This window comes from Nipponia nippon, unplaced genomic scaffold, assembly GCF_047370975.1.
Source record: "Nipponia nippon isolate SJK-2023a ecotype South Korea unplaced genomic scaffold, ASM4737097v1 scaffold_2, whole genome shotgun sequence".
In the NCBI taxonomy this organism is placed as follows: Eukaryota; Metazoa; Chordata; class Aves; order Pelecaniformes; family Threskiornithidae; genus Nipponia; species Nipponia nippon.
In genome coordinates this window covers 24,118,932-24,263,110 of record NW_028262336.1, presented here as the reverse complement: position 1 = coordinate 24,263,110, position 144,179 = coordinate 24,118,932, and the positions used below count along the sequence as shown (strand labels likewise).

General features: G+C 37.3%; 2 protein-coding genes across 5 annotated transcripts; one reads left to right on the top strand and one right to left on the bottom strand.

Moving 5' to 3' along the window:
* Window positions 1–27,108: 27,108 nt before the first annotated feature.
* On the top strand, window positions 27,109–84,391 carry TMPRSS15 (transmembrane serine protease 15). The gene is made up of 25 exons (XM_087756966.1): window positions 27,109–27,253; window positions 29,752–29,882; window positions 30,185–30,252; window positions 31,089–31,133; window positions 32,292–32,434; window positions 39,862–40,032; window positions 45,692–45,800; window positions 48,553–48,662; window positions 50,666–50,803; window positions 52,055–52,204; window positions 54,556–54,658; window positions 55,143–55,293; window positions 56,497–56,638; window positions 61,057–61,146; window positions 62,485–62,610; window positions 63,084–63,215; window positions 65,567–65,677; window positions 68,358–68,490; window positions 74,360–74,455; window positions 77,887–77,936; window positions 78,381–78,555; window positions 80,492–80,673; window positions 80,918–81,013; window positions 81,924–82,063; window positions 83,742–84,391. Exons 1-25 carry the CDS (start codon window positions 27,109–27,111, stop codon window positions 83,895–83,897), a joined length of 3,093 nt encoding a protein of 1,030 aa, XP_087613092.1. The 3' UTR covers window positions 83,898–84,391.
* Window positions 84,392–88,993: 4,602 nt separating this feature from the next.
* CHODL (chondrolectin) lies at window positions 88,994–116,729 on the bottom strand. 4 transcript variants are annotated; one of them, XM_087758036.1, is made up of 8 exons: window positions 116,535–116,729; window positions 99,550–99,862; window positions 98,633–98,790; window positions 95,289–95,336; window positions 94,822–94,905; window positions 93,375–93,477; window positions 90,920–90,998; window positions 89,066–89,200 (listed from the first exon to the last, which is right to left on the bottom strand). In XM_087758036.1, the coding sequence occupies exons 1-8, from the start codon at window positions 116,623–116,625 to the stop codon at window positions 89,198–89,200; spliced, it is 879 nt and encodes a 292-aa protein (XP_087614162.1). In that variant the 5' UTR covers window positions 116,626–116,729; the 3' UTR covers window positions 89,066–89,197. The 4 variants fall into 4 exon arrangements, with proteins under 4 accessions (XP_087614161.1, XP_087614163.1, XP_087614164.1 ...); XM_087758035.1 differs by lacking the exon at window positions 90,920–90,998 and having other exon boundaries at window positions 88,994–89,200; XM_087758037.1 differs by lacking the exon at window positions 90,920–90,998 and having other exon boundaries at window positions 88,994–89,195.
* Window positions 116,730–144,179: the final 27,450 nt, after the last annotated feature.

Genomic DNA, 144,179 nt, shown 5'->3' with positions numbered 1-144,179 from the left:
TAAACAAACAAACTAACTAGAACTATCAGTTCACAAACAGGTCATCCTTTTTCTTGTAATTAATAGCGTTTTTTGAAACCTATGCGACTAGATCAGAGTTTCAGGACCATAACTCTTTCCCCAGGACAGCTCTCATTCTGTTCTGCCCAGAAGTAACGATCTACATAGAAATCTCCTCCGTCATATTCAACTTTGTTTGCCATCTACTGCTGTTGATAAGCTTGGTTAGACTTTGTTTAAAATCCTGTAGAGAAGACTCTGTTAAATTGTGCATAAAATCACCACCGCGCTGGAGATGTTACCATCTTAGAAAGACTTCTGGGATATTTCTGGGTGTCATAAATAAGGTTTCCATGAAGAAAAAATTTTGAAGCTTTATTTTTCAGTGCTGGAAAGCCCAAGTGATTATAGTCCATTGTACCCCCCATCACACATTTGAAGTTGATAAAATAGCAATATTTACGCAGGTAGTAGTAAAGCAGAACCTAAGAAATACTTGTCTCATCTTCATGTGCAGTACTGAAGGTGAGAATTAATGCTGCAAAAAAAAAATCTCTATTTCTCTGAATAAAAAAGCACAGTAGCTTTTACTCCTTTTTTATCTTTCTTTAACTGAAAGCTTTCAACAAAAATAATCTGAATTAATTTTTGTTGGTATGTTACTTTGTTTTCAAGGATTTGAATAGATAGTGAATCTTACAGATACATAGGCGCATGCGTTACTGAAAGATTCATACCTAAGGGGTTCATGCAGCCATCTGGAATGTGTTGTTTTTCCTAATCTTTTTTATGAAGAGACAATCATTCTATCAAGAAGCAGAATTGTTCTTGCATAGCATATGTGATCATCAGTTTCCAAGTGAATGAAAGAACCAAATAAATTTGGTAATTACTCAGAGACCAAAATGTAATGCTTAAAGCATAACTGGAACAAGTTCTGGTAACTGCAACTTTTCTCAGAAACAAAGTTTGTTTGCAGCAGTTTTCTAAAATTTCGTTATTGTAACAATAACAACAAAACAGCAACAACAGTGCTCTGGAGCAGGAAAATCAAGGCTGTCACTTTCAGAACTATACTTTATTTTTGTGTAGCTCAAACTGAGATCTATTATTTCTGTGAAAGTTGCATAGACTTAATATAGTCAAAACCAGGGTGAAACTGTAATTTGTTGAAGCATCCCCAAAAAGCATACATATGTAATGTATAGCTGCCTATCCACTGGTTAATTAACTACATCCAGAACATAGCTTACTGTGGGAACGTTTCTGTGCATTTTCCCTATTCTAAGCTGTTGATGCAATACTAGGAACAGCAGTAAAGGTGCTCTTTTCAGAGTTGCACCCTGAAACCCAGGTTTGTTATGCTTGTTCTTTTTTCTTTCGAAATAGCAGAGGAAAAAAATGAGATTGGTGAAGAGCAGCACCGCCCTCCGGTGGCCAGATTAATCCTTCACAGAGGTAAGAATTATTTTTTCCTTCAACACTTGGAAGAGGTTTATTTGAAAAGCAGTGCCTAGAACTGTACTGCCAGCAAAACGTATGTGCATGGGATTGAAACTTTAAAGTTAGGGTTTGAATATGAATAATGAAAATCCCTTTTTTTGTTGTTGTTGTTTGGGTTTTGGGTTTTTTTTTTGGGGGGGGTGTTTGGTTTTGTTTGTTTGTTTGTTTTTTTAACAAATCTGTGAAGTATTTCTATGCAAGAATAGAAACCACTGCAAAATAAAAGTGAAGTAAATTTGTCTTTGGTAACCTATAAACACTAAAGTATCAGTAAAGATGAGTTCACTTGCTTCATGTCTCATTCACTGTCTCACGAGTTTTCAACTCCGAGATGAAGCATTTAATGCGGACTTGCCATTAAGTTGTTTAGAATAAAATATTCAGCTTTTTGAGATCTTAATCTTTTAGTTACTGGGCAAAGCACAGTAGACACTACCTCAAATAAATAGCAAAAATATTCCTGTTTTAAGCTAATCAGAAAAAAGCAGGAGAATAAAATGTTTAGATTTTAACTTCGTGTATATACAACTATGTTTACATAGAAATAATGTTGTTAAGCAGTTAGTTCTGCTTAAATGTAATCCTTATGAAACCCGTTCACAGGCATTTTTCCAGTTACCAGACCACTGATGGCAGTCTTCTGAGAATGAATTTTCAAAAGCTTTGCATCTACCTTGCAAAATTTTATTGTGAAAAATTTTCACGTAAACCAGAATCAGAAGTCTGCTTAAGTCAAAACATCTGACTGACCCAATCTACAACCTCTGCTATCCTAGGAAAAAAAATTTCAATGAGATTGTTCTGAGTTAATTGTTCTTGAAATGTCCAAGTTCTAACTTCTCTGTTTTCCTAAAATCTCTGTTTCATTTAGGATGCTTACAACTAATTGGAGTATTTTTTCCATTGTTTTTTGGATGTTTGTCCTGGGAATTGAACCTACACTGATAGATTTGTGGTTTTCAGCCAGTTCTTTCTTCCTTTTTGTAAATATATTACATGGGGGTCCTTCTGGAGTCATTTAGCATTTGTATTTTAAGATTTCTTTAGAGAGGTGTTTTGGGTTTTTCAAGTACCTTAAGAAAATATTCCCCAGATCCAGTTATCTGAAAACACCTAATTAATCCAAACTACCCTCTAACCTGTTTTCTTCCCCCATACTTAAGGCTGAGGCCTTGACCCACTCTTGTTAATATTCACTTCTTTAGACATATGAACATGGCTGAAATTTTTAATAAAGGAGTAATATTTACTCCTTTGCTCTTTTTATTGGCACATGTTCCAGTATTTTTCAAGTTCTAATGTCATTTTTACCCTTGTATAGTCTCCCTGGCTCAACAGAAGTTCCTCAAAGGAAAGATTTTTTTACTCCCCTTGTTCTTCACTTAGAGACTAACTTGACTTTATCAGGTCTATGCCGGTAGTAAGATGGATGGCATTCCTGACTCTGACATAAACTTGTGTTTCTTGTCCATCCAGATGCCATCTGTTTTACATTAAGAAAAAATAAACAAAACATCTCATATGATCTTCATTTTCAGATGGATCTTGAAATCTGCCATTATCATATTACTGTCTCCTAGTACCTTAGTTTTCTTGACAAATTTCCAGTTCCCCATGCCCATCTTCTCAAAAGATGTAAACTCATACTTGAAATCTTATGCTGCAGCATCCCTTTTCTTAGCATTTTCTCTATTTTTATTTACTCATTCAAGTTGGCTGCATGTTATAGACAGGATTAAGCAAAGTATGATAGAACATGCTTAGCTTTAAGCATATGCTTCCATGTTTTACTGAATCAAAGCTAAAATTATGAATCAAGTTTAATTTTCTCGTGATGATTTTCCAAATGCTGTGGCAATATGTTTCCCTCAACAACTAATTTGTTTAGTATTCATGAACATGCAAGGTATTTTAAAACCATTCTCAAGTTGATCACAAGCTCATCCCACCTAAACACTTTTTAAAACATGGGACTAAACTTCACTGGTTTTTAAGTAGACTGATCAGTTGAAATAATGTAGAGACTTCTAATGTGTCTTAGCTTCTTTTTAAATGTTGGCAAGAGTTCAAAAATAAGCTGACACTTTTATAAATACAGTAACTGAACAATATGCATTACAGTTTGTTAGAAAATTACTTTTAAACGTGTTTTCTTAATTAAATATGTATTTAAGAAGCTGTAGTTGGGTATAGATTTAAATACCACTGAAATCTGGAATATTCACAGTGAATTTAGATTTTAATTAACCTTTATAAATATGTAATGCAGCAATATTCAAATGCAAGTATGATTTTTTATATTTTTTTTTTTTAAAATATAATCACCATTCTGTGATCTCCTAGGGCTTGCTTCACAACCAGCTGACATCAGTGATAACAGCAATGGTGATGTCAGTGAGAGTCTCCCTGTTCAAGTGGGCTTTGGATCAGGCCTATTAACAACAATTTCCAACTATGACCAACTGGATTTATAAAAGTTAGTTGACATGATTCCTAAAAAATCAGTGGGCTATTCGTAAAGAAACAAATGCACTATACCCCTAAGCTTAGCTGATCCTTCCAGATATTAGAACAGGTAACCTAATTATCTGTATCTGTCCATTTTGGGTGATTGAAGGGCCATATCTCCTTGCTATCTAAATGCCAGTATACAAAAAAGACCTAATGAAGCTGAACCCACAGCTCCAGGAAAAAACATTTACTTATATTATTCTGCAAAATTGTAAGAGGACTAAGACAGCCTGGGGAAGATTGTAAAATGAATTATCCTTAGCTGCACTTTCCCTTATGGCCTGAGTCCAAAGCAAAGCACTTTCCTTTCATTCCTTATAAATATCTTTTCCTGTCATCCCCTGGTTTATTTTACTTTAGGGACATGATCAGATTTTATCTGCTTTTAAAGATCCATTTCTGACAGCAGGTAATGGCATTTGGAACCTTTTGCCTTCACTGTCTCTTTAGACTTTTTGTGCTATGAAATCGGTCTTTTTTTCTCTCCTTAGTCTGCAAATAGTGAAAGCTGATTCATCAGCCTCTTTGATGTTTCCCATTGGGCACCAAGAAATGACCAGGCAAAAAGTCAAGTCTGAATGAGATCAATGCAGAGCCAAAAAAATTCAACAATGTTTTCTCCTCAACCTTTCATTTAGCTAGAATTTCATATTGACTCTCCAAAGTAGGAAAGACTGACTCTCTCCAAAAACACTTTATTTAACAACCGAAAGCTAAAGTCCTCCTCTCCTGTGGATGGAGGATACACTCTATAGTTTAGTCACTTTGCATACTGTGATGTCTAAGTTCAGGGGAACAATAAATGATTCAGGGTGCTTGCAGGGCTGCCAGATTCTGATTCTCTATATAGTCCACTGAATTGATTCTGAATATAGATCCTGAATTTGTCTCCTTTATCCATGCTAGTTAACCTATGTATCTGTTCATCAGCACCAGAATCCCCTGGATCATCTGCCTGGATACACTTTGATGTCTGTAGGCAGTATCAGCAGTCCGTGTGCTGTGTTCTGTGAGCAATTCAGTGGTATGGAGTGAAGGATTAATGCTCTCTGATCCCCCTTCAGTCATGTCTGGCATAGCTGAGCCGGTGCAAGGAGCACAATTTTAATCTGATACAGCCTGGTGAAAAAAAAAAATCTCCTTTAGAGAACCCAGAAAGCACTTAGAAACCATAAAAGGTTGTGTGACTCAGAGAAATATGTCTGGAGTGTAGTTCGTATGGGCTTTACCTAAATTTGCACTTAACCTTTATGAGTAATAGAAGAATGTCATACATGGTCTTAGTACAATTAAAAATAAGCTGTTTCCCACTTACATTGAAAGACAGCCTGATACTCTATTACATATTGTCTTTGGGTGCTGCTTATGTTACAGAATGAAAAATTACGCCAAGAAAGGTGTAAGAGACAAGAAAAGTTAGATTAAACCAGTTAATAATTTCTTGGAGAATATTAGATTTACAAAATGAAATAAGGGATAACTTTCCATTAACATTTAATTTTATGTTCATAATTTTCTATTTATTTAAGATTTTTTAAAAGTTCAGGCCTACTTATAATCATCACAGTATATATAAAGTACTATGAAAAATAAATGCATTGATTGGAAATAGATAACATTTGATTAAATTTCTAATTTTGAATTGGTATTAAAGACAAGCATAATATCACTCAAGTATGTTCAATTATCAACTGAATTGAAGTAATTGGGGTATGAATAAGAAATAATACAAAATTAGAAAGTAAAATTTGCATACAGAAAATCTGAGGAAAACATGTGAAGCTTTCTGGTGTGTATTTTTTTGGGAAAACTCTCTTAGTTTTTAATATGCATGATAATGAAGAGAATGTTCAGAAACTTTCAGAAGTTCTTGGAAAAGTTCCTGTGACATACCAGGAGCCTAAAATCGGTGGAGATTAACCACTCCTTATAAAAGAGGGCTTTTTGAAAGATGCATCTGAAGGTATCTGAAAATAGACTGCTATCAGGCAGGTTCCAAAATCATCACTGCTGAAATGGTGTTCAGTGAGCACAGCGTACACGCTACAGTCAAGTGTCTGTTTAAAATTTGTAATATCAACTTCACTGCGCAGTGAAGCATCGCTATGAATGTTAAACAGAAGAGATGATCAGTGCAACTACGGTAGCATAATGCAGAAATCCTGGTGGCTCATAGAGTAGTATAAAACCTCGTCACTGAGAATCAAAAATCTTGTTTTCTAATCATGGAAAAAAACTCCTATGTTTCATTTGTCTGAATTAAAATAGGAATAACATGAAAAGAATAAGCTTCAACAATTAAAAAAAATGGTTGCCTCGTGATACCTACTATGTTTTTCCCAAGGGGTGGCAAATCAAGCAAGGAGCATGATTTTTAACCTAGGAAGGACTCTGAAATTGAAAAATAAAAATGTTTTGGTTTGCCAGAAATGTTAAATCCTATTTGGAGTTGCATTAATGTGCAGAAGAAAATTCCCAAGAGCTAAAGAGTGACTAGAAAGTAGTCCTCTTTTCCAGAACAGGGGCCAGAACTAAAGGTTTTGGTGCAACTTCCTGAGAAATTAAATTTGACTCTGTTGCTTAACAAATTATGAGTAACATCTGACATATATTAGCCTTAACACTTTGGATTTTAATGCCTTAGAGCACATAACATTTTTTTTTTTATGAAGTCATGGTAAGGGCTATACGTAAAGCTGGAAAGTGTATCACAGTGAGTACCTGTAAGTATATCTAACAGCCTATGGGGCAGAGAAAGGAAGCATGGGGTGAACATAGATGAAAAATTGTGTAGTTTTGGTTGCAATCCTACCTATTCCACTCTTCCACGTACTGCCATATTCAATACATGATGTTATTTCATATATATCCATCAGTAGTCTCCTATGTGAAATGTGGATAATACAGGTTAGCAAACTATCTGGCAGTAGAAGAGCAGTGATAAACTAGCTAGCATATATAAATTGTATTATTAAATGTTAAGAAAAGGCAATCTGTAAGACAGAAGGTACTAATTCAAAGTATGAGTAAAGGCCCAACATATAAGGCATGAAATTAAAAGTGCATTTTATTAACCAAAGTGCTGAATAAGACTAAATAATGTTCCTGTGCTGTAGTGTCATAAAAGAATTAACTTGTCACGTCATATATTATCTGTTTTAGTTGTGTTAAATGGTAAGGAGATGACGTAAAAAAGAAGAATTAACCACGTGCCATCCACTTGGAACTCTGTTTCATTTTATCATGGGATTTTTATTGTAAAGTCACACATTACTCACACTGAAACTGTTCGCTTTTTAGGTTCAGATAAACTCTTCTGTTTTGAAATGCATTTACCCTTACAGCCCAATCAGAAATTATTTTTCATATTTTGCAGTCTGGGAATTTTCTGCTTTAACTTGATAGCATTAGTCATGTTTTCAATACCTTTTGTAATGAATTTTTGTAATGAACTATGTAAACTGTAACTGATAGAAAGTGACAGTGGAGAAGAAAAGGCCTTAAACACAGGCAAATTAGTGAAAAATAAGTATACAAGCTATGATGAGTCCAGTATTCTCTGCTAACTCTTGCATCCTTTGCCAGCTGTTGCGAAGATGTAGATAGACCTTTTCATAATTAGTTACTAAAAAATTATTTTTTTTTATCAGTCATATTTATCTTAATGAATGTTCATGTAATTTAGAGTTGTACATTTGAAATTAATAAGCACTGGTACTTCACTGGTTCTGCTGACTAAGTAAAATGTAATCTTCATTGATACATTACTTTCCATCATAGGCATTTTAAGGAACTTAATAATTAATGAAACATCCCTGGTCATGTGTCAATACAATTGAATCCTGTGTCTAATCATAGGATCATAGAATGGTTTGGGTTGGAAGGGACCTTCGAAGATCGTCTAGTCCAACATCTCTGCCATGGGCAGGGACATCTTCTGCTAGATCAGGTTGCTCAAAGCCCCATCCAACCCGGGGCATCCACAATTTCACTGGGCAACCTGTTCTAGTATCTCACCACCCTCATCATAAAAAATCTCCGCCTTATATCCAATCTAAATCTACTGTCTATTAGCTTAAAACTGTTACCTCTTGTTCTGTCACTACAGGCCCTGGCAAAAAGTCTGTCCCCATTTTTCTTATAAGCCCCCTTCATATATTGAAAGGCCACAATAAGGTCTCCCCGGAGCCTTCTCTCCTCCAAGCTGAACAGCCTCAACTCTCTCAGCCTTTCTTTCACAGAAGAGGTGTTCCAGCTCTCTCATCATTTTTGTGGCCCTCCTCTGGACCTGCTCTGGTCTGTGTCTTTCTTGTACTGGGGACCCCAGAATGGGATGCACTACTCCAGGTGGGGTTTCATGAGAGCAGAGCAGAGTAGAGGGGAAGAATCACCTCCCTCCACCTGCTGGCCACACTTCTTTTTATGCAGCCCAGGATATGACTGGCTTTTAGAAGAGATAAGGGCTATAATTTTATATTAGAGGAAATAAAATCTGCACAAAGTCCAAAAATGATCATCTTAGAAGGCAAAAGTTCATGCACCAGTCAACACTCAATCAATTCCAGTTTCCTTAATGAAAGTTTGCAGTGTGCAGACTGTCTGGAAGAATATGTGTGCACTTACGCACTGACTGAATAGTCAATCTCCTTAAGATCTGCCGATTGTTAGAATTAATGCATATGGTTACGGAATCACCCAAGTCAAAAGTAGCTTGTCTGAATCATGGACATAGATAGCCATCAAGTATGGATCTGTGAGGAATTGAACTTGTGGGAATGATCATGCTGTACCTTTTTGACTCCGAATTCCCTAAATAAGAATATGTCTTGAATAACAAGAAGCTTCCTGTAAAATTGCACTTTATAGTATCCTCAGCTTTTTTTTCTATTCTGCATAAAGTTTCTGGTCCTAAATTCTCATCTGGTGTATTTAGAGGAGTACAGTTCAAACATAGGACTCAATTTTCACAAGAGCTCAATCTTTTAAGTGTGAATATGACATATATTAGGCCCTGTGTGAAGTTTGAAAGCAGGTTATGCAATGTTAGATTAACATAGCCATAGTCTGCTGTTTGAGATCCAAGGAGATTCTAGCTTGTCAAAGGAGGAGTGGAGTACAACTGACTGTTAGTCAAGTCTTCCTCCTTCGTTTGCATCCTGAACAGCTTAATGCATTTCTGTTCTCTTCAGCTGTCTGTCAGCATTCGAATCTACACTTTCCATGAAGTTTTAGAGCTAAGAATTGTGCCACCATTATGGCTTTAGGTCAGTAAAGTGAGTTGTAAAAGTCATAAAGAGAAGGAGTTTTGCCTATGGGTTGATTTTTATTCTTTTTTTTGTCCTATAAAGCCACTAACACATGGTAGCTGTAGTTGTCTGTGCTTTAGACAGGCTCTTATTTTAATCCAAATTCTAAATTTCCATAAGCACGTGTTATCTACCTACGGGAAAAGTACCTTCTCCTCTTGGTTTTCAAAGGCTGAAGAAGTATCTTCATTTAAAAAAAAGGGGGGGGGGGGGGGGGGGGAGGAACACCTGCTTGTGTTATCCTGCTCACTGTAGGACCTCCTACTCATCCACTCTTTACTGAGAAAAATGTGTAAGAGCACCACCTATAATGTTTAAGTTTTTCAGGGGGCCGCTACCTGCCTCTCCAAGCAGACGTTCAGAGCTGAAATGATAATCTCTAGTATATCACTGCTAGCTCCCTGAACCCTTTCAAATGAGCCCCATCTGGACTAAGGAATTTAGGAAGAACAATAGAAAGACTGTAAATTTAGTGTTTTGTAGTAAAAGTCTGAGCTATAGGATATATCCTTTTTGCTTCTTATGTTACAAATCCATAATAATGTCACGCATTATCATTTACAAGCTTTCAAAAGGCTAAACAAAAATGTCTATTTCCTCACATAAGCTTAAAAAAATATATCAGTACAATTTTAATAGAGTGCAAAACTCACTCATCTCTGTGTGCTGGTGATGACTCATAGAATCAGCTTTCCAACATATCATATAGAACTACAAAAGCTCATTTTCCAAAAGACATGGCATATATCTTGCATTTTTTGCTGCATATTGTACAGTAAAATTAAATTTAATTAATTAATTAATTAAAAATCTCATCTGATATTGGAAGCTAAGCAGGGTCAGGCCTGGTTAGTACTTGGATGGGAGACCTCCCAGAAATACTGGGTGCTGTAGGCTTCAACCAGGGGATCAGTCTCAGCCAGCATGGATTTATGAAAGGCAGGTCCTGCTTCACTAACCTGATTTCCTTCTGTGACAAGGTGACCCGGGACTTAGTAAGTCCTTTGACACTGTGTCTCCCACAGCATTCTCCTGGAGAAGCTGGTTGCTCACGGCTTGGATAGGTGCACTCTGCGCTGGGTTAAAAACTGGCTGGACGGCCGATCCCAGAGAGTGGTGGTGTATGGAGTCAAATCCAGTTGACGGCCGGTCACGAGTGGTGTTCCCCAGGGCTCAGTGTTGGGGCTGATCATGTTCAGTATCTTCACTGATGATCTGGATGAGGGGATTGAGTGCACCCTCAGTAAGTTTGCAGATGACACCAAGTTGGGTGGAAGTGTCAATCTGCTGGAGGGTAGGAAGGCCCTACAGAGGGACCTGGACAGGCTGGATTGATGGGCCAGGGCCAACTGTATGAGATTCAACAAGGCTCAATGCCGGGTCCTGCACTTGGGTCACAACAACCCTATGCAACGCTACAGGCTTGGGGAAGAGTGGCTGGAGGGCTGCCTGGCAGAAAAGGACCTGGGTGTGTTGATTGACAGCCGCCTGAACATGAGCCAGCCGTGTGCTCAGGTGGCCAAGAGGGCCAATGGCATCCTGGGTTGTATCAGGAATAGTGTGGCCAGCAGGACCAGGGAGGTGAGAGTGCCCCTGTACTCGGCACTGGTGAGGCCGCACCTCAAGTACTGTGTTCAGTTTTGGGCCCCTCACTACAAGAAGGACACCGAGGTGCTGGAGCGTGTCCTGAGGAGGGCAATGAAGGTGGTGAAGGGTCTGGAGCACAAGTCTTATGAGGAGCAGCTGAGGGAACTGGGGTTTAGTTTGGAGAAGAGGAGGCTGAGGGGAGACCTTATTGCTCTCTCCAGCTACCCGAAAGGAGGTTGTAGTAAGGTGGGGGTCAGCCTCTTCTCCCTAGTAACAAGCGACAGGACAAGAGGAAATGGCCTCAAGCTGCACCAGGGGAAGTTTAGGTTGGATATTAGGAAAAACTTCTTCACCAAAAGCGTAGTCAGGCACTGGACCAGGCTGCCCAGGGAAGTGGTTGAGTCTCCATCCCTGGAGGTATTTAAAAGACTGATAGACATGGTATTTGAGGACATGGTTTAGTGGTGGACTTGGCAGTGCTAGGTTAACGGTTGGACTCGATGATCTTAAGGGTCTTTTCCAACCTTAACGATTCTATGATTATGATTCTATGAGTATTCTGCTTGTTAAATAAATTTAGGATCAGAACAAGTGTGATTAATAATTGTTTTCTTCGGAATATTGTGAATTGTATTGTGTTAATTTAAGCCCTAATGTCTAAGTCAAAATTAATTTGTCTAAATAACTATTTGAAGGGACTACATTCTCTTGTTTCATTCAGGAGATACAGAGCTGAGACTACAGAAATGAGAGATCTTCCGGAGAAGAAATTAGATCCAGGCAGTTGTATGCTTCCTTGCTTGCTTGTTTTCTTTCTTTCTTTCAACCAAATATTTAACTTCTGTAGTCTTGGGCATTTTTAAATTTTAAAATCATGCAACCCTCTACTGTCTTTATTAAGAGTATTTACTCTTACCTGTTTCTTCAGAAAAAAAAAAATTATTTAAAATGAATTAACAAAAGGACTGCTTCAAATACTAAGCAAAGCAATTAAAGAGAGTTAGACTGTGAATACAAGAATACGCTGTTATTCTTTGTAAAATGTGAAAACAAATTTATAAATTTAGATTTAGGAATGGATTATTTTAGTTACTTGATTTTTTCTTTCCCACATCCTGCCCACTGTCCACTGTGGCAGAGTACAAAAAGGAAAAAAAGACAGAAGAAGAGAAATTGGAGGCAAATAGAAAGGAAAAGTGGCGTAGAAAACATACTTCAGAAACAAGTATTTTTCAGTAGAGAGTCTTAAAAAATACACTTTAAAAATTTCAGAGCTTTTTGAAGGTGAAATAATTTTAAGTAGCACAGGCATATATTTTCACAAAACATCTCTATCAAGTCTGATAGGGTCTACAAATTAAGAAGCAGATATACTCATTAAAATTAATACATCTTGCAAATAAAGAATATCTGAAGCACTTCAACCATATGCTTTTCAGAAGTTACTGATATTTGGTAATGTTTGGTTGTTTTCTCTATATTACCTTTTGTTGTACATCATAGAACTGATTTAGAACTTATTCAGAACAAGACATATGGGAAAGTTAACTTCATAAGAAGTCTTATTTCGTTTTTCAGACCAAATCAAATCTAATATTCTGAAAATAACAAAATGTTCAGACTTATATCAACCATGATATGGGTCTAGGCCACCGCTTTTACCTGCAGGCCTAGTAGACTTCAGTGTAGGAAAATGTAGAATTTTCTGTGATGCGATCACTTTTGTACAGTGGATAACTATATTCTTCAAACATATTATTGTTGTTATTCCACGCTCTTTGTTATCTTCTACAAAATACTGTAAAATAGAATAAGGAAGTAGATTAATATTAGCTTAGCACATATAAACACCACAATATTAAGTACACAACAGGTATCTTGTGCCCACACAGCATTAGGTTAGGCTAACTGGAAGCAGGATGACCAGGAAATGCTAGCGATATCAAAAAGAGGTGAATTGGAGCTCTCCGCAGGTAAAAAGTTCAGAACAAATAGCCCAACTGGAAAGTAACTCATAATTTACAGCCTATAAACTTACGTGATTCCCTATATAGATTTAGGTAGTTTTACATTAGTGATTGAGATGATAAAAGAAAGATCTGGCATGACAGTATTGGTCTGACCGTGAGATTTGTTAATGCAGGGGTTCATATCTTCTTGAAACTTTTCAGAATCGAGCTGTTAGTTAAGTTTCCTCCCTAGGAGGTTAAAATTCCCTGCTACCTAAGTAGTGTTAACCGTTAAAATAATCACTTTTATCTTTTAATAGTTGTCCTCTTTTCTTGTCATTTAGTACCTGCAGTGTCACCAACTGTCACCAATGTGTATGCTTCATATCATTGTATTAGGTGTAATGGTTATCATATCTACTTCACTGTTATTTATTTACTCAGTACATTGCATCATTAGGTTAAGTAATACCCTTTTTACCTATTGTACTGGGTCCGTCTGGGGTGGAGTTAACTTTCTTCATAGCAGTCTGTATGGTTCTGTGTTTTGTATTTATGGCTAAAACAATGTTTCTACCTCACTAATATTTTGGCTATTGCTGAACGGTGCTTGCACAGTGCCAAGGTTTTCTCTTTTTCCCATTCTGATCCCACAGTGAGTAGGATGGGGGTGGGTAAGAAATTAGGCAGGGAGAGAGCCAAGTTAGCTGATATAAATTGGCCAGAGGGATATTCCATACCATATAACATCATGCTTAGCAATAAGAAATACTAAAAATACTTGTAACTAATCTTACTGAGGAGAACCCTGAACCTTTGTTATTCTTTGCTGCTGTTTGGCAGTGGGGGTGTCAACAAAGGAGTGATGGCACTTCTGTATGTCAAGATGAGTCACTGGGTGTGAATGTGTTTGTCCATATCCAACTGTGCTGCATAGAGGGCATTCATTTCAAGAAAGTCACATTGAGAAAAGGAAATTTTGAGCACCTTTTCATAAGCAGAGCGCTCCTGAGCTAAGAAGGGACCAGATCACTGGAACGAGGCTCAAGCATCCCAGGCAAATGTAGTGGTCTGAAACATTTAGTAGTTGTATCAAACTTTCCATACAAAAGTTTAAAGGTGAACATGTTTCTCATTCTTCATCAAGTCAGGGTAATCCAAATTCCGTTGAAGGCTCAGTAAACATGTAAACTTGGGATTATTACTGGACTTGTACTTAAAAAATAAAGCAACACAATATATGTATATAAAGTAGGCTTTTAAAAAACACAAGGCATGAACAACTTTGTCAGACTAATGGTCTGTCTGTCCATCCAGGTAATCTCAATAGGATGCTCTGTCTCTCAATGGGAGACGCCACTTAGGAAGCATACAGAAACCTGGTTACTCCCAAACCTAATAACCTTAGTTGCCCTTCTCTGTACCCTCCCTAAGTCTATTCTGTTGTTCTTCAGATACAGAGAATGGAAACTGTCCATTCAGCAGAAGCTACACTCGAGAATGCCTGAAGTCTTTTAAGTAGCGTTTTAAGTAAATTTTAATGGTATCCTTTTATTGTTGCCATTAACCCTCCTAATGGTGCCCTCAATATTTTCTTTGCTCTCCTGGCTGCCACCATGCACCAAATGGAAGATTTCAGACGACAGCTAACAATTCTCCCAGGATCTTTTTCATGAGTTATAACTGCTACTCCCAGCTTTAGCATCATGTAGTTGTATTTTAGATCCCCCCCCCCCCCCCCCATCTACACTGAAGGTCATGTTCCACCTTTTTTACCTATTAGCTCAGCTATGAGGGATCCTTCTAGAGTTCCTTGTCATTAGTGCATCTGACAATTACCCAAAGCTTAACATCAGCAGCAAACTTAGAGATTTCACTGATTCCTCCTTTCTTTAGGTCATAGCTGAAGAAGCTGGCTAAAAACCAATCCCAGCACCAGTCCTTGAAAGACTCCATTACAGACTCTTCTCTACCCTGAAAAGTGAGAATTAAGCGCTCTCCTTTGCTTTCTGTACGTAAACCAGCTTTATGGGTTCCTATTAACGGACCTATCCACCAGTTCTGTGACAACTTAGTCTCTTTAATATTTCTTCATGTGGAATCTTGTTAAAGTATTTTGAAAATTAAGATGTTTCCACAATATCCCTTTATCTAAAAGCCTATTGACATCCTCACAGCACATATTTCCAAAATACTGACTTAAGTATTATGCACAACTGTTTCAAAATGACACATATCTTTTGTTCATCCAAAAATACAGACATTCAAAAACATTGAAGGCAATTGTTTACATACTCTCGCTCTTATATTTTAAGATCTGAATCAAAAATCATGTATTTGTATCCTTGAGTTTATCTACAACAAGATGACTTTACACTCGCTGTTTCTTTCAACAGTTTCTTTTAAAAATTGTGTTTACTAAATAATTTCTTCATTGTTACATGCAGAATTTCACATTACTGTAGAGAAGTGTAATCGATGAGTTCCTTAAGAAAGAAAAATTGTAATAATTAATGCCTGAATTACTCATAGTTGACAGAAAATATTTTTAGCACATTATGTCTCACCTTAGTCTATGCATTTTGGTGTTTTACAAAATTCATAAGGCTTTTTTTTTTTTTTTTTTAAACTTTTCTAGTATTTCTGGTATTTTTTACCTTAGTATGCAGGTTTTTTACCTGGATTTTGTTTTTCTTCTAAGTTTCCATCATGTCTTTCCAACATGTTCCTTCTTTAATTTTCATCTCAGTAAATCTGAATCTCACTTTGTCAGAGTACCTCCTAATTCTCTGTATTTTTATTTTTCACTGAGGATTGATCTTTTCAAAGAATGTTATTTATTAGAAATAAGGTGAAAATTCAGCTTTTGTACTTTATTTAACAAGCGGATTTCTTCATCTCTGTGACTTTTGAATAAGCAGGTGTATTCTGTTGACTTTCCCAGGGGCAGTGTAAATGCTATTAACTATCCCATCTTCACTGTTTCAAAAGTGTTATGTTTTTCATGCTTTTTACAAAAGAGTTTAGAAATAATTTTCAAACAAAAATATCTCTATTTTATTTTTTTTCACATAATTCCTAGCCAAAAGAAAACAACTGAAATTATACAATAGCAATAAATGTTTTTTATAACTCCATTATCCTTTTATTTATACATTTTTATGGTATGTATAAATATTAATGTTTGTATAGTTGTATTATTGCACCATTTAATAAGCATTTTACTAGACTGCTTCACCTTGAAAAATTGCCCTTTTTCATTTTATTTGAGTATTCATGTGATCACGTGTGGCAGCAGAGAAAATCATTGTTCTGGCAGATTACGCTCTTTTCAGAGTCCTCGTATTCTTTTTTTTTTTTTTAAAACACTGCAAAAATGCATGTTATGACACAATGACATGCTCCTTTTTCTCTTGGATAAACTTGATCTCAAAGATAAAGTCTCAAAGATAACCAGCAAGAACAAATATTACTGGGGGGAAAAAAGGAAAATGCATAGTGCTACAATCAGGACATCAGTGCCCCAAATGAAACTGAAAGCTTATTAAAGAAAGTCAGATGTTTGCTACAGTGTAGGAAAATATTTTATTTAAGAAATAAGAAAACAATCAAACAAATTTAAATAAACCAGATTTATTTTTCATGCCTGTTCTTTTAGGAGCAGTCATCTATCATGATTATTCTTTGTTACTTCTGGAAAAAAAAATAGAAACTCGGGCTTAATATTTGTTATAAAAGGTGTGGGACTCTGCTAATGCAGCATTTACAGATTCTGAATGTTACATCTGAGTTGCCCTGCCACCCTAAATCTCTGAAAACCTGTTAGATCTATGGGTCCTTATTCCTCCAGAGCAGAGTCTTAGAGGCCAGTTTCTAGCAGACTGTGCTAAAATCTTTTTGTCTCCAAGACAATAACTAATAACTCTAAATATATATGGATTTTTTTTTCAGTTGTTAGTAACGGGAAAACCTTGCAATATAGTTGTACCCTAACAATGATGCCTTAGAATATATGTACAACTCAATCTAATCTCCGAATTTTAAGTTAAGGATGATTATTTTGTGACTGAAAATAGTTTAATTTTTCATTTATAGTTTAAAGAATTGACAGAGATATGGGAGAGTGAATTACATTCTTTTTTATCAAGAGAATTGCCAGCTTGGTTCCACTTCTGTAATCTTATCACTTCTATATGTAAATGAAAAAGAACAGAGATCTCAAATCCATTTGCAGAGCTAGTACTTAATAAGACAAATTTTTAAACGTAAATTGATTCAAAATGGGTTGCTTATGCAAAGTTGAGAAAAATCAGGGGGTTTATAGGCAGTGTAGTGATTTCAGGGTTTTGACATTTCTACTGAAATAATTGACATATCTGTTAGCTGGAAATGCTGAAACTCTTGTGTACTTGTATAGCAAAAGTAAGATAGATAAATACAAGCTAAAATGTTGATATATATGCAAACTTTAAAACTCTTTCTTGTAGAATAACAGTGGGCACGAGGCAAAGAATATTGTATGAAATCTGAAATATTGGTCTCATCTATAGGGAATTTTTTAAGGCCTGATTTTTGGCAGCATTGCAATTGGGTCAGTTTCCAATATTTTTTTTAATTTTTGCCACCGTTTCAGACTGACTTAAATGAGCAACTGTTTTTCTCTCTTTGTTTTTTATTTTCCTCCAAAGCATATCAAATCTGTCAGAGTTGATTTACATTTGTATGTAAATCCTTCCATGCAGAGTAGTCCTGTGTCTCAGTTGTGCAGTTTTCATTGTTTTTTGAGTGGCAATTCTGATTTTTAAATGAAGACAAATTGAGGCTGAAAGCTTGTCATAGAAAAAGCTATACAATTTCAAATATCATTGTTAGTATTTCATGTGTTCTGTTATATTTGATACCAGGTATTTTTTTCCAATTTTGGATAGATATTGAAATGAAGAAGTCATCAATAGTTTTAACAACAGAAAGTTATAAAACTTTTTACCATTCAGCGTCTTGGGAGCATTTAAATCGTTTCAAAAGAGAGATTCTTATTTTTGTAGCACTTACAATGGGTAATGAGGAACAATATGAACACAATGACCAATATTCGAACTCCTGTTCAAATAGACAAGTCCAATTATATGAACCTTTGAGAAAGTAATGACATGCTTAGTTGACCTCATTTTCAAAATCCAAGAGCATTTTCCTCATCGTTCCGTGTTATCTGTCAGCTACTGTTGAAATAATTATCATGAAAAAAATAAAGAAACCCATTGTACATTCTTTATTTTATTTCTCCATCATCTTTTCAAATGTCCCATGTGAAAACTTAATTTGGTGAAAGAAGCTAAATGGATTATCATAGAGGTCTAACCTGGATGTCTTTCTACATGTGTTTAAAAGAATATAAATTATGTTTTGATCAGTAGTTATTTTGTGGGTCAAGTACAGAGGACAAGAAAATAAGAGTGATGAAATCATTTAGCGATCTAACTTTTGATCTGTGTTATCTTGTTTGGGGGATCTTGAAAGATGGAGTACAATAGTTTACTTATCATCCCTTTCCTGCAAAACAAACACATAATTGTTGCCCTACTGTTACGTTAGGTGTAAAGTGGGATTTTTCAAAGGATTCTGCACTGTTGTAATTCTTCTTCTACAAGTCAGGCTCAGCTTCTACGGAAAGTTTTACCACAAATTTCAAAAGGAAAGGAGCAAGACTGAGGCCAAATGCTTTTGGAAGGGTGTGCAGAGTATTTTTAACATCAAAAAATGTCATACTATCAAAATGCTTTGTAATATGTGTATTTAGAGAGAGCAAGCTTATGCTTACATTTGGCACGTTGAGCACTAGATAAATGCTTATCGGTGCTCTTTTACAGCTTCTTTGGCCTCAGCTTTCTCCTCATTTTGTGCACTATTTATGTGAGTGAACTCCAAGGTTTCAGATTTACTTCTTCCTATCTTCTCCTTTAAATTGAGTGTACTCTGTCTGACCTGTGTATCTGATTTTCCTTTGCTCTGACTGATGTGGTCAACCAGAAATAACCCCTATGAGGTGGTAACAAATGGCATAATGATGGAGATATTTGAGGGTTTGTTTCTTCTGGTCTGTCTTTCAGAATCTCAGTCAGTTAAGAGTGCTGTGACATCCATAATATAGCTACACAGGAGTACAAATGTTTCATAAAATCAAATTGGATTTCATATACAGATTTCCCAAATCATTCCAAATGCTTATGGAAAAACTATCTTGGTCTTTGTAGTATTGATTATATAGGTTAGAAATAGAGGTAATTATTGCTTCTTAAGCATTTCTTACTGTCCTGCTAGGGAGGTATTTATGGCTAGGGTTTTCCAGGGCTGTAAGAAAAGAGATCCGTCTTAAATATGAGTTTGCCTAAAAGAGTCAGAGATTTAATAAGATGACCTGGAGTCTGGGACTTTTAAAGCACTTAAATTTCAGAGAAACAGGTGCTATTTCCATTTTTTATAGTTAAAACCTAATGAACTTGTAAGTGCCTTCAGCTAGCTGATCTGCAGAACAGGGGATAGTAATGCTTATCAAATTCCAATATCTGCTGTCAACAAAGTGTTCAATAATTGAAATAACACTCATGAAATACAGGTCTTGATGCTTTAATTCATATTTGAACACGAAATTTCCCATTTTTTTTATTTTTTTGAGACACAAATTTTTGAATAGGTATCAAGAATAAGTTTGCTAACTAGCATGGACAACCTTGGGAAAGGTTCCTGGAGACCACACAAAAAGGTGAAGATGCATTTTCATAACAATTGTTGAATATTTAAAACCAGTATTTTTCCCCATACTTTGGAAAGGTTATAGATACCATGAAATGGTTTACATAGGATGGAAACAGGTTAGACTAGCCCGTATCTAAGTCTTTGTTTCAGACCTTTTTCTTTTTTGTGTTTTGTGGCCCCTTAACTTGCGAACAGATACAAAGTTTTTTTTCCAAAGTTTCTTTAGAAACAAATATATACTGGCAAAAACCTGTGTGTCTAATATAGAAAAAGTAGTTTGCATTTATTCTACCGTTCCGAATAAAAGCTAAGGAAGACAGAGGAGAACCATTCCCCTGCCATTTCAATTTTCTTTTCAACACTTCCATATTGGCCTATAAGGCACAAATCTATATGCACAGTAATGTTGCTGTAATTGCTTTTATTCATAGAAACTATTATATTGTGTTAAATTTACTGCTGTTTTCAGCTACTGCTCCACACTGGCTTTTACATTAATTCAATCAGAGCAGCAATAATGTTGCTGCTTCCTCTTGACCTTTGTCTTTTACCTGCTTATTTTGCCATTCAGTGTTATCAGTTGAGTTAAGACTCTGATTCTTTCCCACATGTGCCATATCTGTTCCTGCCTCGTCCTGTTTACTTGTCACAGAGAACTTTGCATTGGCATGCTCTTTTCATTACTCCCATGGTTCATGCTGTTTTCTGGTTTCTTCTGCTGTCAGCCTCTACTAACTAGTGTTTTATTTATTGATTGCTATTATCTTCACTTTGTTCCCATGATCTACACCATTTTTTCTCCTAATAATAAGGGCGAATATAAGGAAGCACTAGGGGTGCAAAACCAGCTAACAAATTCAATATGACTAAGTAACTTATTTTCTGAATGGAAGGCATCATGTTGTACTCAGCTCACCTAATTTTAACTACTTAAAAATTAGACATTTATGTTAAAATATTTATTTATGATGTTTCTTTAGTCAATGAAGAAGGATTGACTGCCTCTAGAAGAAAATTCATCCCCTCACTGTTAGATCTCTAGAGTTGGGTGAAAGTCTTCCTTTACTCTCCGTGCTAGTTGCTAGCTCTGTGATCACTTCTGCTGAAGTAAACTGGATCCATCACAGATTTCCTTTCTGGATACTGTTAATATGCCCCACTTTTTGTTATAATCTATTAAGAAACACATCTCTCTGATTCTGACTTCAAACAGGATTCTCTGATTCTGTGTTAGGAACTGCTGGAAAAGTAAGTGAATGTTGAGCTGCAGCTACCCAAAGTCAGACAAGGTATTGATTGATCTGGAAAGGAACCTCAGTGCTGTCTTGTGGAATCTTTCTGGATGTGCTTAAACACAGGAAGTTATGATTTTGTTGGTGCTGGTTTTTTTTTTTTTGTGGGGTTTTGTTGTTGTTTTTTGTTGTTGTTGCTTTTTTAAAAAAAAGGTCTTCCCCCAAATCACAGGAAAGGTAATATATTCCACTTTTGGTTTCTCTGCAATTTTTTTTTTTTCATCAAGCCAGTCTGAAGAATTACAACTGCTAATGACAGCAGTGCGTTTTTAATTACTTTCCTGATATGTATCGATTAACATGGAGACAGAGTAGTTCCCAGCAATCCATTTGGATCATTTCATTGAACAGTTAATTTTAATCCATATTTCTGAACCCTCTTCAAGGGTTGTATAAAATCCGTGGGGGTTTTATGCTTTTTTTTTTCCTTTTTGTTATAGGCTTATTGGAAATCAGAATTTAATTAAATTATGAATGCACAAAACAGCATAGCCATTAGCTCATGTGATAGGAATCTAAAACTCCTCAGAACCCTTTGTCATAGTTTCAGTATGGTCTTCCGTATAAAGTAAATGTATCAGTTACTTAATTGCATTCAGTTACCCATTACTGTATTATTTTGCACATTACACATCCCATCACATAGTGATCATCCTTAGGAAACTTATTTCTTGTCAGGTGTGTATGTTGAAGTTCTTGGGTAGTGTCTTAGAGAAAACACCCTTCTCCCGACGACTCCATGAACAGATCTTCCCACTAGCAGTAAGTCTTCCAATATGATGAGACCTACCAGACATCAACTCAGAGTTTTCAACAATTGTTATTTCAATATATACTTAGAGCCCAAATTTGGGGAATGCTTAGAGACTGAAGGCAGATATCAGTGTCCAGTTCCCTTCTCTATCTTCCCACCTTTGACATACTTTAGCCTAATGGAGGCCTACATTACCTAGGCCTCCGAGCAGTTATACTTGTTACATGACTCTGAAACAGGGTTGGTTTTTTGGTTTGGTTTTGGAGGGGTTTGGTTGGTTCATTGGTTGTTTTTTTAATTAGCTCAAACTGTATGACTTTGTGGGGTAAATGGAGACATTGTTCCTTCATACCTTTCACAACTAAAATACAGGTCTTTCCAAATTTGTTCATCATTTTTGTGTTCTACAGCATAGATTTTTCATCATCTCTAGTCCAATTTAAAGAAAAAAAAATACTCATTAATTACTTACATCTTTAATACTGCATGCACTTTTAAAATTTTGTGATCTTGTCTAAGAACCTCAGGATAAGAAATACTGTCCTAGAAAACTGAAGATTCAGCAAGTCCTCCAAGTTGGATTATCCTGGAAATGGGTGAAAATAGGGTGTATACAAAGACTGTGTAGTCCTCTGCTAACTTATGACTCCTCTGCCAAGCTATGTCTTGCTGGGTCAAATGTGCTTGAGATGTTTGAAGAGAGAATTGCACATTAGTGATGTATATTTTGCCACTCTTAGTCAAGCAATATTAAATAATGGATTACACAAAGAATCATATATTTTTAACTACTAAAAATTCTGATAACTTATTTAGTAAACGAGGTCCATGTTTTTAATTTCATATAAAGTTTGACAGCTGGCTGACTACTACCACATACCTTCCTCATCCTCAATATATGCAGTTGGAAGAGTTAAAGGTAATCAATATGCAGGTTTTGTATTTTTTAAATATGGCATTGCTGAGAAGTTGTGCTTCCTTATGAGCTCCCTTTTGAACTTCTCTTTATGATGTAATAGTAAAATAAGCTCATAGTCTGTTTCTGCCCTTTCTCTGCAGAGCCATTGATTTGGTTTTCTGCCTCCCTCTATGGAAGTCTGCATAGCAAAAGGGACAAATCACTTAGACATCTGAAAACAGCTGCTATAAGAAAGCTGATTTTCATTTCGATAGGGGAGGGCAAGTCTGTGTGGGTAACCAAAACATTTTCCCACAGATAGCCAGCTATAAATGTAATGTCAGGCTTTAGGTATGTTTGTGATCGACTGGGTATTAGAGGAATTATCTGAACACAACGTCCCCTCCTTTCTATGTCAGCGCTTTTTTCACCCTGTGCTGGAGACTGATTGAACAAGAAAATAAAAGCAGCCCAATAAGGCTATAAAACCTGTGGAGCTGCAGATGTGGATGCAATATAAACGAACTGAATTGTGAATCTGTTGGGCTTCTATCATGGCCAAGACCTATTTCTTTAGAAATAACCTAATCTCATATTTCACTAGTATGACTATAGTAATAATTCCAAAAAATTATAAATTATCAGTACTTAAATAACTTGCCATATTTCTGTGGTTTTGAACACATTAATAGAGTATTTGGCTTTGTACCATTTAAACTATTTTTAAATCATGGTATAATTGTTTTATCATACAGTTCACAAGTGGTATCATAAAACTAGAGCTTGGAAAATAACATGCAACTGATTTAATTAGTTTCCTATTTGCAAATTGTTTGCCAATAAATTGAATAATCTGGTTTATTATTTTTAATATTGTATTATTTTCTCCAATGAAAAATTTCTGTGCTGCAGGCTGTTCATGACCTGTGAATACTCACAACTTGCAGTAGATGGAAATTCTCTCTAATTTGGTAGTAATATTGGTTAATGGTCATTCTTTTTCTGAATGGATCACACTGTTTCATCAGTTTAGTCATGTAGCAAACCAACCAAATCCAACTTTCAAGAGTCCTATCAGTCTATAGAGGAAATGGAAGTGAAAAATAAACTTTAGAACTATAATCAAAAGAAAAAATATACAGCTAAGACTGCAGAAGGACAATGAACCGGAAGACAAATAACTAAATAAAGAATAAAAGAGTAGAAGCAAGTGAAGTCAATGTCTAGAGGGAAGTTTGTTGTTACAGGATGTACTTGTCATTAAGAGACATAGAAATGGCCTCACAGAAACCTCATAAAGTTCAACCGAGTTCAACAAATGCAAAGTCCTGAATCTGGGATGGAATAACCTTACGCACCAGTACCGGCTGGGGGCTGACAAGCTGGTAGGGGTGTCTTGCTGCCTTCAGCTACCTAAGGGATGATTGCAGAGAATTTGGAGCCAGACTCTTCTCAGAATTGCATAGTGAAAGCCCAAGAGGCAATAAACACAAATTGCAGCAACTGAAATTGCAATAAGATATAAGGGGAAAAAAAAAATCACTGTGCAGGTAGTCAATGGTGGCACAGGTGTTTTTTCCAGAGTGGGTTGTGAATACATCCCCCTTGGATGTATTCAGATCTTGCCTGGACATGGCCTTGAACAGCCTGATCTAATTTCAGTTAGCCCTGGCTTGAGCAGGAGGTTGGACCAGATGACCTTCATAGATCCTTTCCAGCATAAACTGCTCTGCTTCTATAATTCATGATTAGTGGTAAGCTAGCATTGGCAAGGTGTTGAAGACTGCACCCCTCATTTTGAAGATTTACAAATGAATATGTGAAATCATGGATTCTTGTATTCTTTTTTAACCAGCTCATAGTAGTACATACTATAAAACGTTAACAAACAAATTAATGTAAGAGCTCACTCCTAATTACTATCAGCTCAGTGTCCAGGGCTTGCCTATTAATTATTGCTACCATGACCCTGTTGCCAGCTAGAATTGTTTAGCAAATGAGTTCATTTGTAGGAGTCACAACTCCAATTGGAGACTGCCCATGCTAAGTTATATCCTCGGCCAGACTGTAATCAATGTATATGAGCACATATACAACTTGACTATCACATGCAAGGTGCTAGTAAAAGAACTGAACTGTAAGTGCCCACAACTTTTACTTCTCCTCCAGTTAATCACTTCACCATTAGGGCATAAATTCAGAATTTAAAATGCAGTGATGTCTTTGGGTAATAGTGTTTATCTTTTATTAGTGATATACAATGTCAATGATACAAATAGTTAAATTATGCAAAATACAACAGAGGAATCCAAAGTCCATCTGCACAAAACTCCTCAGATTTGTGATAGAAAATGTCTGATTAAGAATAAGACAGGAATAAACTAGTATTGTTTCATGCAGCATGGACGATTGCAGTGAGTTAACCTTGGATGGCTGCCAGATGCCCACCCAGCCACTTCCTCACTCCCCCTCCTCAATAGGACAGGGGGAGAAAACAGGAAAGGAGAGCTCATGGGTCAAGATAAAGATGGGGAGATCACTCACCGATTACCATCACAGGCAAAACAGACTCACTTTTCCCCTCACTGTTGGGCAGCGTTTTGCCATTCCTTACCCAGGCTTTCCCCAAGGCACCGCCATGGTGGCTGCGGGGCTCAGCCGTGCCCTGCGGTGGGGATGTTGGAGCTGGCTGGAACCGGCTGCATCCGGCGCGGGGCAGCCCCGGCCTCTCCTCACAGAGGCCGCCCTGCAGCCCCCTGCCAGCGCCTGGGCACCCGCACCCAGTCCAATTATCGTGTAATTATGTAATTCTGCTAGATGTGGAATAACCTAATCTGTGTAACTGAGCAAAGTGAGGTATTTAGAGGTATTCAGAACTTTTGTGGTAGAGTGAATGTTCAGAAAGATACAGAAACTTAAATCCCTTGTCATGAGGAGTATTAAAATTATTGCTGAATAATCACATAGTTACAGAGATACTGCTGTGCCACAGTTCAGCAAAGTGTTCAGCAGTACAAATTTAATCTGCTCTTATACGCATATAAGTGTATATATATATATAAAATACACACATTTATATTCATATATTTGTGTGTGTGTCATACACAATATATACGAAAGCAGTTCTTATTCTAATTCATCTAGCATGATAACTCAAAGATCTCATCCATTTGTGGGATATAGACTGACTTTAGTCTTGCTCTGTAAGGGCAACATGATTAAACTGCCCCGAATTTTGTTTTAAAAACTTTGATTTTATGTAAATAATTATTTATTGTTAGCAATGGGAAATATTACTGAGTTTCTTTCATTGTGTTATGATAATACACTAAATCAAGGATACTACTGTCAGGCCAAGATTTTGATTGTGTTTTAGAGTGTTTTAAATCTGATCATTTGTGTTGCAGGTTCTTTCAAATATCCCGGTTCTCAAAGACTGGGCAGAGAACTGTTATGTCATCCAAGGGTCTTATTTTGAGACTTTCTAATTTCTTTCCAATTTTTATTATCTCAGTTTCTTTCAATTTACAGGTAGCTAGAGGCTCTCTCTTCCAAAGATTGACTCAGACAAGTTTCCCTTTCCTTTTACAGGTAGGAATATGGCTGGCTTGCTCAGATTCTCCAGTTCCATAAGGAGAGCTGAGGAATGTCATACCATAAATCTGGATTTAGGGCCTCTGATCCAGAGCCAAAACCGGTAGCTCACAGGACACGAAACATAAAATCAGTATGGCTTTACTCTTCTGGAGCTGATTTACTCAAAAGTTTTGACAGATTAAATTTGTAACAAAAAGTTTTGGACTGGATGGTACATTGTTTGTTTAATTTACTCTTGCTTTATTAAGGATGCAGCACTGGCCATCCACAATGCTTTACTTTATCAAAGGCTTGCATCCCATGGCACATTTATGCCTGACAAGAAAGTATAAAACAGGCATACAATTCATAATGTCTTCTCTGGTTAGTTCTCCAGATATGTAGTCAAAGAACCACGCCTTACACAAATTTGTACTGTTGAATTATGGTTCAGTGCTGAACACGTTGCTGAACTGTGGCACAGTACTAAACAACTCATTTGCCAGCATTTCCTATATATATAAAATTATTTTTAAAGAAACTTTTTAAGCAGAATGATGAAAGATATGGCTTTCGCTGTTGTTCTCATAACTGCACTTGTGAAGAACTACAAAAAAATCTGTATAAACAGAAAATCCAACAGCAGTATTTTCTATTAATTTGCACTTAAAAGCATCAAATGACAAGAAATAGTGTAAATCCAGTGACCAATCTTAAATTTTTGTGGGTTTGCTTATTCTTATCTGAGACAAAATCTTAAGTGCTTCTTTTCTGAAGAGATTGCTTTTCTTCATATTTGCATATCTTGTTCATGAATATGACTGTTCAGGAAAGCTGTAAAAACCTATGTCAATGAAGTTTTATGGTGTAATTAATTTACAAGCATCTCCTATAAATATCTGTTCTTGTGGATTATTACCCTCCTTTTCAGGTTGTGTCTTTTGTCAGTCCTTAATTCATACAAGCTTTCAAGACAGAAATGAAGCTGAAAAAAACATCTGATAAGAACTATGTTCCTCTTAGTTACTATGAAATTTTGTTTGCTTCTCTGCTTGCAATTTTCGTGTGTGTTTGTGTTGGACTGATTGTACTTTCATGGTTATCAATCCAGGAGTTAGAACGAGGTAAGTAGCCAGCCTTTAACCTTTTCAGGAGTTCTTCAGTAGATGTTCAGACTTTGAAGCCAGTGGTGTTGTCACTGTAATCATATTTCATGCTAGGCTTTTAATGCTAGCGGGTTTTTTTGTGTTTGTTGGGGATTTTTTTTATGTTTTGCTCCTCTTCTCCCCTGGAAATTGATGTGAACAAAATAGGCAAAAGTGTAAGCACTTGAAGCGTGTCCTGAAGCCATAGAAAAGAATTTTTATGGTTTAGACTTTGGGAGAGGTCGCTGGAATGCAATCCAAGCTATAAAGCTTTCATTATTCAATTGTATTCATCAACTAGAGAAGGTAATACAGCAAATTGTGAATTTTTGCTTTTTTCTTCATATATGAAGTTTGACTCAGGAAGACATTGATAATCCACTGAAGTCTGTGAGGAGCTTTAGGTGTTCTACATCTCTTGGAATGTTTTCATTTTTATAAAAAACAAATTATTTTCAAGTCATTTATTGGTGTGAGAGAGATCCTGCATTAGACAGTCAGCTCCCAGCCCTATGTAAAGTTAAGGTAAAGTCATTCTTAATATTTAGCCAATGCTCAGAATGTGATAGAGTCAAGCTACTGATACTCAAAGTAAACTAAATTAAAAAATCAACTTGGGATGATTTTCAAATGGAACTGAAATTTTCGTTTAGAAATCTTGTGGATATATGTTAACTGTGCCTTGGTAAGGCCACACCTGGAGTACTGTGTCAAGTTCTGGGCTCCTCAGTACGTGAGACTTATGGAGCTACTGGAGAGAGTCCAGTAAAGGACTGATGAGACTGTGGAGTCTCCATCCTTGGAGATATTCAAAGGCCATCTGGACATTGTCCTGGCCAACTGGCTTTAGGTGGCCCTGCTTGAGCAGAGGGGTTAGACCAAATGACCTCCAGAGGTCTCTTCCAACCTCAACCCTTCTGTGATCTAGATTTTTGATTGGAAGGAAATGTATTTAGGTCTATGGAGCCCTCACAGCTAATAGCAAAAAGGCATTTTGAAATGGGGTGAAGGAAACAGGTTAGGCAAAAGTTTCAAGAAACATTTTTTTTCATCACAGTGATTTTTGTAGCTGAAAAAATAATTCTGATACATTGATGGTTTTGGTGCCTTCATTAACCAAAAGTCCATACTATTTCATACTGAAGTACATGAATACTAAACTAGCTATAAGCCATTTTAAAAAAAAATGTTTTGGCAGAATATTAATGTTTATTTCTTTAGTCGCTATTGTTTTTCATTCCAGATTTTAAAACTTGTTCTCCCTACTGACTTTTTTCCCCTCTTACCAGACTACTATCACATTCCAGTAAAATAAAAGGAGCTTAAAGGTAATGATGGTGTATTATTGCATCTAGTTAGAGACAGCTTTAATCAAATTAATTAGGTCTTAGAAGACGAATTGGCAAGAATTTAATCATGTACAAATAATAATTATAAAACATTTTAAAAAATTGTAGTTGACATATATTATAAAAAAACGCCTTTGCGATTTAGAAACATTTGTTTAAATAGTTTTGCAATTGCTGTAAGGATAAATGGCCCTCAAAGAAGCTCAAAGTGGTCTGCTGTTACTAGTTGATAGTAGCAAATTGGTGTCACTAGGCTGTGCCTTCCATCACAAGCTGTTTATTATAGTATTTATCAGTTATTTGCTTTTGTGTTAAAACTAATTTTGGATGCTAATGCCTTCAAACATAACCTAAAAATACCACTGGTACTGCAACTGGTAAGCAAAAGGTATTTTCTATCAATATCAATCACATTAATTCAGGTTTTATCTGAAAATTTCCAGTGCTATACAGTGAGGAAATATTTTTATGTATAATGAATTACTTTATGCATACCTCATATGCTGTAACATATTAAAAATCAAGATTAAATTTGCAGTGAGGACCAGTTATCTAGTTTCCTCAGAAATCCTCCCAGCATTTCATGCATGTATTGGTAAGTAAGGTCAGGTCAAAAATAGTTTGACTAGTCTGACACTAGTGTTTCCAGTGCTGTCATCAAAAACAGCGTACATTTATATAAAAAGTGCACAGCATTTAATACAGAAATTGTGAAGTACTAATTCTTAGTATTTTTAATCCAGAACACACAAAACCATCATAATTCACTATCATTCTTCCCATGTATCTTTGTCCCTTCTGTTAGACATAACTGGACATGCCATTGTCCCCTTTATCCATTCACTTTTCCATGCTGGAAAACAGCATTTAAAACAAAATTGGAAGTTATGAGAACCAAGGACAAATAGTATTCATAAAAATATGTTTACAGTAGTAACTATTGTAAACATTGAAAAAAGTCTGTCACTTTTTTAAAATCAGCACTAGGCAAAACATCTCTGATTACAAAGCAAACCAGGAAGCTAGAAGTTATTGTATTGATGATCTGTGTGGAATAAAATCTAATATAATGTTTTTCATTTCTTTCTATATAATTCAAAACATTTAATTTTATTTTTAATTATCTAGCTGAAGCAGATGGGAATACTCATGGCTACATAGGAACATTTAAAATACTCTCTGGTACATCATTCACTCCTGCATTGCAAAACAGATCATCAGCTGATTTCAAAGTCCTTGCCTTTGATGTTGAACAATTGGTAAGAACCTATTGGTGTCTGGTTAATTCAAGAATATGTGGTAGGTACGTTAATTCCCTAACATGACCTGCTGTTGATGGCTTTTTCCTCTCTCCAAACTGACACATTTCAGGTCCTAAGCCTGGTCAGAACTCAATATATTCCTTATTTGTGAAACTCAGTGAAACATCAAAGAAAAAGTTTGCTTCTGTAGTCTAGATTTGGGAAGGAAAAACTATTTAGTATTAAAACCATGAATGCAGTGTGCAACTGGGTGTATTTTTAAATACTGTATTAGTTCAAGATTTCTCTTTTCCATATAGATACAAAAAGTCTTTCAAGAAAGTGATCTGAAAAACGAATTTGAGAGATGTGAAATTTCCCAGTTCAAGTAGGTACAGTTTAACTAAACTTTGCAAATAAATGTCAAAAGTTGTCACAGCTATTTCTCACAGGAGTGCTTACCAATACCTTGCTTTTCAAGAGGTCCTTGGGAACATCCTATATTATTCCTTTCACATCTTACATCTTCCAAGTGCTGCTGTGGGAAGTTTGACACCAATGTGTTTCTTTGGGCAAACTTCCTTCTTGGACTCCTGTATGTCCATGCTTTGACCAAACCAATAAAGCTGAGCCCTAAGACCAACTCACAAAACTTCTATATTTTAAAGAATGGCTAAAATCTTTTTTTACCCAAGGCTTATTAGTTGTACTGTGTTTGCAGGGTTGATGGCCCTTGCCATCTGGAAGAAAGTTCAGGTTAGATATCTGCTGGCATAAGCTGAGATGAATGGAAATACGCTCATATATCCCTATGGGCATGGATCCACTTAACTCATATTCCTTAGGGTGTTAGCAAGTGAGGCTGTCATTTGACACCAGGTAAAGCTGCACTCTGTGTGTCCTAAAGAGTCCGTAAAATAGGTACAGTAAGACCTGCTTTTTTTATTAAAGCTTGTTTGACCTCATTTTCAATATCCTATTATGTTAGTTGTCCTACTGAAGGCCAGCTGGCAAAAAAGTCCAGTATATACAGTGAGGTCTGTAGTGTTAGTTCCATCTGCATTGTTCGTAATAAGGGCCCGATTCAGCAAAACACATGTAATACTGTCTCCCATTATTAAACAGTTTCAGAACACGCTTCCATCCTATCCACAACATTATAAACTGAAGGGGAATCATATGCTTTTGTGTTGTGTTTCGGTTTATTGCTTTTTTTTTCTACAGGAAATCTGAAGACAGCCATGAAAGATTCAAGAAGTCAGAAATTAGGTAACTGCATATGACAAAGTTTACTTAAAATATGGGCAGGAGACAATGATGCTATTAATTTGGAAAGTTCTTCTGCGGACAGTGAATAGAGATGTCTTCACTTCTGCTTTGAAATAATACTTGAAATATTACTTTGTCCCAGAAATTATTTTCTAGTTGACTCTTTTCATTTTAAAAGTGTTTAGCCCTTTGGGCAATCTCCGTGTTATTTCACCTTGAAACTCTGCTGAGTCACAAGGATAGCAATAAAAGCTTTTGTTTTCTCAGCATGGCCTAGAGGTTATCAGAAACATGTAATAAATTAAAGAGGAGAGCTTTTCCATATATTGCAAACTGCAAACTATGCTCAGCAAAATGGCAGGATTAATCACCCCTTATCAAAAAGCACTGCTGAGTCAGTTGCACTTGGGTAGTATAAGTGTTCAAGAATAAAAAAGTTTGCACCTAAATGTAAGTAAACGGAGAAAAACTTTAACAAGCATCATACTTTGGCACTATCTTAAGCTAGTTACAAATATAAAACTTAATAATAGTATCTAGAAGGGGTGGGAGAGAGAAACAGACAACACTCTGGATAAAATTCAAGCCCCATTGAATTTAAATGTAGATTAACCACTGGTATCAAAATATCTGTGCTTTCGCTTTCAGCCATTACTGTTTTCTTATGAGAATTCAGGCAGTCACACAGCTGATCCTCACAGATGCAGAATCCATAGATGATGTTTGCATTATAGAAGTGATTCCTTTGTATTATATTTTTGTAACATGAATATATTATATAATTTTCATAACACCTCAAGGTTGACCATCAATATTTTAGGGCTTACACTAGAAGACCTGTTCAACAACAATAAACCTACTTGTCCTTTAGTTTATTCAAATTCAGCTCCATTGCACCAATTGATATGAATGTTGTTTTGTTTTTTTCCACAGTGAAAATAAGAGTACATAAAGAAAAAACCCTGTTTCTCCAAGGTTTAAACCGAAATTAAGAGGTGTTTCTTTATGTGTCATCTTTGCCAGTCAGTACTTAAAGATACTCTGACTTTGCAAATGGAACCTGTATTGGAATGAAGTATTATCTAGATGATAAGTCATACATCAGATTTACTTCATTAGTTTGCATAACTAATCACGTTCTCTGTTTTGTATTGCTAGTGTTGTCGTGATCTTCAACCTTTATTTTACCCAGATGGTAACAGTTGAGAAAGTAAAAGATGAGTTGGTTTCAGGTATCAACTCAAATAAAACTAATCTTACCCAGACTTTGAAAATTGATGTGAAGAGCATACAAGTCACAGGTAATGCTAGTAAACATTTTTTTTCTATATATTGAGAACTGCAGGTCTTTGGCTCCCAAACAGCAAAGGGATTGTTACTTACGCTCATGGGTGCCCTCCTGCCCCGTTACAACTTTCAGGAGCAGCTGAAAGAACCATTTACAACCTCATCAACTAGAAAGTATGAGTCAGCATTGTGTATGTTCATTAAGGAGGGAGTAAAGGACAAAGGAGTGATTTCCCAGAGAAAAACCACTCAATTTCATCTCTTCTATGTAGCATAACATTTGTAATTTTGTTATCCCTCAAATTAAAGCAATTAAGCCCCAACTGTGTTGTTTCATAAGTAAATGCAAGTTTCATTTTGTGTTGCTAAAGAATAGGGAAAAGGGCTCAGCCTCACAGTGAGTGAAGACTCATTTATTGAAAAGATATCAGTGAGAACAACAAACTGAATACAGTGTGTGGCTTCTGGAGAAGTATGCCCAAGGAACTGACTTCATATTCCTCTAAAGCTTAGGTAAAGAGTAAACGGAAAAAAAGGAATGTGACTTTAAAGACTGGGTAGTCTTAAATTCTGCAAATATACAAATATAGTGATTTTATGTAAGTTCTAGAAAATTTATAAAATCTTAAGTGTAAGCCCAACAAGATCAATGGTAATCCTGGTTTTTACCTCAGTAAGCTTCAAAACAGACCTTCACTGAGGATGAGGATAAAAAGTAATTTGAATCCTTTGAAGTGGAAGTTGATTAGTTGACATTTGAAGACCTGCTGGAGATACTATTAAGTAGCACCTGATTGCTTTAAGAGGAGTGGGACATGTGGTGTGCAATGTCTCTTACTCTATTCTAAAAGGTGCATTTTTTGCTAAGTACTTCAGATATTCAAAGGCTAAAATCAGAGTCTTGACATCTTTATTTCTCTTCACTACTTGCACCACATATAAGAAGTTGTTCTAAATAACTGCACATCACTGTAGAAAGTGATTGCTTATTATATTTCAAAAATGCCACCAAAGAAAATTATGAAGAGCTTTTTAAAGGTTGTATATCTATTGATGAACTTTGAAGTAGTCAAACTTTTCTTTCCGTGGATCATTAAAATGCCTCTTTTCACATGAGATATCATCTGTCCATTCCATCAGGAGTGCTTCAATAAAATAACAACTGTAACTAATTAACAACCATAATCATATATGGCACTTTTGCATCCTATATCTCAGTATGTTCTGCCAGAGAAGTTTTATGCCTATTTCAGAGAGGGAGGGAACTACAACACAGGTGTGACTTCCTTGAAATCAGTTTTCACAGTGATTAAAAGTAACTTTCTTTCCTGCAAATTATCTCAGGTTAATTTTAACTCAATTTATCTGATCTAAATACTGTTCTATGAGACACAGGTGCTCTGAATATCTCCATAGTATAAAAAGTGTCAAGACAGAGGTTTGCTGGATGAAGACCTTTTATATGCAAGACAATGAATAGGGATTGAGGATTGAAAGGGATTAATATAGATCTTTCCCCCTTAGGAAGATCAGAGTTTGAGAAAAGGCTGGGAAGAGGGTGAGATGGTCAAAAGGAGGGAAGCGGAACACTGCTAGTGATTCAAAGAGATATAGTCACAGCTGATTTTTTTTTTCTAACCTTTCTTTCTCTGAGTTGTATAAAACTAGATGCTGTGCTATAAAAGGAGTTTATAATGAACTTGCTTTCTTCCTGTAGCTGCTGAAAATCTTACTACAATGATGCCTTTAACTTCGTCAGGTCAGTATCTTTCATAAAACAGAAGCTATTTTTTGTTACCAATACAACATGAAGAAACATAAGAGTTGCTGTTCAGCTGGTATAACTTAGTAAAGCTGCCTTGGCTGTAGTTAGGGCTTGACTGCTAGGGTCCATTCAGTGACACTTAGCTGCCCTTCATCATTTCTGACCATTTGAAAAAGCAGTGGTCGGAAGACTGTACAAAAGCTCTAAGAGCTTAAATATTGGATCAAAACAAAAGTTGAGTCTCTATCAACCAGCTGAGTCACAAGCTGATGTTTTCACAGGTTTAGGCGGGTATATGAGGCTGGGGAGTCCTACTCTCGTGCTGTGGAGGAATGTTGATATACTGAGCAATGTTGGTTGATAGCCTTTCCTTCCACTATCACTGGAAGCCTTAGGACAATAGGGTATGAAGCGGACACAATTCCTTGATCTCACAAATTCACTGAGTACAAACCTGCTAAAAGTCAGTCAGACAGCTGAATAATACAATAGGTGCTTTGTAGCACTTGATGCAGGTGGAGTTGTTGCATATAAACTGCATACAAATTATCACATACAAGTTCTCCAGGGCAGAGTACCAGATCAGGAGCTTCGTGCAATTTATGTGAGCTAAAGAAATGCACCTATGAATATAGGAGCCAAGTGTTTATTGATAGTCTAATTACAGCCATAACAATGAAAAATTTATTATTAGTCTAGTTAACAGGCCTAGTAACGTATATAGTCCAAAGTGTACAATTACTACAGCTTATTCCCAATGATACAGTTGAAACTCCCAACATACAAATTTTGTCCTGTCTGTCCCTTCCTCTGGTATGCTATCTCAATGCTCCCCTGAGTTCTAGGTTCAATGTTGCTAATCATCCCCAAGAAGAAATTGGGAGGTGGGGGGAGGTGCCACAGGAAGGGGGAAGGGAGCTGGGAGTTGTCAGCACCCCAGGCTGGAATGGGAATAATGTTATTGGTGTGGATTCCTTCCCCCTTGGTCTTGGGTCTGCTTGGGGTCATTTTTGTATGTTTGCTAACACTGTCTGCTTCTTTGTTCTTTCTGTTTCAGTCCAAACCCCACAATATACCCAAGTTTTACCATATATGGTATGTTTACATCTGCTGGATGCTTGGGTTTTGGCTCTGTTGACCCTAAAAACATCCTTATCCACCTCACTGTTACTTTAGTGAGATCATGCAGTAACTGACTGTGATTTGTGTTTATACCACTGATGCCTCTGTCACTGTCCTGTGCTTTTCCTTTCATGGTTTGTGCTGTCAACCTGTGCGTGTACTTTTGGGAGTGCCTGTAACAATCCCAATTTTTTTCAACAGTTTTCAAGATGTAGCGTCCTGATAACTGTTGTATTAGAACTGCTTGCTCATGCATGCATCCATGTTTTAGGTCTTCGAATGTTTAATTCCTTCCAAAATAGTGATCCTTTAGAAAATATATAGACAGGTATGTAGGTAGATACATATGTATATAACACTTTGAAAACTACTGTGAAGCTATGAATGAAGCTTCCTTCTCTGAATGTAGCTGTGTGAGGACAGTCCATCCAACTGCACCCTCCCTGTGCCTTCTGCTGGCCTCCTCTCTCTCTCTGCCAGAGGAACTGTGTCCTTAAATTTGCTGACATAGAATGCTCCATAATCCATTTAATACAAAATGCCCTAGCTTAGTTTAATAGTGTGTGCTAAATCAGCATGTTTTGATAGAAAATTGTTAGGAGGTCCTCATGCAAGTTTGTGCACTAATACATCTGGGAGAGCAGGAACATCCAACAAAAGTAAGTCTGTAATGGCCAATGATCAGCAACTTCTGCCAGCAAAACTGACAGATGGCAAACTATAGAGAAGGCATTACTATGTCTCTTACTTTATTCCTTCTGGCCCTTCATCTTAGAAACTAAGGGACAGGTTCTATTAACTGTAGTGACATAGGGACTTTTTCAGCTGAGGGTATCATCATCTTACCAGCATATTTGAGTCTTAATGTAGAAAGTAAAAATAGTAAACAGGATGCTAATGCAAATTCAAAGAGGGGAAAAAAAAAAAAGACTATTTAGGAGCTGGAAATGCCAGGGGCATCCTCAGTGATTGTTATTAAAAGCACCACTAAGTGGAAGTTGTGTTGGAGCAATCACAAATAAGCATTCCATTTTTCAAAAATGTTTTGCAGTTACTATTACTAATACAAATCTACTTATGTACCTAGGCATTTGTTCATGTGTAAATATGTATACATACAGGTATGTATGTATGCCTGTATGTGAATATACAAAGACTAGATAGGTTTGAGGGTCTTCTCCTCACACTGCAATAACTGATTTGTTGAGCAATATTATTTATAAGAAAATGTACATATACATTTTAGTACTAATATTAAAGTTGTCATAACTTGTCTTGTTTCAACAGCTCCCATAAGTCTAACTACAAGCTCCCTGACACCGGCTTCAGGTTAGAACTTTTACATACCAGGGGAAGACAAGAAATCATTGCTGTTACTTTAATGAGAAAAAAATAACATAAGGGTTTTAGAAGTTATTGAAAAGCATGTGACTAGAGCTAAAAGAATGAGATTTAAAATACACTTGTGTTCCACATTATTTTTCTTATGTTTATTGTGACATTTGACCTTCAGGATCAAGCCACGCAAGCTGGCTTTACCATTTTATTACCTAGGCTGGGGTTTGGGGATACAGCAAATAATGCAGATATAAGAGCAGACTCGCTGATGCTTAGTTCTGCGCAAGCAACTGCAGAGGTGCTCCCAGGGAGAAAGAACTAGATTTCTAGCCTTGGGTTGTGTTTGCCCAGGTAGGTTCAGGACAGCTTACTACAAGCAAGTCCTCAACGACTGCAGGTAGGTAACTACGTATGGGAAGAAGCAGGGAGGTTATATGAAACAGTCTGAGATCTTAGATGAGTTAATTTTAACTCATTGATCTAAATACTGTTCTATAAGACACAGGTGCTCTGAATATCTCCATAGTATAAAAAGTGTCAAGACAGAGGTTTGCTGGATGAAGACCTTTTATATGCAAGACAATGAATAGGGATTGAGGATTGAAAGGGATTAATATAGATCTTTCCCCCTTAGGAAGATCAGAGTTTGAGAAAAGGCTGGGAAGAGGGTGAGATGGTCAAAAGGAGGGAAGCGGAACACTGCTAGTGATTCAAAGAGATATAGTCACAGCTGATTTTTTTTTTCTAACCTTTCTTTCTCTGAGTTGTATAAAACTAGATGCTGTGCTATAAAAGGAGTTTATAATGAACTTGCTTTCTTCCTGTAGCTGCTGAAAATCTTACTACAATGATGCCTTTAACTTCGTCAGGTCAGTATCTTTCATAAAACAGAAGCTATTTTTTGTTACCAATACAACATGAAGAAACATAAGAGTTGCTGTTCAGCTGGTATAACTTAGTAAAGCTGCCTTGGCTGTAGTTAGGGCTTGACTGCTAGGGTCCATTCAGTGACACTTAGCTGCCCTTCATCATTTCTGACCATTTGAGAAAACAGTGGTCTGAACACCACAGAAGCTGGCTTTACCATATCATTGCCTAAGCTGGGGTTTGGGAATACAGCAAATAATGCAGATACTAGAGCAGACTAGCTGCTGCTCAGTTCTGCACAAGCAACTGCAGAGGTGCTTCCAGGGAGCAAGAAGTAAATTTCTGTCCTTGGGTTGTGTTTGCCCAGGTTCAGGACAACTCACTACAAGCAAGTCCTCAACAACTGCAGGTAGGTAACTATCTGTGGGGAGAAGCAGAGAGGTTATATGAAACAGTCTGAGATCTTAGAATTACACTGTTTGCGTACAGCCTCTTCTCACGTCATTCAATTCTCGCATCCCATTACTACAAATACAGAATATGCAGGTTTACCGTTGATTTGATTAAGGAGACCTCTTCAAAGAGAAGGGACTTCTAAGACTACTTTCTGCAAAAATTGTGTATGTGTTGTGTATATTGATGTATATATATTGACACGCATGCTGACTGCTCATTTCTGTTTCCTATTATTTCTTGGGACTTTTTGAAAAAGAAAAAAAAAAAAAATCCTCTTAGCAAACTCTCACATGATTTCCAATGGACAGAAAGCCAAAGCTGTCTGAATCTTTGAAATCCTCCCCTAGCCTTATTAAATGGTGTCATATATATGACATTTATAAGCATATTCAAATGGGTCTAATGTGTTCACTGCCATTTTTTAGTTGAGTATAGCAATTACATTGCAATTTAGGGGAATTTGCTGTTTAAAAAACCGTCAAAATGTTTTACTAGAAAATGTTAATTTCTTTCTATCCAGTAGGTGGCAATGCTGTTTAGTTTTATGAGTTGAAGAATAAAACTGGAATTGATCACGTCGTATGTAAACAATGTTTTCTTGCATAGTGGGCTTGTGCAAAACATATTCCTAGATTATTGGTTGAGTTTTTGTTCTGGGTCTAGAATGCACGGTTTTGTCTCCACTTATCTGTGGCAATTCATTCATTGGCACTGTATCACCTCCAACACTTGACTGAAGTATGTTTGGTTTGCTGCAGTTACCAATTGGATGAAAAATGGCAGCTCTTTTTCTTTACACTGTCTGCATTGCTAACACTGAAAGTGTTTTGTAAAGCACTTTGAAATTCTGCAATACATCCAAACCAATTTCAGTCTTTGTCACTTATACTGATATCATACAATACAATATCATACAAGCATGTACTTAATCTGATTACAGAGCTAAAGTTTTATGAAAAAATAAATCAAGCAATAACGGTTAGAGGCTATAAGATCAGTTTTACAAATTAATATTTTTTTCTTCTTGCATAAGAAACTTTGACCTTTTCCAGTAAGCATTTACTGAAGTAAAGAAAAGGAACTATGTGAATACTGCTAGGTGAATAATTTCCATAGAATTTAATGCAATTTTGAAGAATTTTGAAATTAGTAGTTATCCAAAGCTTATTTTAGCTGCATGTTTTTATTCAACTTAATAGGACCTACTTGAATTCCACAGATGTCTAAGACCAAAACCATCTAAAGACTAAGAGAGCATGTTTGCAGTGGATGAACATTTATGCTCTAGGAAAATACTGTTAGTGAGATTCCACAATTTTAAGGATCTGCCCATGTATTCTTTTTGCAGTAATTAGCTCTTAACTTATAAATTTAATTTGCAAATCTGAAAAGAATAGGGTTTCTAATGTTCCTGGTATTTGAAAATCCAGTCTTAAAGGCTTTCATTTTCAAGATATGCTAGTTAAAAAATGAGATTCTTTGGCATGATGAAGTGCAACTTTGTGATGTATTGAAGTTGAAGAAATTAAATTAAATTGTATTAAACTAAAACCAGAGATTTTTCACTGTTGTTTAAGCCAAAGTAAAGTTTTCTCATGTTATTCAACATAAGAAATTGGAAAATGTCATTTATTATATTGCCTAAAGTAGTTTATTGGGGTAGAGGAAGGAAATGGGAATTCATGGAAATTTTCTTCCAGCCCTACTTCAAGCTTAGTTTCAGAAAAAGAAAATGTCACTTCTGAGAACTTCCTCCATTCTATGCCAAATTTATCTTTTTAGTATGTGATATTTCATTCCAGGCTTCTAAAAATGTAGTTTTGTAAAACACAATAGAGTGGTTGATTTGATTTGTGCTAGAGTAAGCAGAGGTAAGTCAATTTTCCTTTGTAGTGAAAGTGCATTACTGCTGTGCTGTTATTGCTGTTGTCCTTATTATTTCAGCTGAGTGTTTGCCACCTGCTGAACTTTGTGATGATGGTGTAACCTGCATTAGAAAAGATTTATTTTGTGATGGGGTCTTGGACTGCCTGGATGGTTCAGATGAATCTGAAAAAAGATGTGGTAAGAATGTAAACCCCTGTAAATCAGTCTTTTTAAACATACTTAAACCTGTTAGTAGTTTGTAAATAGCTTATAGGCAATAAACTGCACAGTGAAGTCCAAATCAATTCTACTAAAAATAATAAGAAGAAAGATTGTTGTAATCTTTATCTTGTAAAGGGAAACAATTTTCTTTAAAATTCTCATTAAAGAAGAATATGCTTAATAAATAATGAAGAAATATTACAATCTGGTTATAATAATATTATATATAATAAAATACTATAATAAAATTATAGAATGTTAATAAAATGTTAGATATTATTGTTTACTATATAAATATTAATAATATTAATAAATATAATATAAAATATAAAATAATATAAAAATTTCTTATGAAGTTGTGTACCAATAATATCAAATCATGTTCTTTCCAAATAAATTAAAATTATGACCCTATACAGATATAAAGTCACATTACCTAGTATCAGAAAACACCTTATGGTATATTTGGAGTCAGAAGAGAGGTTTCTCTTTTGATTCCAGCATTAAGAATATCATCATACAAAAAACTACAAACAGCTTTTCCCAGGTTACTATGTTCACTCAGATACATTGATATTGTACATCCAGAAACTTAGATGGGGGGAGGGGGAAACAGTGGCAGCATTTTGCAGCCAGGGCAGGCGAGTGTGACTGCTGCCACAGCAGAATGGAGCCCTGGCAGGAGCTCTAACTCTGTTTGTTGGCCGCTCACCGGCATCTCACTACACCAAGTGTCTGGATGACTCTGACACAAATGTTTGGGTTGCTGGCACCACAGTGAGAGACGCAAGATGATGATGTGAAAATCTGGGCAACCGGCTCTAGGTGGCCCTGCTTGAGCAGCGGGTTGGGCCAGATGACCTCCAGAGGTTCCTTCCAACCTCAACCCTTCTGTGATTCTGTGAAAATCTTACAAGCCTGAAACCTGATTGGTTTTTAATGGAAAAAGTTTATGTCCTTCAGTGCCAGTGAGTTTGTTTCCCTTTATCTGACTGCCTCGTTTCCCTGAGCACCTTTTTGTGCAGAGCAGCCATTACTCCATGTAGCAGTGAACGCTGTGAAATTGTACTAAGGAGTCTGACTGTGTTGCTGCTTACCAAAGTGCATGTGCAGCTTTTTGGTGGAAAAGCATGTATGTTCATGTTGTCTGCGTTGCTCTTCACAGTCTCAGCTCTCAGTTAAAAGTCTGTAAATTTTTCTTGCAAAGAGAACTTTGCAAATGTTTTAGAAGTTGGAGCAATTAACTCCCTGAGTGTTTTGTTTGTTTGTTAAATATAGAATTTGGTGCTAGAAATCTGAAAAGTTTATTTCCCTTCTGCTCTGAGAACAGCCTTCTGAACTTTCCTGAGAATAACGGTGGGGACAGTCTGCTCTGAGCTTTCAGCAACACATAAAATGCTGGGATCTGGTTTAAAAACAAATAAGCAAGTGAAAGACCAATTTTTTTTAAAGAGTCTGCAAGCCTGATTCTGAAGGCTGGTGACATGCTGACTCCTTCTGCCAGAAGTGGAATTTTGTTCAGAAAAAAAAGGTGAATTGCAGACCTGCCCATTACCTGCATTTTTCTGAGTGCAGACAACTCAGAAGAGAGACTTAGCTGAACTTTTTTGGGAAAATATCCATCAAAATACTTCAGTAGAATATCTACTGAAACACAGTCAAATGTCTGTTTAGCATAACAGCTGCATCCAGCTAGATCATAAGAATGATGGGCTCTGAGCAGGTCCCCCTACAGTTGAGGAAATCAGAAGGTCCTAAAGCAGCCTCAGGTAGACCTTTGCTCCACTGCAAGCGTTAAGGTAGCACAACCCCAAAGAGTTATTCAGTTATTCATTTCTACCATCATACTGTTGTATTGAGACATGGATTTTGTTTGGGGTATTTGTTTATTTTATTTTATTTTAGATATAGCTAAATTTAAAAAGTGCAGAACCTTATAGTTAAAAAGTAGTATTATACATCTCATCAAAGTGAATGCTTTTTAGTTACTATGAATGATTAGGTCTGAGTTTAGGAGTTTTGCTCACATTTTATTAGCGACATTACAGTCAGACCTGTCATGTAGAACAGAATTTAATTGATATTCATACATTAGTAGATACAGACAAAAATAAGCTCACCTACTTGCAGTCAAAGCTACGTAGACATGACTCAGCTGTGCCCTGGTGGCTACACAGTGGTTTAAGTTATGAATTGTGCTTGAGTAGAGTTTTTCAGCTGAGGCGTAGCCTCTTATGCATATGGCTTTTGGATCTGATTTGCATCTCTCCCTGAACCTCTACCAAATATAAATTGTGAATACCCTGCTCCTTTGTAACTGAGGGTATTATTTCTTAATGAACATTTTAACAGTGACTAAAGAATATGCACAACTGAGGTGAAAATTTCAGGAATGCTCATACAAGTAAAAATAGACAGAATGTCTACTTCAGGGAGCTGGATGGTTTGCGCCTGTTCATTTTCACTGATGCCTGGTATTTCCAAGCAATTCATTTAGTTACTATTAGTTTAGCAGTTTCAGCTCACAATCTTACAGACATACAATCCTGGCTGGAGGACGAATTGCTGCTCCATGACTCTTGAGTTACATTTTCACTCTTAAAATTTTCCATCCAAAAGCTCAGAGCTTTACTAAATTTATATATTTCGGTTTCTTAGCAGACTTTGCAAAACCAGTGGAATGAGTGGCAATAAGCCCTATGCACGTTTGGGACACCTGCCAATTTTTCCACCTCTTTGATTTTTCACTTATGTCCCATCCCTAGAGTAATTTAATACAGTCATATAAAAGCTAAAATTGTCTAGATTTTCAGAAGTGCTTCAGAGTTTCACAATGAGATTTACAGCCAATTCATAATTTGTGCTACAAGTGCTCTTGCACAAAATGGAATTGCTGCCCTTTAAACAACTTGGTTAGTTTTTTCATCTTGAGTATTATTCCTATTAGTAGTAGTAGTACTTCTGATTTTAGAATATGTTAGTGGTTTTAAAATATAGAATACAAGTGTGACTTTTAATAGTTTCTTCCTGCATTAGACAGAATTCAGTAAAATCTCAGATTCTCAGCAGAGATTCAGGCAACTGAACACCTTCATTTTTTTAGTTTTATTCATTAAAATTATCTTGAAAGGTTTCTTCCTGGCTCTGCAATGCAGTGCAGTAACAAAAGGCATTGCAAAAGTGCAGTTAGCAATTTCAAAGAAAGGGTCTCTAGAGAAATGCGAAAGTCTGAACAGCATCTATTAATAATGTCTGGTATTGCTGAAAAGCAGCCATGTAGCACGTAAATGTAAGGAAAGGGAGACTGGAGGCTGATCCCAGGAGGTGTTTCTCTCTGCACATTCTCTCTGCAGTTATTATATGTCTAGGCTAACATTTTGTGATTACCTACCTCACAGCATCACTACAGTACTGAGAGAAATTAATCATATGTAAGCCAGGAAGTAATGTACTGCCCTTGGCAGAGAAAGGTCCTGTTAAGTGAAATATGTAGGCTTGGTCTGGCCAGTTTGGGGAGCTTCTCCCTGCAATTCAAGGATAACAGGATTAAGCCCTCCTAATGTGCCTTGCATGAAACATAAGTAAATAGAAATGGACAGCAAGATGCATGTTGGGGAAGCAGTGAAAGTGGTGCCTACAAAAGATATCTCCTGTCTCATTAGGAGAACAACTGAAGCTTTTCTGAGGGCTCCAGGAGGAGGCAGAAGTGTAAAGACTTCTGTGATCCTGCCTGCCTTTGACCACAGCTGCCTCCTCCCTGCAATGAGGAAGCACTGGGAGGTTCTTCAGGGAAATAGGACCAGCCCCTGCTATCTTCCTGCTTATTCCTGAGATACTAACCACTGAGTATTGCTAGGCTGTGGATGAGCAGCCTAAGGACTTTTGCCTGAATCTTTCTGTCCTGTTTCAAGTTACTCACTGTCTCTTAAGAGATAAGAAGGAACAAATAAAAGGCAAAAAGAACAGAAGAAATGATTGTTGACAAGAGCAAACTTTTGTCATTAATTTTATTAGAGCAGTATGCTATAACTCTTTTTATTACTGCCAGTGTTATAAACTCCTTTTTAGATCAGGATGTGTCTTGCTAACTACTTGTCAACACTACCACTTTTTTGCACAGTTCGCTAATAACAAACTGGGCACTTTCCTTCTCGCACTGATTTTATTCTTTTTAACGGGAAATGGTTGTAAATATTAGCCCATTGGTAAGGACAAGAAACACATAAATTGGAATGGACAGAAAAAATACTTCTGTACCAATATCCAGCTCTAAAACTGTAGCCTATTCTGATAAAAAGGTTATATAGAATAGTAACTCTTTCTTTCACGGACCTTTTTTCTCTATGTATTTAAAATCTTATGTGTTCTGTTTTCCTCTCAAAGGCTATGAATACTGCAAAAGGGAATATGTTTCTGTCCCAGCTCATATATTAGACGTATCATTGTTAGTGAAGTTCTTTCTGCACAGTCTTTATTAACGGTGCATGCATGAGTCTGACTGAAACAAAGCTTAATTTTTATGTTGTGTTTGCTACATTGGTAGTCAGAAAGAATTTTACACTTATAGAATGAACAGACAAGGAGCCCTGATTTATCATTTTATATATCATTTCCCAGAGGAGGACTACGCTCAATGAAATTTCCATTTAATTTTCTATATGATTGATTATTCATAATTTGGATAGTCATTATAGGTATGATTTCATTTCTGATGTTAATGAAAAGCTCTATGATTTCCAATTATCTGCCCTAAATTGATGAACTTGTCCTTACCTCTCCAGATAACCATGTATGGTACTGATTTTATCCTTATTTGAAGATCTATGATGCTTTCTGAAAAACTGAAAAACCCATCATCAGACAGTTTCCTAACATAATGTTCAAGAGATGCAGCAAAAGCTTCAACAGTGTTTCAGTGTCTGCTGAAATAAAATAACTCTACATGAATTAGCATTTCCAATCTTGCTAAGGCTTAAAACTACATTTTTTTTAATAACTAATTTTTAAACTAAAGAACATGTGTAGAATGGAATAGCAGCACCAAGGCAACAAAACTAATAAAAGCTTTTTGAAAAAATATATGATGATGGATGACATTTACCTCAGATGAATGAATTTGATAGCTGGCAGGAAACTTGGGGAGAGGAACTAGGAAGCTCATAAAAGCAGAGATAGCAATAGTTAACCATATCCCTTCTTGCTTTTATTCACATGATATCAAATTGTTTCTGCTAGTGCAAACAGTTTCCTGATTTAAAGTAGCTGTAGATAAGAACTGTTAAGGCAAGATCCTGTTTCCTTACAAATGTATAAAATAAAATGAAAGAAAGAGTTGGATTAGTTGAATCCAACTGTTGGATTTTAATTATTTGGATTGGTTTGGACTAGTTTTAAAATTTAAAAGTGAATTATCTGTACTGCTTTTCTTCTCATATACTACCTTGAGATCAAATAGTCATAGGAATTAGAAGTGGGAGTATGTTGGTAGTGTGTTTTACTTTGTCTTCCCATTGTTGCTTACAAAGCATTTCCAGGGTAATCCATGTAAACCAATATCTAAGGTCATCCTCATTTTGGCTCTGATTCTGTTTTTCAAATGGCATTTTGACAAATGTTCTTCATTATATCTTTACAGCTGCAGTTTGTGATGGAAAATTTATGTTGACTGATTCCTCTGGGTTTTTTCACTCTATGAATTATCCAAAACCATATAATGCAAATATCGTTTGCCAATGGATTATACTGTAAGCCATTTTCCAATAATTTTCTACCTAACATTTTTTTGATTATGAGGTGATATTGTTTCCTGCACATCAACCTTATGCCATTTGTTTGTATTCCCAAATACCCTAGCATGGGAAATATGTAATAGCATTTTCTCCTTTGTATTTATGTAGCTTTTCTTTAAAAACTTGCATACCTAAAACCCATAACTATATCAATAATTTTCCCACTTATGAAAATTCTTAGGTATGATTTTGAGAAATCTTATGTATTATATGCATGCACAGGAACATATTTATAAGCTCAAAATAAATCACATAACTCAAAATAATTTCAAGATATTTGTTTCAAAGTATTACAAAAAATACTAGTCTTTAGGTAATTGTTTTATATGATATAACTGTTACTAACAGATGGAATTTTCAGGAATTCCCTTGTCATTTATGGGTACATATTTCATTTGGGAGTTAGCAGCACCTGTGCTCCTAAGTCATTTAGGAATATGTTTTAAAAGCACATGAGCATTGTTTGACATAATAGCACCAAATGCCTTTTAAGCCCTAGGCACAAGAAGTAGAATTTGTTTAATCAACGATACATATGTACAGAGAGGGACAGCTATTTGACTTTGACACTCTAGGTCCACTTCATTGGCCAGGGAGAAAAAAAGATAGCCATACTATGTGATAAATCTCATCCTGAAGTACACATCTAAAATAAGTTAGATGATTGCAAGTTGGAAGCTCCTAAAAACCCCTACAATGACTGCCAATTCAGAAGTTACTGCTTTGAAAGGCGGTAATTCTTATTATGGCTTTATAATAATGGAACTTCTTTGATTCTGAGAAGTATTAATCTGGTATAAGAGTTTCAAAGGAGATTAAGGAAATACCTTTAAATTTGAATAAGATTCGGACTTCTTGTTCCCAAGGCTCCTTTGAAAGTGCAACCCTTTGAGTTTGTTCAGGACTTTTGTCTTCACCTTGACACTTCAGGAAAAAGTCATGGTTTTCCTTCCATTTAGTACATTTGTTCCTTCTCATCTTCAGCAATACTGTTCACCAATAATTACTGGCTACACCTGGTTTTAAAATATAGGTGTGTCATAGGAAAAGCACAAGATTGTATTGTTCAGAATATAGGTTGGCTTGTTCCTCAGTTCAAGGTGTCGCAGAATATGAGCACAATAAATAATCATGTCTCAAGTGCACCATTTCCTTCTAAGCTGTTAATTTTGCTTCAAATGCTGCTATAGCTGCAAGAAGGTATTAGGTAGATATCTATACCAGGTATGTAGCTAACAAAAGCTTAATTTTTGAAAGATTAATGAGTAGCTGCAGATCTATGTAATTACAGATTGATCAATGACAAAAAAAACCATCTGGTTTTATTTTCCAATAATCTGCTTTAAAAAAAAATCTGGCAACGCTGACAGTAAAGGCCTGAAAAATTCAATGTGGTACTCAAATTTTGCCTCCCTTTTGAACAGAATTTTTCCTATGAGAGAACCTTTTGGGTTTTCCAGTAACCAATGAGAGACATTTTGTCCTATTATTTTTATTATCCCTATTAAAATGTGTTAAAAGTCACCCTATAATACATCCAAGATTTGATTTCTCTTCTGCCTTTCTTTATCTAGAAAGATTTCCCCATTACCTTTAGGAAAAGCTTTTACATTTTCACCCCATTTAACTCCTCCCCAAATGAAGATGTAATGTCCTCTCCTTTTAAAAGTAAGAGCAGTATGTTCAATATTTCCCTGAAAGATTAGCTTCCTGAAAGATTACCTTTCGACTATATGTTCTATTCTTTTCAAAGAATATATTTCAAAGAATATATTTTTTCCTATGGAGAAGTATATAACAAAAAAAAAAAAAGGCAAATCAAATATTCAAATATTTACTTCACATTTCTCTACTAATCGGTACTGATAAGCACCAGCAGACTGCCATTGAAAAGCTATATTCGTTGGGTCTCTCAATTCCAGAAAACAACAAATAGTGGTATAGGAAGCTAAGCTGATTGTGATAGTAGAGTTTTACAGTTTGGACTACAATATATGCTTAGGGGAAAGGCAATGGGAGAACTACTTAAATAGAGGTTACTGAAAGAACATAACTGCAGCAAAATAAAACCCAGCATTTTTTAAACTTTAGTTAAAGTGACTTTTGTTATTAAACTTACTGGGTGATGGTTAGGTTTGATAACGTGTTCCCAAACAGTGGCTTTGAGATCCTCAAATCTTCATGCAAATCCTGTTTTGTCATAAGAGACATTATTTTGGACTTTCAGGAGACAGATTTTGATAACTTGCTATTCATATTGATACCGTGATACCATTCCTCTGGCATTAGGAAGTCGACCTGAGCAGTGAGATGTTTTCTGTTAGTTACATGTATTAAAAAGTAATTGTAAATTAATGAGATGCAGAAAAAAAAAAAAAAAAAAACAAACAAAAAAAACCACAAAAACTGTTCAGCTGAATATCACATTCTAGAGTTTGGAAGATTCAGTTCCTAAAATATACTTCACTCCGGTGAGTAAAGGAATACTTGTACTGTTACAAAAGGTTTATGCCCTATTCCTTTGGTAATTTTACAAACTAGAAGTTAGCTAAATAGGTCATCTTGATTAATAATCTCGATTAATGTAATTTTACATTGTTTCTGAACTTAACATCATTCAAGCACGCAATTAATGTACTACATTAAAAAAAAGATTACTAGAACATGACTTTCAGTTTTGACGTTTATTTTTCTCTTGTTATCTTAGAGTGCCTCAAGGGTTATCCATTAAACTGAACTTCACTTCTTTTCATACACAGCAATATGCAGACAATTTAAATATTTTTGAAGGTATAGGACAAAACAAGATTTTAAGAGGTAAGGTTATTTTTCAGCTAATATTACTTTTCCATTAATAAAATTTAAGTGATAAAATAAGCATTTTGAAGTGACAAAAATTGCATGTGTGTCTTTAAGTGGAAGAATGCATCTGTGTAAAGTTACCCTGTTAGACAATTGATCTCGGTATACATATCCACTCTTACAAAGTGACCAGATAAATGCTTCCCTACTATATTAAGAAATCTCTACTTTTTTAAAAGATATTATTTGAACAATCTTGATAGCTTGACCAGAGCCATGGTCTTGTGGGGTCCATGTTTCATTGGAAATATGTTGTCAGAAGATTCTGTAATATCACACACAGTAACATGAAATGAAAGCATCTAATCTGAAACCAGTGGGAGAAGTACTATGATACTCCCTGAAATTCATTACCAGCATGGCATTGTTTTCCTCAGACCCTGAAATACTGATGATACCTTATCTCTCTCTCTGTATTCTATTCTGGAAAACTGGGGTTTTGCCCATTTTTCACAAGACTTAGTCTATCCAGCCGAAATCCATCAGATGTGGAATACATATACTTGAAGATAAGTATACAGAGAGAAGTCAGAAAGATATATTATTATTTATCCTTATTTTTGGAAGCAGGGAGAGAATGGGAATGATAAATAGTAAAAGACTCCTAAAATAAAGAATGGAGTTCTTCCCTTTCAGTCCTGCTTTGAATTTGGCCCCCTTTTGGAATTTCAACTTAAATGTGAGAGATTGTTTCAATAATATTCTCTGCAGCAATCATTAACTTGCATGTTTTTAAGGACTGCTGTGGGGATGACCAGTGATACCACAAAGACAATATTAAAGACTGTCCTTCAGTGGATTGCCTGAAACTTTGCAGTTTGAGGGGTAGATTTCCAGGTATTGGAAATACCAAATGTAGAGGAAAGAAGGACTACAAGACATTTCCAGATAAAGACTCTCCACTTAAGTAAAAGAACCTGAGAAGGAGGAAGGAAAATAATGCACGTATAATTAAAAGTGTGAAAGATTATGCCCATTGTCTTTCCTTAATAATTTGGCACTGTTTCAAATATATACTATTATAAGTAGGTAAATAGCTCCTCCTCAGAAAAGCAAAGTCTCTCTTTTGGCAAGGACTTCAGAAGAGAAAGAGCGGAGGCAAGAACTTTCACAGAACAGTGAGGAATGCAGGATTTTCTTTATCCTGAATACGGTCGCTAGTCTAATTGTTGTCTGGCATCATATCAGCTTTAGATGGAGGAGCAACTATTTTACTGTATGATGACTTGTATCGATCCTTTCATTTTACACATATGAAATTTATATGAGTGAATTTAAATTAATTTAGAATTTAAAGTAAAAATTTAGATACATTGTACCATAGGAACATAGAACTACCCAGGTTGGAAGAGACCTTGAAAGATCCTCCAGTCCAGTACTTCATGGAAAAGTGAGCCTAGGTGAGATTATCTAGCACCCTGTCCAGTTGCTTCTCGGAACGTTGCAATTGTTCCTGTGCTATATGCCTTCATGCATACACCACAAAAAGAAATTCCTGTGTAATTTCACAGTTTCCTTACTCTTTGAATACCTGGAAGTGTATGTGCTAATTATTAAACTGTGAGAGGAAGTATATATAGCAAAAATATGTAATTAATACTGTGATTCTAGAGTTTCAGAGTGCATATCTGTAAATTTTGAGAACATTTACAGCATAATAAGAATGGATATGAAGATTATAGTGTTGAATATGTGTACTATAAGAGATGTTTCTCCACTAGCTGATATCCATATTGACGGATTTGAGAGATGGGATATGCAGAATACTTACACAGCAACCAAACAGCTAAATGCCTTCAGGGTTTTGAAGCTATTGTAGGCAGGATCACAGCACAAGAGGGAAAGCATTCTTTAAGACTCAAAAAGCTAATGCACTGTATTTTTGTGCCAGCACTGGGGATTTTAATGCACATGGGATTGTTTTCTCTCTGACTATATTATTCTTTATTTATTCTCAGCTTCTCTGTCAGGGACTAATCCTGAGACAATTTACATTTTTTCTCATGAGGCTACAGCACAGTTTATATCCGATTATTCTGAAAATTACAATGGCTTTAATGCAACGTACACTACATTTAATGCAAATGAACTAAACAGTAAGTGTTCTTTTTGTGTGTGTGTGTGTGTTTGTTTGTTATCCTGAAAGTTTGGTGAAACTATATTTTAAGTTTGACAGAATGGACATGAAAAGGGAAGCAGTATTTTCTGGCCTAAGTCCACTAACTAGGTCCACTTTGAGAGATTTCATACTATTTTAAAGATCAAGTCATTAATTTCAGTAACACCATCCACAAGTTTACAGGCCTGTATCTAGCAGTAGGGTGATGCCTTGCAAAGCTAATCTGTTTAAATAAGAGTAAAACTCTGGTCATATCTCCATCAGATTCCTCTCAGCCAGTTTGTTCACTAATGAACACTGTTGAGTCACTGACACTAATCATTATTCTGTGGTCACCTGACAGTACCTGCTCTCCAGAGTTTCTCATGTCCTAACTCATTGCCACAAGTAGTAGTCCCAAATGGCAAAACTGCCATTCAGGAAAATACCTGCTTCAGTAAATAGGCATTGGAAAAATTCCAGCTGCAGTAAATCTACAGTGAAAACAAAATGCAGCAATGTGACTTATGCATTGGTGTTCTTTGGTAGTCAGAAAAAAAATTAGATGCAGATTGGACAGGTGAAGGCTTCTTCAGCTGCTAAATTTTGAGCAGGATGTGAATAGAGATATGTTGCAGGAAGCATCCAGGGTGCCAGCAAACTCTTGTATGGAAGCCCTTGCTGGGGGCTGACCTGCGTGCGCTTCAAGGCACCATGAAAAGACACTGAGCAAAATATCATGGGAAGAAAAGTGATAAGGATGTTGCAGCAAATATATGTGAACAAAGAAAGAGCGAAGGAGAAGGACAAGGAAAGGGGCATCCCTGGTGCATGGAGCACAGCACTTACATTCTGAGCCTTCAGCTCTGGTGGTGAGCCCTTTCAGCTGGAGCAATCCAGGCGTTGGCAAAGAAAAGAGGAAAAGAGCAGGGTTAGCCCTTGGTGTTAGCTATGCAAGGGGTCCTCTCTCATTCCCCCACCACATTACTGGTGAAGGATCAAAAAAGAAGGCTGATGAATGAGTGTAAGAGCATGTAGGGGCGCCTTCAGCAATAGTGTTTTGTTAACAAATGACACATTTATGCGAGTAATTATGTTTCATTGCATGGAAGGGGAAATTGAGTCACCGTGGGCTCTGGTTTTCAAACATATTTAAAAATTTATGTTGTTCATCACTCATTCTTGTGTAATTATGAGAAAATACTTAATGTCTCTGTCATTTTTATTTACTAGAAGTTCTTATTCACAGATTATGAGAAAGTCAATTGCACTTTTGAAGATGGTTTTTGTTACTGGTTACAAGATTTAGATGATGATTCAAACTGGGAGAGAGTTCAGGGCCCTACCTTTCCCTTTATGAGTGGTCCTGATTTTGATCATACATTTGGCAACATGTCAGGTAAGATCAAAAACAAGTTGCTTTCAGATTAAACGAAAAGCTTGGTTTAGGTTATGTTATACCACTGTACAATGGATTCTTCATAATGGTATTATTGGGGTGTAATTTTATTCTGCCATAAAAATGAGTCAGAGCACCAGACAAAATGTTTTCTGCTACTGATTGCCATCTTGTGGAAATATACCAAAACTAAAAGAAGAAATAAAGGAATATATAAAGTGATTAGTGTGAGGTATTGAAGAGTTTCAATGCTACTAATATGTCAAAGTGCGTTATCTGAGAAAGGATTTTCTATTACGCAACAACGTTGTAGGTCAAATAACTTCATGTTTACCTTAGGGAAAAAACCAAGTACAGTTATATTTTAAGGAAATAACTTCTATTTCATCCCTATCTACTGGTGACATCGTCATGATTGTCACAGAATAATTTTGATTTAACATAAAGTTGACCTGCAGGGTACATAGGGAACCTGCGTCCCCAGTTAGAATCACACACAAAACACACTAATTTTCAACACATGTGAAAAACACACAAATACTCCAGCAACTGCTATAGCAAAACAACTAAATTGGAAGATTGATCATATCAAATGTGGGTTTTAATTAAAAAGACAATATGATAGGAATCAGATTTTGAATGTGTATCATGAATGCTTATCCCAGAATTAGACTCCAAAAGTTTTTTTCTGCTTCAACAGGAAAACCAAACAATCCCTTTCTCAGCTGATTTGTCAGTCCAGCTAAAACTAATTAACATAATTTGGATTTTGCAATGGTTATATGTATTCTATGCAAGACTTATACAGAACTTATTCAGTGACAAATAACTGGAAAAATTGCAAATTATTCTAGAAGTTACTCCCAGGAAAAAAAAATATTATTCAGCAGATTATTGGATAGAAATTAGTCACCTCTAAGTAAATGCACATTTTCTAAACAATCTTCAGAACACTATTTTATCTTCCCACTTGACTCCTAGAATACAAATCAGATGAAAGAACGTAAAATTTGTTTAATAAAACACTTGACAATGATTTCTAGCTCTCTTGAAAATGCTTATTTATTTTAGGTGCTCTCTGTTTTACTGTGCTAGGTCTAAGCTGACATATGTAATGTTGCTATATGTAATGTTGCTATTGTATTGAATAATCAAATTTCTACGACCTGCGTTTGAAGTAAAAATGTGAGCTGCATCATTAATATCTAGCTATTGCATACTTTCAGCGAGACAGTGTATTTTTGTTTTGCTGCTCTTGAAAAGCAAAGGACTTAATACATACTCAACAATTGATTCTGAATGCTCAGAGAATTGATGAAACAAAGACAGGGAACTCTCACTTTGACTATATGGAGACCTTTTCTGAAGAAGAATGCTATGTTCATTTTCTTAAAGCTAGGCACCATGTATATTTTAATGCGTGCTTTCTAAGTCAACAAACGAAATGAAAGGCCTGATTCAGATTTCAGACTGATTTTCAGGTACTTTAACCTCCCACATGAAAAAGCTAGCTAATCCAGAGGAATAAATAACAGAATATAGTATATATAATTTAAATTATACAATTATATTGATTTTTATTTGTAGATTCTATGAATATAATATTTACATATTGATGTATTAGATAGATAGATAGAATAAAATCTAAGATTACAGCCATGATTTCAATAAAGCACAAATTTTATTTTAGGACTTTTAACTCTGCCTAATTTTGCTTTTCTTGTGACAAATCACAATGCTTCTGTAGCCTAGCCTCATGTTATATTTCCATATGGCAGTAAGAAGTCTGAATTCCCAGCTGCAAGGAATTAACTCAGAAAAAGCTAAAAACCCAATTTCCCCAAATAATGTATTTTTCCTGTTTATAATGCTTCACCTTGTTATAAAATATTCACTCATATTCATTCTCTCACCCGTCTCAACACACAACCCATATTTCCCATTATTATGTGGATTAAAATTATTAAAATGTCAGGAAATTCTTCTGCAAAATCACAAGCAATGTCAAACAGGAAGACATTTTTATAAACTAAGTAGAAATCACTCAGGTGAATCACTGCCTTTCACTAAATAAACGGCAGATGTCCCACTGACTTCAAAAGGACTAGTTTCCCATTTCAGGTCTAGTTCTGAGGAGTGTCAGACAAGCTTAAAAGCTCATTTTAATATGTCATTGACTGATGAATATAACTTGGGATAATCATTCACGTTTATTGTGTCAGGAATCTTCCAGGTCATGCAACACTATCTGTGCTTGATATTATTGATATTATTTTCAGTGTTAAAAACTCCCATTTAAATAAAAAAATCATTAATTCTGTACTGACTAAAATATTCTCATTATCTTGCAGGATTTTATATTTCAACACCCATAGGACTTGGATTTGGAGAAGAGAGAGTCCGGATTCTGAGCTTGCCTTTGGTCTCTTCAGATTCATTTTGTCTAAGCTTTTGGTATTCTTACATAATTCCTAAACATATACTTTGTTTAAGAATGAAACCAAATAGCTTTCTTTCATATTTAATATTAATCCAAGTCAGTGTGCCAGCAATACAAGCCTGCTTTTGTTTGGATTTCAATGATCAGTCTCAACTCCAGGCCTGAAGCTTTGGCTCCTTTATAGGTTTGATTCTTGCAGTTAGCTTTAATGTATTTTCTTTTTCACTCTGCATCCAATATTCATTTCTATATAGAAATGATGTTAAGAATCCCTGAAATGTTTTTTGTCGTGAAGCTTCACTAGGCCTCTGCAGAAAATACAGCAAAGTACCAAGTAAAACTTCCAGGTGTAATCTAAACATACGATTCATTTTCTTTCATGCTCACTGCAAATTAGTCCTAATTCCATAAAACCATTTATAATATAAAAAGCTTGATATTTTTTCATGAAATTTCACTTTGTTCTAATAATACTAAAAATTGCTCTTCTCCCTCTAGGTATTTCATGTACAGTACTAATGTTTACCGTTTAAGAGTTAGCGTAAGTAATGAGCATGGTTTGGAAAAGATCGTTTTCCAGAAAGAAGGAAACTATGGAAACAACTGGAATTATGGACAAGTAACTTTAAACGAAACATCTGATTTTAAGGTTTGTTATACTGCTAGTTCTTTTTAAAATTTATTTTAGCTAAACTGATATCAGAGTTTTCTGCCAAATGAACCCAATGACCCACAGCTCCAAAGATAATATCTACTACTATTTACTAACATATGCCATCAAATAAATGTTAGCATGCAGAAGACTGGAGTTCCTATTTGAATTGTCATCCCCCCTCCTTCCATACTCTGGAATTTAAAGTATTATTATTGTAGAAAACAGAAAACCTTAACATTGTCATGAGACAATCAATGTTATCATGAAAGAGAGCTTTCTACAAACCACACAAAATGTGTTCAAAGCCTATCAAAATCTGATATGGAGTTTAAAATCTCGACAGGGAGTATGATATGAAGCACTTAGCCATGAGAAGATTTAAATTAAGTAAATTCAGATTCTGAAACAATATTTTCACTAATTAATTACAGAACAATTCACTGAAAGTGTGTTCCAGACAGAAACGTATTTGGCACCACATAGTTAACAACCAACCTTATCTGTAAACAAAAGGAGGAGACTTATGCTAGACAATTCCTTCAGCAACTCTCTATTGAAAATAATTTCTTTTTATAGGTATTTGGGATGGCTTGTCCTGCTATAGTAGTTTTGATTGATGCAAAAGCACTGCCAGAAAGATGCATTTACCATCTGAGGAAGTAAATGCATCTGTGACCTGGCTGCATCAGATTTCCAGCAAATGTGTTGTTTATGATCTCAGGAAGAGTGCTATATCTAGCTGTATTTCACCAGCACAAATTCCTTGGTAGCAGGATTACTTTAAATATGTGGATATTAAAGCAATAACAAACAAATGAGACTAATTTCAATTTTTTGTGGAGATAAGCCATTAGATCAGGAGAATTTTAGACTGACAAGATGAGTGATACAGAATTTGTGTTTCAAAAATTACACATATTTTTATATAAAAAGTAAAGTTATTGAATAGTTTTAAGTCATATTAATCATTTATACAAAGTTTCTGCGTTCCTTAGAATGATCCATTTGTTTTGCATAGGGCTGGTTTTTTTTGTAAGGAATACTGTCTCACCCCCGATGCCCTCCTCTGAGTGTAACACCAGTGTAGATTACAGTAGAAATAAGAGCATTCAAGAAAGAAGACAGAATGGTTCAGCATAGGAAGCTGAAGAACTTTTCACTAAATTCTAAAATTCTAATATTTTTCATGAACTTCAGGTTATTTTTGACGCCTTTAAAAAGCGTGGTCCCAGTGATATTGCCTTGGATGACATTGGCCTGACAAAGGGAAAGTGTAATGAAAGTATTTATGTAGAGCCAACTGTGATTCCAGCTGTTACTACTGTCCCTTCAGTTCCTAGTAAGTAAACACTAAATTACAGTTGATTACCATTTCCTGTTATGGTATTTGTGTATGAGTCATTCAGAATTTTCAGCCTTCAGTATTACAGAAATCTCTCTTCAGCATTATAAAATTATTTTCAGGATAACATACTAGGGATCAGGTTCCTTGCCCATGGCTCCATTGATAGCAAAAGAACTGGTAGATTCACAGCTTAAGCTATCAGTACAGTATCTTCCAAAACCTGAAGAGTGGAGGATAATTAAAGAATTCAGAATTTGTCTCTCAAAGCTTTAATTAATAAAGCTTCCAGGAAGCCATTGAAGGAGAAGAAAGAAAGAGAAGGAAGGTTATAACCTTAGTATTTGAAATGGTAAGCACTGTAGCAGGGGAATAAGGGAATGAGCAAAGTCACATAATAATATTACCAGAAGTCTCAATAGTAAAAATTCACTAAGCGCTGAGAACACATGCACACTGAAAACTCCCATATTTAGGGGAATGAATCTATAATACTGCCAGAAGGGTTTAAGAATGGAGCACAATCTCTGTGCGTGTCTAATACCCAAAATGGAGGTATCATCTGGAACAAGGCTCACAATGAATGAGTTCTTTCCAATATGTATTTGGCTGTATTGTTATTCTTACTATATCTGATTACATTAAAAAGGAAAAAGAAAACAATATTTGCTTTGAAAAAAAATTTAAATAGGGAAACAGAAAGGATAGAAGGACAGTTAGCAGTTCTTCTGGTTTCAGACAAAATGAGTGGACAAAAAAAAAAAAAACAATTGAAGGATTCTTTCCACTCCCTGATCAAATGAGAGATTTCAATATCTGCATAAATTATGGAATGTGTCAAAACCTAAGCCTGATTTCTTCAATTTTGCCTTTGCTAACTTTACTCCTTGTGGTAAGGCAGGGGTGACGAACGAATAGGTGCTTGCTCTAGTAATAATGGATGGGGCTTTTTTCCTGCTTGATGAGGCCTCATCTCATTTCATCTCACTATCATCTTCTTGACACCTCTTCTGAATCCCAGGTTCAGTGGGAAACTGGTGGAGAGTTGGTTTTGTTTGCACATTTTTGCCATCCAAGTCAAGTAGAAGTTAATGAAACATGAAACATCTCTACCTATAGTGCATATGCACTTCTCCAGATAGGTTGTACAGCTTGATCCAGACCCATCATATTGCAGAGTGTTTTACAGGAAAGCACAGAGATGTAAGCTTCCTCAAAACATTCCAGTTTCACAGAGCTAGTTAGAAGAATATCACTGAGAAAAATGTGAAAAAAATACCTGTAGTCATCATTATAAATCTGGAAAATGTATATAAAACAATGAAGAAAGATTGCATATGATGTTAATGCACATTCAGAGCAAAAACTGGTACACATATGAATAGAGCTTGTGGAAAAAATCATTAAAATATCTGATAGGGGTTTGTAATTTATTGTGAAAGAGGCATGAACTTCTTGGGGGAAAAAAAAAAGAGATTTCTACAAAAGACCTATTCACAGATGGCTTCAAATCATTAAAACAAACAGTGAATATGTTCCAGGACTGCCTCCTATTAGATTTACTGTCACTTACAAAGCACAGCTAGTTGGTCTCTTGGCAGCATATAGTAAATAAAAATGGTCTAAGATTAAAATAAGAAAAAGACACTCTGCCTTGTATTCATGTTGAAGCACTGTATACTAATATTGTCATTCTATCAAATCTATCACCTCTAAATCTACTGCATCAGGACACGTAAGAAAACAAAACCTTCTAAATGTAAGAGCAAAATTCAGTTTTAGAGCTCCATCCTGAGACACAGGGAGGTAAAGTTCAATAAGATGTCTCTGTCAGCAAAATTAAATTTTAATAATGCTAGTAATTTCAGTCAAAATTTACCAAAGTGCGTTTTGGAATTTGATTGCAGTTTTCATTAAAGTAATACTGTGGAGAGGTGCTGATGTCTGCCATCTCCAGTCAGCTTTCAGGTGCTGTGGGTAAGCAGACCTCACAAGCTAGCATCAGTCTAATGATTAGTGGTAGGACTCTGTGGTAAATAGTAGCTGAGTGCTGCTGTCAAAACACCAAAGAAACGTCATTCAAACTATAGATCACTACCCAAAATATGCTGATAAAGTTTTAATATTAAAAAAAAGGAAGTGGTCATGTGGCATATAACTCCTCATGAAACAGATTAGAGAGGATCCATACTGTCCTGCAATATCATAGAAAAGCACAGTCTAAGCTGTCACTGGGGAAAAACGAACTTGCTCACATAACTTTGTTGAGGCATGCTACATATATGCTATCTGTAACCTGCTGAAAAAAAATGAATGTTATCAATCATCTTCAAAGAAGTATGCAATTACTTTGATGGATGTGGTGCAAGCTTACTAACACTAATGGTTTCACTACAAATGTCATGTCTATAAACAAGAGATGAAAGAATTTGAGCTGAGCCAATTTCTTTTGCTAGACTTAGAGCTTCATAAGAGGCAGTGGCATCATTCACAGTACCACAAAAGCTCATTGAAAAGTCAAAAAAAATTTTTGGTGATGGGATAGAGAAGCTGGATTTGCTTTTGTCTTTTGCACAAGGCTGTCAACTTACACTTTCATCTAAAACAGAGATTGCTTTCATCTCCATATTCATTTATAACCTGTCTTTTAACACAAACAACAGTGTGGAAATTACAGTGTATATTCCACACTTAAGATGTGTATGTCAATATAAATTAAAGTCTTGGCCAAAGCACAGAGGAATTTTTTTATTAATAGGTCAGATATAATTTTCTACAGTGTTGAGAAAATTGTCTATTATACTCAATGAAAGGACCAAGAGTATTGGGGCTGATTGCTATTTGGTTCTCTAACGAGCGACAGCTATACAAATAACTCCATATAAATTTGTGTTTAAAGATCACTGGAAATTTTTAAAACATTTTTTCCAGACATGAGTAAAATCAATTACTTCTATTGTTTTTCCATGCAAGAAAAAGATCATTACTAATGTGCCTTACATGTAGTCAACACCAGATCAGATTTCATCATAAGTTGCCCCTGTTCTGCTATTAAAAAAGTTGTTTTTGTTCTGCTCATATCATCAGATGATACTGGTTAAGAATCATATATTCTTCATGCAGCTTTACAATAGTTGTGTATCTGTATGTATGTGCAGTAATGTTCCATAAAAAAAGCCAGTGTAATCTTTATTTGTTGTTAATGGTATTTACCAAAAGTAGTCCTCTTTGTGAGCCATACAGCTGAAACATACTATACTTGTTAGCCACTGTCTGATTGTTGACAGTTCCTTTTCCTTTCAGAGAGTTTGGCTTTTCTTGCCAAATTTCTTTGAATAAAGTAATTGCGAACAACAGAAGTGGGAAAACACCAAAGTTCATTCTGATGGTACAGCTGAAATGAAAATAAATAATATTTCTCAATATGAATTAAAGTTTTGGAATATGGCATATTTTGGATGTAACCCACCATCTAAACTATATATTGAAAGAGAATATTGAATATATAAAGTACAGTTAGCTACGTCTATGTGTGTGAGTGCATATATGTGTGTATAAACATATCTACAATATTTGTTTTTAAATAAATTTTATTCATTTTTATATATAAGTGCATATACATGTTGATGATAAAGACCTTTCTTATTGGAGCAGTTGTTTCAAGGAAAAAGCAAATGGCTACTTTTACCATTTACAAGGTTTAACTGTAAAAGTTTTTAGGGTCCTTATGAAATCAAAATAACAGTATAAGGGTTTTTTTGCTATAAAGTTTATTTGCTAGATGACTAAATGGGCTTTATACTTGAGTATCTCTGCTAATGCTGCAAGAAGATCAATCAGATAATAAGCAAGGCATACAAGCTAAGTGCATAAATAGGTTATATTTGAGGGAGAGGGGGCTTTCCTCTCTTTCTTTGACATTTTCTAGCCTTTATATTAATGTATATATTCTTTTCTTCATATTTTCTGTCATATGCACAGCTTGCAGATCAATAATCACCAAATGAAGAACAGTCTGTGTTCCCCTAACTCCATGGGGAAGACTTCTCATAGCACCATTGTGAATACAGTTGTACACCTGGGCACTAATACTTCACAAACAACAATATATGAACTACAGCTGTAGATAACACTATGGCATCAATTGTATGTGTCAGCAGGTCTGATTTAGACACTGCAACTAATAAGGACAGTGAATTTCTTACACACTTTGTTTCCTCAATGCTCTGTGTCCTTACCAGAGCATTGGCTTCTCACAACTCATACCAATGGCACTGTAACTGAACCTTTACAGTGACGAAGTTACCTTGAATATCCTCTTCATAAAATTACTTTTTCCAAATAAGCTTTGTTACAACAGATTGCAGAAGTAAGACAATAGATTAATTTTGGTTTTGAAATGTTTTCTTTTTCAGCTGACTGTGGAGGGCCAGTTGAACTCTGGGAGCCAAACAGTACATTCAGCTCTGAAAACTTTCCAAACAATTACCCTAATCAAGCTTTTTGTAAGTCATACTTCTCGAAGTCTTCAGAAAAATTTTAGCCATATGGAAGTAGAGATACTAAATCTGCTTTCCCAAGTCAGATGCTGTCAAGCAGAAAAGATCTAAGCTATATACAGTGGGATCTTTTAACTGAAGTCTACATGGCACTTAGCAGAAGCTAAGGAATCATGTGCCAGTTGATTAAAAAGTGATGAAGATAAACATAATCCCTTGGAATGGGTTCAGACAGGCCAATTCCATCATGCCTATTATGTCAAATATCTTTATGTCAATGCAACAAAGGACAAGGTGCTGACAGTCCCCATTTTACCACTATACCTCAATGTATTTGCCAGGTTAATACCATCGTCTCTTCTGTTAAATAGTTAACCTTTTCTAGGAGCAAAGAATGTGCGTATTTTGCAAGGCGTTTTGCAACGTGCATTTTGCAAGGCATCCTCTCTTTATTGAATGTTTCTTAACATACTAGTGAAAAGACATCGTTATTCTGCTGATGTTACTTGATTTAGATTAAGCTACAGCTAGCAAAAGTGAAAATGTTTCAAGGTGGTCCACTATGTGCTGTTGATGGATGAAGCAAGGAAGAGAACTTTGCCATTGCTTCTTAATGAAATTTTAATTATTTATTACTTCACCTTTAACTGGAGAATTGTGTTGGGATGCTAATCAGAACAGTTGTAATATTGTGTTTCTGCCCCATTTGAGATATGGCTCTCATTTCCAGGTATTAATTTCACAAGATCCCAAATGAGATTCCTACTAGTGAGAAAATACTTTTCATTCTATGAACAGATTAAAAACTGTTTAGTTGTTTCTTTTTTTTTTTTTTACTTTCTTTGCAAGATTTCCATAGTATCCACACTTACATAGATCAAATATGATAAAGTATAGGCTAAACAGAAGCAAACACTTCTTCCCTAAAAAGACATCTAACCTGAAAGATAGGCTTCTGTGGCTGATTATAGAAATTATCTTACTAACAAATAAGACTTAAGTGACAAGACTATTTGTCACATTTTCACAGTTACAAAAGAATTAGCTTGGCTACTTTAGGGAAACTCGCAGTTGTGATGAATGGTAAAAAATGCATGTGTGTACGTCTTTGGAGCCAAATTCCAGTTTTCAAAAGTGTTTTAGAGAATGAGAGTCAATTGAATTTTGGGCCCTGACAGCATAAGTTGCTTTTAAAGATAAGATTTAGACTTCTAAGTCCCTTGGGTGATTCTTAATAGTTCAGCAGAGATTTTTTTTTTTCCCCAAAATCTTTCAACATGAAAATGACACAGTAAATGTAACAACTGAAAAGGTGATTTCTCTATGTGTGTTATTATTTTCTAGGTGTGTGGTACTTAAATGCTGAAAAGGGAAAAAACATTCAACTTCATTTTCAGGTTTTTGATCTCGAAAATATTCATGATGTAGTTGAAGTCAGAGATGGCAGAGGACCAAATTCCTTACTTTTGGGCAAGTAACAGCATTGGGTACTAAAATGAATGTAATCAGACAGCTGGAGCAAATTGATGGATATAATATAAAGGAAATTAATCCTTTCTAATTTCATTCTACATTTCTTCCCATTTTTGGGTCTCAGAAATTAGGAAGAAAACTTCAGAAAGCATACTGTATGTGACATCACATTTCCCAAATATTTGCACACACTCAGCCTTCTATGCAATCCAAATGAAATTAACTTCTCAATAAATAAGACTGCTCATGTATGTGGACAAACAGAAGCATAATCTCTTAGTCGAACATTATTTTTCTATACTGATGTGTCAAATTTGGGGTTGAGCTTTGATCATTGCAGTCTGATAGCAGTTAGGTTTGGGGGAATAACTGTATTCATGAGGTAGCAGTATTTGTTTTTGAACCCAAAACATTTTGAAATACATAAGAACAGAATAGCTTAAATATATTAATGTTCTCCTGGAGAATAGCTGTCTATACAGGACAAGACTCATTGCCAGATGTCTTCTCTACAACAAACCAGATGACAGTAATCCTCCTTACGGACAAGTCTGCAACAAAGAAGGGATTTCTTGCAAACTTTACTACTGGCTACCATCTAGGTAAGCCTATGAACCCTTACATTTAAGAGGTTATACCACTGGTCAAATACATTTGAGAAAAAGTGGAGAGCGGAAGGTGATTCAGCCTTTGATCAACAGAAATCTGAAAAAGTTACAAAGAAAAAGCCTAGCGGTTACTCATCTGTACTTTATGTTTTCTAGCATGAAAAGTGATGCTTTTGTTGCTTTAGTGTAATTGGACCAATGTCAGTATCATCTGCAACCCTGTGTGATATTATGTAAAAAATTGACTCAGTATTTTGACCAAAAACTATTCGTATGTTAAGAGGGCAAATACGAACTATTCCCTATACAAGCCCCAGAAAAGAATATCACTTTGTGACTCATTTGAGGGTGTCATTAATGTGTGTTTAAATGCATTTGTAAAATATTTATTATTGATCACATCCACCAGAAAAGAAAATTTATATGGTAACTCTGATTAATGTTTGCAATATGGTCCTTCTTGCATCTTTAAAAATTTTGTCCTTAGCGTGTGAAGGATCTGGGAAGAGTTAGTCTTTCAAATATTTGGACAGCAGTGTTTCTGGTCCCAGCCAGTCCCCTTCTGAAAGACTCCTGGTTTTGCTGGGGACTGCAATTAGACTTGTCACTCGTAGAAGTAATTCAGCAATCAGCTCTCCAAAAACATGCAAAATGGAGCCAAACGCTAAAGTACATGGAACAGCAACCTGCTTACCAGGACAAATACTAACACTAACTCCAGGCCAAATCTTGATGGAATTAATTAGAGGCTTTGTATTACTTCTGCGGAAGTCTGACAGCAGAGAAAAAAAGAGAAAGAAAAAGCAGTATGTATTCAGAGATGTGTGAAGTACCATTCATTTGCATGGACAGAAAGTAAACAAGAATCTACGTTCTTTTTCTTACTTTAAATATCGTAAAAGGCAAGTGTCTCCCAGCATGTTTAGCTAGCTACAGCTTTTTCATAGGTTAAGAGTAATAATATTAATCTTCTTAATCTTTAAAAAAATCTTAACCATTGATTTACCTTTGTAAAATCAACTCCATTTAGTCCTGTTGTGCAAGACTGAGAGGTAGGTTTGTATGGACATATGACCATCTTGCTGCTTCTTGTTCTGCCTTCTCTATCACATTTGTTCAGTCCAACAACACTATGCCTTTTTTTTAACTGGTTCAGCATCTTTGCTGAGCCAGCTTTGCCCATGTTTTGCTGTGAAATAAAAATTAAGCTGAGCAAGGCAGAGTTCTCAAAGTGGCCATTGCCAGTTCTGGTTAAATGTATTAAAAAGGTTCCATTTGCAAAAGTATTATGCTTATTCATGATCCTTGCAGCCAAAGGACAGAGACTAATATCATTAGCATGCAGGCCCAAGGATAAAAGGATTGTCAGTAAAGAAATTAACTTTACAACAAAAGCAGATTTTTCTTTGTATTTTATTTTACCGTGAAATATTGAGTTTTTTAAAAGGAAGCATAATTTGGAAATAAATACTTTTTGGCAGTATGCAATATAATAAAAAACCTGTCTAAGTGAGATCTAAGTTTCATGGAAAATCTGGCATCAGTTATGGTCACTGAATGTGTGAAAATCTGGTTCAGGCCTTTTATAAACCATATTCTTTTGCTTCCATATTGTACAACAGGCCATACTGACTGATGAATGAATCATTTTACATGAATATTAAAAATTCAGAAGCAAAGCATTTATATTGCCTTGATAATTCAATGTTTCGGTCTGTAAGTCCAGGAAGGTAAAATAAAGAAAATAAACAATTTTTCAATAGAAAATAGCTTATGACTATACATTTCCTGTGAATATATAGAATGGTGCCATTAAAAATACACTTTGGCCATAGAAAGAATTATAACTTTATATTTACTCTGTATACGATCTGCTTTTGTTACATAATACAGATAGGTTTTGAAAGGAGACTCTTGGCTTTCAATGCCTCTTTACTTGTATGTTTGACTTGACATACTTTAAGGTCTCTAAACTTCTGTGAAAGTACTGAACATCTGGAACTTGAAATCATTAGTCACTTTTGACAGGATTTGATCAGGATTTGACTTTTCTCATTCCTCCAAAGTTTATTACATGTAACAGAGGAACAGTAGTAACTGAGCAATGCTAACTATAGCAGAAACAACAAGGGATAATACAATAGATTTTACTCTTAATTAGCTTCTATTTATCTGAAAATAATCTTTATTTTGAAAGGCAGATGGATAGGAAAGGAAAGAAAATAAAATCAAAGGTTCTGCATACGATCCACTCAATTTTTCTTTCAGGTGAACTGTATGATCTCCAGTGAACATCAACCTTCCTTGTAATTATGGATTAATTTTCCTTTCCTGTTTTCCTTCAGGAGCTTGTGCAATTGACGAGCATCAGTGTGGTAGCGGGGGTTGTATACCATCGCATAACCTTTGTGACAACCTACCTCAGTGTGAAGACGGCTCTGATGAAGCAAAGTGCAGTAAGGTTTCCTTCACATAAAGAGAAGGAATCATGCATATTTGGTAGGAATTACCTAGGAAAACAGCCACAAAACCTCAGCTAGTGTAAACTACTGCAGCTGCAGGCAGGCCATGCCAATTTACACAGCAGTATCTCATTGAGTTTGTCAGGGCCAAAAAAACAAAGTCACTTTTCTGAGATAGTGTAGGTAAGCTGGTGAAGATCTCTGGAAAAGGTAGGAAGTTCCTCTGTGCTTAAAACTGTGGCTGCTTATAATGGCCTCAAAATTAAATGAAAACTCATTATATGCTTTCTTTCTGTATCCATTTCATATTCCCAAATGCTATCACTTTTTGCTGTAATTAATTTGAGTTTCACAGCAGTATAAATTCTGCAGTGTAGGGTAGAGAATAAGAGTCTTGACGGATTCCCAGATAGTCTTGTGGGTGTGAAGCCAAACTGCAGCACGTGGCACCCTCCAGCTTGCCTGGGCTCCATCTTGTGGAGGCATTGCCATGGGGTGAAGGGATGGCACAGCTGCAAAAGCAGCACCCATTGCTCATAGTGGATGTGAACGTTCCTACAACAAGGAGACCAACAGCTGCTATTGCTTAGTCCTCTGGTAAAATGTTTCTTTCCAAAATGTAGGTGTACAGTATATGGCTTCATTTCACATAACATGGAAATAGCATTCTCTAAACAATAGTTTAAATGTAAAACTGATGTTAAAAACATGTTGGGCTTAGTACAGAAATTAAATTGCTGTTTCTGACAAAGTGCTGTTCTGACAGTCTATTATGGAGCACTAATGGAAGAGTTAAAAGTGGGCTTTTAAGCTCAGTACGTCATCTTCTGTTTTTTTAAAGAGGACTGCTAGGGATCAGATATGTCCTTGGATGTGTGCTGACAGTTCTCATTAATTTCAACGTCTTTTACATGCACACACACACACATATATGTATGTATATATGGAATATATAAATATATGTATACATTATATATGTCCAAAGGCACAGATTCACTCTTTGCATTAGTGCAATTAGCTATGTTGTTGCAAACATATTCTTCCTTTAAAATGCATAGAATAAAATTCACTTCAGCTTCTTCTTAAGCAAAGAGGACTTGAATGGGGTTTTCAGCCATTGCTAAAGAAAATCTGAACAAGGTAACATTAACATGATGTACATTTTCCCAAAGATTTATTTTGCCATAAATTGTCTATTACTTCATAAAAAATTACCTCACATTAAAGCACTGGGAGAACTGTTTCCAAAAGCCCATTTAATCCAAACATTGGCTGAATCAATCTAAGCCTTAAAATAAAATGAAAATTCAATTAGACATCCTCACATTGAGTCCCACACATAGTGTCCAAAAGTCTTGCTCATTTTCCTGAAACCAATTTCAATTTTTTATCAGAAGTGGCAATTTGGACTAGACAAACTGTCATTTTCAAAAAGTCCAACTTCTGAAACTTCCCAGGGACTGCAAAGAAAAGGCAGAGGATACCTCTTCCTTTGCAGAATTCTAAAATAAATGACATTTGAATTAAGCAGTTGTTGAGTGCTCAATGACTCTTTTATTCCTTACCAACAAAGTATTTGGAGAACATGGATCTGATGAGGAGAAAGGAAACAGAATTCTAGTTCAAGTAGAAGAGAGGAGAGGTGTCAAAAGTAATTTGGAGAAATCTTGCAGTGCAAACAATTCTGAGATTTTTCAAGACTGCTAGAAAATTTCTCATGACTGAGGTTTACCTTTAATTAATCACTGTATATCACTTTTTTCATTCATGCACTCTGGGTGTCAAAGAGGCATTCCTAAAAATCTAGTTGTTTTTTTTTTTTTTTTACTATAGTGGGTACACTTTACTTTTTTGTGGAAATATTTTGGTGGAAAAAGCTTTTCTGGACAACTAAGATTTAAAAAAAAATATTTGGCAACCAGTAAATTTGAAATGCATTGTATGTTTTTCCCTACTTCATGCTGGCAATAACTGTCATCTGCCTGAAATGCAGCTGTAGCTCCTGGTACACATATGGGATCCTGTCGACCTTCTTAAACCTTATGGTCCAACTTCCTTAGTCACTATGCTAATAGCACAAGGTTTTTCACCAAACACTTAATGAGTTTCTGAATTTTTGTTCTGAATATTTTGTTTTGGGAAAAGTTTTGATAGAAAGATTGGTTTTCAGGGAGCTTTTATTATTTGTATATGTGTGTTTTAACTAAAGCTGTGATGAAAACAGTGAAAATTCACGTAGCAATTGGAACTGGAAAATCCAATTTTTCTGTCAGCTCTGGTTTTAACTTTATTTCCAATCAGTATTACTGGGCATCATGTAGCTAAAGCTTCACACAGTAACTGGAAATAACATAATGCTGGCTAAGAAAAAACACTGGATAGAGTTGATGGAAAATGTACTGTTTATTGTCTATTCGTGAGACATTTGCAAAATACAGGGTATGAAACCCTCCTGTGGCAGAAATATAGAAGGAGGTAGCAATAACATTTCCTTCCTGTGGGAACACAATGTTCTGGAGATGCTGGGTTTATTACCGCTGTAATGTATTTTAACTTTTTTTTGTTCTTTGCTGGCAATAATAAATCTGTTTATATTGCATTTCTGTTTGCTTGGCGTCGGGGGGAGGGTGGTTTACCACCTATCTAAAATGCTTCTGTCCATTTTGGTCTACAGTGAGATTGCTTAATGGTTCTCTAAGCACTGAAGGGCTGGTACAGGCCAGGATTGGGGAGACGTGGCACCTGGCATGTGCAGATGATTGGAATGAACAGATTTCAGACACTGTTTGCCAGCTGCTGGGGTTAGGGTGAGTGAAAAATATTCATTGTCCTTGTAACTTGTTTGCAGGTTTGTTGAGGCTGTATATTGGTGTTTTCCTCATCATTTTACTGGTGTCTTTACCATCCAAAAAAAGGGCAAATGTATTTTTCTGTGGCACGTGAAGTGCTTGGTGTGCCAACAAATTTGTAAGTAAGTGTTGCAAACCCTGTTTTGATGGCATTCATTACAGGATTGATGACTCTGAATATGGCAGATTAGGCATGAGGATATATATTGGAGAACACTGGCAGACTGATGTGGAGGTATTACTCTTTTATCACTTTATGTCATCATATACGTCTTCACTTCTATGAGGATCACTCAAGAGTAAAGCTGGAGCAAAGAGGAGCCTTGGCTGCTCTACTATCATAACTAATAATCATTTCAAGTAAATTCAGGATAATCACTTGGGTATTCTGCTATTGGGTCCCAATACATTTCATACCTATCATTAGACCTGAGCTGTTGGGAGAGGAAACTGTATTTCTCGTGAGGTATACTTAGAGCGGGGAGGGAGGAGGGAAGTATATGACTGAAAAAAACCAGATTTGGCTTCAGTCACTGTTCAGCAGAATTTCCAGGGAAATGGTGGGGAGGGCTGAGTGCAGAAGTGTTGTATTTTTCCATCTATGGTAAAATTTATGGCCTAAATTCTGGCCTTACTTACACTGTATGCAACTTCACTGCATTCACTGAATGATAAATAGCTTTTCTACAGCGCTGAGGTTTTTGGGGAATGTCACTCATCCAACTAATAATCAAATTAAATTCTAAGCTTGCAATTCATTATGTTAGTCTCTGACCAAAGTACGATGCCTGCAAATGCCCTTCTGATAAATTAATTGTAGAAATCACAGAGTTAGGAGGACCTAGAATAATATCCAAGTGCTATTCAAAAATACTTTTAATCATTGGATGAATGTGTGCTGGTTTGGTTTTTTACTTTTTTTCCTTTGGGTAGGTACTGCCTTTATGTAAATATCAGATACCTGCATGCACAAATCCTGACTGTAATTTATGTATGGAGTTATCTCATTTACGCATGCATATAAGAACATACGAACTATGACTAAATGTTCTTCTAGTCAAATATCTTGTCCTTTACATTGGCCAGTAGCCTTCTTCCTCTGATTCTTTCTCCCCCTCCCCCGCCTCCTTTCCTTCTATAACTTCTGGACACTAGTAATTTTGTGGTCTATTGGTTTAATTTACATTTTTATATTTGATAAGCTTCAGTGAACTTTGTCTTCCATGGTACTTTCTATTACCTTTTAAAAATTACTTATGCTTTTTTCTCCATAACATTCTGTGGCAATACGTTTCAGTTTGTCTCTATAAATTAGTCAGATATACTTGCTAAAAAAATTCCTATTAAGTTTCCTAGTTACTTCTTTTTAATTCAATTTTTCAGTTAATTACATATGCCCATTGTCAAGGTATTTTTAAACCTAAATTGCATCACATTCTCGTATCCTGGGTGCTACTGCTGTTACTGATACTATAGATTAGGATAAAATTCTCATATATATACATACATATAACTCCTGTAAGCATCACGCTATTTCTGCCTTCCACAAAACCCCCTGTAGCAGCATATTTGTTAATAACTGGCAACATATTTGTTACTAAATGGATGTTTGTAATAACATGTCTTGAGTAGGCTACAGCTCAGGCTTCTGTACTGAGTAATTACCTAGAATCATGCTTTATTAGACAAAGAGGCTAAGCTTCATCTAGGACAATTTACTTCTGCTGTTAATTGCTTATACATTTGCTAGTCTCATTTGTTGTTTAATTTATGAAAAGGACTGAAATGATTGGAGTCCTGTAGCATATCCTGATTATATATGTAGCTGGGCTAGAAAGTGCAATGTTTAACACAGATTCTAATAAATCACACATGTGAATCCTTTTGCCTCTATTTTTCAAATATGTGACTGTCGCATTTGTGATATGTGCCAAACAGTAAGCTAATCTGGAGGCATGCCTATGTGTTCATCTACAAAATATAGCTTAGGCAAATAATTTACAAATAGTCTTAATAAGTCTGGAGCGCAAGGTGCACAAACTGATGTTTTTGAGAAACCTGAACGAGATCCTTTGCTCAGCTTGCACTTGTAACTGTGTGCATCTGACGACACTCTTAAAATCTGAGTATTGTTATCATTGCTTTTCCTTGAACTAACAAAATCAGTCATTGAGCTTTTCACCATTCTGCTGGTCTGGTGTGAAACATGCTTGTTTCTCTGGGACCAGAGCCAGCTGGGTCTTTACTGAATTGTACCAAAGAATGGGGGTAGGCCTTGCAATTTTGCCATACCCAAAAGTCCAAACAGGGCTGAGAGTTTAGGACTTGGTCTCAACCCTGCAGTCTGTTTTCTTCATGAACTCGCAAAATTCTTGAGAAGGAAATGAATTCATTGGAATACTATGTCTTGTTTGAGATTTCCAGGTCAATTAGGTCTTCACCCTCCCCACTTATGAATGGTCAGTAGTAGGTACCTGCCTAGCTCCTTGAGACACCTCAGAAAATCCTCTCTTTGACTGTCAGACCCAGGCTCTCCAGTGTGCTGAGAATAAAACATAGGGCCTGAAAGGGGTAGAAATGATCCCCCAAAATTTATGCACAAAATAACTTTATTAAATAATAAATAAATTACGATAATAAACAGCATGATCATACTCTGCTGTAAAGCCAATGAGAGTCATGTGCTGGATGTAATAAAGAACCTGCTTCTCAGTGTGTTCAGGCTGTTTTTGCAGCATTGAGGACCAGAATTAGGACAGTCCTAATAATTTGGCAATAGACTTAATTTCATGTCAGTTGTCACCAAGTAATAATGTGCACTTTGACCTGAAAACCACAGGAGAAGTCTCAATGATTTTTTTGGATTTGTAGGTCCACATCTTCTCTTAGGATCAGACACTGCTGGTAAGCTTGGCTTAAACCCATTGCTTAAGAAGCTTCATTTCAAATCCAGCAAGTATAGAGAGGTTACTTTTATTTATCATTTGCAAATTTTCATATAAAAAATTGTGTGTGTGCAAGCATTTAGAAAACTGCAGTTCTTAATATGAATCCACATGTGAACAAAGCTTTCTTATGCCAAAGAAAGTGCTCGCTATTTGTAATTTGCTACTATTCTTCATTGTTTGTTTTTCTGTCAGAAAATCAACAGATGAAACAGAAACACTGCCCTTTGTCTCAAACACAAATTAAACAAACTGCAAACATCCCACAGACTGAGAGCTAAACAATGAATGACAAAATGTGTGAACATATTTTCTTCAAATAAGAAATGTGTTGTTTTTTTTTTTTAAAACAGGGAAAAGAATTATAGCTATCAGACAACTGCACTTCTATCCTTATTCTGAATATTTTTTTTCAGCATGGTGCCACATCATCTGAATCTTTCCCAACATTTGCTATTGCTTATTGTTACTGAGCACATCTGAGATAGAGTTAGAGACTGAAACAATAGTGATCCATAGAGTATTTAGGTACATGAGGACCAATAATATCTGAAGAATTTACTGCACAGCTATCTCTGTACACCTATGTGTAAGAAACTTCTAAGACTATTCTCTAAGTTTTCTGTAAGTTTTGCCTAGTGAGCATGCTGAATGGAATGAGGGTTACTTAACACCGAGGTTAGCCTCTTAAAGGCCATTTTTGTCACAATCTGCAAGATTTCTAAAAGATCATTTTCATTAACAGAAATTAAAGAGCTGTGACACTGCATTTCTGGACCTGCAGAACAAACTATATTCTTTTTATTAAACTTAATATCTCCAGGAAAAGTGTATGATTTCTTATACTTACAGAAATGCTTAACCCTCATCATTTACCAATAAGTTAATTAAAAGAGTAGCAGATTGATTTTTGCAGTCACTCATAAAGCTTAGAGATTTCCAGTTGTGTGCTTCAGCACACAATTTATCAAAGGTGTTCTTAAAAAAGGGCTTAGATTTTATTTCAAAAAGCAGGGGAAGCTTAATAAAGCCCCTGTGGTTACACAAAAGCTCGGAGAAGTTCCAAACCATAATCCAGAAATTTCAGCATTTATTAAAAAAAAAAAAATAAAAAAAAAAAAGAAGCGGAAGAGTGGGAAATAGTTTGCTCAGTCTTTGCTGAAAAAGACCAAGAAAGATGCTGAGGTGAGATGAGAGAACTTCACAAGTATCGTGAGGTTGGTGGCAGCTTTGACTTGGAAGGTTTATAGTGTTTGCCCCATTACAGGGTCTGTTACAGTAATCTAGTAAAACACACATGCATTCAGTTGAAGTTTCCTGGTATAATGTGCCATGGAAAATATAAACCAGTAATATTCATAAATGTACATACTCCAAGCTTTTCCTGGTAGCACATTCATTTTTTATATTGGTAAAAGCTCCTGCTCACTAACTTTCTCAAGAAACAGCTTAGTGACTTTTACACACATTTGCATTTATCATAGCTCCGTGATTAGACTGGTCTCAGCAAAGTTCGTTATTATAGAATTTGACTCTACCTACTTGGGTTGGCACTTTACTACTCTTCCAGACCGTCTAAAAGGTCAAGTCAGGGTTCTGGGGGACTCTCTGAAGTACATGTTAGTATACTAGTGTTTTATATTGAAAAAAGTTTGTATGCTGGGCTGTACATATATCTAGAGACAGAATTAGGTGGGCTTTGTCATTTCCAGGTTGAGAAATGCTGCAGTAATGACTTTTTCAGTAGGGTGGGTCATGCAGCTCTCCCAGTGGCAGAGCAGGGCTATTGAACACCTCTTTTCTCCTATGCCTAGTCTTACTCTCCATGCACAGCAGATTTGCAGGTAGATTCTAGACTTCATGCTTCCCAGGAGAATGAGATTTACTGCACTTGAAAAGAAGAGATGGTACTTCCTTGATACACAGGTGCCCCCTGTGTATTAAACCTGCACAAATGGTTCTCTTCTTGCTCCTGGGATATGTATGGCTAAAGGGTCAGATGGGAGTAGGCTGTCATCCCCCCCCCCAAAATTATGTAGTCTGACCACAGCTATCTTTTTTCCCCACGCTTCTTCAAGAGAAAGCAAATACGTTTCTTGGGTGTATGTTCCAAACTGGTCATATGCAGTATCATATAAGTATATGATGCAGAATGGGTTATAAAGTAAATCTGGATATGGGTTGTAAATATCAAAACAATTTATCTCACCAATACTACACAGAATTCTTGGCGTTCAAAAAGCCATCTTTACAAAAAAAGTGAGTTGAGGAGTACACCCCACTTCGGAGGAACTATCCTGTTCAATGGCAAACATGACACCCTTGACTTATTCCACAAACAGTTATTTTGATTGCAGCAGATCTACAAGGTGAAACTTAACTTCTAAGGAAGGTAGCATTTATTCCATTAGATTCTTCATGATATAAAATATAGTTTCGTTTCTTCTCTAGGCACAGAAGTATAGTATCAATGTAATTATCCCCCGTCAAAAAAGCAAAACTGTGATATTCCAAGGTTCAGCTATTACTGTTCCATTTTGCATACTAAGTTTTAGCTTATTTAAGAATTGGTACTGCAGACCCTTCATTGTGGCACAGAAAAGTAGAAACAGATAATTTACTGTTATTAAAATAATTAATTTCTCTCTTTCAATATTATTGTAGCATTACACATCTTAGAATAAGATGTAAGAGTGAAAGTATGTGAGTCGCATTTTAATCCATGTGAGTTTCAAGCCTCAAAAATTTCCTGATAAATAGTCATTATTTCAGGAAAAAAATTATGTAGTTTATTCCACCAGCATAATCATTTCACAAACATTCCTCCACTGGTGGAACAGGATAAATATCTAAAAATATGCATGTGTGTCTTTTCCTTCCAGGGATGCAAATATGTCATCAACTGTATTATTCACTGGAGATGGCCCATTTGTCAACATCACCAAAGCAGCTAACCACAGTCTAGTATTTACAAAAAGGTGGGTAGAGTGAGGTTTCTTCCTCATACAAAGGATAACTTAAAGTGTGGTGGTGATCATTTATACACTAATTTCTAGCTCAAGTTTGTCTGAGAGGTAACATGATTCTGTATGAGGTCTGGACTATAAACGTATCTAGGTCTTATTCTCTGTCTATTGCTGAATTCTGTGTAACATTAGGTAACTCACTCTTCTCCCTTCCATTCTTGTCCATTTATTGTAAATTTAAAAGGAGAGAGATGCTTGCTACATTTTTAGCTAATATTCAGTACAATCTTAAGTGAAGTCTTTATACATATACTGTGGAAACGATAAATACTGCTATTTTTACAAAACATTTCTTATCTAGAAGTCTCTAAATTATGTAGCTATGTAGTTATCACACTAGGTTTTTTCTCTAATCAATAGAGAAAAATAAACACTCCAAATCATGATCCATCAAGGCGTCTCTTGAAATAAGAGGCGTCACACTCTATAATCCATTGACTTTATTGATACATACTTAGCACTAAGTGTGGATTGCTAAGGTAAGCAATCCACAGGCAGGTATCATCTATATTTAGACAAATTAGTCCCACTCAGAAATGACTTCTGGATTTGTCTCCACGTTTAGAAGTGAATCATTAGATGAGATGAAACTCAGAATACATTCAATTATAGTCTAATCTTTCTCAGTCCAAATAACAACTGAAATTATTCTGAAGGGTCCTACAAACTGGTAGAGTTTCTTGTAGATTAAATGAAAATGTAACGTTAGCACAGGATTGTATTCTCAGGAAATTCTGGGATTGACAGTACACCTCCAAAAGGAGAAAGGCTTGCCATCATCAAATAAAAAAAAAAAAAAATTACTTCAACTACTGTCTTTCTGCTTATAAGAGGGCTTATTATACACATTTTTCTGGCATCCTACCACTGCTTGCACTGAGGCAGAAAATTACTGATTGCTAAAATGCTGAAACCATGTTGAGGATGTTCAGAGTCCATGTTCTTTCAGGTTTCCTTTATAAACATATCACATAGTAACAAAGCAGGAGAGAATTCTTAATTTGCTATGCTGTATTTTATCTACAGTAAAAAAAAAAATTTAAAAAAGATACATTTTATGTTCTAATTACACTCTGTTAATCCCAAACATTTATCATTCTCACTGGTGGTGAAAGTATCTTAAACTAATGGAATATCATTGCAAGCTATTTTTCTTTTTTTCCTGAGTGGATGTCTAAACCAGCATTGCCACCAGAGATCTTAAAGACCAGTAATGATTTAAAGATATCTTCTGTTAATATCTATTAAACACTAAAAAGTGGTTAATGCAGAAGGAAATGTAATAAGTTCATTCATCTTAGTTGTATTTCTGTTGCTGAAATAGGTATCTTCTACCATCTTTCATCTGGACAACTGATAGGAATCATTTTACAGGGTGACACCACTACAGATTCACACACTTGTTTTGTATATATAATGAACGTTAGCAAGATCACACAGATCTGATAATTAAAAAAAAACAAATTCACTAACTGGTAATCAAATTATAAAATGTATTTCTCACATTGTTTTTGGTCTTTATTCAAGCATAACTACCACTGAAGCAAAGGAGGGCACATATAATAGGACTTGAAAGCTGTGGTGGCAGAGACAGCAAAACTGTTCTCTGATGCCCTTAGGTAATCTATTTCTTGGCAGGACAGCTTTGTAACAGGGCAAAATCCTGCCTCAAAGATATATGTGAGGAGATTCCACAGGCACGATTGCTTTTGCCAGTCCTAAGTGAAGATCATACTCACAGATATCCTAACTACTCCAGATTTCTGCCCAGCATGCTGCTTCATAGACAACACTCAGAGGGGCACATAGGATTGGTATTCAGCACATGCAATGCCTGTGTTGCCCTTTGGACTCTCCTGTGCTGACCAAGAGGCAGCTCTGGTGAACTGAAGTGCAGACAAGGAACTGGTTTTCATACTGGGAGAGGATAGCTTCAGAAAGAAAAAGCAGAGGCCCGTGAAGTAATTTCTACTAAAGCAGTAAGTAGGTACTGGTCGTGGGACAAAGACCCTCGTTACATGCAACTCCCTGCTTTGATGTAAAAAAGTAGGGACAAATCTGACACGTTGGATGTTAGTTTGGCTGGTTTATGCATAGGACCACATAAAGGACCAAATATACAGTACCACTGACCACCCTTTTAAAGCCTATGGAGGGAGCTTGGTCAAGAGTATTTAGTTGCTATGAAGTTTATGCAGAAGACAGTATTTGTTTCCTGTGGGTTTATGCATTTCTGGTTGTCCTCCTTGATGTTTGTCTCACTACCAAAGGACACCTTTCTGAAGTCAATACAGATTTGAACACAAATTACAGAATTTGGTATCCACTTTTCAAATTACAGCTTTAAAATTATGCGTCTATCTTGACGTGGAAAATGGCTATGTGAGACTATTCAGGGCTGGAGGCATATCTCATTCTTACCCCTTCTGTAGTGAAGATTTAACTGGGGAGGTGGGGGGTGGTTACAGTTCCCACTTGCCCTTCCTGCACCACTATGCCATTGCAAAAATGCTGGGTCACGTAATGCATAATTTCCCTCACAACAGATAGCCAATTTTAGAGCAAACATAGTGAGGGATACATAATACCATATCACGTTCAAAGTATCCTTCCCTTTTTCTATTTAAAAATGATGTGGAAATGCATACTGTAAACTAGCTGTTGGCAGACATTTTTTTTTTTCTCTGGTATATTTCTGTGTGTATCAGATTTAAATTGCTAGCACACACACTGTCCCAACTGTTCAGATTCATTACAAGCTACGAAGATAATCTTAAAACCTCTACGTATCAGAAATGCTTGAGTAGTTTTGATCTGTGGTCTTGTGCTCTTCAGACTCTGACTTTATATCTCTGCTAAATAATTTCCAACCCTGTATATGCAGCTATATATTTTACAATGCATTATAATCTTAGTAAAAAGATACAGTGATATCAAACTAACCTCTTAAATTCTTTGGTCACACTGATCTCTAGTGGTAAGGTATTGAAAACATTTCAAAAGGTAGAAAAAAATACCATATACAGTTACAATTTTATTGAGATTCTGTCACAGACAGATGAGTCGTTTCCCTAAAACACAAGGGAAGTCTGCTTTTATTTCCAGTACACCAATTAAGTGTCCATTGAAGAGGAATATGTACATTTAATATTATATATAATATAATGTTTTCTGTTTATAATTAAAATATAGTTAAAACTTAGGACAAAATATTATATTTAACAGTTTGATACTGATAAACTAATGTACTTATATATATAAGTATATATATGCTTATATACATATTTTTATATATATGTGTGTATGTATGTGTATTTGACAGTCATTTAGTGTTTGTTACCTGGTGTGCAGCTACTTGTGATTTAATTGCACTTTCATTCTAGAGAACACTGTTTGCACAACCTGGTGGTTCATCTGCAATGTAACATTAAACGTAAGTACACATACCCTGGAAATATTTCACACAGAAATCAAATTGTTCAGTCCATAAAGCGTAATGTTTATAGTTTGAATTGAAAGGTTAGAGAATGGACTATAAAAGCTATACTCGTAATGATATAAACACAGGAAAATTTACAGTCTTCACTTGTTTTCAGAGTTAAGTATACACTAGAGATGGGTCTATACTAAAAACACATATATAAAAAATCCAGAAGGTGTGAGGAAAGAACACATCTAAATCCAAGTTCTGAAGTGGCATCTTGATTTCAGCTATAAAACATCAAACTTTTTTCCACAGTAATAGTGTTTTTAAATAGCAGTTCAGATACTACAAAGCCTATTTTTCCAAGAATATCAGCTAGTCCAATAAAACATGCTATATCCCCCCAAAAATCTACAATCTTTATTTTTTTAATTTATTTTTTTTTTATTTTAGCTTGTGGAAAACACCTGGTAACTCAGAACAATGGAGCAAGGATTGTAGGTGGAAGTGATGCCCGAAGAGAGGCTTGGCCATGGATAGTTTCACTGCATTTTAATTCCAGACCTGTTTGTGGAGCTTCCCTTGTCAGTGATGAATGGCTGGTGACAGCAGCACACTGTGTATATGGGTAATGTTCACTGCACTCAGCAGCTAACACATTCTGATACTCCCACAACATGCAAGTATCCAAATGGTGGATAGTCGTCAGTAAAGCTGGGTTGAAGTACGACCTGAGCCATCGATCAATCCTGTATAGAGCAAAACGCACTTTCAAAGGATCATAATGAAATCACTGGGGAGTGGCACTTTTTAGAGGGTTTCTAGATGTTTACTTTAGAATGAAATTAATACAAATTCACAAGTGCCTCTTTCTCTGCACTGACTCCAGGGCATCTTTCCAACTAGCTGAGATGGCCATATGACATCCATGCCATGTCTCTTCTTTTTGATTTTAATGATGATGAAACACTTGTTTTATGTGCAGGTTCACTAAGGAGGCATCAGATTATGAATAATTTGTGACACTGATATAAAAAATTAACAACTAGCTCACTGTTTAATTACTGTGCTTTGAATCACTTGTGGGCTCAGCTAAAGGTTCCTTTACTTTCCAGTAAACCCTCAGTCCCTACTTTAAAGCAGAGAATCATGGAAACTAAGCAGCATTTTCTGAACAATGAAGAATTGCACTTTAAATATATGGTATTAATACTGAGCATTTGCACTTAACCCATAATTAATGTGGGCCTCCATTGATTAGTTGAATCTCTGCCAGTGGTATAAAGGATGACATCACACCTCATAAAGGTAAACTCAGTGTTGCCTGTTCCTCCTGTATGTTATCATAGATTGATCAAGATTTACTGTGCATCATTGGAATGAATCTTGATTTATGTGCATTGATTAGGCAATATTGGATATCCTCTAGATGGTGTTACTTGTACCATTCAAAGAAGTGATGCATATTTAAATACTTTCTAGGGTTCGCTTCCATAACATCTATAATAAAAACAAGTGCTGTAGAAGACACCTAGAAACTGGAATGGCAAAAAAAGAAACATTAATATTCAAAATTACAGTAGAGCTTTCATTATGAATAGCTAACTAGTAAGGCAGTGGAGACGATGCCAATACATTAATGCTGCCTCATTGCATGACAGGAGCTATATTCCACACAAAGACACTGAAATGAGAAGGATCAAGCCCTCTTAGTTCTCTCACAATATATCCACAGCTGTCTTGGTACTTCCTTTTCACTTAAATCACCTTTCTATTTTCACTTAAATCTCATTTTATCACCTTGACTTTGCTGGAATTTTCCTAAGTGGGAGCTTGCAGTTTCACACCTCAGTTCTGAACATTTAACTTAAACACACCTAGTTTAGAAGAAGATAACCTCTTGATGTCAAACCAAAAGATCACCAGAAACCAATTCAGTACAACAATCAGGCTGAAAACACATTTTTGAAACTATGAACTGGTTGATTAAAAAATAGCAAATAATTAAGTCATTAACTTAAATATAGCCTCAAACCAGCACGTGTAGCTCAGCAAAAAAAATGCATATTATGTCATATTTTGTCTTACCATATCTTTTTTGATTTAGGTTAAAACAATTAAGAGACCAGTTTTCTGAGTCTATGAGCTGCAGCATTTCCAACAACATTTTAGACCTATTATTCTTTAGATAGTCCATAATAATTTTCTAACTGGGACCAATATTAATTGCCTGGTGGGCAGTCAGCAGTATTCTTCACAGTGTTTAAAAAGCCATAGTAATTTAGTTAATGTATTTTCCTCCTCTGCACTGTCTGATTAATTCTTTATAAATAATGCATTATAAGCTTAACATAAAAAATCAACCACATATTTCTACAGTGTGGATGTTTAAGGAAGTACTGCTATCACAAAATTGTAAGTGCATCTGCTGCATTCTATTTATTTTGACAAAATGTGCAAATGCTATGAATTACCCCGAGGTTAAAGATTAGCATTTTACCTAACGTATTTTTCAAAACTTTCATTAATCATTCATAATTGTGAATATTCCTTGCAACTTCTAGGAGGCAATTAAAACCATCTCAATGGAAAGCAGTTCTTGGCTTGTATGACCAATCAGATATGACACAGCCTTCAACAGTAGTTCGAAACATTGATCAAATAGTTATAAATCCTCATTACACGAAGCGTACAAAAGATAGTGATATTGCTCTCATGCATCTTCAATACAAAGTGCAATATACAGGTGAGTTGTTATTTTCCCATAAAACAGATTTACTCCATTATGCAAAACTCTAACTGTGCTAAGCATATGAGGCTGATGGGGTGGCTGTACATTTACAACCTAATCATTCTGGAGTCAGTCCAGTACTTCCTGGATACCTTGCCCAAAAAGTGGGTTTCAATTAATGAACATTTTCTTATGTGACTTCATAAAAACCGGAATACAGGGAAGAGGTTGAAACTGATTGCTTGTTTCTCATTCACAGATTACATACAACCTATCTGCTTACCAGAAAAAAATCAGCAGTTTTTACCAGGAGTTAACTGCTCCATTGCTGGCTGGGGTAGTATTATGAATGAAGGTGGGTCATCTGCTTGGAAAATTATGACAGGCATGAAGCCATGAGGGAAAGCTTGCTCCTGATGCCACAGGGGTTGCTAAGGTTGAATAGTTTAGAGAGGTACTCCTCCATACGAAAATTTGGGAACTATCCTCCTCCACTGTTCCTTCTCTAAAGCAAAGTAATAGAGCTATAACATATTAGAAAAATATGCATATCTAATATCATTAAATTATGAAAAAAACTTATTGCTTCCCCTTAGAAGTTATGATGACTGCTTTTCTCAACTTGAAATATGTACATCTTATTTCCAGATATTGGGTGGGGGAGCAGGAAAATTAGTCTTTCTGACAATGTGCAAATGATTTTCCCCAGAAGTCAAGAATACTGACTGTAGTGTGAAATGTGTGTTCTGTTTGTATATCACATGCTCCGGATTGGAGTCTCTGTGAAATAATAAACATGCCACTTCACTTCCACAGTTGCTTGTATGCATTTGCTTCTACATTTTCAGAATAAAATTGCATTTAAAATTTTGGGTAGGAATTAGTAACAGAAATTGCATTTAAAACTTTAAATACTCAAAGTTACACAATGAATAGTGAGGAAACAGTGGACAATCCAAGCTCCTAAGCCCTTAATTATCCCTTAGATCTCCCCACAGTGAGTTCATAGTCATTGATTTCAGTAATCTTGATCTAATTATAACCAAATTCAGTCCCGTTACAGAAATGAAAGACAGGATTCAGTTAATGAGCACCGTTTAATTAGTGACTGTCTTACAGGGGTATAAGCCTGAATAATACAGCAGTGAGGCAGGGCTTCCTGCTGCTGGGTAGTGTGCCCAGCACGCTGGAAAAGGAACAGAACCACTGGTGTTCCGAGTGGGATGTACATATTTATTACAACAGGTACTTTGTATTTTCATCAGGTCCCACTTCAGATATATTGCAAGAAGCAGAGGTCCCTCTCATTTCAAATGAAAAATGCCAACAACGGATGCCAGAATATAGTATTACTGAGAATATGATCTGTGCGGGATATGACATAGGAGGAGTAGATTCCTGTCAGGTAAATACAAGCGACTGACTTCCACTGCTAGCATACACCACAGCTAATTACTGAATAAAATGCTCCCTGATCCTCCAGTCGTTAAAACCAGGACAATCACTGTCCATGAACGTAATTTCTACTCACAGTATTTTGCCCATTTAATACTTTATCAAGATACAAGTTAAAAAGATAAAAATCTACTTTGTATCATCTTGACATAAACAACCACAGAGGGAGATAAATATGAGGACTGGAAATTTTCTGCACTAAGCTTTGAATAATTACTGCCAAGTAATTCCATGAAGGAAAGAGGCACATGCTTAAGGGAAAGTAGAGTACAGAGAACTAAATACCAAATACACTGAACTCTCAGAAATGCTTCATGCAGGGAAGGAGAGAGAGCAATGATGCTTTTCCCCAGAATCTGGAGACCTTTTCTAAGTGGATGTCACAGTATTTTGGAGGGACTGCCTTTCTGCATTGATCTCATATGCTGCTTCCTGGGAATCTAGTTTTTATCCATTCCAGCTCTGCTTATAACACACTGCTTCTCTTTGAGGACATAGTCAGAGTTGGCTGTCACATAATTTTTCTTCCAGCAATATGGAGTCTATGGCATGGAGACTGGCTGATTCTTCTCAAGTCTGATGAGGAGCACTCTCACATAATTGCTCTTGCCTTGCCCTCACAATCTAAGCCTTCATCAGGTGCAGTGACTTTGGCTAGTTTAGTCTAGAAGTGTATGCAAGCCTAATTTCACTTGCTGTTCCTTCAGCCTCTGTGGCTTTCTGCTTTCCTTTTTGCCTTCAGAATCTCATTCTGAAAAAAAGCAGTGTAAGCTGACATAGAGTACAAGTGACCAGCATTGTGATCAATGACCATCCAACCATGAGCAAAGATGCACAAGTGAGTCCTGATAGTGCTTCAGCCTTTAGGCAGCTGTCACAGCCTTTGAACTTTTGCGGATGCCCTAGAGTTATGGGCAGAAGTATTTTAATGGCCGAGTCCTTGCAGAACTCTCCTGTAAAGATCCATTCACAGGGCCGTGAGAAGACAAAAATAATACTGGTTCAACTTTCTTGACAGACAACGAAAAAATAGTCATAGTTTTCTTTCTCATCAAAATAAGACACTGATGGCTGACTCATCCCCTACTCAGGCCGTGGGATGAATCAAATTTGGTCTCCCACACTCTATTGCAATTCTACATCTGCTAAACTATTGAGAAGGAGGTGTGATAAAAGGACACCTCCTCTTCTGGCAATCTTGCCATCTTTTTCTCTAAATTTGAAATTGCAGAAACTTTGGGGTGACAGAAATAGAACTGCATTTTGGCTGAATAGATTCAACTAAAAAACAACCCTATACATTTACCCAGGCTTTGTGAAAGATGAAGGGCTAAATGTAAAAGTAATAAGTAAAAAAAAAATCATTTGAAACCCAGTCCTATACTGAAAGACCAATAAGAGCTTAAGATCACACCCTTAAAAAAAAAAAAAAAAAGGAAAAAAAAGGAAATGGATTATCTCAAGAATTTTTCTACATGGAAGAATTTATATTGATCTCGCTTCTGGTGCCCAAGACATATAGCGATACAATGTCTATGATTAAGGATCAGCACGAACAAAACATCATAAACAGGCTTTGCTTTGGAGTTGACACTGTTCACTTTTAACTTTTGAATTTCATATTGCAGGGAGATTCAGGTGGCCCTCTGACATCTGAGGATGGCAACAAGTGGTTTTTGGTTGGTGTAACATCATTTGGCTACAAGTGTGCACTTCCCAAACGACCAGGAGTGTATGTTCGCGTCACCATGTTTGTGGACTGGATCAAAAAAATCATCTATTAGCTTGATATTTTTTAATGACAGAAATAGAATTTAAAGGTTGAAGGCAAGCCATTGTATAATGATGTAAACCAGACTAGCACTCCAATCTCACAGTTAGAGAAACTGAATAAATATTTAAATTTTGGGGAGGAAAATATTAATAATTGAGAGTTCCAATTGAGAGCAGTATTTCAAAACAGATGCTGTGGTTTTGTTAATAGTTTTATCATTTTACGTTTTCTTTTATATGAGACTGTGGGGAAACAGTTTCTTTGAACACCAGTGCATTATATGCATAGTGGAGGGCTTTACAAAGCATGGGCAGTAAAAAAAAAAAACTTTGCAAACTGCAAATGCTTTATTGAAAAATGGTCTAACTTATTAATTTCAGGCCAAACATTACCTGGTTTTATGTTTTTACAGTGTATTTTTCAACATGCGTTTTCATTTCAATGCATAGTCAACTCTTCTCAGTAATCTTACCACATATCAAAATGAAGGTATACGTTATCCATTTAAACTGGGCTCATGGGAGTTCTTCTGTCTTGTCTATTACAAAAAGCTCTGGAATGAGGTTTATGGATTGTGCATAAAGGCTGATCATGTATCATGCTGCTTTCTAATGAATAAACTGAATGTAAGCCAAAAGTTCTCCCTTGTGTAATTTGTTTGGAATTAATAGAGTTAAATAAGGATTGAATATAGCTTTTTAGTTTTCTTTTTAGGCAAGTGTTTTGGCAATTATTCAAGCAATTACGGATATGTGCTTGTGTACGCCCAAGCACAGACTCACAATACTGCAACTTCCTCTCATAAAAGGTAATGTTTTGTAAAAACATCTGACAATAATCACTATGAGCTATTCCTGGTGAATAAAAAGTACTAGAGTTCCTTCAATATATTGCTTTTTCTGTACTGGTGACTTTTAATACTGATTTTGTGCTTTGTATAAAAACTATCATGATAGCCCATTACAGCATTCTAAAGGGGAAAAAATATGAAGAAAAACAAGGGGGTTTATCTTCTTGAGCTCTTTTCTAACTAGGTTTATATTAAAATATAATTATCTACTTGTTGAAATGCCTTAAATGCAATGGTGTCTTAATGTTAGCGTAATATGATGCATTTGCTTTATTTTTTTTTTTCAGCCTAGTGTAGGAATTTAATATATTTTTAATTCTAAAGTACTGCATGAAAATACAAAATACATTCTAACTTACCATGTAGGTGTATCTACACATATACACATAGATGCATGATTTTTGTAAGGAGCTCCCACATGTGGTTCTTACGACGCTAAATGCAGATATGAAGTGCTTCAAATACAAGGCTCGCTCACAAACACAGGCTGGCAGTCACTGATAAAAAATACCAAGTCCCAAACTGTTTTCAGGTCTTCATAAGCATTAGAGGACTAGGTCCAGACCAAAATATTTAGCTTTATCAATACATGTGACCACAAGGAACACAGATAGATGTAATTAAGCCAGAGAGAAGATAAAATGTGTTTTAGACACCTTCTTTCATATAAACCACACAGTTTTTAACATTAAAATGTTAAAGTTGCAAATCCTATCTTTCATAGTGGACTACTGTTTCTCCTGTTCCTCTCCTTCACTTGAAAACAGCCACTGAAAATAAAGTGCATTCTGCTATCAGAATAAATTGATTCAGATGAAGCAATTACGTTAAAATACTTAATTAAACCGTGACATGATTTCTGCATTATTTACCATACATCACTATTGTAAATGGTGTTTCAGTCTACTAATGAAATACAAGAGCCAACTCAAAGCCGATCCAGTTACTATAAAATGTGCTTCCCAGAAATACAGTAATATACTTCTATTTATGTGTACTTTTTGCTTCCCAAAATGCAAAGCATAGATGTATTTTGAGGTATACATTAATAAACCATCCCCTCAGACTAAAAAATTTCCTATTATAAACTCTTATATAGAAACATAATATAGACTAGTATAATTAAACATAAACATTTTATTTCAGCTATTTTATGTCTAGATAAAACTAACATAACCTTAGTCGACCACATTCTAGTCTTCATTCAGCATCCATTACTTCACTTGCCTGCATATTAACCTGTGGAGAAACCAGTCGTTACTATGTTAAGACATGGGCAGAACGGATTATTTTCAATTGAGTCACAGGTCCAAGATACTTTGAAATAGGTGGTGGAAGCTTGATGCTGAGTTGACTTAAACTTGCTTGCACCCAAAAAAGTTTAAAGAAGGAAATACGAGCTTTCTCTCTCGGATGCATCTTGCTTGCAAAAGGCCAAGATCACTAAGGAAAAAAAAGAAAAATTATATTCCCTGGAGAAAATAGGAGCATAATATTTTTAAAATGCTAAACTGAAGCCACGCCATCCATCTAAGGACTAGCTAAGGTTTACTGTTCATCCTTCAGTTCCTTGCCTCACCTACTGCTGCCATTTAGAAGAGATTTAGAGGGGCAGTGAGAAGAAAGGGAATGTGGTCACCGCCAGGGGACCCCATAGCTGTACATAAAAGTCAATCAGCTTATTCAAAGTGGCTCTAGTTGATGAAATCTGTCACCTGAAATTGGCAATCATTTTCCTTTCTCCATGCTGTAGCGTTTCTTGTGAATATGAAGGACAGCGAGGGTTGGGTTTTTTTGTTGGATTTTTATTTTTCTTTTCTTTTTAAATAGCAATTCTATTGCCACTAATGGACCATGTCACGTTAAATACCCGTGGTTGTTTTTCTGGAAGCCCCAACAAAATCCAAAGGATTTTTCCAGCCTAAAGTCTAATTTCTAGGTATTCTCTCTGCAAGTGTGAAACACACCTATCTTTCTTACCCCTTTTCCCCTTTTACCCTTACTCCTATCTCCCTTTTGTGCGTGGAAATAAGGGAAATAAAGATGAAAGAATTTGTGTGTGTACAGGATTTGTGTGTTTTGCATGGAATAGAATCACCCACTTAAAGGTGGAAATCATAAGACTGTACCTTTGATTTGTGCACTGTTCGCAGTCTTCCACATAGGATTCTTAAGATTGTTTAGATTTTACCTGGTATCTAGGAACAACATCCTAAGCAAAGGAAATACATGGAAGAAAACTATTTCCTTCTTCTAAGCAGGAGACTCAATGATCCTTGTGGGTCCCTTCCAACTCAGGACATTCTAGGTGAGATGATATGGAAATATTTTGTTGCAATAATCAGTATTTCTTATTTACATATAGAATCTGAGTTCATTATAATAAAAGCATTGCATGCCGCTTTCCGTTCTTCCTTCACACAGAGTTTAAGACTGGTCCATGCTGATAACTGCCCAGTAATCGCCTTCAGCCTCTAAGACAGACATCTGAAGGTATCTGCATCCTCCTAATTGCTGCATGGAAATGACTTCTGTCACTTCTGCTGCACTAATCAGGATATCAATTGCTGTACCTTTACACATCCTTTGGAAGCACAAAGTATCAAGAAATAGTTTTATGTAAATCTTCACTCTGCCTCCTTCCCTATTTTCTTTGGGGAGTTGATCCTTCAAGACCATTTAAAAAAAAAAAAAAAAAAGATTTTTTTTACAAGTAAGGGATTGAGCAAAGAAAGAAGTTGTGACTGACTGGGAAAACTACAGAATATTGTAAGTAGGAATAGCAATACTTAACCTGAACTACAGAAGGCGGCTTCTTCAAAGAGGAAGTAAAAACATGGCATAACAGCAACTTTAAGATGCTTCCCAAAGCGCTTCAGCAATATTGCACAATTAGTATTACTGGTATTGAACTTTCTATTGAACTTTAATTTTTTTTTTCCTTTACTCAGAAAAATTGATACACATTTCTCTCTGAAGTTCAAAGCTGTGGCCAACATCAGCTAGCACAGTGTAGGAAACCCAAAGAGTAATATGCTTTTGCTTCTGTCCAGCTCTCCCCAACTTTCACCCAGTGGTAGTTTTGCATCTGTGTTAACGGAAAGCCAGCTAGCTTGAGTTTGTGCTCTTGAACTCTCGCTGCAACTGCGGCAAAATCCCGTAACTATCTGCCACAGCACCAGACTGTCACCAACAAATCAGGCAGAGTGCTATTGCTACCACCCCAAGATCTCCTCCTAATGACTGGTAAAACCATTCTAATGGCGCAGAAAGCTCTTAAGTAACCAAAGAGAATGGACATTAATGATGTTAATAACTCTAAAAGAAGACTTTAAATGCATCAAGCTTACCTCTAAATCTGTCTATCAATTAACATAATTAACGTTTTTCTAGCTAATAGTCTGAGTAACACTGGAATCAATCTATTAGTTCCACTTCCAATAAAAGCCATTTGTCTTCTCTTTGATCCAACTTTACATTATTCTTCACAAACTATTAGCTATATTTAAATGATCTTTAATGTCTTTTTTACATAGATCTACTGAAACAAGTAATTTTAAGATTAAACTCTTGCCCATTGTGATATTATTTTTTCCCTCAGAAAAAGTAAAAAATATTTTACTTAAATAACAACTAACGGCTGCCTTCAAAGGACACCTCATTAATGAGGTATCACTTGCCAAGTGATTTATGCTGACCTTGGACCAGTATGTAAAAAAGGTATGGTCATTCCCTGGGAAAGTGGATTCATTATATGACATCAAGGGACTTTCAGGAATCCTGGAATTTTGCCACATCAGATCAATGTCACAACATAGTGGCACTCTCTGCTAGTGACCATGTTAACATGTAATAAAATAATTTGTGTGCCTGAGGATAAAAAAAATTGTGTTAAGTGTGCAAATAAATACTAAACAAATATTTTGTATCAAACATTTATGCAAAGATAAATAATTGTTACACTGTAAAACTGTCAGTTCCATTTACAGTACATCAACTACATTACAATGCATGAGAGACTAAAGGAAACAAAGAGGGTTTGTTTAACTACAAACAATCTTAAAACTGATATACATTGTAGGTATTTCCCCATAAAAACTTCAAATGCTCTGTTCATTTCATTGCTCATAACTAGCTAACTTACATCTCTTAGCAAAATAAACACATACCCTTTATTTAGCATGGCATATTTTGTTACTGAATTAATAATCAAACTTTATATAAAAATGATCTGAACATTTGCCTCAAGGGGGAGCTTACAGTTCATTCTTGTAGATCCTTTGCATTTTCAAGCCATTCCAAGCTAATGTTCTTTGATGACATTGTAATACAGCCTGACTGCAAAATGTTGTTTTTGCTGTTTTCAGTCAGTAAATCATTATACCTCCATGCTACTGTCCTTCCTAGGCGTCTTTGAAATCCATAGTGTGGACTGGTTTGGACTGGTTTTTGTTCTTCCTTTACTGAAAAATAAAAATATAAACTATTTTCAGTGCATGCGTGCCTTTGCAGTCCTGATTCAGGTTTGTGATCAGACCTGGGTATTTCATCCCCTATTTGAAGGCCATCTTCATTGCTTTCATAGCCTAGGCTCCCCATCCACAAAAGGGTCATGCCCGTGCTGCACCAAGCATAGCACCGCAGCGGTGGGTCGAGGTGAACACCTGTTACCAAAGTTACCAGACCACCCACAGAGCTGACTTGGCCTGGTTTTTGGGGGGGGGTTGGGTTTTTTTTTTCTGGGGGGGGTGGTGTTTGTTTTTCGTTTTTTTTTTTTTTTCCAGTTCACATTCAACCACACCTACTCATACAGAGTGGTCTTTTCAGAGACGGGTGTGGACACTGTTTGACCAGGGTGGTGGGAGGCTGGGCACTTCCCTTGTCTGGGGGAACATATGGGGGATGGGAACACACATGCCCCCAAGCCCATGTCCAATGTGCTCGGGGTCCAGCCCACCCACCCCGGGGGGCTACTGCAACCCTGCCCACGCACGTCTTGGATTTGCACCCCCATGACCACACTACACTAATGGATGCCAGCGTGTACCGGTATTCCAGAAAGCCTATTCCCTTCTGGGCTTGACCTAACTTCTAATGAAGTAATGGTGCATGAATCAGACTCCTAGCAATGAATGACTGGTAGAAAGCTTCCTTAGGCCTAGTTTTCATTCAAAACTACCAATAGTAGTTTTCTGTTTGTTTTGTTGTTGTTTTTGTTGTTGTTTTAATAAAAAAGATAAAACTGGTTCCAAAAGTACTTGGCTCTGCAACACTGCAAAAATGTTCACTCTAATCCTTACAGGGAACCCTGAGGTACCGTGTAAGTTGATGCCAGTCTTTCCACGTGGCTAGCACCTCTGCTACAACTGCCACAACACACCACCTTCCCTCACTTACATGGCAGACGACAGTGCACTGCAGTCTACTGAAAAGAAAAGGCACTTCATGAGCCACTGCAGCTGCATTTCAATCAGAATGTTTTACTCTCTGGCCAGAATATTTCACACTGATGGTTTTTTTTCCAATTAAGTAAAAAACAGAGGAGGAGAAGTAGCCCTACATAATTCTGTAAGTTGGAAACCTGAGAGTCAAGATCCCAACAGTCCTATATATTCAGTTTTACTCCTTTCCTGGTGTGTAAATGTAAGCAAGTCTGAGTTGATTTAAAATGCACTTTGAGGGAGCTGGACGGTACAGTAGTTTTTAGTCCCTCCAGACTTACCTCTGAAGCCCTACAAAGTAATGCATTATGTACCTGAGCCCATTGGAGTAATTGAAAAGACTCCCATTGGTTTCAGTGGACTTTAGATCAGGCCACAATGCTATAAACAAAGCAATCGCAATGAATCAAGTAGTTTCAGCACCTCTTTCTTTAAGAAACTGATTCACTACTTCCTTCCAGATTAATACAGCAAAATCAGGCATATTTTGTAAATTAATGATGAAATGCTTTGACTGAAGAGTCCCTGCCACACAGCAGGAACAATTTCTAAATACCTTGGATGAGAACTTTAGCTGTATAAAATGAGCTTATCTTCAGCGAACCTACGCTGATTTTAAACAGCTATACATCTGGTTCAGGAAATAGGTTTTAGTAAGAAAGGTAAGGAAGATGCAATAAATAGCTTGAGCATATCACTGTTTTGACCATCAAATGCAATCATAGAAACTGAGAAATATACCAGGTTGGAATTTAAACTTTCTGCAAGGCATTCAGATGATAATGGAGATGGGTCTTTGAAGCAGTTTCTCCTTGCTTCCCTGGAAGAAATGAAAGGGAGAGCATCTAAGCATGAATGAGCTGATCATTTCTACTAGCTACAGGGAAGATGTTTTGCTTTGCCTTATTACTACCCTTTAAGAGCCCAATGCCAGGCAAAATTAGTCATGACCTTTCAAGCTAGGCATGTCCTGGTTGGCCATGGATTGTGGCTTTCAGAGGAAAGGTCACCATGTTGTGGAATCCTAAAAAAGAATGAGAAGTCAGGTTCATTTGGAAAGTTGGGGATCCCTCCTTCCCCAGCAGGACAGAATCCCTTTCCTAAAGCTCTACAGTGTCCAGATGATCAGTTCAAGCGGTTGCATCTTTTTTTCATTTGCTTTTTACCCAAGAACTGTGTATTTGTGATGAATCAAAATGATTCACACAAGGTGGAAATATAACTGAATATAGATGGGGAAACATTTTTTAAAAACAAAGTTCTGTTTCAACAGATAAAAAAGAAAATCCTTCATTTTTGGTGATACCAGAATATCCTCTTTCAACTTAAATGGATTTTTAAGAAAATTTGTTTTATTTTCTTTAATTAAAAGCTTTGGTGCAACCCAAAATGAACATCCTGAAAAAAAATCTGGTTTGATTCAAATCCATTTTCTCCCTGATATTTGCATCATTTAATCTACCAAACTAATCAGCTAACAGAAAAAGTACAATCTTCCAAGCTGAATTTCCAATATCTGTGTCCTGCAATTTTTAAGTCTTGGAAGTTCAGATGAATTACTTCTGGATGAAATGCTATAGCATCAAAGGCCTGATCAAAGCCCACTGAAGTCAACACTACTATTTCTATTGATTTCAGTGGGCCATGAATCTCTCATTGTTTTCCCAGGAGTATTCGAGAGCTGAACCTTTTCTGGGGAAAGAAAGAGCTGCCAGAAAAGGTACGAACATGCATATCATACTTACCAAGAAATCCAGGTCCATTGTAATAAGGGTTCCAGAGTCAGATTGCTTATATAATTGCTATTGTTATACATATGATTCCTTTATTACTCTTTTTGCTTTGACTTTCCAACCTTCTACAGCTCCAGCACTGAGGTTTGGATACCACCTTTCACAACACTGAATTTGCCTGCCATAAGACAGGTTGGAAGGTGCGCGCTTTCCTTTTCTTTATAGGAAAGTGCATAACAAAGATACAATCTAGTTTATTATGCAGATCGCATAATATCTTTTCTTTATGTTCACTTGTTTCAATGAGACACATAACTAAGGAGTGCTGCAAACGTCAGTGTACACTCACTCATACAGATATAAGCAGACTTGACATTTGGAGTGTTTTTTCACTTGAAATAAGGTATTTCAGCTGTTTGCAGAAAATACTAAATAAAAAACACAAAGAAAAAAAAGACAAAAAGCAAGGAGGAAATTTTTTTTCCTAATTTCCTAAAACAGTGATTTCGTATTCCTGCCCTTCAAAAGGGATAACAGCTTGTGAATCTGTTTATTACTCTTGTTATTTTACCAAAATAGTGTTTATCCATAAAACATATTTCAGTTTAAACTTTTCTGGATTACATTTACTTGAGAATGCTTCAGGAAAAAAACCTGCAGAATGAAAAGTATCCTTGAAAGTTTCAAAAATATTAGTTCAGAAAAAAACAATTATATGTTGTCATATCTTGGTATATCATATTTTGAGAAAGATAAAAAGTCCAAAGAATTTTAAAGCATGGATCAAAATATATCCTGTTTCATAGGCTGAAACGTTTCCTATTTGCATAATACTACATCTGTTTGATACTACATCTATGTACACATATCTATTTACTTTATGCATCTTCTTTGACAGATACATGATGTACAAAGGAGTTGCACTGGCGTGTGGCTCAAAACACGTTTTTGCTTTTTGCTTTCAATTTGTCTGCTCCAGTGGCCCATCTGTTGCTCATATGGGATGTGCATTAAACAGCTGCTGCCCCCTTAGGTTTATCCTTGGAAAAAACTGCACTTTTGGTCAGAAACTGAGATAAGTCCTTGAGTTCGCCCTGTATCAGTGAGGATCCCAGTATTATTCCCCAAAGCCCAGATGCTGTATACATGGTAATCATAATGGAAGAGGGGAAGTAAAAGTGCTGACAGTAGCTCAGTGTATCAAATAGTCAGCAAAGATATCTTCCTCAGAAACAGGTGAAGTCCTAATGGCAATATACTTTGAGAGACCTGGAATTATTTCAGTGTATTGTGGAAAAGCCTGATGGTGAATGTTCAGCTGTAAACTACTTGTATTTTAATAGATGAAAAGATGCTTATTTGCATATTTGGGGACAGATGTAATCAGTCTTTCAGTATGAATAGCTTGCCAATGGAAACATGAATTCTGCATTATAAGACCATTTTGGGTTAGCATATTTTACCTTTTATGAAGCATCTGGAAACAGCAAGTCCCAAAAGCCACCAGTATCAACAGCAGTAGTGGTATAGTGGGTATTACAACGTAAATTAGATTTGGAATTATACCTACAAGACAAAAAGTTCTCATTAATATCTCCCATGTTGAAATACTCTAAACCACGTGAGTAAAAAACTGTAGTAAAATATCAGAAATACATTAAATTACACAAAAGAACATTTACACATTCCTTCTCTAGGAAGAGTTCCAAAAAGATGACTCAGCCATATCAAGAATAAAATAGTACTTCTCCAGCAATGTGCAGAACATATCTTAAGGACTTAAATCCTGATATTTTCTATGTGCAGCAATGTGAGATTTCCAACTTTATAATTGAAAGTTCAAATATTTAAAGAGATTAAATTTCACAGCCTATTATTTTTTACAGTCCATATAACCTGTCTACTCAGTGGCCCTTACGTGTTGGATTCCCACCCATGCAGGACCACAAGAGGAACAAACTCTGCTCTTGTCTCCCCATTCCCCTTAAAAGACAAATGTACACTGTCCTTAACTAATGAGAGCGCTAAAGGTGCTCCTCTGCAGGTCCCTGGGCAAAAAGAGAGGGAAATGGTACAAGCTGGCACTGTATTATCTGCCTACAATAGAGGAGGGGGTCTACAGCTTCCAGAAAGGGTCTGACTGTTTTTCAGTAACTATATGCCCATGTTTTATAACAGTATACATTTGATGTACAAATTGTGGACACTTTCTTACCCATAAATTGCTAAATGAAGGAGCTGGGAGCATTACAGCAAGCTCCTAGGCAGTAGGTATCCATTTTCAAAATATCAAGCGCCGTCTCTGCTAGAAAGCTCACCAAAGCATTTAACTCCTTTTAGCGTGTGGTATTCCTTAAAACACAGGGTACTTGGGGGAGCTATGGCACAGTGCTTATTCTGCAGATAACTGAAAACATCATGCCCTATCTGTTAGGAAAGATTCAGTTGTGCCTTTTTTGTGAGCCCCAGGTATCAGATATAAAAGATAATGTATGCACCATATGTTTGTTACACGAGTTGGGAAGGAGGTGGAGAGGAGACAGAGAGAGGCAAGGCATGGGTTACCACAGCCTAGCAGAAGATGCTCCACAGCTGGGTGAACACCGGTGAAATCTTGCATCTTGACAGAGACTCACCAGGGTCAGAGACAACGGTGCAGATTTCAAGGACTGCTAAACTGTAGATTTGGATCAAAGTTTGGGGAGACATGGAAATAATTTGCTTCCACAGTTACGAAGAGGACTGACTAAAACTTTTCAAATGTTATTCAAAAGTATACTTTTTCAGAGCACTTCCTGGGGAAACAGACTGCTTCCTCCCATTGACAATAATGGAAATTGTTAAAGATTAATTTAACTGAGTCCACTGCTAATATTTTTACCAGAACATTCAATTCATTCAACACATTACCTGTTTCAGTAGCAATAACATGATACTGATCTTCTGGTTTACTTGTGTCGTAAGGATTTCCTGCTGGCACCGTTGGAAAAATACCTGAAAAGGGTATCAGACATTTTAGGAAAACAGTGAGTACAAAATATGGCTGTTATGTTGTTAAATAAATCAATAGTAATTACGTTTTAACTTATATTGGAAAAATGAACAGTTTCAGGATTGATTGAACTGCTGGATACAAACATGTAAACAGGATTCTATTGCAAAATTAGCATTACATCTGGAACAAGAGTTATGAGCAGTGCTATTCTGAACAATAGCCATATATTTGTAGCTATTGCTCTCTAAAGGATTCATTTTTCCTATGTTCCAGTTCTAAACTATGGCTGTTAAACTTGAGTAACTTTGGAGGTTATTGTAAGCTATCCTTATAATTATGTATTTACCATTGCAACTCAATTTAATGTTTCAAAATTTCTTACCGTAATCTGGCTCCACTCTGTCTCCTAATTCTTTTTCTAAGACATTATCTGTTAAATCAATATTTGAAATCAATTGTTGAAGAATGAAAATTGTGTGTAATAAAACAGATGTTTTCATTATTTTGCATGCAGTAACACAGAAATGGATACAGTCTCCAGAACAATAATTGCTTAATTCTTCGGCATTTAATCTTTTTACCAAAAACTATTTGCAAACTAGTGTCAAATCACTTCTAGTTCATACTTTTTTGCTCCTTAGAAAAGGGCTATAGTTTATTCTAGTTCCAATTCTTGGTGGCCTCTGCTAGGTTACTGGCTAAATCACTTAATTTCTTGTGCTGAATAAAACTCCTAACATATTCAAAGTTTCATTTGTGCAGATGATCCTAAACCAATATGATAGGAAGTGTTCTTGATTAAAACTTAAATCTTATTCACATTTTCAAAATAATGCTTACAGAATGTTGGCTATGAAGCAAAACAAAGCAGCACAAGTTTGTGAGGTTACATGTCAGCTTCATCTAGTTTGGGTTTGCAACAGGCAGCCCTAAAATACAAAACATGGGCAGTGGGTACTAACACATCACATAAGGAAGTGAAATTACTAAAAGAGGAATGATATACCGTATTTCTTGTAATGCATCAGAAACTGGAGAACCACTTCATGGCTTTCAGCTATATTGCAGAGGCTTGCAAGTTTACTTATGGCTATCGTTACAACTAAAAGTTTACAAAGATTACAGATATAATTACCTCATATTGAAAGGATGGGCATAGGAGTGGAATCTGCATGATTTTTAGAATACCATGCCTTTATCATAAGATTATATTAATAGTATAGTACTATTAGCCTACAGATCCAAATGTCCTGATAAACACAAAATGCTGGGAGAAATTGAAGAAGCAATAAAGTCTACTAGAACAAACACAATTATTTCTACTCCGCTAAAAAACATCTACATTTGGCCATATATAAAGAAAGGTATCAAAACACCACAAAGAACTGAGTTGCTGGCTCTAGACAGCAGAAGAGGAGATGAGTTTTTAATTTGATTGCATAATCAAACCTACAGGAGCTGGACAGGAACTAAATGTGGTTGCAATTACCAACCTATAATTAAATTTAAAGAGCGCTGAATGATCAATATGATCTAAAGCCAGAGTGAGCATTGCAACAGTAAATGCTGTCAAGTGAGGTACTATAAAGAGGGCTTAGAAAAATGGAAGTAACTACCAGAAATGTAGTTGCTGCTACAATTACATGCAACTTCATCGTGGTTACCTACAACCTCTGCATTTTGGCCTATGACTGGTATCATATGCCATATACTCAAAACAGACAGGAAAGTTGGCAAAAACAATATACTCAGATAACAAAGTGAAATTCAATACGCATGTGGCACTTTAATACTCCTGGTAAAATGTATGTATTTTGTATTGCAAATGGCTGATGTTGAAGCTATTACAGTGATTGGGGGGGGAGGTCATTTGTAAGTCTCACTAGGTTTTAGATAGCAAATGTAATTTTCTTACAAACACTGTGGTACGTTCTTCAGGCAGTGAAAGAAATGTCATATACCTATTTATATACATTTATGCATCTACTCTTCTCCATGTGATAGAAAAATACATTTCTGGAGAATAGCCTCTTTTCCTAAAGAGCACAATTCCAACAGCTTGAAAAGTAAATAGCTACAATTCAGCAGTACTGTATTTAGCTGCGTAACAATGTCAGTCCTAATAATAATCTATATATATATTGTTTGCCTTATTATATGCCTCATTATACACTAGTAATCTATTTCTGCATAGTGAAAGAAATATAAATTCGTTTTCATTGTTACTGTTATCACTTTTTTTTCTGCCAATCCAAAAATACTCGGCATTTTTTCAGATGGTGAAAGCAACAGGAAAAAACAATTATCACATCACAACTAGAATGGTAAGTATTTCACTATTACAGAATAATTATTTCGCTTAAATTTGTTTTTAAAGATATGAAATATACTTGAAACTGAGCCCTCTTAACCAAACCTGCATTTTCTGACGTAAAAATGTTGTTATTTTAACAACTTAAAACATTTTTTATTCTTATTTCAAAATAATTGTGATCAGTTGTAAAAGTAATAAAATTGTATACATCACAGTTCCTTGATCAGCCTGTGTGACCAAGATGATAACTGATCACCATAAGACAGTGAAAGTCACTAATAATTTTAGAAGCAGAAACAGATTTGGGGGGTTGGGATAAAATGTATGGGTATATCAAGCATTCCAACTATTTAATATTTGCTTGCAATATTAATTGCCATTAATATCTCCATTAAGATACTAGACACGGAGAATGAGAAAACTATCCACCAAAACTGGAGGAAGAAAACAGCCTGGATCTCTACAGACAGACCAATCTCTACAAACGGTGATTATTGCTAGATCACGAGCATAGAGATAGCAGGTAGGAAACTGAAGAATTAGGTAGGTCAAATAGCTGTCAAGAGTAGGATTTCATATGCATTCTGACTTTCAGCTTAGTTTTTGAAAAGCAGACACACCATAAATTATTTGAAAATTTTTGCATGATCCTGCTGAAAAACATGTTTTCATTTACTGTAAGTACCACCAAAAGTAGAAACTGTTACAGGCTCAATTTGAAAGTTTACCTTTCACGTCCTTTTTCTGTTTGCACAAAGTTCTAGTTTATAGTTCATGTTTCCTCTACTGACATATACAGAATCTATGTCGCGTCCGGAAGTACAGCCAAATTGCTTAAGATCTGGCTTCTTCTGTCACCATCTGAACTACTGTGCATCTGCTTTTCATATCTATTAATCTACATGTATGAATGCAGAATTTTCTTCCTGCTGTTCTGAACTTATATTTTCTCTCTTTAAGTCAAGACTTTCAGAAACAGCCATCACACATAAGTTGGTATAAAATGTCAGAGGTCTGAAAGTGCAAGGACATTGTAATTTTTTTACAGTAGGACCAAGAGATGTCTTGGTTATCCCACTTGACAACAGGCAAGGGAAGTAGTAAATGGCTGCTTAAAACACTTTGTGGAGAATAAAATAACTAATGAATGAGTTAAATCAAAGTAAACCTGGGAATGCATGAAAGTGAAGCTAACCTTGAAAACATTCTTATTGGATACAGACAGGTTTACTTAAATTACCACCAGATTTGATGTATTACGTCCCGTGTTAATGTCAGCTCAGCCACTCACACGCCAAAGGAATCAATACCACAGGCCACAAGACATTTGCAGATGCCTTCACAAAACAAAAGGCAATTGTTTTTTCTAAGAAAGCGTCCCACCTGTGAAATATAACTTTAGTTTCACCTACCTGGGCCATACTTGCAGATAAAATTGTGCTTCATGTTGCATCTGTCATCATTCCATTGATAAAGGTATGGCCCTCCCAGACCAGGGTTTGCCGTTGGCTGATGATACATCACAACACAGGCTTCACTTCCACAGGAAGGCTCATCTGTATACCAATTTCTAGCAGTACACATAAAGACAAAGTTTCAAATTTTGAAGGTAAGGTTCATCAGGATGCAAAGGAAAGGAGTTTACATCAGTGAAAACATGTCAACCCCAACGGCCCCATCCTCTTCAAAGATATGCTGCATTTCCCACAGCTCCTCTGTGAAAGGAGTTTAGGGCCTGGGGTCCGTATCTGTGGATCTTAGAAAAATTCTGACCAAAGCGCCTCTGCAGAAATAACACCCTACTGCTCTGTTACCTGTTTTCCTTCCTATCTGACCCTTACCTGTCCCCTTGTCCTGAGTCTTGTGAGCTGCTGCTACTCTGGCCTTCTGCTTAACCAGGAAATTAAAGGCTTTTCAAAAGACAAGGTAGAAACAGAACAATTTACACTAAGTAACATGCATTAATTTACTTGGTGGCTAGCTCCCTGATTCAAGGTGGCCAGAGTCTTGCAGAATTTGTCTGGCTGCTTTCAGACCGCATCTTAAATCCTCTATATGGGGCAGAAAACCTCCAAAAGCCATACAGAGGCAAACTCATGAGATGGGAGCAAAGAAAATTGTAGGCTGAAGCCACACTATGCCATCCTTTTACAGCTTCAAATTCAAAACCCTGGTTGTCAGCTCCCTTTTATCTGGAGAAGTTAAGGAGGTATGCTACTAACTTCACGGGGCAGCAAGTCTTCAAGCTTCTTTCAAGAAGACTTGCTGGGCATTTCACTCTCCATGTCTTTCCATGAAACCTTCTCAATAAGCAGTTTTACAGACTTACCTGAATGGTGAAATACTTCCATCAGCCCACTGGTAGAGGTCAGGGCAAGCACTTGAGGTGGCTAGTCCATCACCACTTCTCCACAACCCAATCCAGAAATCACCATCAGAAATCCCGGAGCCTGATTTAGTGAGGTTTTGCAACATGTTTTCTATTAGTTGCTGCTCAGCTTCACTTTCCAGGCTCAGTAAAGCTCCACCATCAATTTCACAAGCTTGGCGGGCCTCCTGAAAGCCCACACGTCTAGACAAGTCCTGGAAATAAGCTAACTTGTAACAAGAATGCTTGAGGTCACCATAGCACACCTTTTGACCTGAAAAATATAAATATGAGAGTATTTAGAGTATAATAATGAATATCACAACTGAAGAAAAATACACCACAGCATGCATAGATGCTGTGATGGTGAAGTGATGGACAAGGACAGTAGGTTTTTTCTTGTGCCCCTCTATGAAAGGGCTCACGGTGATACAGTGACACTGCTGAAAAGCTTAGCTTTAATCTGCAAATATCATACAGTTCATGGGAATCTATGGCTCTCTTCCCAAGGCCTGTGAAACTCTGCAAGACACTGAAAACTCCCACTGACTTCTCGAAGAATGTTCTCTACTTTAATGACTGTACCATCAGGCCCCTCTGTTAAAGCCAGGATCTATTTGGAGGGTATTTTCTTATTTGTTTCATACTAAAGGACCAACTCCACTTCTATTTGGTAATCGAAGCTACCTGATCAGAAAAAAAAAAAATGTTTAAAATTCCCAATTTTAGTGGCAAGAAGCAGCTAGCATTTTCTTGATTCTACTGTCTAACCTTGAGAGGGTGTATTCACAAGGACCTCATAGCTACTCTTCACTGTAATGTGTTTAAATACAACCTGTAAGGGTGTGTGGAAGGAGAGAGTGTCTGGTCCTTTAAGGGTATCTGGTCAATGACTTTTTCAGGGCAAAAAGGGATAATAAGAAAAGGAGGAAGCCATAAAAAAAAATATAGAGATACAAACCTGATGGGAAAACTTAACGAAGAAAGAAAAAAGAAAAAAAACCCTCATCAGACACAATAATTGGTGGGCTATCAAAAAACTACAGGCAAACAGGACTTTGCAACTTCATAAGGATGCACACCTGGGGACCCAGGTTGTTGGGGGGGTTGGTGGGACTATGCAATCTGATGAGGGCCCATGCAGGGTTAGGAAATGGGGAGGAACAAAGGGGGAATGGACAGAAAGGGGTATAAAAGGGGCTGGTTGCGTGTAAAATGGGGAGTGTGTGTGGATCTGGACATGTCCCTTCCCTAGTGACTTTCTATCTCTACCAGCCGAAGAGGAGGAAGGCGCTCAGCTGTCTACGTTTCATGTGGGTCCTGCACGTGGGTGCTGTTGAAGGCAGCGCCTTGTCTGTGGCAACCTGTGTTATGGCAGTGTTATTGTGCTGTTTGCGTGGCGCTGGGATACCTGCTCAGCTTTGCTACTGGTTGAACCTGCAAAGGGGAAAGCAGCAGCCACATCCCTCAGCTCAGAGAGAGGTGCTGGGTACCAACGTGGGCACCAGCAGCCAGGCAGGAGGGAGTCCTGGGACTGGAGGTACTGGACGAGGCAGCCACACTCAACATCCCTTAACACAGCCAACAGAAACTCCAGATATTAGCAGATATCACAATACTATTCAGATACCATAAAGAAGCCCTGTGATGCTTTCGAAAAGCACTATATCTACTGCATTCACACTGGTTTTTCCTTTCCCTTCAGAGTTGTGTCTGTGTCTGTGGAAAGAATCAAAAGCCAAATGACAAAATAATGGTTTTTTTTTCCTTCCAGTTCTTTGGCTGAGAAAGACACATGCCCTTTTCCTAAAAAGGAAAAATAATTATAATTTTCTTCAACTATGAGATTCTCTAGAGTTTATTCAACATATACAAGATGTGGAATAAACAAACTCACTTATCAGCTGCAACTGAACTCCAGTATGTTTATTAGGGGACAGGAGAAGGGTTCTATATATATATATATATATATATATATATATATATATATATATATATATATATATAAGGAAATAAGCTAACCCTCTCTTAAAAGATCAAGTTTTTTTCACTATGGAAATTTATCATTGGAGAAGAAAAGTAGGAGAGTTTATTTTGCTAAGTAAGAATTACCGAAGGATACCAAAGTAATAAGAATTACCAGGCATTATTTAGAATGTTTAGAAATCAACAGATTTTATCATTTCACTGGAAAATTTTGCAAGGACAGTATTTTATTGTACCATGTTAGTTTTGCATTTGAAAATCTTGTATTTACTCCCACTCTTAAGCAAACCCAGATACACGACTCTCATGTAAATAACCCTTTGGCTTTATCTTTGAACAGGTTTTATCCTGTTTTACCTTAAAAAAAAAAAAAAAACCCAAAACTAATTTGTCACTGGGAAACAGCAACATCAACGTATAACTTAAGCTCCACTTAGGTTTTTTAAGGCAGTGTTTTTCTATACACAAAGAATAGACATAGAAGTAAACATAGAAGTGAACAAAGAAGCCTAAAAGATACAATAAAATTAATTCTTCTTGCTTTAGTGCTGCTTCATTTTCATATTTAATGACGAAGTAGCACATTTCCCACAGCAGATTGCATACAGCACAAGAGCTGACTGAAGACTTCTCTATATTTGCACAGAGCATAGTTTCAAGAATTTGCAGAGAATAAGCAGACTGTATCAAAGTTGCATGAACACAGGAACTTAAGAACAGGATCATCTCACGCTTTTTAGCTAAATCTGAAAGTATCTCTTATTTTGGGGATCTTTTTCATTGTGAAAACCTATCTAAATTATAGGGGCAGTAGGGATAAACTATGTTTAGTTTATGTTAAGTTTTTTAGTGTTCCCTAGGATTCTTGTAACCTTTCTAAAAAAAAAAAACCCAACTCTGTAACCTTCACCCTATTAAAGTTCATCTGGGAGAAAGGCTGTCAGTAAGCGTCTTTGTGGTCTCATTCTTATTTAGGCTTGGCAAACAGACTTCCAAAAAGCCACTTGTTTATCAGTAATTAGTCTGCCAAAATAATACAGGAATAAGAATAACCTAATGTAAGGACAAGCTTGTGCCACAGATATCTGTGGAAAAAGCCAGGCTCTGAGATCAGTAAGTGACCACCTATTTGGACTTTCTCTGATAACATCCTGACGATTTATGTCCCAATTCCTTTCCTGCCATTTCCCTTTATTCATATAGGTTAAGAGCCTTGCTATCAATGAATGCAGTAAGAGCCATAGTCCTAGCTGGGCAATGATCCTGAGGAATCAAGGAGCAGACCCTTTGTTACAGATGCATATAAAATAATGGGTTTCTTCATAAGAATTCTTGGAACAAAAGCTACCCCTATTATCAAAGTAACAAAGTGATAACACTAAATGCTCAGAAGTGGGAAGTGCAAGAATGAAAGCTGCATGTGAAATCGCAGCTCATTCCCTCAATTTATAATGTTGTGATTCAAATTTTGCGTACGTGATCACCACCTTTTTATTTTCCCCAGGAGCTCTGTCTCATTGACAGAACAGAGTGCACAGTGAAGGAGGAGGTGTTCAACATTTTAATCCTTACCACTGGGTGAGTGACTATGGCTTATTGCCAGAGTACACATATGTACATAGCAGTGCAAACATCCAAAGGCTAGCACTGAATTATGTAGGACACTAATCATTTACAAGGAAAAGGGATCACACCTCTCCCTCTAACTAAAGATTGGGTTCAAAGCATTAATTCAAGATGTATGTGCAGAATTATGGAGAGTCCTTTGTCCATTGTCTTGTTCTTTTTATTCCCCAGACAATTTTTATAAAAAAACTCTTTTATGATTCCTTTCATTCTGTGCATATACTCCTCCTTGACACCAAGTAGTAAGTTATGAGAAAATTCAGGTATCAAAATATCCCCATCACAATTTCAGTCCAGCAGGAACGTTCAATCCGCTGAGATGAGTGGGCTGGCCACGACTGATCTCAATTCCTGTGCTGCACCTCCCTTTCATGGGAAAATAGCTAGATTTCCATCCGTAACACACACATGCGCTCCCCTTCCCCGTGTTTCTCAGGTGGCTGAAGTGCCTCCCTCACTCTCCGTTCTCACACACAGGCTCTGCTCTTCTTTGACTGTCCCAAAACCTCAATCAAATGACCTCTCCAACAGGACAAATGGGTCCTTGCTGGCTAACTGACCAAGCTCCTTCAGTGTACTTATCCTCCAGTCAGCTCTTGCAGAGACTCACATTGCCAAATGGCACGTGCTGTTTCTGAGCTGCTATAAGGCTCATGTCTGTAAGCTGTAAGTTGTGCTGTATGCTGGTCCAGTATGGAGGTTGCATCAGTGTCAAGGCTCAGCTCCATCACTCACACCAAGCTGAGGAAACCAGGTGGCACTATATGGAGGTCGGAGGGGAAGGACAGGCACTTGTGATGTACAACAGCAGCAGAGCTGCTCGATAGGTGCCACTGCAGCCCCTAATACATGCCAGTTTTGCGGAGTCCAGTAACAGCTTGCCCCTGTTGTGCCCACAGAGTAGAAAGCCTCCTTGGAGTTATCCAGAATACAGAGGTGAAGGCCTAATCTGTACCTAAGGGTTTATCTCAAAGGGTTAGTTGGTTACTTGAAGTCTTCGTGTGAAGACTTTTTTTTTCTTCCCCTAAACTGATCAGAATCATTTTTGAGCATACTATTGTTATTGCAGATGTTTGTTCAGGGTTAAATAACTCTAAAATCAAGTATTATGAAGTGAAAGAATTGAAAGTGAAAATTTGTGTACAATCCAACTCCTAAATTACTTCTCTTTCATTTGTTGCTCTCTACACCTGTGGCAAAAGGAATAGTTTCCTCCTTACAAGTTGATCATTTGTGCAAGAATATACCTCTAGAAAACAACAGAGAAAACAGCAAGAAACCAAGAAATATTTTGCATTAAGACCCATCTGGTGTGAATGAAGTATGTGATGCAGAGTAGTAAGTTTTCTGGAAGCTGTGAGGTTTTTTTTGTTCTAGTTAATTTAGTCTCCGTGTATAGGCAATGACCTACTCTGAATCTTTTCTTTCTTGCTTTGAAGGGGACTTTTATCTGCTGTAGCGCAGCTAGTTCAATGTGTTAATGGAAAACTGCAGTTGTGCCTTAATAGCTGCCAAATCAGTTGACGTTTTAGTGCTCTTCTCGGAGCACGCTGAGATGTCAAGTTTCCAAGCTTCATTTTTTACAGCTTTCTCTCACTAATAATTTCTGAGCCACAAAGCAGAAATAATTTACCAGTGAAAAATGACAGAATGGACCACATTGTATATCAGACAAGATAAGTATGGAAACATTAACTATGGGCTATTTTACCTTCTTCTAACATCTTTGCAGCAAAGACTCCACTGTTAATTCTAAAGCAACATTTGCTATTTCAACTGTATAAATTGAATTCCAATTTTTCCTGTCACAATTGAATAGAAACTAGATTTGTAAGCAAGTCTATTGGAATGAATCAGGCTAAGATACTATGCAACGTGAATAAATATAGGCAAGTTAGGCCTTTACAACCTTTCTACAAAATCTTCCCTGTGCTGCTTAAGAGATGAAAGAAAACATGAAGGAAAACATTGTTTCATCACAGGGTATCCAGAAAGGAAAAAAAGAAAAGCATGCTATTGTATTTAGTCCTCCCTTCAGCATGAAACCAAAGATCTAATTAATTAATTTGATAAGATCTAAGAACTCATTCTTACTATTTTGCCTTACAAGTGCTCGGACAAGTTGAGGTTTCAACCAACCTTACCTGACTATCTGCAGATGTGAAGGTGGAGTGCTTATACCCTTCCTTTCATGAGTGTATCAGCTCCTTAATCCTTAACCCACCTTCCCTCACTCAAGCAGAACAGCCCAGACCCTGGTCAGAAGTAGGCATAGAAAGAGGCAAAACACACATTTGGCTTGGTGTCATGAACCCACACCTTACCTTTTCATCAACAATTGCTTTCTTGCCACTTGTTGAGGGAAGAGTGCTGTGTTAAAGCAACAACTAACTGACAGACAAAGACTGCTCTTTTTTTTCCCCCGTTGCAAGACTGCAAGATTAGGTCACCCCAGTTTCCTTAATGGAAACGTGTCCAGGTTTGTTCTTCCTACCTCTCCTGCATACACCAGCCATACAACATAGCCCCAGCCCTGCTCCCTCAGCTGTAGCAGCTCTAGTTGCCTACTGCTGAGAACCTGAAATGGCTGAAATTCCCTTGCATTCACTTTGTCTCACCATCCCATTAGCTGAAGAAAGCAAGCATACAGTACGTGCTCTAAGAAGCGCTAGCTACCATCTCCATCCATATGGATCAGTTTTCATCCTTGGGTGTCACAAAGCAGCTCCATAGTAGAATGTTTTGATATTAACATTAAAACAAAGACAGCTTTTAGTTGAAATACTTGATACTTAGTTAAAACATTTCTGCAGATAATTCTGCAGGAAAAAAAAATCTCCTTCAAGAAAAGGAGAAACAAGCAAATTCTCAGCTGGTATTTCAATCAATTATGTCTCCATTATGTGTTAATAATGATGCTTCATTAAACAGAAATAATAGATTCCTTTAGGTCTGTCATGACAGAAGTTATAGCAAAATGTCATTTAGAAACAAAATTACTGATAAAGTGCCCAACTCAAAGACACATCTCCATAAGAGCATCAGGCTCAGTCCTAACTACACCCCCATGGGCCATGAGGGGCACAAAGGTTATCCTGAGTGACAAACATGCCTCAGCTGGAGGTTTTGAAGATGTCAGGTAGAAGATAAGCTCCCTGCTGGTAAATCCCATCCCTATTCCTCTTGAACCTCAAACTAACATACAACCTAGGGTCTGCTACCATTAGCATCCACCTAGGTTAGTGGGGAACAGCAGCTGCATGTGCATAGCATATGTGAGGAGAGAACAAAGGAATGCACAAAGCCTGCTGTAGAAAAGTCCGTGATGTTTTCATACTGTGACTTTTTTTCTTCCCAAAATAATGGATTCAGCAGAAAACACAGACGAGCATTTGGTACAAAGGAATGCGAAATATTTACGCTAACCAGAGTCCCAAAGGTCAGCATGAAGCTGATGGAGGCCTCTGAAAATAAAGTAACAAAATAAAGACACAGGGATTTAAGTGAAACTGATCATGAAATAATAGCAAGACAGAAATCTGCGTAAAATAACCAAAATATTCCACTAGATAGATAATATTTCTCTGCTTGTGTTATGAAGACTAGTCTTGGTCTTGAGCATGTATGAGCACATTGACCTCAGGGGCTGTGTAACCAGCATGCAGGACGCTGGGCACAATTTGTTTTCACCTGCCCCTGTGTCACAGCTTGCTTCATGCCGAGTCCCAGTAATGCACTTCATAATGCGGCCAGTAAGAGGCTAAAAGGTATTAAATTTTCCTAATTACATTTTGACTCAAAGCTGATGCATCTTGTCAACTGACCTTTGTATTATCCAGTCAGATTTTGATTGGGTTCAGCTACTGGTCATGTTTTGATATATGATGTTACTGCTGTTGATGTTTTACTGCATCATATTTGTGTCCATCTACTGAATTTAATTTTTTTTTTTGATGATTCATATAACTAAGAAAATACTACTGTGATAAGATTTCATAATTATGTTCTGTCTTCATTTATGATAAAAGCAAATTGCCATCTTCTCTCCCGAAGTTTGTAATACTGAAGACACATCGTTCTCTAGTTGAGTCAGTATTCAAATCACAGATGTTGCTCCTATCATGCTCCTGAGTGGCTTAAGGAATTCCGTGTGCTAACAAGTTTGCCATTCAAATACAAACTGCTATACAGATCATATGCCAGCCTGTATCTGTATTAATATCTTCATAGCTAACTCTCCATACCTTAATAGGTATTTTTTCCTCCCACCCTCCTAATAACCAAGTCTGCAGAGAGAAGAGACATTCATTATTGATTTATACTTTTTCTGGATTAGGGGTTATGCCTAATTCATAGAATGATAGAATTGTTAAGGTTGGAAAAGACCATTAAGATCATTGAGTCCAGCCGTTAACCTAGCACTGCCAAGTCCACCACTAAACCATGTCCTTAAGCACCACGTCTACCCTTCTTTTAAATACCTCCAGGGATGAAGACTCACTCAACCACTTCCCTGGGCAGCCTGTTCCAGTGCCTAACTACCCTTTCGGTGAAGACATTTTTCCTAATATACAACCTAAACTTCCCCTGGCACAGCTTGAGGCCATTAAAGTGATTTTTTTTTTTGTGAAAAACTTTCAAAGGTTTCAAGTCCCTCTTAAGGGCTTATATAAAATAACTGAGGGCCACATTTGCCTATTAAGTAGCTGTACTTCAAGTAGATATGTGTAGAGGCAGACATCATATCATATAGGCATTAGCATGTAGACAATGTCTAAGGTGGCTTCAGAGAAGCTGGTCCCAACCTCTCTTAAGCAAAACTTATCTTAGCCAGACTTCTTACAACACTTGTCATGACGGAGTCCCTTTCTTGCTAAATTCTTAGGCATAAGCATGTAAAAATCAGATTTGTAGATAGCATGTATAAAATGATAGGTAAAAGGCAAATTCTTTCTATTTTCTCTCAAACACAGACAAAATGATCTATCTTTAGCCATTAACCATCCCATATCTTGTGAATTAGCAAAGATGATGATAGAGGTCCTCAGACACCAGCCAAACAGCCATCTCTAGGATTAATGCAACTCTTGCAGAGAGAGAAAACAGGGGATAATGGAAGTTGTAAGTAAAAAGAAAGTACTGTATTACACCGTTCATACAGAGACTTAGTACAATTATGCTGAATATGAAGCTACACAAGAAACATTTGTCCCAGTCCAGTCCCTGTCATCTTACTTTCTCTTTTGCCATGTGAAGTGATTTTTCAGTTCATTTATTGCTGAAATTGAGTTTTCACCTGTATGTCAGCCTTTTCTAGTCATGCTATTGTGTTTCCAAGCATTTTTGGGGACAAGGAGTTGACTTGGTTATTTCTGAATAACAACTGTTCTCAATAGACCCATAAGAGCCCCACTTACACAAACCCAAGCAATCAGAAAGGAGACTGTCTGTTTCTAAAGGAGCATTGGGCAGTGTTGATTTGAATATTAAAGAATATTACTTACCACTAACACCTGGATTTTTGCCATCTGGCTGAATACAAATGCAATTAAAATGAAATCTGATAGCTTCCCTCCATATTTTACTAACCAGCTATATTGCTGCAATAAGTGGTTAAAAAAATACATATGAAAACCAATGACAAGTATTCATCTAAATAGATTATTTTGGGGGAGGTTTGTTAAAGCCTCTACATGCTCAGAACCTGCACTGTTCTAGGCCTTGGGAAGATGCAAGCAAGGATTCCTTGTCCTGCAAAACATAAGTAAGTTTTTCACTGTGTTGAATGAAACACTGGGAAGATTTGTCTTCCCCAGAGCAGACTACAAGTTTGTCTGGATTTTCAAAACCAGGGATGTGGTGTTTCAGAGATGGGCTTGTTCTTGATGTTCTGGAAGCTGGAATACCTGCCCTCATGAAAGGCTGCCATCTTCACCAAGCAGTGATAGGCTTATTCACTTATTTCACAAAGAAAATAACACACATGTTTATTTCTTATAGTTAGCTTCTCAGCCCTGGCACACATGGCAGGGATCTCAGGCCACTGGTAACAGAGCTGTAAAGAAGTAGCTTGATGTCTAAATCTCATTAGAAGCTAATCAACACTTCATCATCCATAATTACCCTTGCAGGAAAACATACGATTACAATTATGTAAATCAATACAGGGTAAGTGTCTTCAACTGGAAAACAAATATCCATTTTTCTGGAACAGTTTTAGTCACTGATTCAAGTGATGTGTCAGTGTCAAAAAAACCTCTATAAAGTATTTCCCAAGTACTTCTTTTTTGCTCCCAGTGAAATCATTAAAGCCCTGACAGTTTTCCTTTCGTCTAAGTGAAACATACCTACTTTTTGGCATCATCTGTGTTTCAGATATCTAGCACATCATAAATTTAAAGCCTGAGATCCATTTAGCTTTTCCTGTAATAACGGTTTTCCTCTCTTCTGATCATGTGAACTTTATGGGTATATATCACCGGGCTGATCATGGCAGACAGCCACTCGCTTCTGTAAGGGGCCACTGCAAAACTGTACTGTGCTAGGGGTTCATGCAAAGTGCCAACAGAGTTGCCAAGACAACCCCCTAAAAACTGCAAGTTGCCTTCCCTTTTCCCCATGTTAAGAAGGAACTGAGACTAGTGTCAGACCTATATTTTTCCCTTGTCTGTCTTTGAGAGGTCTAGCAACATTGTCGCTGTGAGCAATGCAGGCTCCTTGGCATCCCTGAGCACGATGAGGACAATGCACTTCGAAACTTCGTGCTGGCACCCACAGAGATGACAGGCTTGCATTTCAATGTGGCACAATATGCATCTTCTCAACTGGCAATAAGAAAAAAGTCACCATGAGCATAGGACATGGAGCATAAACATTTTCCTTTGCAATATATACTCAGGATCTCAGTTTCCCTAACAATGAATTATGTTTGTTAAAAAAAAAAAAGGCAAAATTACCTGAAGTATAACAGTCTTCACAAGTATAAATAACCCTATTCACTTCCACAGACACAAGCAGGGAGGCCAATGATAACACCCAAATGTCAATGGAATCTCTTAGAGCCTATTCTAAATAAGAGGAAATACGATGTGTTAGAAAGATCTCAACATCTACAAGTCTGCTCCAGGATGTGGCTTATTTACCCAGGACTTAAAAAACCCCACTTACTGCTGAAGGTGTTAGCAGTGTTTTTGCTTGATTGTTTTCATTTTTCTGGAAAGTCTTATACACACACACACACACTAACATAGTAAGTTTTTTATATATCACAGCCTAAAGACACCAAGAATGTTCCATCATTTTAGCTGTTTAATAAAAAAGCATAAATACTGACACAAACACTGACAAGACTGGCAAATTAAGTCCCTTCATCAATAGTTTTCTGTGAAGCTGTGAAGACCAGAACAGATTTCCCAGATACTTTTAAGACAGACATAATATGGCAGCTAGTAAGTTGTTGTTAGCATGTCGTGGAATAGACTTGATAAAAATTGTGGAGTCTGAATAGCCTAAGTATAATGTGTGCCAGCCTGGGGGAGCAGGGAATATTCTTATTCTACTGTCCCAAACCAGCAGACATTTTCACACCTACCTAATTTTATATACAGCAGTAGACTCCCTCAACAGGATTTCTCATAGGCATAAATTTAAGCAATTCTGATAGTTTCTGCTGATTGATTGTGTCTTATTTTTGTCTCTAGAAGGCAGTAGTTCATAAATCTTTAGTCATTAAAATATACTCTTCATCAGTCCTTATCCAGAGCAAGCATCACCCATTCTCTTGTTCTTTTTCAGTGAAATTTGAATGCTTTTTTCCAAGTAAGTGTATTTTCATGGATTTTTTTTATCAAGACACGTATATTTGCCACAGGTGTAAGTAAAATTTTTATATATATATGGATGTGAAATTATATTAAATTCCTTGGTTTATAGACTTAAAGTTTCATATGGTGGAACACCTTATATGCATCTCAGTACAAGAGTGCAATAGAGTGCCCATCTCTTTGCAGTAGTTCCATAATTAAAAGAGAAAGCAACAAGAAAGTCCTTGCTCATTCACCTTCTACTAAAAAAAAAAAGTGGCAAAAGCCAATCCACATGGGATCTTAGAATTGGTGACAGTTCACTTAAGGCATAAATAGAAGGGACCTTTGAGGGGAGGAGAAAAGTTAGAATATTTTTCTCTTAGGGTATTTATTATAAAGTCAAATGGAAGTAAAGTATAATTGGTTAATTCACATCACATATATACAACCCTGTATGGGAAGAAACAGTTGAGATATACAGAACGGGATTCACCTCACCAAAATTTAGTCATTCACAATGTACCTGTCCATATCTGAGCTGGCTCACTAACCTCCCTGTGTAGACAACTGAAAGAAACAGGCATTTTTAGGGTGTATCATCTGCAGTATTTTCAAGATCTATGTTAAAATGAAATTAATCCCACTCTAAAAATACTGATTATTTTCACTGCTTATAAAGTAAACCCAGAGTGATTAGCTGTATACTGCAGCTACATTTAGATTTAGTTAGAGCCATGCCAACTATTTAGTTAGGACTCAGTGTTTCTTAAGACTGCTTGGAACTGAAGGTCCTACTGTATCTGTGGTGGAAGTGGGGGCTGCTTCAGCAAGTGACTCAATTTCCAGCTAGTGAGTGACAGGTATGAGTATGGGATTACAGTGTAGAAATTACTATCAAGTCATTGCTTCATCTTACTTATTTCACATTAGTACTATACATTTTCTGATCCATGAGAGATTTGCAAAGAAAAAGTTATGAGAATTAGTTTCAAAAAAATAACGCTGTATAGAGCACTTTATGAACCAAAACATGTTTTCCTGCAAACATCTTATTATCAAGAAGTTTGATCTACACAGGATCAGACCTGAACTACAGAGAAGTAAAGTCAAGGTACAGAACATGACTTCAACACGGCGAGACACTTTTTTGCACCTAGCTGCTCCACTGGGACAGCACACCAGCCTTGTCTCACTGGGAGCAAGAAAAGACATGTGAAAGACAACCAGACTAACCCATACTGTCCTCCACGTTATTTATCATAGCTCCCCTCCATGGTAGGTATTTTGTCTTGGGCCTGTTAGCCAAGTGGGGTACTGGAGCTTGGCAATCATGACTTTGAGAGTTGCAATGCCTTCCTCTATCTTTAAACAAGACAATGAGAAGGAGAAGTTGTCTTCCTGGCAAAGTAGCATGCTCACCTGAGACAAAATGCTGGAATTTTTCATCATTCTTTCCTTAGCCCCTGAATAGGGCTGCAGTCTGGCCAACCTGCATAACTCTTCCCCATAGGCAAGGTAAGCTTTACAGGGTTAATAAAAGGACATCGCCTCTAATATAGAAGTCTAATTCCTGAAACTGATTTAAGTATTTCGGTATTTCTGCCCTGCTATAGAAGGACTCATCCACCATCACACATCTCAGGTTATCAAAACTATGTTCTCATCTATGAGTCATAGCAGTTTACCTAATACAAAGCATCTTTCCACAGGGTATTATGGAATTTCTTGGTTAGGAGCAAGGCATGTTTAGTACAAACATGTATTATATCCAAGAGTCATCAACTCATTTCACTTTAAGAACCTAGATCATTGTTTTGTCCCCAAGACGACACTGCTCAGAACAGGTGCATAAAGAGAAGAATTCATAAAGGACTCTAGGAGAGTTAAGTGCCCAACATCCCTTGCAGTTCTCAAAGGCTCAGCTTTAGTGATTACCAAGACCTATAACTGAACAAAAAGATCTTCTACCATGTGGGCTTGTATGTCCATTAAAAGCTTTTCTAGCACGGAACCAAATGCTGGGCATTCACAACAAAATGTGTTCAATACACAACTGTTGCACGTGTATCCTGTAGATGAGATTGGCAGTGTTTTTTCAAATTATACTTTCTCAAATTCTGAGCTACAAATGTAGCTTAAAATTAACAGTCCATGCCCCCCCCCCAAAAAAAAACACAGTAGAAGGTTTCATCTACAGAAAATACTTAAAGTCTGACAGACAAAACTCAGGTGTAATAAGCAGGCCAAGCCAATTGAACTAAATTAAATTGTGCTCTTTGAGAAAGGGTTTGTTATCTCTATTCAATTCATTACCCATGAAGATACTTCTTTAATTATCTTACTTTACAATATTTTATGACCAACTCAAATCCGGTCATAAGCTGTGTGAATGAACATATCCACATCCTTAAAGGCATCTGATGCAAATAAGCCTATAGTTTAGAGGCAACTCTTGTTGTTTCATGACCCACCAAATGTTTTTCTTCATTTAGTGTTTTATATATCCAAATACTTCTACACCAAAATAGATATATATTGCTTTAAAATACTGTATCAGTATTTAATCTGCTACTGATGCATAGCAATAGCAAAGAACAAAATTTAAAAAGCCATAGAAATACAAAAAGACAGCAAACAGCTATCATTAAAGTACATCTATGATTAATACATAGGCTGTTAAATGATTAGTAATAAGATTAGCTTGCATCTTTCCTGCCCAATAGATACTTAAAGTAATTGCATCTTTGCAAACTGCATTATCATCACTTCATGTTCTTCATGATGTCATGGGACAGCAAGGCAAACTCAGCAGTTTCTCCTGAGCCTGCTTTTATTTTTTTTCTTTAAGAATCAATTCTCTGGCAACACTAGATAACCTGATATGGAGGCTGTGAGCACTGCTCACAAAACATCCATCTAACTACACTAAAAATTACAAAGCATTTCTGTTACTTTTCTTCAACAATTCCCAAATTAAGGATGACAAAGAAATAACACCTAAATATGAATTTTTGATGCAATTAATCATTTTAATTATATCCTAGGAAAATCAACATACTTGGAAAAAGAAACAGAAAATCTGTATCTAAGGAAATGGCATTTTGACAAGGTAGACCCTTCCTTCTCGGCCCTCTTGACACTGTGGTCAAAATGGTTGCAATTTTGCAGTTATTGCTAGGCCTGCTGCTAACTTACTGCAGTAAACGGGAATCTTTCCGCAAGGTCCAACCAGCACTCAAGTCACTTTCAGGAACAGTTTCTATGTGAGTGAGAGGAATCATGTATTTAACTTATTTGGAATGAGAGCAGTGAGATTTCCATTTATTCCAGATTATCATGACTGAAGAATAAATTAGCAATTTTTCAGAAACAGGTCTGTAAGATGTAGACTTATTATTTTAAATGTAAGCCTGTTTACAGCCTGCTAACAGTCCAAACTGTTGATTCTTACACAAGATTTCATTCTTATACAAAATAGATAAGCTAGATGGAAGTCAGGTGGACAGCACACACTGCCCAATAATTCAATAGTACTATTTCTTGTTTGAGAAAATGCTAGCTACTACTAGTACTAGACCTATCCATGTGCATGTGGCAGGGTAGAGCAGTGGTCTTTGGGGGGTGGGCGAGGCAAGAGTTCTTCTGCCAGTATATCAGAATATTCTGGCATAAGCATACTAAATATCTTTGGGTGTTATTGTCTAGAGAATCTTTATCTAATGAATACAACTTCAGCTAATACACCTGATTGATAGTATATAAATGGTTCCTTCTGTAAGTGGCTTCAAATCCTCTCCTGTATTCTACCAGCCAAGTATTAGCTGCATAATACAGTGACATGAGACTCATCACATGCTTTGAAATGCTTCAGGGAAATATGGGGTAGAGCCTGTATTCTTTCAAAACCCCAAAGCCTTATATGCATCTAGAAACAGCTGGACTAAGCAATATACACATATTACACATTGTTTTAAAAGCTGGACCTCTACTCAGTTTGCTACATACATCACTTAAATGCAGAAGCTTCAGCTGGAAGATTAAGGGACTGGGCTTCCTCAGCCACACAGGGACTCCTGCGCTGAGGCTACTAATTCAAAATGCATCTCGTGGATGAGTAATCCTCGCTATTCTTTAAAATAACAGTGTTACATAGTATTCATATAAATAGTTAAACTAAGAGCTTTGCTGTACTGTATATGACTGTACAATTCACACTATAACAGAGGTAGATGAAATATTTCAGGGTACACTTCAGGCAGGCAAGCTTTTTCAAAATCTTGGAAGTACTGCTACTTAGCTATTGTTTCCTGGAAGACACAGTTTCACCAAAAGCCCAACAGCACGTCTCAGTTCAGCACATCAACTTGCTTCAAATAAGACATCACCAAAATGGTCAGTGACTGTACTCCATCAGCAACTAAAAATTATCTGAATTCAGCAACCAAATGTTTGCTACAAAAAAAACCTACAAAAAAGTTTTCTTGACATGCTGCCACTACAGGCTCTGAAACAACTGTATACAAATAATTTCCATTGTTCTGGAATCAGTTTGTAAAGAGACATGTTCTTACCTGCACACATAGAGATTTACACACATGATTTGTTAACAAGTGCAGTCAAGTGTGTAAATCTTTGTTTCAAGACAAATGTATGCATGTGCTTGCACACACAACGTGCCTCTGAGAGAGCCTGTTAGCTTTCGCTTGGCGGGTTTGACCCAAAATGCAATTAAAAACAGCTTTTTCATTAATTTAGCAGCTTCTGAGCATACACACCTGTGTGCTGGAAATACACGATGTGATCCTACAGCTCTTAAATTAAACCTAAGATCAAGTGTCAGATACAGATTTCTGAAGCATTGTCTTCCTCTCAGTTTTGAAAGTTGCAGATATACCCACACATAACAAAACTTTCTCCTGTATGCTCACCAAAGTTTGCTTTTTCCTCCTAACTATATCACAAACAAAGAAAAAAACATTCCTGTATAGATGCAAACAAATCTCAATGCATAGCTGTTCCTCAGAGAGATGCTGTAGCAAGTACATGCTCTATCTTTTTAAACAATTAAAACGAAGCTACATTACACAGGCAATCCATCAAATCTAAAAACCTGCCTGTAGAAGGCAACGCCGCGCCGGCAGGAACTGACCTAAGGCTGCTGCAGAAGTTTGACAGCCTAGCCTTCTGCCTCCGAAGACCCGAAACTACAGCTGCTTCCAGCTCTGAGGGGTGCGCTAGTCCCGGGCTAGCCTCACCGGGCCAGTACACGCTGACTAAAGGCAACGCCGCAGCGAGAGCTTCGCAGGAGCCGCCGGGCAGCGCTGCGCCGAGGCAGCTCTGGCGGCGGGCTCCGAGGGAGCTTTCACAGCCGGCCTCCAACGCGCGGGCCACTCCACGAGTGGGTCCGGTCCCGGCTCTTCCCCTCGCGGGTTCCTGCTCCCGTGAGCGCCGAGTTCCCACCTCGGCCCCCGTGCCGACACCGGCCCCGGCCCCGGCCCGGCCCCTCGCCCACCGCCCCCACGCACTCACCGCTGAGGACGCGCCCGGCGAGCCCCCCGGGCCCGCACAGCACGGCGGCCGCCAGCACCGCCGCCAGCCCCAGCCCGCCTCCGGCCCCCATGGCGGCCGTCCTGCTGCCGGCTCCCCTCCGCGAAGCGCCCCGGCCCCTCAGGGTAGGCCGATGCCCGCCGGCGGGGAAGGGGCGCCCGGCCGCCTGCCTGCCGCCCGGCCGCCCGCCTCCGCGTCGCTACCCGCCACCGCCGCCCCTCCGCCCCGCGGCCCTGCCTATATCTGCTCCCCCGCCGAGGGACGGCCCAGGCGGGCGGCCGGGACCGCCCCCGCACCGCCCCCCGCCGCCCCCCGGCAGGCCCCGACGGCGGCGGCCAGACCCTGCCCCAGCCCCTGCCCCAGCCCCAGCCCCTGCCCCTGCCCCTGCCCCTGCCCCTGCCCCTGCCCCAGCCCCGCCGTGGGGCCGGCCGGCTGCGCGGGGAGCGCCCGGGGGTCGGCCGGCTGCGCGGGGAGCGGCGGGCCCGGTTTCGGTGGGCAGGGGACCGGTGTCCGAGGAGCGCCCGCCCCACTTCGCGGGCGGCCGTGGAGCTGGGCAGCGAGCGGCGAAGGCGCCTGGCGTGCGGCGCCCGGCCGGTGCCGTCGGGGCTGCCACCTCCCGCTCCGGGCTTGAGGCTCTCGGAGGGGCGGCTACCAAGCCCCAGGCTGCCGGCTCATTCGGGGTTAGTAACTGTCTCACCGGCTGGTGAATGTGCTCAAGACCCAGGTCCCTGTGGATTTCATACCTGTTAAAGGCTTTATGGGCTTTCCTGGTCTGTGTTTTCCCTAGCAAGAACAAATGTACTATTGCCAACTTTAAAAATGTATAAATATGCATGCACATATACAGGTATATATTCTGTGAAGTCCCCTTTTCTCACTGCCCTAGAAGGTATTGTGGTCAAAGTTACGTTACTGTCACTCTGAAAACACACTGTGGTAATTCTTTTGGACCTCTTCAAAGGACCGCTTTAAAGACTTTGTTCTTCACAGTCATGTTGTTAAGGTTTTTTCTACAACTACAGTCTGTAGATTTCTTTTATTACTTGCGCACTTGTGAATGCTTTGCTTTTAAATGGGATAGATTATTACAGATATGTTTAAAGGACATCCTGTATGCAAGTTATTTGATGGTTTGCCAGTCAACGTCATCTTTCTCAGAACTCAGCTAGAGATTTGGATGTTTATAGCCAAGTTTTGAAGTCAACACGTCTCAGATTACAATGGACTTTAAAACACTTAATGGATTTCCTAGCTGCCTTAAAGATACTTGAGATCAGTTTCTTACTAAAAAAAACCCCTTGACATCTATAAGTAGCAATGGAAAATTATTTCAAGCACTGCTGTGTTTTGCTACCATCTTTTTTGATTTCATAGAAGAGTTATTTATTTGTTTGACTGATACAGATTTTTTCCATGTGGATTTTAGGCTTCCAAGCCTCTAACTAATTTTTTCTAAATCTATAGGTTAAGTTGAGCTGTGATCTAAAACTGGTCGTTCTGAACAATACATTCTGAAATGGAGAAGTTACCTGAAATTTCCATGGCATCTGAGATTCAGCCTTTTCTTCGTGTAAAACTGATGGTAAGCAGAAAGAGAAGAGCATGACCAAAAACTGTATTGAATACAATGAGAATTTTAAAATGTGTTTGGTAATCAAAGCCTTTCAGCTCTATATGTTTTTAACCTACTTCTGTGTTGCAAACATGAGGGAGCTTACATTTGTCTGAATTATCCTGGATCTCAAGTGATGTTCAGCCAAAGGAGGTGGGGAAAATTAGAGAGATGTTACAAGTTTTCCAGAATGTAGTGTCTCCTACTCTCTCAGAAATGACACCCTCCAAATTGGTGGGAATCTTAAGTTGAATACCAGCCATAGACACGGAAAAGGTCGTCTTTCTTTTTCTTATGCCTTTGTAAAACTTTGTTAGCTTGGCAGTTCCTAAAGCCACATTCAAATGAAATTGTCATATATTCGCACAGCTAAAGAAACTCTCTAGGCATCCACACCGCCATCTCTTTTCCAGTGGAATTAACAGCATGCATAGAGAAACAAAACAAATTCTGTCTTTAGTAAATTATGCAGCACTTTTTTGACATGCTTTATGCTGGTTTATTAGCCAAAATTGTATATACAGTGACTGTTCCTGGCATTCTGCTGGTCTTTGCTGCACTTCTCATCACAAGTCTCTTGGGGGGCGGGAAAGAAGTGCAGTTGTGTTGAGACCAAACTGCATTTTCATAATTATCTGCAGAAACTTTCTAGGCTTGTCTTCATCTTACCTGCAGCCACTTGCTGCTTGCTTTCCTGCAGAAAGAAAACACAGAGCCCTGTGATACTGCGTCAGAGGAGCTTTCCTTATCAGTGCCAATTCACACCAGCTAAGAAGGTGCCTATTAATCTGCCTACTTCTCCCTGTCCCTTTCATAGTTAAAGTATAATTCTTTTTTTCAGGAAACAGTGATCTCACTTTCAGTTAAAAAATAATTGCTTCCCAGACCTGTCAACTGCATAAGTTGCAATTGTTCATCTGGGCCCTCTAAACGATGGAAACAGGACTCACGACTGGGACCAGGTTTATGGTCTTTATAATACATTCACTCTGTTCATACTGTAGTTTCACCCACAATGTATGTCCCATCTCAGAACTGCGGATAAGACACAGTAGCATTATGAAGTGACTGAGCAACCTAGAATTTTAACAAATTACAGTTTTAAAAAATTACAATAATTGCATTACAACTCGAAAAACTAACAATGCATATTTCAAAGTTCTGGTGCCCAGAATGTAAGTAATTTCTAGTTCATTAAAAGTTTGTGGTGATTATTGCAAAATCCTAATACTTTGTATGTCCACGAAGCAACTCTTTGAAAGGTGGAGTCTCTTTTCCCTGGCATCATTATTTTGCCACATTTGCAAGGTTTTATTTCCTAATCTGGAAAAAAAAATTAGAAAGAGGTTAGTTTAGCTGAACATAAAGCTTTCAAAATATTGCTATCTTCAAATCGGGGCTAGGTACTTTTCTAAGGTAAATTTTAGTCTAAGGCAAATTATTTTCCTAATCACAGAGGAAAACAGATAAACGAGCACTTTTGTTCCATAAGGTGGTTAAATCATTGGATAACTTAATGGTATTTAGTCTATGAATTTGTGAATAATTCTGATCTTTAAATGCTTGTGTGCTTCTCCTTATTGCTTTTTAAACACTTTAAAGACCAGATTTGGCCAATCTTAAAACAAGGTTACTATTTAGTATCACTAATCAATTTTCAAACAAGCCTAGAAGGGGGAAAAAAGGAAAATAAATTGGAATAGTTGCTCTTTGGACTGGCTTAAGAGTTCCTCTATTTTACCATTCACCAAGGTGATAGTACTGTATACTTTGCTTTCATGAAGTACTGTTTAAAATCTGAGTTACAGCTGTTTTATCAGTTCATTTCTCAGCAATGATTATTCTCATTTTCTTTTTAGTTTTCCCACTCATATCTAAAACTATTCTGTCATTTGCCCATGAGCCTAGATGATGCAGTCTCTAAAGCTGCCCCTGTATACAACTGAAAGTAGGAGGAAAGAATTTTGTACATTTACCATGTGCGATGGCTTGCACATGGATAATTTATTAAATAACTTTTCTAGAGCTCTATCTATTTGATATTTCATTGGCTTCCAAAAACAGTTTAAGCTGTGTAGCTTCCCCTGCCAATTTTCTTGGGACTATAATAACATTATATTTTTAATGTGTTTTTTTTTTTCTGTAGTTATGGAAAAGAATTCAGTACAGATGCTAAAAACATTTGAGAAGATGTAAGATGTACTAGAAGAGGGAAGGGATTAGAGAAAGTTTAAGCTTCCTTCACCCCCCTTTAGCAGCATCTGAGGTACCATCCACCCATAAAGTTAATGCAACTCAAAGGAAAAAAAGGAGCAGGAGAGAGGAAAGAAGAAAGGAAATGTGCCATCGTTCATTATTCGAGTGTCTAAAAATGTATGTCTAGCTGGCACAATACAGTGCCACTTAGAAATTCCTAAACTACCTGCAAGTTAGTGGTCTGTGTAGGTGGGGCCAGCGAGGCGCACTGCCTTGAACTGCAATACCCCAGTTAGAATCACACTGTTCCCACCTTGATCTGTCAGCCAGCTAATTCAGCGCTAACTCAGGTATTTCTGCATAGTGCTGCATTGCACAGTGCAAAATGCCATTGTGGCTGTACATGCAATGCAGTATGACTGACAGTTACATCAAGTTCTGCCAAGGAGGACCAAAGTAATTTAATTTCCTTCGATTATAATCCATTTAGATGTAACATATAGCAGAAGTAGCTTTAAAAAAAATGAACACAACATTTTAGATAAACAGGGTTTCTTAAACACCACAGGACATTTTTTTACATATTAGCACAAAAATTGTAAGTTCACAGATTTTTTAAGCATTTTTAAACTGTAGCATCTTGTATCTACTAAAATAACATGCTTCCCCCTGCCCCCCCCCCCCCCCAAATCCCATTAAAGGTAGTTCTTCAGCAAAATCTTCATGGCTACAGCCTCAATTTATTAATATTTATTGGGTTTAGATCAGATTAATCAGTAGAATGAAACTCTGTGCTCATTAATTAGCCCTGATTGTCAAACCAGATGCAAAATACCAACTCTAAGTGAGCAGCAGTTCTGTCCCAAACTGAGATCATAAGTGGTGTTTCAAACTGCCACAATGAGCAAGGGCAAGTGCTGGATTTTGCACCTGGGACATGGCAACGCTGGATGTACATACAGACTGGGGAACGAGAGGCTGGAGAGCAGCCCCGCAGAGAGGGATCTGGGGGTTCTGGTTGACGGCAAGTTGAACATGAGCCAACAGTGTGCCCTGGCAGCCAGGAGGGCCAACCGTGTCCTGGGGTGCATCAAGCACTGTGTTGCTAGCCGGTCAAGGGAGGGGATTGTCCTGCTCTGCTCTGCACTGGTGCAGCCTCACCTTGAGCGCTGTGTGCAGTTTTGGGCGCCACAGTACAGAAAGGACACAAAGCTACTAAAAAGTGTCCAGAGGAGAGCCACAAAGATGGTGAAGGGTTTAGAGGGGAAGCCATACGAGGAGTGGCTGAAGTCTCTTGGTCTGTTCAGCCTGGAGAAGAGGAGACTGAGGGGATACCTCATCGCGGACTACAGCTTCCTCGCAAGGGGAAGGGGAGGGGCAGGTGCTGATCTCTTCTCCCTGGTGACCAATGATAGGACCTGAGGGAACGGCAGGAAGATATACCAGGGGAGGTTTAGGTTGGAGATTAGGAAAAGGTTCTTCACCCAGAGGGTGGTGGAGCATTGGAACAAGCTCCCCTGGGAGGTAGTCATGACACCAAACCTGACAACGTTCAAGAAGCAATTGGACAACGCCCTCAGACATATGGTGTGATTTTTGGGGTTGTCCTATGCAGGGACAGGAGTTGGACTCGATGATCCTTGTGGGTCCCTTCCAACTCAGGATATTCCATGATTCTATGATTCTATGAAATGTCATATTGCTATTCTAACCTAACATGTAACACTAGAACAGTGATCTCCATGGATTTGTTCTCTTGAACAAATGGTGTTTTCCAGATGCAAGGTCTGTTAAGGTTACCTACACCTGGGGGATTTCTTCTCTAATAAGGGGTAGCTTCATCACAGATCTCCCTTCAATAAGGAGAACTACTGTGGTCTCATAACTTTCGGTAATTCAGATGGCGGTAACAGGGTGTCAATGACTCCTTGCTGTTTCAAGATTCTAATTCCTGGAGAGCTGGGATTAATTCAGTTGCAGATGTCAATTGTTGCTAATTCAGCTCTGCAGCGATAAGGTGGCTGATTCAGCAGGAAACAGAATTCATTTTCTTCTAGACACATACTGGTATCTCTTTTCATGAGTTAAGCTATTTGTGATCCTCCCTACCTTGCAGAAGCAGGAATGCCAGTTATAACTACTGTTCTTGCATTCCCAATGAGCTCTAATCAATGTCAGGGATGCCAGGAACTCAGAAGGCTTGGCTCTCATGCTTCTGTCCAAAACTGAGCTTTGGCAACTGATACCACCTGAACATGCTACTGATCCTAAATTGTTCTGTTTTCCTCCTTTCTTTTCATCCCCTTCTCCCTGCAACTTCCTCAAGTGAACCACTTGGGGAGGGGGGAAGTTAATCCTCACACAAAACACCCTGCAGCAGCTAGTTTAATGGATAACATGCATGAAATACAAAATCATCCTCTCTAGAAAGTCTAATCAGTAGATTTTACTTCATCTTTACAGAGAAGACTGAATAATCTCTTGAGACTACGTCATTGAATTAAAGCTTCAGTTGTTTCAAGGGTGGAAGGTTTTGTTCAAGGAGGAAGGAAAGACAACTGCTGACATCTGCAGCACAAAAAGAAATCTAGAAATTTAAGAAATAAGAATTCTTATGTAAAAGTTTGATTAGTAAAAGCCTGAAAAAAAAGTGTATAGCTTTATAGAAGGAAAGAGGAGGTGATTCTGTTCCTAGAGAACATTTGGCAAAAGTTATTTTTATTGCAAGAGGATATACTACCCAGGATACTACTTCAAAAACAAACATCTGGGGGATTTTATCTTAACTAAACCTAAGGAAAAACAGATACTGGCATGCCAAGAATGCCAGTTACACTTGCTACAATGAAAGCTCTATGTAATAAGCTTATGCATTACATACTCTGACTTTGAATATGTGGAATACCTTAAGGATATCTGCTCGTTAAAGTGATTCTTGTCAAACGCTATATTGCACAAGCTGACCCATGGCTTCATGAGTTTACAAACTTGGAATGCCTTCAGCTCTCTAGAGTTAAATGTCAAATGACAGGCTGTATCTATGAGGGCATAGGATGGAAAATGCTTCATGTCCTCTTGGAGGAAACTCACTGCAGAAAACTGATTTGAATGTTTATTGTTCTTTTTGAAGTCACCTGGCTGTTCTTCTGTATGTGATGTAAACTCTTACGTTTAGTTTTGTAAACAGGTTGTAGAAAAACTCAGATATTAGGAAATGTATGTAGTAAAACTGCAGAGTTAGTGTTACTGACAAAGCTTCCACCATATGGCTAGTCCAAAGGCAAGGTAATTGAGGATTTCTCTTAACCTTTTTGGATCTTCACAAATGAAGGCCACTTTAATTAGTCTCTGAATGTGTTTGGATTCTCTTCTTTCCCAAAATCCTGCTAACAAGCACTTTGGTGAGGTAAATAACCAACAATAAAAGCTAATTACTTTTCATAGCTCAATAAAATAAAATAAAATTAAATAAGTAATTATATTAAAATAGAATGAAAAAGGCTAAAAGTTACTATAGAATCCATCTTTCGTGACTATTAGGTTCATCCAGGTTAGCAGTTTGCAAGCATCAGACTAGCAGAACTGCTCATGAGAACTGAAATTATACCTAAAAGCAGCAATAGAAAACCTTTTCATTCATCTTTGAAAGATCATGTTATGGACAAAATCTCTGTTCTTTCAGAGTTGTTGTTTAATTATGATTACTCCAATAAAAGAAAAAGCTTGAAAAATTTTTTTTAGCACTTAGTTTCAGGGAGACCGAAACTGCATCAAGAATTAGACAATATATATTATATAAACATACATATATGTAACAATATACTAATATATGCTAATTTTTAGTATATATTCTATATGTGTATCTATAGTAGAGTATAATACTCCCCACTGTCCAAGCAGAGTGATGATAGCTATAAAATAATCAAGTGCTGTAAGCATGAGTTTATCTGTCTCAAAACAAAGCAGAATCCTACTAATTCCTGTGTTCTATATAAGCTGCTTCAGTCATAAAACTGAAAAAAAAAAAAAAAAGATCATTTCATTTGGCATATGTATCTATCTTTTTTCTGGAATTTAAAGAGTTTTAGAGACATATCTGATACAATCAGGAATGTTAAATTGCCATATCTTCCTAGCTTAACTTTAGCCAAGTGGTTAATGGTAGGTAGTTGTGCCTTTTTAGTGTTTGGATTTTTTGTTTGGGTTGGGTTGGGTTTTTTTGGGAAACTAAAAACTTAGCACACATATAACTAATCAAATTATTAAAAGATCAAGAGTGTGCCTGTTTGGGGTCAGGGGATGGTGGCAGAAAAGTGCCTTTGAACTTGTAAATGCATAACTACTACTTTCTTATTCCTATCTCTTATTATTCCCCCCAAAATATGAATATCAGGCTATTTTTCTGTCCTTTCTTTGTAGAGTCTCCTTTTCCTCCTTCCTAGATTTTTACATGAGACCAGTCTGTTCTCCTGTCTTGCACTGAAGTTGAGCAATCCCACTCGCAACAGAACCACCTGGTTTTATCCAGGGATTTCTTTATTTTTCTTTCTTTCATATGTCTTGTTTGAACATTTAGTATTCTTCAAGTTAGGACTAGATTTCCCACTCATGGAGATAAGTCCACTTCAATACATCATAATTTCTTACTAGTTGAATCTTTTCCTTTGGATACTGCTTATTTTACCCCCACTTCCTTGTCCCGACTTCTATTCCTCCGACATTTGTTGCATGCAATTCTCTACGCATGGTCCTCTTTCCTCTCTGTCGAGAGAGAATGGTAATAACAGAATCTTCCTTTAGAAAAGCACTGACAATATAAGGTGATTTTGCCATAGATGAAAGAAGAAAATAATTTCACATATACAAGGTTCATGGTGGTGGTCTCTGAGAAGGGAGCAAAATTGATTAAATCATTAAATGCAAAACATAGTATTTGCGGCTATTCCAGCTGCCTAATATGGAAAACCTGAGAGTGTTTCTTAATAAGACGGACTAAGGGATTGCAGCCAAGTGGCTGTATGGAAACTGTCCTAGAAGTAGTGATCTTAGTTGGCAGAATTGGTTATAGGTAGGTTGTGGTGCTGAATTAGCTCAGGAAAGAATAGTATTTGTCCAATTTTTAAAAGCATCAGAAACAGGTATGAGTTAAATTACATATAGTGTAAGGTACTGTATTTCAAACATTTTCCTAAGCATGTTAAGGAAATAAAATAACAGCAAGGTATCTTTGAGAACTTGCAAATGTTTACAAATAGTGCTGTAGGAATATCTGAGTGGAAATGAATTTTTAATTTAAATTTTGTTTTTCTTTCTCTCCTTAAGTGTTCTTCCCCAGTTGTCCATTCGCACAAAGATTGTTTTCATCTTGAAAGCACAGAAGCTAGAAATGAGTGCTTCTGCTGTCTGTTATAGGAGCTGTATTTTGAAAGTGTTGAGTATCTGAACATCTTAAAGATATTTTGCTGATCCAGATGTTATAAACAAAAACTGAAAAATCTCAAGAGATCCTATTCTGATCTCATGTGTGTTGCAGATCTTGCCCACTTGCCTTAAGGCCCGTGAGAGACTTGCTGCTGATTTTAATGACCCAAGACTTGGGAATCTCCTTTCTACAAATAATACAAACTCAGTATCTCTTCAGGGGCTTTATTGATCTCAATTGACCTGTTGTCACTGAACTGTTCCCAAACATCTAAGATACTTTCCCAGGCTGCCGTGACCTCATGGAGCCATATCTGTGGCTGTCCTGAGCCACATGATCTGTCCAAAATCGCTGGTAATCTTGCAGGGAAGCCACTACTTAATTATGTGGTCTGCTTTAACTTGGGGTGAGTATCTGGGAGATGTGAGGTACTAAAAGTCACGTTCCACAAATATCTTCACTGGTGCTCCCTCAATGTGAATGCACATTGCATGTTTGGGTAGCTGAAATGTCCAAGGTCCTGGGGAATGGAAGGAAGCCTTCTGGAAAGGGATGGATTGCTCTGTAGTGAATGTGAATAAATTCATGGCACAAATTTTATTTTAAAAATAATAATAATAATAATAAAAAAGCATTGCTGATGGAAATTGAACAAAAATATTGCCCTACTACTGAGTACTTCCTCGAGAGTCCTACACTGCCAGCTTCTGGGGGCATGAAGGGAAGAGAACTACTAAAACACCGAGAAATGAGCAATGAGGAGCTTAAGGAGAGCGTACTCTGTTTTCAAAGGCTGAAAAAGCTCCTCATTGACTTCTCAAACCAGTTTGCAGAGTTCAGGAAACAACAGAACTGCTGAACTTCATTTCGCATTTTCTTGACCTCTGAATAATGTGTACACTTACATTTCTGATAATTGAGTACTGTTCTCTGTGTAAGGTTTTTGATCTGATTGTGTGGTATACAGACAAATAACCAAGAGGGTCTGCTTGCATCTTCAGGCCCTTACTAATAAAATATTGTCATAGTTACAATAGAAGCTGGCCAAAGTAACTTTGGAAAAGTTCTTAATTTTTGGTTAAAAACCTATTTGAGTTACATGTTTGACAGGTTTCACTTCTGCTTTACAAAAAATAAAATTGGTTTTATAGAAACAAATCTATATTAGAAACATCAATCTGTAGAGGCATATTGGTTGAAATCCCCCACAAAGTAAATTCAGAGGAAACTATTATGTAGAAAATACCTTTTGGTAAAATCAGTTTTTTCCTAATGATTCTTATTGCAATGAATCTGGAAGCTGATTGTCAAGTTCTCATTTAAAGCCAGCAAATACTTAGATTTTCTTTCATATTTCTTCATTCTGTGGTATTGACTGAAGTTACCCTTTTCACATTAATACTTTCCACTTTATGACAAACTAGGCATTCCACATTAAAGCTTTCTACAGTTAGAGACAAGGCTTCAGAGAATCCTAACAGCACAAGGAGAAGTTTGCCAAACCATATTTAACAAAAAAAAAAAACAAAAAACAAAATACCTGTTGTGATAGTGTGTCAAAATAAACCTTTGCAGTTTAGCATACTTTCTCCAAGTGATGGACTTTTCACCCTGTTATGAGATCATCACATGTGGTCCATATTCCATAATTTATACTTCATCGAGTTTTCAGATTTCAGATCTACTTGCTTACCCATGAAAATCGATATAATTTCTGTATCCATTTATTAAGTTGTGATGGAAAGGACATGAGTCATCACTGGCCAACTTTACTTTGTTCAATATTATACAGCATCAACTTAATAGCCTATGAAGATCTTGTCACATTTAGCTATACACCACTACTGTGGCAACCACTTCTCCTTTAATAGTGATTTGTATGCCCTACCCCTTCCAATGCTATTAATGTGTTTCAGTTCTTAATAGCTGTATAGCTCTTCAGGTGTGCAGTAGGTGTGCTTTCAAGTGTATCACTACAGATGCAAGGTGCAAAACAAAAGTGGCAAAGGAATATGAACATCGATTTACTTCAGGGCTTCGTTTGTCTGTATTTGTAACTGAAAAGAAGACTGTGGCTATCTTTTTCCAAATGTCACCCTGATATCATGCTCAAATGTTTGTTCAGTGAAAAAAAAAAATTGCAACGACAGTGACAAGGGCTGTATAAGGATAGGTATGATCACTTGTCTGTATAAGAAATAGCAAAGTAAGCAATTGTTGTAATTCTGTAAGAAGATCTAGAAAAAGGTTTCCCAAGCTTCTAGCTTAAGCTCTAGATATGTTTACCTCTGTAACTGACTGAAATGGTTCTCTGAACTCATTAAGTCCATCTGTTGAAGGATCATCCTAACAAATCATCTTTAGGAGTGCCTTGGTTGCCACGTTCAGAATTTTTGTACTACTCAAGTACCTTAGATACCCTTTTGATTCACTGATAAACTTGAGAAGCTCGGTGAGGCTGTCATAATAGAAAGGACTTGAGTCATCACTGGCTAACTTTTAGGGCTTAGAGAGATTTTAGTGAGAGAAAACCCTTCAGCATTGATCTAGACAATAAATTTAGCCATCATAAAGAAATTTTGGGTGTGCTAATAAGTTCTTTATGAAAACTGGTTGTGTTTGTGCATTAACAAGGTCTGAGGTTTTCCTCTTCTTTAGGTGAGGGACAGACCAGATAAAAGTGCAGTAATAAAAGTAAGCTGGACAAGATGAACAGGAAACCCCAGTCTTGCAATCTGTAAGTGCAACTATCAATTTACTTCAGTTGTGGATGCTGAGAACTGTTTACTAAACAGCAAACAAGCTGCTAAAGAGTTCTCCAAATAGATACACTTTCGGGAGCCTTTTTATGAACTTTGGATTATTTGAGGCAAGGAAATTGGACCAAAACTGTCTTAAGTCTTGTGCAAAGGACTATGTTGAAGGCCAGACACAAGGCGTCATGAAGCCAGTGGAAATCCCGTTACTCATTTCACTGGGCTCAGATTCATTCTGTAGCTATTTAACCTCATCTTCACTCATTGGCATGACACTGATACTTGCAGCCAGGGCAGGTGAAATCTGATCTAATGGGGGAGAAGAACTATGCTGTGACAGCCTCATGCAGGACCACACTTTGCACCAGCTGGCATTACTGGATAACTCCTCACCTGCTAACTATCTTGTCCTTTTGCAATATGCAAGCATCCATCCCCATAACTGTTGGGAATTATACCATGTGGATGGCATCCTTGAAAATTATACCATAATAAGTACTCTGCTTTTTAAAACATACTTCCTAAATAGTATTATGTGAACAGTAATTAATTCTGGTAGGCTCAGAACAGGATTATGAAACTACTGTCTAGTCTATCTAATCAATTTAGTGCATCAAAACACGAAATAAAGAAAGAGAAATGGGGGAAAAATATTCTGTCCACAAACTAGGTTTTCTTGTGCTGTGAATAAAAATATCAATTCCCTGAGGAGGAAGAGAATTATGCTGCAAGTCTGCTGTAGCATTCATGGTACCAGAGCTAATATAATAATCATTACTCACGTCATCTTTGTGAAATAGAGGAAGCGAACAAAGGTGAACTAAATGGTCATAAAAAGTACTTGAGTTAGGGAAGGTGCTTTTCTGGAACACAGACTTATCTGCATGCTGTGGATTTAATTTTGACAATTTGAAATAGACTTGATCAGAAAGAAGAATTTTCCCTCTGGAGAAATAGTCTAATTTTTCAACCTGGAAGTCCTAAAATGAAATGTGAATGAGAAGATTCAAGACCAATAATTGCAATAACAACATTGTAAATGTATAAATACAGAGGTTTGTTTTCATTTCAGATCTGATCAATAATACCTTACTTCTAGTTCATAATGAAAGTGAAGTATTTACACAGAAATTGAACACTGTAGTGGAGTCACCCACTAAGAAAATCAAAACAAGTGAACTTTTTCCTCCCAGGAGTGAATGACCATTTCTGAGCCTCTACTCTTGCCAGTGGCCAAATTCAGGGGACAACATTATGACAAAGATTAAACACAAAGATGACAGTTGTAGGAGGGTGGAAAGGGACAGATCCTGTAAGAAACTAAAATTACCTTGGGATTGATAGTGTATGTAGCCCTTTTCTGGAAAACTTTTAGTCTTAGGTTTGTTTCTAGGGGAACACAGTCTGGAATTTGGGGGTTGAAATGAGGATTAGGAATGTGCTCTCTTCAGCCTGTCTCTCTCCTTCTCAGAAATCTGTGCTGCAGCATTTAAAAGCATCCCAGCCTGCAGGGCAGAACGCCCTGCTGCTGATGCTGGGTCAGACCATCCTTCACGTTTCTCTTCTAAGTATGCCCTGGAACCACAGCACACTGCTGAGGTCCTGAAGGCCTGTTACACATCTCTATTGTGCTTGGCAGAGAGATTTGACTTTCTCTTCTCTTTCTTGTTTTAAATTTGCCTAGAGATAATGTCCAAAGTGTATATTTCATTTCAAACCACCATAATTACTGAAAACCTGACCATAATTAGTTCCTATTTCGATTATCCCCTTCTGTCACAGTTTCTCTCTAGTACACTTCACCCTCCTCACTTGCTTATCTCTGCATATTTCCTTCTCTGAAGTTCACTCACACAGTGTCAGCTCACAAAGCTGAGTGTTATTACTTGCATTTAAGGTCAGCATCCAGGAACAGTTGTCAGGATGCGTGTCAAATATTTTGGCAAATATCTGTGTGCCTATTTCAGTTTGAACATCGTATACCCGCTAAGGAAGGCTATTTCCCTAAGTTAGCTGGGCTGCGGTTGATCTGTAAGCTGGTGTCATGGGTGGAAGTTTTGAGGCAGTGCATGCAACCATAAGAAGTCAGTAGCACTGTGTAAATTGTATTCTGTTCTGATCGCCAATCAAAACCTAGCCTTAGTAATACCCAAACCTCCCCTATTCTGATGTGAAGGCTTGTGAAACGAGTTCATATGGGATCAAATAATTTGAAATGTGTAACCAGCCAACTGGATACCCAGCTCCCCAGAACAGTATGTTAACATCCAGAAGAAGACCAGATGCAGCTGTCAGCCCGGTTTCAGTTGTCAGTCTTGTTCTAACAATAGTTAAGAGAAAAGCTAATGAGAAAGGGTGTTTTTGTCACCAAGGCCAGGCTTTGAGATGGGCTTCGTTTCTAGCTTTTCCAACATCCTGGAATGTATCTAGTAGTACTTCAGATTCCAATCAGTAAAGTAAGGTTAATGGTACTGATCTTACATCAGTTATCTATGTTTTCTTTTTAAAGTAGTCTGCTATTTGAGACTGGCATGATTTTCATCTGGATCATACTAGCAAAGGTGGTAACAATAATGATCAGAGCTTCTGGGCAACTGAGCAGCACAAATAATAATGCTGAGCACAGATCATTCCAGTGAAGAGCTGATGAGTATCTGCTTGCATAGAGACACTGAGGATCTTTTTGCTTCTTTTTTATCACTAGCAATTTGTGCGTATTGTCTTTTCTAGGGCATTGTGCTTCACTGCTGTAGTTGAAGCAGAACATTAGAGCAGAATACTCTCTTTTGATAAATTTCATCTGCAAATTAATCAGCCTCCTTTCTCCTGAAAGAGAAAAATGTCTCTTTTCTTCTGCCATTTGGGTTGGCTGGTAATTAGTCTTCTGACCTGTGTCACTGGAACATTGTCAGGCACTTGGAAGTCTTGGCAACCTCTTCAGCTGATAGATAAGGCAGTAAAACAGCTCTGTTTTTCTATTGTCTTCAGTATTGAAAAATCTCAATATTTGCAGTACTTGTAAGTTAGCTGCTCAGTATTCACATATCTGTAGTCAATTCCCTACCATACCATAATGCTAACCAGTGAAAGGAATTTTATTTTGTTTTTTTAAAGAATTGTATACTGTACTTACAGACGTTGTGCAGCATGTCATTTGCATAAATAAACTCAGTCTAAAAAAACTGAAGAGTTCAAAAGCACTAGAAATGGTAGCAACATAAAGTACATTCTGTACTAAAAGAGGCGCTGTGTTAAACGCTCTAGAAAAAAAACTGATGAACTTGCACCGATCATTGTCAAACTACACAAAGTGTTACTAAGAATTTGTCAGAAAAGTGATTGGGGAAAAAGACTTCTGGTTTTGCTTTATCTAGTTGTTCCTGTTGCACATCTAAAGGGAGCAAGTGTTGCAAGGTGTGTAGTTTGGTTTTGGTTTTTTTTGTCTTTGTACGAATCCAAAAGAAGGATGGTTTACATCTGGTTGTCAGTTCTTACTTTCTCATGTGCTATTTCCAGTATTTTGAAGGTTTGTTTTTCTGTTGTTTTTTTTTTTTTGACACACAGTTGCAGCTGTGGAAAGCCATTGCCATAATGTATTTGGCTTTATGTAATCTCCTCATCTCTCACACCTTCTGTAGAATTGCACAAGTTGAAGTCCTTATCAGGGAAAAGACTGGTACCAATCGAAGCAGGGGTTAAATTAGGCCATCAGAGACCTCATTTCTACTGGAAAATGCATGAGCTGGAAAAAATAGTAGCTTGGCTTTCAGATTTAAGGATGCTCTGACAGAACTGGTAGCAATAAAATCCAAACAAAACACCATTTTCATGTGAACTGAGGAAATTTGATCTGAAAGTTACTGATTCACAGTGTATCCAGAAGCCTGAAATCAGTGTGGTGTGTCATGGACATATGGCCTGTCTGAGGGAAGCTATTTGCAATACCCAAGTCTTGCATACCATTCCTTATGTACTAGTTTAAAGAAAACTCTAAGAGATTCTATATGAAAAATGAACAGAAAATGCCTGCCTGAAATGAATTGAGGTGAATCTGCCTGATCATAATAATAGTTCAGAAATATATATGCATACCTGTTCATCTGCCTATTTTTTGTGTAATGCCCGCTACAGATGATATTGTGTTCCCATGGACAACTTCATGGTTCTGTCAAAATTTTTGACAGAAGCCAGCCTGAAGGTTGTCTAGCCAACCGCTCAGCCCACACACTGAGAGTTAAGTCCACCAAATGGATCTCTTTGCTGTCTGGGCTTTTTAATTTCCCAGCAAAACATTTGAAAAAAATACATTTAAACCTTCCTGCCAACTGCATTAGCTAGTCAAAGGATCGCTCTGATAAGGTAAGGTTCTGCCCTGAACGCAGCTCATTCTGGCTTACAGTGGGCCGTCCAGATAAATAGGAGAGGATACACTGCATAAGTGGCTGTGGGTGTCTATTTTACTTCTACAGGTACCTTCCAGATAATTATTTTATGTAACCACACAGTTTCAGTAAGTCTGAGGCTATTAGGAGCTAGAGGTCTTCATTACAGATCTTCTGTGAAATCTCTACTAACTATACAGATTTTTTTTCTTTATTTTTGAAAGAAAAATAGCTAAAATGTATTTCCCATTTAAGTCAAGGGAGCAATTCTGTAGGGATGAGGTTAAAACAGGCTAAGGCATCTTACGATATTTAAAAACTGACATTTATTCAAGCATAAAAAGCACATTTTTATTGGCTCACTGCAGAATTTACAGTTACAGTTAAGAACATTACCTTGCAGTGTATTTCAAAGAATTCTATTATCTATACCATAGTATCTTAGCTGGTAAAAAGTTTGCTTGATGTACGTACATTACTTTATTGACTTGCACCTTGCTCCATGATAGATTTATTCCTTTAAGTGACACTGAAAGTAATAAATATAAGACTCCAAATGAAAAACGTTTTTATTGGCACAGTGGAGACAGAAAGAAAAAGCAGCGTATAAAATCTTGGCACAAGCAGTCTACACTTGTGAAATGAGGCCAAATTAGTGAGGAAAACCAGTTAGAATGGAGCTTCAGCATGCTGTTCATTTTCCAATAGTTTTAAAAAAAGAAAGACTGAAGGGCTGGTTGTGAATTTTTCACTGAAGTGCAAGCAGGGGTATATTTTATTGCATTATGGAAAATGGAGGGGTTTTCCTGGTTCCAAAAATATCCCACTGCACAAACATATCCCACTGCACAGTTCAATATTACTGTGTGTGCTGCTCAGAAGTGTACCATGGATGTGCAATTCATCATAAGAGTTCATCATGCTATGTAGGAGGGTTGAAAAAAATGCAATAGCAGTGGGTTTTAGTGATAACTTTCATATACCCTGAATGGTTTGCAGTTAGATTTGTTCAGGTTACTAACACAGAGACAGAGGTCAGGTCTTCTTTGTATGCATAACAAGAAGCTCCAGGGCTTTGGACTCAAGTGTTTTGTGCTGAGGAGGTGACAGTTCTTTCCACATCCAATAACAAATGCACAAGCACTGGCAAAGCAGATAACTATTCATTAATAGCCTAGAAAAGGTGATAGCCAGTTACAAAATCTTATTTCTGATTCTGGGAACCCCAAGATGATATGGTATCAGATGGACCTATGGTCAAGGCACAGCACGCTGCACAGATCTCATCCATGGTGAGGTTCACCAGCTCTAAGATCACTGGTATTCTTATAAGCTCTTGCTCTTGGGAGCTGGGGTTGTTTAGTTTGGAGAAGAGGAGGCTGAGGGGAGACCTTATTGCTCTCTACAACTACCTGAAAGAAGGTTGTAGCGAGGTGGGGGTCGGTCTCTTCTCCCAAGTAACAAGTGATAGGACAAGAGGAAACGGCCTCAGGCTGCACCAGGGGAAGTTTAGTTTGGATATTAGGAAACACTTCTTCACCAAAAGGGTAGTGAGGCACTGGAACAGGCTGCCCAGGGAAGTGGTTGAGTCTCCATCCCTGGAGGTATTTAAAAGATGGGTAGACGTGCTGCTTGAGGACATGGTTTAGTGGCGGACTTGGCAGTGCTAGGTTAACGGTTGGACTCGATGATCTTAAGGGTCTTTTCCAACCTTAACCATTCTATGATTCTATGATAATATGGATTTCTCAGTCAATGACAACAGTCAGGACTGGAATATGGACTTAGCTTTGAAAAGCACCTTGGAAAATGCACTCTAATATTCTTAACTTATTAATAAAGCTGCACTTCCTGAACAGGTGCATGTATTTCAATTGAACAAGACAATATACTATACATACACTCAAGATTAATATGCTTTGACTACATGTACATCTACTAACTATACATTGACTGTATATATATTGACTAAATATCAATCACACGACATCCGTGATACAGAAGCATACACCTAGAATAACCATAATGTGGATCACAGACTCCTTGTACAATATTCTTCCAGGCTAACCACTACAAGGGTGCTTTGATCTTTCTTGTTGACATCTTAAATAAAGGCAAGCTATTGTGTACAGACAGGAAGGTTGACAGGTTTTGGGGAACTAGAATTTCCAGTTAAAGTAAATATGAACTAACATGAAAGTTTTAAATTTCTAGCCGTTAGTGATTTAGTATAATGAACCTCAAATTCAGTTTTACCTGAGGGTATCTATATTAATGATACCTATATTATTCAGCAAATCCATGAAGTGTCTTGAATTTTCTGTTTTAAACTTGATTTCTGTCTCCATAACTTACACACTGTGCTTATTTAATTCCTACCCTCCTTCACTGTGTTAGAAGTCTACTGTGCAAGCCCCCTGAAGTCAGTAGAAATTAGTCAATAAGAATTAGTGAAGAGGTCCATGTCAAATGACAGTGAGAAGATATCTGAGATACCAACTTCCTATATTTTCCTCCCTTCTGATTTTTTTTTCCTTTTACGTCTTCCTCCTGCTGCTCTGTCACCACCTTGCACTTGAGTACTGGCAGTGTAGTGTCATTCTACTTTCTTCTTATCTCTTCTAGTTCTCTTCTCATCCTCAAGTTGTTCCTTTTATTCCTATTGTTCCAGGGATTTCCTATTAAACGTTTCAAGTTTCACATGATATGAACCTGTATTCAGTTTGCGTGGCAAGGTTTTGGTAGCATGGGGGGCTACAGGGGTGGCTTCTGTGAGAAGCTGCTAGAAGCTCCCCATATGTCCAAAAGAGCCAATGCCAGCCGGCTCCAAGACAGACCCGCTGCTGGCCAAAGCTGAGGCAATCAGTGACGGTGGTAGCACCTCTGTGATAACATATTTAAGGGGAAAAAGAGGGAAAAAACCTGCACAACAGCAACTGCGGCCAGAGAGAGGCGTGAGAATATGTGAGAGGAAAAGCTCTGCAGACACCAAAGTCAGTGAAGGAGAGGGAGGAGGTGCTCCAGGCGCCAGAGCAGAGATTACCCTGCAGCCTGTGATGAAGACCATGGTGAGGCATGCTGACCTCCTGCAGCCCATGGAGGTCCATGGTGGAGCAGATATCCACCTGCAGCCCATGGAGGAGCCCACACCGGAGCAGGTGGATGCCTGAAGGAGGCTATGACCCTGTGGGAAACCTGTGCTGGAGCAGACTCCTGGTAGGACCTGTAGACCTGTGGAGAGAGGAGCCCACACTAGAGCAGGTTTCCTTGCAGGACTTACGACCCCACGGGGGACCCACACTGGAGCAGTTCATGAAGAACTGCAGCCCGTGGGAAGGACTCATGTTAGAGAAGTTTGTGGACGGACTCCCGTGGGTGGGACCCCACGCTAGAGCAGGGGAAAAGCGTGAGGAGTCCTCCCTGTGAGGAGGAAGGAGCGGCAGAGACAACGTGTGATGAACTGACCACAATCCCCGTTCCCTGTGCCCCCGTGCTGCTGGCAGGGGAGGAGGTAGAGGAAATTAGGAGTGAAGCTGAGCCTGGGAAGAAGGGAGGGGTGGAGGGAAGGTGGTTTAAGATTTGTTTTTATTTCTCATTACCCTATCTGATTTGATAGGTAATAAATTAAACTAATTTCCCCAAGTTGTGTCTGTTTTGCCCGTGACAATAATTGGCGAGTGATCTCTCCCTGTCCTTGTCTTGACCCATGAGCCTTTTGTTATATTTTCTATCCCATGTCCAGCTGAGGAGGGGGAGTGATAGAACAGCTTTGGTGGGCACCTGTTGCCCAGCCAGGGTCAACCCACCACAGAACCAATGAAAGGTTTCAGATGGACAAACAGCTATTGGCAAGCCAATATATCTTCGCCAAAATGGAGAGATAGACATCTTCTAGAGAACAATCATGGTTCAACATTCCTCGTGTACAACTCTCTGCACTTCCACTTCTTTTCTGGTCGTTCATCTTTCAGCAGCCAGGCATGTGACACTGGGGTGATCATCAAGAAGGAAGTGTAGATTTTCTGTGTGTAACAATCATCTATTGGAATCAAAAACAAATGGTCCTTATGTTTAGAAGTATAATAAAAATAGGTATATTAAAAAATTATATCCTTTCCTTAAGGAGATCAAACCAGATCAGTTTAGTAAAAGCACATAAATCTCTCATCCCTTTTAATATTTCCTAGAAAAGTCAGTAATTCATGCAGTTCTTTGCTATCCTGGCTTTAAGGCTGTGGGAATTTTGTTAATTGAGACTCTTCTGACCACCTGTAAGGGTGCCATTTTCGGTCATCTGAAATACAGATGCTTGCAGTGATGTATCATTATGGTCTTTGTGAAAGTTTGGCTACATAAATTAATCAGTGCCACATGTCAATTTTTATTTTTACATGGTTAATTAGACCATGCCAAATTTCCTGCTTTAGCTTGGTAGTTTCTAGCTTTCAAATCAGCTTGTTTTAAAGCTAATTTAAGTATCTCTACTACCATAAAACCTGTACTATGCACACACTGTTACACAGACCTAACAGAATTCAAGAATCTGGATTAAATAAACAGTAGAAATTCCTCCTACCCATTCCAGCAACCAACCAATCGTATTTATTTTATTGTCTGATCAATTATTTTAATATTTTAAAATATTTTAAAATCTACTTCAAAACTGCAAAGAACCAACAGCATTGCACTGGGAGCACCACTGTAGATCAGTCAATGTGATCTGGTGATAATCTCATGTACTCTTCCCATAGCCTTGTAAATTGGCCTGATCTGCTCATTCACGTTATGTATTTGCAGTGATACAGCTAATCCTGCCCATTTTTTTACTGAAAGTAGTGATGACAATTATCCATTGTCATCAGTGATGACAATGGATAATTGCTTTTTCTATTCATGGATGATGCTCATTTAAGGAGCTTATTGAAACAGCAGACTGCTGTCATCTCATTGGTTATTTTGTTAGATTTTAATCCTGAATCAGCTTAAATAATGAAAATAATGAAATTTTAATCTTATGAATCAGATATCTTGTGACAGTTTTCCATGGGGACATTGAATTGTGCTGTTTCACTATTTCTGATTAAAAAGCCCTCAGATTTGAGATTTTGAGTTGTTTTGTGGCTGAGATGGCAAAACGAGACATCCTAGCATTTAGAAGCTTTCTTCCCTTATTGAATCTTACGTAAACTCCCTGTCTAGCCTAAATCAGTCGTGACACACCAATCAGTGTCAGTGAGAGAGTAAGGTGCATTATGGTTGATGCAGTGTAGCATCCTAGCAGTAGCTCTCCATTAGAAGATCCTGGCTCATGGGACAATGAATAGGTTATGCAGGTGAATGGCTTTACCCATGCCGTTATGTAGTAGCTCAGAAGACATAGGGGGGTACTGTTTGTTTTGTTCGGGTTTTTTTTTGTAAAATTGTTTCTAGTACTTACTATAGCCATAAGTAAATAACTTTTTCAGAGTCCAAATAGATGGGAATACGTTGATCAGGGAACCTTTTTCATTTTGACATCTCTGAGCATATCTGTATTTCCATCATTCTTCATGGACTTTCCTTCCACTCATATGTCATTAGTTGTGGTCTATCCAAACATAAATTCGCAAGTCTGATGGACATATAATGGTGATTTCTATATATAGATATGTGAATAGGACATGCTTTTGCTGGAGAGTCATAGTCATAGTCAGCAGTTAACATATCTGTAATGAGGAAGGCAGGAATTTATGTTTATTGAATTGGAATTAAGCTTTGCAGGTGCCAACCCATAAAAGTTCACTGAAACTTCATGGCCGGCAGCCACGGAAATTGAATATCTGCTGAATAGGGTGTTAAATTAGCAGGGCTGCTGAAGCAGGCTTGCTGATACAACGTTGTCATATTTTAGTCTGTCAGAACTGTTTTGTGCATGTTTCTGACAAAAAAGATGAATTTCACATGACAGATCTCTTGTTTGGAGAGATGCAGGGTGATTAAGCTGTTAATACAGTTTTTTATTATTCCTTTAGAAGTATTCAAAGAGTATTTCTTTAAATACAGCTCAACGTTGTGTGGCAAAGGTTGAGGCACCTGTGCAGCAGTGAATGAAGGCTATCTAAATATGAATGACTAATTATCAGAGAACGGGAAAACACTAGTTTTCTTTCATAACTGAGATGGCTTCATCCTATTCAGAATAATCTGTTGGGAAAATAATTAGCATAAAGAAGATGGAGTTTTGATAAGTAACTTTGATGTTCATAATTATAGTAATTTTTGTATAATTTCTTTCGTTTATGCTCATGTTTTATTTCAGTTTTCTCTTTCAGTCATAAAAGCTGATATTAAATTTTAGATTAAACCTATCTCACTGTAGACAGCCTCCTTAGGAAAAACTGTTATCTTTGTATGATAACAGTGGACTTCACACAAATTTGCTGTTAGGATTTCTTTCCATCTCTCTGAATTTGTCTTCCCTACCATAAATTACACAGATTAATGTGTCAGAAAGGGTCTAGAAGTATCGAATTTAACATGGCATAAAAAGAAACCTTTTTCACTTTGTTTGTATAACGTTCAATATTTTTAATGTTTTTCTAAAGAAAAATGCATCATTCAAAGTGTTGGGCAAAGAGTGGAAATATTTGGATTGTCGTGCCATCCGAACAATAAAGGAAAATCTTCCTGACTTAAGTCCTGAGTCTGAAGGAGTAGTGTCTGTCAGAGGGCTCTGAAGGTTGCCAGCCCATACTGTGTTCTTGTGCTTAGTGGTATAAAAAGGTTCTTATCCTGTCCTAGCTTTCTGTAAGGCTCTAGAATGTATCTCAGTCAGCTGAGAAATCTAGTTTCTTACACAAAATTTCTTTAAGCAAAAATGAAAAAAATTAGTTTAGACATTAGTAATGTTTTTCAGATCTATTTAAATATGACTCTATTGAATAATTGCCACATCCCTCCTCTCGTTTGCTATCTAAGGAATTAACTACTAGGTTTTCCAAGTAGCTAATTTGGTGTTAAATTGTTCATATTGTTCCTCCTATCAGGGAACAGTACTGATAGAGAGGCTTTAGTTCTCTTCTTTTCCATTTATTCTAGTGTTTGTGTGCAGGCATTGTTCAGTAGGAATGCTTGGAATTCGGGGTACTTGGTCTCTGAAGCCCTGCTTAAAAGCACCATATTGTTGTGAATTACATTCTATCATTTTTTTCCACAAATTCTATTATGTATAAAAGGTTAACAGGGTTCTCATAGCTTGTGTAGTTAAAATATACTTCTGGCTGCTCACAGCTCAGTGATTCTGGAGATACCTTTTTAGATGGCTAGCTATGCTAGAAGAGGAAGACAAATGAAATACAGGGGTGTTGAAGGATGACTTGTTGCATGTGTCCCATTGACATCCAGGGAGACTTTTGTGCAATAAAATTATTGTCCTGCAAGACAGAAAGAGTTCTGGTCTGCAACTGTGCAACTCAACTACAAACTGTTGAGCAAGGCAGGGAACTCATGACAGAGCCCTGGTGCAAACAGGCTATATATTGAGGATGCAAGCAGGAACAGGCTACAAAGGAAGAATTTAGAAAAGCTGTCCAGGCATGAAGGGATGGTGCCAGGAAAACCAAAGTTGACCTAGAGTCAAGACCGATGAGGGACATGAAGGGCAACATGAAATGTTTCTACCACGGTCCCTGCGCTTAGTGGCTGGGTTCAAGGAGGAGAGCTAACAGCAGTGGGTGAAGATTGAGTCAGAGATAACTTGACCAGTACAAGTCCACAGGATCATCCAAGGATGAGAGAATTGGTCGATGTCCTTGCAAAGCCACTATCATATTTGAAAGGGCATGGAAATCACAGAGACACCTCTGATGAATGGAGAACGGTAAATGTCACACTCATTTCAAAAAATGGCCAAGTAATCAACCCAGGGAACTGCAGGCTGGTCAGCTGCACTTCAGTCCCATGGAGCAAACTACTTGGGAATACATTTTTGGGCATATAAAGCAGAAGGTGGTGATGGGGAACAGTCATCACAGATTTACCAAGGGTAAATCATGCCTAACCATTTTGATTACCTTCTAAGATGAAATGTCTAGGTCTGTGGATTAAGGAAGAGTAGCAGATGTCATTTACCTTGACTTTATAGAATCATAGAATCGTTTAGGCTGGAAAAGACCTTTAAGATCATCAAGTCCAACCATTAACCTAGCACTGCCAAGTCTACCGCTAAACCATGTCCCTAAGCACCACATCTACAAGTCCTTTAAATACCTCCAGGGATGGGGACAGTCCAATGAGCCCTGCTAACTCCTGTGCAAGGATCCTTTTCCCGCTTTGAGACAGGTGTACCCCATCTGTCACCAGCAGGCCTGGTGTTGTGTAGACTGACCCATGATCAAAAAACCCAAAATCTTGCGGTGACAGCAGGCTCAGAGCCAGGTATTGATCTGCTGGCCTTTCCCGTGTCTTCCCTCATCATTCCCTGCGACTGGAAGGATAGAGGAGAACACTACTTGTGCTCCTGATCCCTTAATCAGTCACCCCAAGGCCCTGAAGTCTCTCATGATTGCCCTCAGACTTCTAGTTGTAACTTCATCACTGCCTACCTGAAAAATCAATAATGGATAGTAATCTGAGGGCTGTACCAAGGTAGGAAGCTTTCTTTTGACATCTTTAACCCAGGCCCCAGGAAGGCAGCAGACTTCCCTAAGAAGTGGGTCCAGTCTTCATATTGGGCCCCTCAGAAGAGAGTCTCCTATGAAAATGACCCATCTTTTTTTTCTTTGTGGAAGCGATTTTGACACAGGACAGAGGCAAACTTAACCTCAGCAACACCTCTGAGCTAGATGTGCCATCGTCCTTGTTATTGTTCAGTTCCACTTGCAGAGCCTCATACCTGTTATGCAAGGGCACCTGGGAAGGTGGGGCATTCATAGACGACATACGCCTGCTGCGCCGGGCAGGAGCTTGTCACCATTGTCCCCTATCCCTTAGATCACTGTGTTTAGCCAGTTCAAAGCTTTATCAAAGCTTTGACACTGTCCTCCACAATATTTTTGTATTCAAATTATGGTGTTATGGTCTGGATGGTCAGACAAAAGTGACTGGATGGTTAGGCTCAGAGAGTGATGTAATAAGTCTGACTCTAACTGTAGGCCAGTAACAAGTGGAATACCAATGGGGGTTATCCTGGGATCTGTCCTGTTTGACATCTTTGTCAATGACCTGGAGGAGGTGATGGAGTGCATGCTCAAGTTTGCAGCTGACATCAAACTGGGATGAGCATTCGATATTCTTCAGGCAGCCTCTCATCTAGAGACATCTAGACAGGCTTGAGGAATGGTCCAAAAGAAACATTATGAACCTCAAGGACAGATGAGAAGTCTGGCCCCTTGGAAGGAAGAATCACTGGTGACAATATAAGCTGGGGAGCAGCTCTGCTGGAAAAGCCCTGGAGCTCTGGCCAGCAGCAAGCTGAGCGTGAGCCAGGAGCCTGCCCTGGCAGCAGGGCTGGCCAGCAGCATCCTGGGCTGTATGAACAGGAGCACAGCCGGTAGATCAAAGGGAAGGATTGTCCACCTCTGCTTGCACTTCACAAATCAAATCTAGACTGCATCCAGTTTTGGGCCCTCCAATACAAGAAAGATTCCAATAAACTGGAGAAGGTTCAGCAGAGGGCCACCAAGGTGGTCAAGGGCTGGAGCACTTCCCCTGTGAGGAGAGGCTGGTGGGTCAGGGCTTCTTCAGCCTGAAAAGGTGAAAAGACAGCTGGGGGTGGGGACACCTAACAGCTGCTTGCCCATACCTACGGAAAGGTCACTGAGAAGGCAGATACAGGATCTTTACAGCAGTGCATGGCAGGAGAATGAGAGGCAAAGGGCATGAGTTGAAACAAGAGGGGTTCATACTGGGTATAAGGAGAAACTTTTTCCCTATCAGGACAGGTAGACAATGGAGCAGGTTGCCCAGAGAGTCTTCATAGACTCCATCCCTGGAGGTTTTCAAGATCAACCTGGACAAAGCCCTGAGCAGCCTGTATGACCTTGTAGCAGACCCTGCTTTGAGCTGGAGGTTGGATGACAGACCTCCAGAGGTCCTTTCCAAACAGAATTACCCTGTGATCTTAAGGATAGGTTTTGAGGTGCTCAGTTACAGCAAAACATTGGCAGAATGGCCTGTTAATAGGTGAATTCCATTAAATTCTGCTTTTCTGTGATCTTGATATGGTTTTATTAATTCCAAATTACATATTTCCCTAGAATATGGTAGAAATAACATAAGGATAGAAAACGTTACAAATACACTATCATCTGGTGCATTCTCAGAAAGTTGATTCAATTCCGGTTCTTTTTTCTGATTAGTGTTTTGGACATCACAGATTAGGGAAAAAAAAAGATCTGTTTGGCTCTTTGAAGCCAGATTCCTTAATAATTTTCTTTACAGAAAATCACACATTTTCTTATTTTCTGTTTCCTACACACCAGGATAAAAGGACTTTCTGCCACTCATCATCATCAGAAGCCTATGGTAAAAATTAATTCATGAAAATGAAAATAATGCCCTTAATAATCAGAATAGGTTATTTTTTTATTATTATTCTTTATTTTTATTCCATTTATGTCCAGTTGCTACTAGAAGTAGTATGCTGTGCCTTCTTGGGGACTTGCTGCTACCCACTAGCTCTTCCCAATTTGTAACTGGCTTCTCAGCAAATTTTCTGGTCCTTTAAAATAGGAATATCCCCCCATTTCTATAAAAAAAAAAAAGCAGTTTTGACTTTCACTTGAGGTGTACTTGCTCAGAAGTATTTTTCTGAACATTCAGTCCCAGTTTGGTATTTTTGATGTGTTTGAGACCTCTTTACAGGAATGCTTTGATAGCACAGCTGTTTCCTAGTAGTTCCAGATTTTGGACCCTGGGGATAAAGTGAAAAGTCTGGAGCATATCATCAGGGAAGTCGCTTTTATTTCAGGGTCTGTTTAGTAAGAAATAATAGGAGAGGTCCCCGTTTGTTTTCCTGTGGTGGAGAATCATTTCCCACTTTTATTTGTTTTTATGATTGGATGAAATAGCAAAATAAAGCAGATCTTTATCTGACTACAATTCAAACAATTGCATTTGACGATTCAATAATTTTTGTTAAGAAAATTAATAAGAAATCATCAACCACACTGCTCTGTAATTCCAGCTGATGAAGTTATTGACACCAGTGCAAAAGAAATGCCATGAAAAGAATGAAGATTAAAAATTCTCCTAGTTTTCATCAGTTGTGATGAAAAATGT

What these genes read in the sequence shown, in the direction of transcription:
- TMPRSS15 (XM_087756966.1), top strand. Translation starts at nt 27,109, where the DNA reads ATGAAGCTGAAAAAAACATCTGATAAGAACTATGTTCCTCTTAGTTAC. An exon ending in CCTTTGATGTTGAACAATTG is followed by an intron (nt 29,883 to 30,184) that starts GTAAGAACCTAT and finishes TTTTCCATATAG; the next exon opens with ATACAAAAAGTCTTTCAAGA. An exon ending in TCATTTTGTCTAAGCTTTTG is followed by an intron (nt 54,659 to 55,142) that starts GTATTCTTACAT and finishes TTCTCCCTCTAG; the next exon opens with GTATTTCATGTACAGTACTA.
- CHODL (XM_087758035.1), bottom strand. Translation starts at nt 116,625, where the DNA reads ATGGGGGCCGGAGGCGGGCTGGGGCTGGCGGCGGTGCTGGCGGCCGCC. An exon ending in GGAAGTATTTCACCATTCAG is followed by an intron (nt 98,791 to 99,549) that starts GTAAGTCTGTAA and finishes GTGTACTGCTAG; the next exon opens with AAATTGGTATACAGATGAGC. An exon ending in TGTTATTGCTACTGAAACAG is followed by an intron (nt 93,478 to 94,821) that starts GTAATGTGTTGA and finishes TTTGTCTTGTAG; the next exon opens with GTATAATTCCAAATCTAATT.